Below are 143,811 nucleotides of genomic sequence, written 5' to 3'. Positions count from 1 at the left end.
AAGAGTTATAAACGAAGACATAAATCAATACATGGAAGGTATACATTGGGTCAGCCTGAAAATGTGAGATATCCTGAAGTGGGGGCGTACTGGTCATAGGTGGGTTCAGACATTCTTTACTTTGTAATCGATTAAAGGAGTAAAGCTCTGTCTAAAAATTTGGAGTCAACACAAGGAATGTTTAAGTTAAGGAAGTCAGCTAATCTTTCTGTGATGTCATGCAAGAGATGGGCTGCAAAAGCAAGCAACACTGCTCTGGTCAGAGTGACCTGTGGGGCACACAATTTAACCCTTGCCTGGCCTGGCTTAGGTCCTGTTTATAATTTGGTATCTTGTTGCCACAAAGAGTCTGCCCTGTCAGTCTTGTAATCTCTGTTTTGACATTAATCCTTGTCAGTTGTTGTGTCTAAACTGTGAAGGGGTGGGGGAAGTGTAATGAGGTGTGTCTGACCTCCCATTCTGTCATGGCTGGAAACTCCATTTTTAAGGTTTCCCTGGGGTCCTCTTGGCCAAGAGGGGTCCATTCAGTTGGTTAGGGGGCTTAGGATTTCATTTTCAGTTTACATCCTGTGCAAAGCACAGCATTTGATGCACAGACAATGCTCAAGAAAGCTTCTGAAATGAATGAATCAACGCACTGGTGGTGGTAGCATGGCATCTGGTTTGAGGCCGCGTGCATGCAGGCAGGGAGACTAGATAGAAGGGCACTGTGCTTGTCTTAAAGAGACCACGAGGCCAGGCATGGTGGCTTATGCCTGTAATCCCAGCACTTTGGGAGGCCGAGGCAGGCAGATCACCTGAGGTCAGGAGTTCAAGACCAGCCTGGCCAACATGGTGAAACCCCATCTCTACTAAAAATACAAAAATTAGCCGGGCGTGGTGGCAGTCACCTGTAATCCCAGCTACTTGGGAAGCTGAGGCCAGAGAATCGCTTGAACCTGGAAGGGGGAGGTTGCAGTAAGCCGAGATCGCACCATTGCACTCCAGTCTGGGCGACAAGAGCAGAACTCTAGCTCAAAAAAAAAAAAAAAAAAAAAGAGAGATTGAGACTGCAAGCCTGACTTAAAGTAGTGGGACTCGAGATACAAAAGACTGGTGGATGGGAGTGGTAGCTGATGGTAGAATCAACTTACCTCAATGATTCAGTAAGTGTGTAAAAGAGAAGAATCAAGGACTCATTCAACAAGTACTTTGACTTCTGTCTGGCTTTGTCAACTGGTAAGTGGTGATGCCCTTCACTACACAGAAGATACAAGAAGGAAACACATTTCTTCTCTGTTGTTCGCTCAAGGTCCTGTGTTCCTCTGCTTGGGCCCAGGGAAGTTTCCAATACTTCCCCCCGTTCCTCCAGGAACAGAGCTGCAACCATCCTCATAACAAACATCTACGAATACCTGCTCTGTTTAGTACATGAGTAGCTGTTTTTGGATTCCTGTCACTTAAAAAAAAAAAACCCACAAATTCCAAAATAGAAAAATTCTGACATGAATATGGGTTTCTTACTTAGCTACAATTTTGCTGGGAAATGATGATTTCAATTTGCAACTTCAAAATTGTATCAAATGGCTAAAGATAAACATGATAGATTTCCTGCACTTAAGATGCAGATTCTGCCTCTGTGAGAGATGAGACTAGAAATGAGGCTGCCAGCAGGTTCAGGGTGTGGATAAGCCTCTGTCTCCTGTGTGGCTCTGAGGGCAGCCCATCGTTCTCCTGCCTTTAGAGACTGTGAGTCTCTCTGGATGTGTTATCTATCTTTATTTCTATCTGTTACTCTGATTTATTGGTCAGGGAGCTCTTTATCTACATTGAAAAACATCCATAGGCTGGAAGGAAATTAAGACTGTGTTAAGGTGGGGTGTGCATGGGGGTGGTGTAGGGTGTGCATGTGTGTGTGTGTGATATGTATTGCATTGTGCTGTGTATTTGGTGTGCATGTGTGTTATGTGTGGTGTGTTTGTGTGGAATGTGTGCATTGTGTTTTGTATGTGTGTGGTGTATGTATGTGTGTGGTGTGTGATGCCTGTTGTGTATGTGTGTGGTGTGTGTGTGTTGTGTATTTTGTGTGGGGTGTGTATGGTGTGTACGTACATGTGTGTATGGAGTATGTATGTATGTTGTGGGTGTGTTACATATGCACAGGGTGTGTGTGTTGTGTGTTGTTTATGTAGGGTATGTGTGTGGCAGGGATGTGCAGCTGGTTTGGTGGATTCGGCGTGGATTCTTTCTACCACCACCTCACCTTTTTGGATGGAAGTTAAAGTTGGTTTCTTAACTTACTGAGATTTTTAATCAATGCAGTCTTTTAAACTTTCATGTGTGTCCAGGGATAAATGTAGATTTCAAATAGACAGTCCCAGTGTCCTAAGCCAAGACCCTAAAATATTTTGGTTTGCAAAAATCTACAGCTCAAACCCATCACTCCATACTTTTCTGAAAGAATGAATTCATTTAGTATTGGCTATTTTAACAGCGATTCTCAACCATAACTGTGTCTCATAATCACCCTGGGAGATATTTTTTAATATCGATTAAGAGCTCCCAGACCAATCAATCAGAATCGCCAGGGTGGTAACCAACTTCTTCTTCTAAGCTGCCAAGGTGATTCTGATGAGCAGCCACTGATAGGACTGATAACGGACTGGCACCAGCCCTCTTGGGGTGCAAGTTTGTCGTGTGTTCCTGAGGACCTTTGGTGTCGATTTCTGTAGGCAGAACTACACCCTTTGGGCCTGGCTATGTGAAGTGTGGTCCACTGACCAGCAGCATCCACGTCACCTGGAAGCTCGCTGGAAAAGCCTCATCCCAGAGCTACTGAATCAAAACTGGCCTTTTCTCAAGACTTCCAGATGCATCACAGGCACATTTAAGCTTGAAGAGTGCCACTGAATGTCAGCGGTCTCAGTACTGGCTGCACACTAAAATACTGATGCTTGGGACCCAACTCCAGAGATCCAGATGCGATCCTCCTGGGTATTGGGAATTTTTACCATTTTCCCAGGTGAATTCTAATGGAGAGGCAAGGTGGAGAACCACTGACACAAATGACTTTCAGTGATTTGCAATCTGCCTTTCATCCTAGCAGGTTTTGTTGGGATATGCCTCATGGTGGGAGTTCAAATCCTACAAAAATAATCCCAACCTCTTCTTCACCAGAACAGAAACCAAGTCAACTTTAAGCCTGGGTTTTCCCTTCCTTTTTGGTATTTGGAATAAAAAGACTTACACTTACATAGGGTTATTTATGTTTGAGGCAGTTTCCTCCCAGCAGATCAACATTTAAAGTTTGAATGTTTTGTATATTTCAGATCTTCACACAGAGAAGCAGTCAACCACGATAGAGCTACTAATAGCTGAAGGGGGTTAAGAATTTGCAAGCCCCAAATATGCAGCTCTGGTATATTGACTATTTTGAGTTAAAGGCACTTAAAAAAAACAACAGGTGCAAGAAGATCACTCTGAGGTTCATTCTATTTCTAAAGAGGAGAGGAAATTCTCATGTGAAAAGATATCATCCTATGCCAAAAGAAGCGTTATTCTTATCATCAGGGACTAGAAGTTGAAGCCAAGGGAAGTTTGTACAAACAAACCTTGTTAAACTAGCTCTTATCTTCCTAGTCACTTCTCTACCCAATTAACTGCCCAGTCCAAGCCTTATCACATTTTCACAGTTTACTACTCTTTGTCCAACTCAGCATGTAAGTATTTGACTCTAATTATATCTTTGGGTCTTTATTTCCTTATGAAGGCTCCAATGCCGCAAAAAAAAAAAAAAAAAAAAAAGTTGTATGAAATGAACGCGTATGCTTCTTTCCTATTGATGTGTCTTATGTCAGTTTAATTCTCAGGCCCAGAAAAACAACAACAGCAACAACAACAACAACACTTTCAAACTCCCCTACATGGTAATTCTCAGAGTGGAACATACACAGACATGCTCACAGTAGAAAGAACAGAAAAAGAAAAGGAAGACAACTCCACAACACACAATGCTAGGCCAGAGGATTGCCCCAAAGGTAAATCAACACCTGGGCCCCTGCAGCAAGATCCTGTGATCTTTAACTTCTTGCCAAAAAGAAAATGCCTCAAACTACAGCATTATGAGAAGTCTGACCACTTCAAAGTAATCCAATGTGACTTTTAGAGTGGACAGAGCCACCAGGAGTGGTGGCTTGTACCTGTAATCCCAAATACTCGGGAGGCAGTGGTACAGTGGTGAAAACATGGCTCACTGCAGCCTCAACCTCATGGACACAAGTGATGCTCTGGCTTCAGCTTCCCAAGTAGCTGGGACTACAGGTGCACCACCATGCCCAGCAATTGTTTATTTTTTGAGGAGACAGGGTCTTGCCATGTGGCCCAGGCTTGTCTGGAGCTCCTGGGTTCAAGCGATCCTCCTACCTCAGCCTCCCAAAGTGCTGAGATTACAGGCATGAACACCATGCCTGGCTCACCTGACTTCTTAAGGACTGTCTTCCTATGTCCCAAGACTCAGTCAAGACTTTTCTATGATGTTTTTCTTGGCTGTTTCTTCCCAAGTGGATCTGACCCCTCTTCCCTTTGTACCCTGACTGTTTCTGTACATCCTTTACAACATCCACACCATCACTCTGTGGCTCTCTGTTTGCTTGTAGAGAACAGAGCCCAGTTTGAATAGCCAACCTGCCTGAAACCCACCCAAGATCTGGACTTTAATAAGAAGATACATTCTCTTTTTCCTTAAGGCTGTTTGAGTTGATCTTTCTGCCACTTGCAGAAGAGACCTGATGTACATCTTTCATATCCCAAGGTTCATTCCAATCATGGGCCAAACTTGAACATGAAAGAGCTGTACACAGGGTCCTGGAAACCTTCCTTTAAGTGGACATCAGTCAATTAATCAATATCCTTCAGGTATGGTTATTAAACCAGTGACTATTCCACTTAATTGTAAATAGCATCTAATCCATATTTCTTTACACAGTTCTTAAGCAGGTCACGAAAAATTGCCAAATTACTGGTGCACTTTCCAGATCTACCTATCAATGCCATCCATATAGAAACGAGAATTTTCTAAGTCACTGGTTCTTAGACCGGGGCTGGTTGTCACCACTGATAACACTGCTCGTGGCAGTGGGGGGTCGGGGGGTGCTTCTCACCTATGTGGTTTCTCATGCATCTCCTTGATGTCGAGAATTTTCTAAGTTTCTACAAAGTTCTTAGCTCTCTCCCATGTCTCCTCCACTTCCAAGACGGAGTTCTTTAGCATTTGTGGACATATGAGCCAATTGTCCCCATAGAACTTAGAGACAAGTAGCCCCATGTTGGGAAAGAAAAATAAAATCTCGGGACCCCAATTCACTTTGACAGAAGGGAAAAAAAAATAAGCTGAAAGCTGAATCATGCAAGAAGCTGCCTTTCCTTTTGTTCCTAAGCAGATAGCTACAGATAAAAAGTTAAATATCCCCACAGATAGCTACTGTATGTTCACCTTATACAAAGTGCAAACTCACTGAGCACAAGACTAACACATAATTGACTATTCCCGTACCTGCTCCTTTTCTCTTGCAACTTGTGGGTTCTGTACTGTGACCATATCCTCCCTCTTTCCCCTTCCACCTGCTTTTCCCCTGTAAATACTGAAGCCCTCAAAAACCACCTTTGGAAAATAACATGGAACACAGATTGTTCCTGCAGATTTGTAATCCTTATTTCCGGGCGTGTTTTTAACCTTGGCAAAATAAACTTCTAAACTGATTGAGATCTGCCTCTGCAGACACTTTTTGGTTTACAATGTTATGTATATACCCGTGTTTCCCATATTCTGTCCTGTCTCAGTCAACTTATCGTATCTTTTTTTTTTTTGTAATGATTGGTTGCATGGCAGATCTACAGTCACTCAGACTCTTGGACTCAGAGAGTAGCGGACCAACAGCAGCAATCAGCACCACCTGGTAACTGTTAGAAATTCAGAATCTCAGGCTCCATCCCAGATTTACTGACTCTGAATCTGCATTTTAACAGGACCCCAGGTCATCCTCATGCACATGGAAGCTTCAGAAACACAGAGAGAAATTTTTGCATAGCGGAAGGGCGAGTGGTGTTCTTCTGGGTTGCCTTTACTAGTTTGCATGTTTTCCAACTCTCCATGACATCTCCACATTAAACGTCCTCCTGAATAGTGACACAGCTGAATAATTGGTCATCGAATGCCTAAGTTGTTAAATGAAACAAATTTTGAAAGTCAGCTTTTTACAAGCCTTAGCTCACAGTGGCCTTTTGCTTCCTGCTGTTTTTCTTACATATCTGGGCTGTTCTGTTCTGTTTCTGCATGGCCTTTGCCTTGTATCCATCATTGGTGTAGCATGGTGATATGCTTTCTTTCTTTGAATTTGCTTTAATTTTTAATTTTTGTTATATATATATATGGGGTGCCTGAGATATTTTGATACAGGGTAAATGGGGTGTCCATCACCTCAAGAATTTATCCTTTCTTGGAGTTACAAAAGTTCCAATTATACTCTTTCAGTTCTTTTAAAATGTACAATAAAGTATTGTTGACTGTAGTGCCCTGTTTTGCTATGGAATACTAGATCTTTTTTTTTTTTTTTTTTGGATAGAGTCTCCCTCTCTCACCCAGACTGCAGTGCAGTGGCCCGATCTCAGCTCACCACAACCTCCACATCCCAAGCTCAAGCAATTCTCCTGCCTCAGCCTCCCGAGTAGCTGGGACTTCAGGTATGTGCCACTATCGCCTAGCTAATGTTTGTATTTTTAGGAGACACAAGGTTTCACCACGTTGGCCAGGTTGATCTCAAACTCCTCACCTCAAATGATCCACCCACCTCAGCCTCCCAAAGTGCTGGGATTACAGGCATAAGCCACCCTGCCTGGCAGGATACTAGACCTTATTAGTTCTATCTAACTTTATTTTTGTACTCATTAACAGTGATATGCTTTCTGGACAGGCAGACTTATTCTTTGCTAATGCCCCCTTTTCTTCCAATATCATATACAATTGCACGGTTATTTAGCTTCTTATACCACCCTATCCCCACCTGTTGTTTGCTATCGCCCACCTCTCAATCACAGGTTTATTGTAATTTTGGTTAAATCACTTTAATTGTCTTTATATTGTTAATTACACATCTAATATAGTTCCTTTCTTTTATAATTAATTGCTAATTCTGGATTTAACCATTGCTTAAATTTAAGTACTTAAATCACTTTCATTTTCTTCCCATTTTCTCTGTAGCTTCTCAATATAATTTTCCATGTGATGAAGTAAATTTTAATTTTCTTATGATTCTATGTATGTGCAGATAATTCTTCCCATGCCCTCTACAGCTTTTCGGTTAACTTTTCCATGATATGAGAAAAGCCATCAGTTGTCATTTTGTTCCAGAGACATCCTCCCTTGGAGCCGTTTGGCTTCCTGTTCTAATTGGAACGAATTGACGGACAGGCCAGCGGCCCAGCTGACATTCTGGGGCTTCCTTTCATTATCATCTTGCTTATCAGTGTGGGCCCAATCAGGAGACAGAAAAAGGAGAATTTTAATATGAGCAATTATTAAACTATTATAGGAGAATAACTATAAAGATGTAAAGAAAACAAAAACCAGGACCCGAGGGTTGGGGAAAAGGCCTTAAGGAGGGGCCGCCTGGAGGTGAGCTTCTTCCCCAGGTTGCATCCTTGCTGAGAAGTGCAGTTGCAGACTCCTGGATGTCAAGGGAGTTTCTGGGCTGCTGGGGCCTGAGCTTCTCCACTGTCACTTGGTAAACAGGAATCCAGCCTCTTGAGTGTGAGCCAGCCAAGGCTGGTGGGGGCATCCAGAGGGAGCAGAGGCCACACTACAGTCAAAGGCCTGAAGTACAGTGTCTGTCCCGGGGCTGGGCAGGGGGTGGAGGATGGGGGCACAGCAACGTGGTTCCTCGGCCCCAACCAGGACTGCAAAGCCTTAAGAGGCTCATGCTCCGGGCGTGTGGCTGGGGCAGAGCACCAGCGATGTCTCCATACAGAACACACTGAGGGTGGTCAGAGCGACAGTTGTGGGAAAAGCAAAGTACAGCCACTGCAGTTAAAAAGGACGTTCCCTAAATGCCCCTCCACTGCCCTCTACTGACAAAGCTTAACATCGTGTTCGCTGTAAAAGAGGAAAGCCTGAAAGCTCAGTTCATTATTACACAGCAGGTACTGAAGGGTGAAGTTAGAGCTGACAGACCATAAATGGACCCCTGGCACAGACTACCCCTTCGAATACTCAGCTTTCATATGCACTCTTCTACACACATTTGACTGTCATACAAAAACCAAAGATCTCAGTATTTCTACCTAACAAGACATGGCTCTCCTTACAAGGAAGGAACTCTCACCTTTTCCCCAAGAAAAAAAGAAGCAAAATTCCCAAAAGATGCAAAATCCCAAAAGATGCAAACCCCCAATTACAGTATCCATCACTGCCTCGATTACTCTTCAAATTTAGTCATGGGCCCATGGAATATTCTATTACCTAAAGACTAAATTGTGAAGTTGACCTCCAACAACTTGGATAAAAATTTAAAATAGGAAGGAGATTTTTAAGAACGGTTAGTATATGTCAGTAAACACATGCATACAGAAAGCAAAGAGAAAATATACCAAGCTTCTACAGTCCTCTCTTCTGTAGCTGGTCATGAGCTTGTGGTTGGTGTCTGTGGCTTCTTTCTTCCACAGTCCGGTCTATAACTTTCTTGTCCTCCTGGCCCAAATCTCAGCAGCTCAGGGCTTTCTACCTGGTAGAATGACTCAAACTTTCATTCCCCAAGGGTCTGAGTCCCCAGCTGTGCTGCTTTTTCTTTTGTTGCTACATAGTCCATTAGTCTCTTAATTTCTTTTGTTGCTACATTGTCCATTAATGGACAAAAAATTTCTTTTGTTGCTACATTGTCAATTGATTAACGGAAAGGTTGCTACATTGTCCATCAATTAATGGAAATGTTGCTACATTATCCATTAATTAAAAAGAAAATTAATTTCCCTTGTTGCTACATTGTCCATTAATCTCTACTGCTGGACAAGGGAGTATTAAGAGATGACTCGATGACTTCTCTTGGGTTCCAGACACGGTCCTCCTTGCCTCCATTGCATAGCAGCAGCCCAATCGACCCAGGTAATTGGGATCAATCACTTCAGCCAATTGGCACAATGTCATCGGTGTGATGGACCCAGTGGGATGTTTTGTGGAACATCAAAATGATCAAGATCTCTGTGGACTACATGACGGCAGAGAGCTGGGGAGTTGATGTCGCTCTGAGGCAACACTGTGAAGATATACCATTGGACCAGACAGGTAAAAGCAAACTGCTCTCGTAGCCCTCGAACACTGGCATGGAGAAAGGGCATCAGCCAGGTCAGTAGTGTCATACCCAGTGCCAGAAACTGTGTTGATTTGCTCCAGTAAAGACACTGCCTGGGGACAGCAGCTTCAAGTGGAGTCTCACAACTCGATTTAGTTGAAGATGGTTCACAGTTGTCCTCTAGGATCCATCTGGCTCTGCACAGGCCAGACAGGTAAGTCAAATGGGGGTGTGATTGACAGTGCCCTCCTATTTCTTTCAAGTCTTCGATGGTGGCATTAATCTCTGCAATTCCCCTGGGAGTGCAGTATTGTTTCTGTTTTACTATTTTGGTAGGAAAAAGACATTACGAGGACTTTGACTCAACATTTCCTATCAGCATGTCCCTTGTTGCCAAGTACTCAGGAACTGGAGAAATAGCCACAGAGGGAGCCTGCTGTGGCATCAATCACCTGACCACCTTAAGCCTTTGCATTGACTGGTGGGCCACAGTGCCTTTTTTCTTTTGAGACAGAGTCTCCCTCTGTCACCAGGCTGGAGTGCAGCAGCACAATCTCGGCTCACTGCAACCTCCCCTTCCCGGGTTCAAGTGATTCTCATGCCTCAGCCTCCTGAGTAGCTAGGATTATAGGTGTTCACCACAACACCCAGCTAATTTCTGTATTTTTAGTAGAGACAGGGTTTTGCCATGTTGGCCAGGTTGGTCTCGAACTCCAGACCTCAAGTGATCTGCCTGCTTCGGTCTCCCAAAGTGCTGGGATTACAGGTGTGAGCCACCATGCCCGGCCAACAGTGTCTTTTGAGTAGGCTGACATTTGGCACTGCTTTTCCTCTGGAGTCATTTGCTGATTCTAAAGCTGTACCTAAGAGGCTGAGAAGCTGAAAGAAAATGCAGCTGAAAGTCTGAGAAGCTGAGTAGAACCATCAGCACTCCTATGGGACAGGGAGAAAATATTAAAATCCACTGAGGAGAGGCCCCAGTAAATCCCAAGGCTTGCAGTTGGGACCCCCAAAATGGCATACCATTGAAGGAAGGACAAACTGTAAATAATCCTTCCTTCTAGCGTCCAATCAGCTCAATCTATGACTGCTGACGTGTGCCCCAAACTGTCTGTAGAAACAAAAGCTAATCCTTTCTGGGAGAAGATAACAATATTCAATGCCTCAAATTATCGCTCCATTTTTTGTTTTACTCAATTAGGTGTAAAGATGTTCAGTAATGCAAGTATTAGGGGAAGGGATGGTTTTTTTCAACATGGTATTGGGCTGGTTGGGCTGGTTGCAATCCACACGGGAAAAAAAAAGTAAATTACACCACATAAAAAAATCAATTTCATATAGACTATAGATGTAATGTGGAAAGGAAAACAATAAGCCTACTACGGGATAACATAGAAAGCAATTTCAAGACACTGATTTGGCAAAGATTTCTTTTTTTTGTTTGTTTGTTTTTGGTTTTTTTTTTTTGAGACGGAGTCTCGCTCTGTCGCCCAGGCTGGAGTGCAGTGGCGCGATCTCAGCTCACTGCAAGCTCCGCCTCCTGGGTTTACGCCATTCTCCTGCCTCAGCCTCCTGAGTAGCTGGGACTACAGGCGCCCGCCACCGCGCCCGGCTAATTTTTTGTATTTTTAGTAGAGACGGGGTTTCACCGTGGTCTCGATCTCCTGACCTTGTGATCCGCCCGCCTCGGCCTCCCAAAGTGCTGGGATTACAGGCGTGAGCCACCGCGCCCGGCCTTGGCAAAGATTTCTTAGAACATCGTAAACATGAACCATAAAGAAAAAGATTGACAAACCATATCACATTAAAATTAGAACTTCTGTTCATCAAGAAATGATGATAAACAGAATGGAAAATGTATTATACAAAGTGGAGAAAATATTTGCTACACAACTGATAAAAAGATTGTATTCAGAATATATATATATTAATGTTTTGATATGCCAAAAAGAGAAGCTCAAACAGCCTAAAATAAAAATGAATAAAAGGCCTAAATAGGAACGTCACAATAGAGAACATTCAAATAGTTAATAGGCCTATCAAAATGTGCATAGTAATCAGAAAAATGCAAATTAAAATCACAGTGAGTTCCTAAACCCACCAAAATGGCTCAAATTAAGAGGACTAACCCTACCAAGTGAAAATGTGGAGTAACCAAAATACTCATGTGTTGCCTGTGGGAGACTAAGTTGGTCCAACTTGGAAAAAATATTGGGCAATATTTTCTAAAGCTGAACATATGAATGCCCATGACCCAGCAATTCCATTTTAAAGTATATATCTGTGGTAGGCAGACAATCAGCTCGCAATGATTTTAACATCCTAACCCTGGCACTTGTGAATATGTCACCTTACATGGCAAAATGGACTTTGCAGATGTGATTAGGTTGAGGATCATGAGATAGAGAGATTATCCTGGATGATCCTCCTGGACTCTAAACGTGATCACGAAGGTCCTCACAAAGGAAAGAAGGAGGCAGGAGAGTCAGTGTGAGAAAAGGCCGTGTGACCATGGAAGCAGGGTTTGGAGTGATGCCATTGCTTTCTGGAATGGGCCACGAGTCAAGGAAAGTAACCACTAGAAGCTGGAAAAAGCATGGGAACAAATCCTCCCCAGACTCTCCAGAGGGGATGCAGCCCTGCCAACACCTTGATTTTAGCTCGATGAGACCCATTTTTGGACTTCTGACCTCCAGAATTGTATTAAATTTGTATTGTTCTCAGTCACTAAATTTGTGGTAATTTGTTACAGCAACAATAGGTAACTAATACAATATCTAGCTGAAATAAGTACATATGTGTATGGAAATACATCCAAAGAGTGTTTCAAGAGCATTATTTGTTAAATACAAAACTGTAAATTATCCAAGCTTCATTCACAGTAGAATAGATAAATACATTGTAGTATAATCATTCAATAGAATACCATATAGTAACACACATGAATAACTACTGTTGCACACAACAGTATACAATGTAGATGAATCCAGGGGTGTACCTAAATTTTTAATGACTATCTCTGGATGGAGGGTTATATACATACATATATGTTTGTGTGCACACGTGTGCATATATATATATGCTTATTATAAATGTTACTAATATAAAGGATGTATAAGACACAATTTACAAAAAATAAAATATATAATACTTCTTATTGTAAATTCCATATTGCCAATTGATTCTCAATCGATTTTGTTGATTTTTGCCAAACTTTCGAACCTGTAGTTCTGTCATGATTGTTAGTTGATAGTTTTATTTATGTTAAAGACTAAGACAAAAGACAATAAAGATTTATGTCAAAACTTCTTTTATTTATTAGCTGGGCTTGGTGGCTCATGCCTGTAATCCTAGCACTTTGGGAGGTCGAGGCGGGTGGATCACCTGAGGTCAGGAGTCAAGACCAGCCTGGCCAACGTGGCAAAACCCTGTCTCTACTAAAAATACAAAAATTAGCCAGGCACAGTGGCAGGCTCCTGTAATCCCAGCTACACAGGAGGCTGAGGCGGGGGAATTGCTTGAACCTGGGAGTTGTGGAGGTTGCAGTGAACGAGATTGTGCCACTACCCTTCAGCCTGGGTAAAAGAGCAATACTCTGTCTCAAAAAAAAAGAAAAGAAAAAAAAGCTGCTCTCATTTTTCAATGACTTCAGCAAAAAGAGAGAAAAACTTCTCTCATTTCTCAAACTATCATCCTGAACTGGATAATGGTTTTGAATACTGGAAGAATAATTCCTCAATTTTTTTGTGTACTTCAGTGTAATGGCCACAGACACAACACACTTCAGTTTAATCTGCAATATTAACATTTTTTCACCACTTTCTTTTTTTTTTTTTTTTTTTTTTTTTTTTTTTTTTTTTTTTTTGAGACGGAGTCTCGCTCTGTCGCCGGGCTGGAGTGCAGTGGCCGGACCTCAGCTCACTGCAAGCTCCGCCTCCCGGGTTCCCGCCATTCTCCTGCCTCAGCCTCCCGAGTAGCTGGGACCACAGGCGCCCGCCACCTCGCCCGGCTAGTTTTTTGTATTTTTAGTAGAGACGGGGTTTCACCGTATTAGCCAGGATGGTCTCGATCTCCTGACCTCGTGATCCGCCCGTCTCGGCCTCCCAAAGTGCTGGGATTACAGGCTTGAGCCACCGCGCCCGGCCATTCACCACTTTCTTAAGTCTAGACAATCAAAAAAACAATAAATCCATCCCTTTTTATTTATAGCATATTCTGATTTCTGTGACGCAAAGGTTCCTGCTGTGGCCAATTTAAGCTATTTATTCCTAACACGTGACAATTGTAAACAAGATGAGGAAGAAACACACCATAGCCCGTCATCATAGAGTATTCCACGGAATTACAACAGGTAGAAACAACCCCAAAGCAGAGGCCATACTAAAATGGAGTTAGACAGATAGGAAGTAATCAGTTTGAGTATTTATTACCTGTGTTTTTAATTGTAATTTAATTATGTTTTTATAATTTAATTTTTCTAATAATTATGTTTAACAGATAAATTTCAAAATTTCTGAAAATGTAACCATCAGCTCTTGTGAGTTGGTACAAAACATACTCCTGAACACACATTGGACAAAACTTTAAAAATAGCACTGACTGAAATTAGCTGGATGTAAAAAAAATACTGTATGAGTCCATTTATATAAAATCCTAACAGAAGCAAAACTTAACTCTTATGTTAGATGTCAGGATAGTGACCCAGCTAAGCCCCATCTACATCAGCTGACCCCCAGGCACACAGGTGAACCCAGGGTAGCAGAGCCAATGCGCTGAGCCCAGCCTGGATCACTGACTCTTGCTAACTCACACATCCATGGCAATAAGTGACTGCTCATCCATGATTATAAGTGATTGCTGTTTTAAGCCATTTAATTTCGGGATGGTTTGTCATGTGGCATTTTTCTGGCAATAGGTAGCTAATAGAGAAATTGTATGAAAGTACAATTCCTCCCTTTGGGGAAGAAGGTGAGGAGGGTGGCCAGAAGGGGATGCAAAGGAGACTCCTAGGTGCTGGTAATATCCTACTTTTTGACCTGTGTCTGTTACATGCATTATTCCCTTTGTGACAATTCACTGAGCTATACTTATGATTTGTACTCTTCACTTGTGTTTTGCCTCAGTAAAAAGATTTTTAAAATACAATTGGCTGATTAATTCATGAAAAAGTACTCCATGTCTCTAGTAATCAAAGATACTGAAACTGAAATCTTTAAATATCATTTTCCACTTAACTGGTTGGCAAAGATTTTTAACTTTGTTACTCAGTGTTGAGTGATTGCAGGAAAATGAGCATTTTAGCATATTGGTAGTGTGATAAGATGTTGGAGGGGTGATTACATATTAGTACAAACTTTTTGGAACATTAATTGGTAAATTTATAAAATAATTAGCAAAATATCTTTTGACTTGCAATCTTACAGTTGGAAGTTCATACTAAGGAAGTAATTATAATTATTTGCATATATCTAGTTACTAGTATGTTCATCATAGCATTGCTTTTGATAGTGAAAAATACAAACATATGAAATGTTATAAAATTGGGTTTGGTTCCATAAATAAGGTATGTTCCCATAAAAGCAGTCATTGTATGTGATGAAAAAAGTGTGTAGTAAATTTCATAAAAAGCTGTTTGTGATCTGTTACTTAATGAAAAAGAAAGCAGTTCATTAAACAATGTGCTGTATACAACGGTATACACTGGCCTTTGTAAAAATAGCTACATATTGTATAGATAGATTTACATGTCTAGGAATTATAGATAGGTGGATGGTAGCCATGGTAAGCAAGTACGTATGCAGGTAAGTAGGTAGGTAAGTGTGCAGGTAAGTAGGTAGGTGTGTGGATAAGTAGGTAGGTGTGCAAGTAAGTAGGCAGGTGTGCAGGTAAGTAGGCGGGTGTGTAGGTAAGTAGGCAGGTGTGCAGGTAAATAGGTAGGTGTGCAGGTAAGTAAGTAGGTGTGCAGGTAAGTAGGCAGGTATGCAGGTAAGTAGGTAGGTGTGCAGGTAAGTAGGCAGGTATGCAGGTAAGTAGGTAGATATGCGGGTAAGTAGGCAGGTGTGTGGATAAGTAGGTAGGTGTGCAGGTAAGTAGGCAGGTGTGTAGGTAAGTAGGCAGGTGTGCAGGTAAGTAGGTGTGTAGCTAAGTAAGTAGGTGTGCAGGTAAGTAAGCAGGTATTCAGGTAAGTAGGTAGGTGTGCAGGTAAGTAGGTAGATATGCAGGTAAGTAGGCAGGTGTGTGGATAAGTAGGTAGGTGTGCAGGTAAGTAGGTAGGTGTGTAGATAAATAGGTGTGCAGGTAAGTAGGCAGGTGTGTGGATAAGTAGGTAGGTGTATAGGTAAGTAGGTAGGTGGGCAGGTAAGTAGGCAGGTGTGTGGATAAGTAGGTAGGTGTGCAGGTAAGTAGGTAGGTGTGTAGGTAAATAGGTATGTGGGCAGGTAAGTAGGCAGGTGTGTGGATAAGTAGGTAGGTGTGCAGGTAATTAGGTAGGTGTGTAGGTAATTAGGTAGGTGGGCAGGTAAGTAGGCAGGTGTGTGGATAAGTAGGTAGGTGTGCAGGTAAGTAGGTAGGTGTGTAGGTAAGTAGGTAGGTGGGCAGGTAAGTAGGTAGGTAGGTGTGCAGGTGTGGATAGGTAGGTGTGCAGGTAAATAGGTGTATAGGTAAGTAGGTAGGTAGGCAGGTAAGTAGGTAGGTGGAAAGCTATGAAAGTCTGGCAGGAGACACAACAAAGCATGAATCATTTTTGTAACTGCATAGTGGAACCATAGGTGATTTTCATTTTCTACTCTGATCTGTATTTCCTAATGTCTTCTCCCATGTGTGTGCACTTTGTTTAATTAAAAGTTACAGAAACAAGCACCCCCAACAACAAAAAAGACTCTAAACAGTTTCATGTGAGGTCAAACTTTGCTGCCAAATAATTCATGAAAAAAACCTTTTAGAGCTTTCTGGATACTGTAGTTTCAGCTTAAGGACGGTGAGCTAGAAAATATTTGCACTGGAACTTTATTACCTATTCCCTCTAACAGATGGGGTGGCCTATAGCATATGTCCATAGGGTATTGTTTTTATCATTTTTTCTTCAATCCTTACCCTTATGCTCCATCAAGATTTCTGCTGGCAGGTTTGTGGATATCCAGATGTACTATAGAACCCAACCTTGCTACTTAACTGTCTGCTTCTTTTGTGTTGAACAAGCTTCTCCATCCCGATTCCATTTTAAGCAATATCTCCCAAATCTCTGTGATAATTAGATTTCCCACTCCAGCTTATAACTCAGATTCACTTGATTTACTCTGCATATTCTACACGATGGAGTATAAATGTCCAAGGTCATGTCTTATGCCTTGCTCCCTTCCTCACCGCACGCTCATGTGAATCACCAGATACCCTTTTCCTTGCCAGAGCCGCTGTCTTCAGTAATAACTGCGTCCACCTAGGTTTCCCCTTTCTTGCTCATATTTGCTTTAAATCGCTCTTAATCAGATTCACTAGACTTTAGGGAAATAACAATACAACTGTTATCAAAAGGGATATCAAATATTTATATCACACCACGGAGTTTGCTTTGTTTTGTTTTCAGAAAGATAGAGTCTCACTGTGTTGCCCAGGTTGGACTCGAACTCATGGGCTCAAAGGATCCTCCCACATCAGCCTCCCAAGCAGCTGGGACTACTGGTGTGAGCCACTGTGCCCAGCTACGACCACTTGTTTTCTTAAATAAAAGAGCTCCCTCAGTACTGTCATGGATCATAATTATTAATAAATTCATAAATTCAGATAATTTGGATTTCAAATATCTGTTTAAATAAAGGGAGGATGTTGTTACAATTCCTAAATGTTAGAACTGGTGCAAGAAGATAAAGCAACAGTTTCATTGTCCACATCAAGGCACTGAGGGTGCCAGGATGGAAAAGGAGGTTCGCGGATGAGTGCTCATTCATTCTCCTTCAGACCACAGCAATGTTGCTGCAATTACCTTCCCCAGGCACATTCTGCATAATGGTGCTTTCCATTACAAAGTCACTCACTTGAATCATTTAAATATTGCAAAAAGTATACAATTTACCTATGTAATGATGTTATTTATAGCATGCCTTTTATCCGCGGATATGCCAGAGTTTTAAAAGCTGCGCTAGGCCGGGCGCGGTGGCTCAAGCCTGTAATCCCAGCACTTTGGGAGGCCGAGACGGGCGGATCACAAGGTCAGGAGATCGAGACCATCCTGGCTAACATGGTGAAACCCCGTCTCTACTAAAAATACAAAAAACTAGCCGGGCGAGGTGGCGGGCGCCTGTAGTCCCAGCTACTCCGGAGGCTGAGGCAGGAGAATGGCGTGAACCCGGGAGGCGGAGCTTGCAGTGAGCTGAGACCCGGCCACTGCACTCCAGCCTGGGCGACAGAGCGAGACTCCGTCTCAAAAAAAAAAAAAAAAAAAAAAAAAAAAAAAAAAAAAGCTGCGCTTAATACAGACTTAAGGTGCTTCCAATCTGACCCATGCGAGCAGGCTAATATTGCTGATGTCATTGAGCCTATAGATGAAAAGATGCGAGAGTATCTTCATATATTATTATATTCCATGTTTTCATATTCTTAATATATGCCAACCTGTCATAAGTTCTTTCCCAAGATCACACAGCTCATTCTTTAAATACATTTTAACCCACTTTTGATCTATTTGACATTCAAACCTTTGGAAGCAATGACAGAATATGGCATTCTGAATGATTTTATGTGAGGACTTTTTTTCTTCTTCTTTTTTTTTTAGGCGGAGTTTTGCTCTTGTTGCCCAGGCTGGAGTGCAATGGCGCGATCTCGGCTCACTGCAACCTCCGCCTCCTGGGTTCAAGCGATTCTCCTGCCGCAGCCTCCCAAGTAGCGGGGATTACAGGCATGCGCCACAACGCCCGGCTAATTTTGTATTTTTATTAGAGACGGGTTTCTCCTCGTTGGTCAGGTTGGTCTCAAACTCCCAACCTCAGGTGATCTGCCCGCCACGGCCTCCCAAAGTGCTGGGGTTACAGGCGTGAGCCGCCACACCCGGCCATAAGGACTTTTTTTGTGAGCTGAAGATATGTGGATTCAGGAAAAAAAAAACTAAAATATTTAGGTGCATACTTAACATTTCTATGATTAAAAAGTCAGCCTTCACGGTGGCGGGCGCCTGTAGTCCCAGCTACTCAGGAGGCTGAGGCAGGAAAATGGCGTGAACCCGGGAGGTGGAGCTTGCAGTGAGCTGAGATCCGGCCACTGCACTCCAGCCTGGGTGACAGAGCGCGGGACTCCGTCTCAAAAAAAAAAAAAAGTCAGCCTTCAGATGGGAGGATCACTGGAGCTCCGGAGTTTAAGGCTGCAGTGAGCTGCAGGAGTTTAAGGCTGCATGATTGCATCACTGCACTCTGTACTGGGCCACACAGCAAGACCCCGTTTCTAAAAATAAAATACAAATTTAAAAAGTCAGTCTTGTATTAATGGGTATTCTGTTTTAATTTTAACTTGCAAATCTTTCTAAGAAATTAACAACTTTTAGGCATGTTTGGTAGGCTTCACAAGTTTCAGATGCAACAGCATAATCTTCAAAAGATCTGTGCTTTGAAGATATAATAGTTACTCCATGTTACAGTTTGGAGGAAGATAGGTGGAGGTAACGAGTGGGGTGGACAGAGCCTAAGTGACTTGCTCAGGGTTACCAACATGATCAGGGGCTGCCAGGGTTTTAAAGTTTATAATTTCACATGGACGACATGTTCTATCCTAGAATGTAGAGGACAAAGAATGGGAAGGTAACTATACAAACAAACAGCTTAGCTACTAAAAGTGAATTTTAAATAAATTAAAACAAGTAGTTTTAAAGATAATATCTATAGGTCAAATGAGAATTTAGGGCAGTGTGGAAGAACTCCCCACCATGATAATCATGATCCTCTGTCCATCTCCACCGGGATGGAGCTTCAGTTTTACTGTGTTCTCCAGCATTCGTTCCAGAAATTTGTAGGAAGTTGTCATAGAAATGGGATGGAAGCCAGCTATGTTATCTCTCCAAGCTTCACCAATGTGACCCTGATTTTATCCTGGAGCCAATTTTATACATTCCTTTCTTTCCCCACCCCATCTGCCCATCATAAGCTGCCCCTGATCTGCTCTCTGGTTATCATCATGGGTGGCTAAACATTGCTGCATAATCGGTCCTGGCCATAAAACTAGAAGTACAGCCACATCTTCAGGATCATAGCAATGCCGAAGTGAACATTCCTGTGCAAATACCCCGTTGAACATGTGCAAGTGTGTGTAGAATGGGTTTCTTCAGCTCTACTTTCAACCAAGGGGTGATGGTAAGTGCTACCGAGAGGGTTATAATGGAGGATGGAAGATCTGGGTCCAAGTTTCTGCTCTATTGCAGCAGCACTGAGCTGGCAGAAAGCAGCAGGCAAACACCTCCTTCGTGCTCTTATTAGGGGATGTGGAGAGGCGCTGCACAGGGAAGCGAGGCAAAGCAAGAAAAAGTGAGCAGCTTCCCTCACAGCAGCTATCAAGTCACACTGCAGATGGTTAGACAGGCAGGGCTGCATTCATGATCCAGTTAACATTGAGCAGAGGCTGCCTTCCACCTGCAAACCAGGGAAAGGAAAGTATGGGCTTTATTATCATTGGCCTCATTGACCAGTGGCTCTCCCTCTTTTTGTCTCCAGAACTCATTTGTTGTCCAGACACCCTCTATCTGCCTCTAATTGAAGCCAAAGGTAGAAGGTTAGAAGACCGGCAGCTTAGGGACATAAGCAGCAGGGCTCTTGCCTGGATACGGTGCCAGAGACTTGATGTCTGCTCTTTCCTTCTACCATCCTACCCCACTCCCCAAGGGCTCTACAACAATAGGCTCTTGATGGGCTAAAGAAGCCTTAGGACCATCCAACTCCATTCTAAACTATAGGTGTAACAGTCAGGGTTCTACAGAGAAGGACCACCAGTGGAAGATATACAAAAAGAGATTTTTGTAACATATTGACTCATGCAATTATGGAGACTGAGAAGTCCCATGATCTGCTGTCTGCAAGCTGGAGGACCAGGAAAGCCAGTCAAATGGTTTGAAGGCCTGAAAGCCAGAGACCTGGTGGTGTAGATTCCACTCCAATTCTAAAAGTCTGAGAACCAGGAGAGCTGAGAGAGAGCAGGAGAAAATGGATGTTCCAGCTCAAGCAGTCGGGGAGAATTAGTTCATCCTGCTTCTATCTTTTTGTTCTATTGAGACCCTCAAGTGATTAGATGATGCCATCTGCTTTTCTCAGTTCACCAAATCAAATGCTAACCTCTTCCAGAAATAATGTTTAAACAGTTATCTGGGCATCCTGTGGCCCAGTCAAGTGGATGGATAAAATTAACCATCCCAGTTGGTAAAACAAATACAACTCCCAAAAGGGAGACAGGGACAATCTTTAAGGACACTGCTTTCTCTGGAGGAAACTCTGTACTAAGTTTGTTCAATACAGGGAGGTTCCTGACTTGGTTGGATTCACAAGAAGCAGACCTTGAGTCAAGGATTCATACGCAAGTGATGAGTTATGGGAGTGCTGATGAAAGAGTGGGGCAGCCAGAAAGGGGAGAGAAGTCAAGGGAGAGTGTACTTTTAGGCAAAATCCCAGCTTTAACTTGATGGTGCAGAGGAGCTTTGAAATGCACATTATACCTCCAAGTATGTCCCAACTCAAGGGAAAGAGCCGGGTTTTCATAACCTGTCCCACCTGTCATCTGCTAAGGCCCACCCCAAAGGAACCTAATTTCCCAGGCAATTCTGGCTATCTGCTGGTGTAAGCAAAGTGGCTCAGGACTGTAGTCCCAAGAAAGCCACAGGTGTGGCCATCAGTTAAAAAGTATATAGAAGTCAGAGGATGGCCACAGACACAGCCAGAATCCAAGGGAATCTGGGCAGGAGAAGGGAGGGAGCACCACCTTAAAGAAGAATATGATGGAAAGTAGGAATAACAGAATCTATTCCACACACATATTTGCACATGTTCAAAAGGGCACATGCCCAAGAATGTTCATTTCAGCACTGTTTTTAGATAGCAAAAAATAAAAACAAAACGTTGGAAACCATCTAAATATCCACTAATGGTAGGCTAAATAAATCAATTACAGCATGTTCAGATTATACTATTCAGTGAATACAAAAAATATATGAGATTGTTATGCTCTTCAAGCTATATTATTAAATGAAAAAAACTCAAATTGCAGATTAATAATGTTACCATGCAACATATTTTTTAAAATTTAAAATTAGATGTGTAAATAAATTTACACACATCCATGTGCAAAAATGTCTAGAAAAAGGTCTAGAAAAGTATATGCCAAAGTGAGGAGAGAGTAGGGTTGCTGTGTGTGTCAAAGGGGACTCATAACATTTTATTCAATAGGCTTGATTATTAGAATATTTTCCAGTAACTGTGTGTTTATGTATTATTCATGTAGTTACAAACAAAATTGCCTTTGTAAAAGCAGGTCTGACATTTTGAAATGTGGAGCTGTAACTGATCTATGAACCACAGGAAAAAATCAAAATTTCTCCTTTCCATACTTACGTTTTTGTTGTACAATGCCCTTGACAGAAAGTGGAGGTAATTTCCAAAGATACCCTGACCCCCAGGAATCAAGATGGCCAAAGGGCATAATAATTTTCTGTGTTCAGTTGACATTTTGTTATGCCACTAAATGGACTCTTATCTTTCAATGTTTTAAGGTTTAAATGTCTTCCATAAATCTGTTTTAGCAGGAAACATCAAGCTTTGCAAGATGGATATTACATGACCCTTAAGGATGGAGCCTAGGACACTGTTTCACATTTGGGGTCTTCTCACAGCCTCTGGTCCATGTTTTCCTCATGGTAGAAGCTGAACCAGTGTCGGTTGGCAGGCTCCTGAAGATTCTTCAGGCACATTGGCACTTTGCTTCCTTAAGGGTGCTAGAATACTTACATAAATAAAGAGCTTACTTCTCAAATATATGTAAATCTTAGGGTACTTTGATTTGGATGTAGCTTGACTTAGTGTAATGTATTCATGGGTTTTTAGGTCTTAAGACTTATATTGAGAAGACAGTGGCAAAGCATAGCGCATATAATAATCTTCAAACTGGTAACAAGGAAGGGTAATGAAATGAAATAATAGAGCCAAGTAAGAGAAACGACAAGATCAAAAAGAAGGAATGGGGCCGGGCACGGTGGCTCACACCTATAATCCCAGCACTTTGGGAGACTGAGGCAGGTGGATCACCTGAGGTCAGAGGTTCAAGACCAGCCTGGTCAACATGGTGAAACCCCATCTCTACTAAATATAAAAAATTAGCTGGGCATGGTGGCGGGCACCTGTAATCCCAGCTACTCGGGAGACTGAGGCAGGGGAATTGTTTGAACACGGGAGGCGGAGGTTGCAGTGAGCTGAGATTGTGCCATTGCACTCTAGCCTAGGTGACAAGAGCGAAACTTGGTCTCAAAAAAATAAATAAATAAAGAAGGGATGAAGAGTAGATAAGTAATTTTGTAGAAACTGAGAGAGGATTCTCCCAGAGATGAAGTTACTGTATTTTTTTTATTTCTTTCTACTGTCTCCTTTGCTAAAATGCTCCCACCTCCCAACTTAAGAAATCCACAATCCTGTCTCATTCATAAGTAGCTATGACCCATCTCTCTCCTTTCATTCCCAATCAGTAGTTGTGAATGCTTTCCCACGATCATCACCTTCACAGCTATTCAGCTCTCCCACTTGGCTCCACTCCACCTCGCTTGCGAAGGTTATCAGTATCTTTACAGTTTCAGAATCAGATGGACATTTTTTATTCTATTCTCACTTGAGAAGCAGTCTGGTGTCATGAAATGAACCTCAGCGTGCTCCTTTTTCGAGATTTGACTTAAATGTCACCTGTTTCAGCAAGGCACATGCCAACATGTCTTCGAAGAGTTGGGTACAGTTTTCTCTTTGTGTTGTTAGTACCAACACATACATTCCATTTAGAACTTCTGTCATTGTCTTATCATGACTTACAGATCTGTCCCCTGCAGTGGCATACGAGGTTCTTGAGGGCAAAGACTGTATCTACCTTAATCCTGTCCCAGTGTCCGGCCAATAGAAGGTATTCAGTAATAGCTATTGAGTGAATGAGTTAATGAATGACTGAATGAATTGGTAAGTGAATGCTCATACATAAGTCTGGAAAACAGACACACGAAAGATAATAATTCTTCAGATAGCTAAGAAAGACATAGCCATAATTTGAACTGAGAGGAAGTAAATGAGAATACAGGAAAAAAAGGGGGGCTGAAGAATCCCAAGTTTGGGTCTAAAAACATAAGCCTAGAATATAAAATACAGAAAAACAGTTGGTCTGGGTAATGATTAATGAGGTCAAACCTTTTGAACTAGGTTCAATAATAATAAAAAGATTTTCCTTCAGACTCTTTTCTTGTACAAGGTACATGACTCAAGGCATCATTACCTTGTAGTAAAATAGTTCAACTCCACTTAACAGTCTGTGTTGATGACTACTAGATGGCAGGATAGGCAAAGGTTTTGGTTCCAGTGACTCAATATGTAAAGGAAAAATTCTGCCAGATTCCTTGAGTTCCAGGCAAGAGGCCGTGAGGCAATAATGTCAGGGAATCAATGGTTTAGGGCTAATTTCATCAGAAACAACAAAATAAGTATTCGAAGGTGTCAGAACATATTCAAACTTGTATTTCACACAGATATATGTCTTGGTTGTAAGGTCTTAGAAAGAGGCCCACATCTCTCCCTGGTTCTCACATGCCTCCCCTAAAGACGGTGATTAAAAAGCCATTCTTGGAACAACACCTGACCATCCAGTGCCAATGAGGTCAGTATCTTGGCAAGAGATTAGACCCAAGTTGGGTCCGTGTCTGGCCTTGGTGTTGATGTGCCTATCACAGATCTGTTCAAGTGAAAGAACCTAAGAACTTCACCAACTGTTTCTGGATAGGCCTGCCCCAAAATAGGCAGAGAGTATCAAAGCATGAGGAAATGGTGCTGATATAATAGTAGGCATTATACTATATCAATATTAGATATCAATGACTAGGTATGTGGCATTCTTCCCCACTTGCACCAGCAGATAAAGCCATGAAGAAACAGGTAAAAAGGTTTATCACCTCTTGGCCAAGTATGGTGGCTCACACCTCTAATCCTAGCTACTTTAGGAGGCTGAAATGGGAGGTTCGCTTGAGGCCAGGAGTTTGAGATCAGCCTGAGCAACATAATGAATCCCTGTCTCTTAAAAAAGAAAAAGCAGGGGGTGGGGATGGTTATCACCTCCTGCTCCTATGAAAAGGCTCACTGGAGTCAGTCAAGTCCTATTGCCTACATTCTCAATCTGCTCAGCCCCATGACTGTCTTAAACACATTCTGGGCAGGCAGTATGGACCTGGACATCAGACAGCCTGGGCATGCATTAACCCCTGTTTTGTGTGAGTTTATGATCTAACTCAACCAAAGCTTAGTGTCCTAATCAGTGAAATGGAGATAGTATTAGGAAATCCCTCACAGGGTAATTTAGGAGATCGGTCATGATAATGGATGTAAAGGGCTTAGTACTCTGCCTCTGCCTTAGTGTTAGTTATTACTATTGGTTGTGGGGATCACGAGATAGTCTTCCAATCCATGCTTCCAGTGGATTGGGAGAGAGGGTTTGTTTATGAGCAGTTTGATTCACTGTACACCCATCTAAGTCAAACTGACTCTTATGCATTTTGCAATTTTCTAACAGGTTTTCATCTGCTATACTCAAGGTGGAAATTGTGCCCCAGGCCCACACAGGCTGCCCATGCCTTGATATGTTAAACTCCCATACATAACCTCATTCACCCGCAGTTGCATTCCTCAATATTCTTGATCCCAATGTAGGGGCTGAAATAAAAAGGCTGGCCTAGCCACCATACCAGTCAGAGTCTATCAGGGAGGCACAACCACTAGGATATGTGTGCACACATGTGTGTGCATTTATGTGTGTGAATATGGATTTGTTACATAGATTGCTCCTTGCACAATTGTGGGATGGGTTATGTAGTCTCTATAAAGCCTAAAAAACATTGCTGTTATAAAACAATAGTTTTATGGGGCCATTAAAATATATTTACCTGTATAATTTCACTTTCTTTCTTCTTTATTCCTTGCATCTCTGAATTCCTGTCTAATATCATCTTCCTTCTACTTAAAGAACATCCTTTAGAATTTCCCTTAATTCTCTAAAGTGGCATCAAATTTTGTAGTCTAAAAATGTCTTTATTTAGCCTTCACCTCTCGAATATAGGAAAAACAAACTCTTTTCCTCTAAACTCATACCCAACACTTCTGTGACCAGGTATGTGGGTTTTTGTTTTTGTTTTTGTTTTTTCCACATCAACCGATTCTCTGGATACCAAGTGAGTGTCCTAAATTCAACTGCATTCTGACACTATCTACCTGGAATTAGTGTCAGACCCCACAAGTTAAAAGTCCTACAAGACTACCCCCCACTTCAGATGCTACTCAAAAGTCCAGGTGGTTGTCATCCATTCATCCATGCTCCTGACCAGCTGGCTATAAATTGGAGTTTCCCATGATCCCCTCCTTGCAGTCAATTATTTGCTAAATTGGCTCACAGAACTTAGGAAACACCTGTGTTTACCAGTTTATTATAAGGGATACAGATGAACAGCCAGATGATGGAGTACATATGGCAGGGTCTGAAAGAATTGGGGTGTGCCACCCCACTGACACACGCATGTAGTCATCAACCCAGAAGCTCTGTATTACCTATAGTTCAGGGATTTTTATGAAGACTTCATCACATAGGAATGATTGCTTACAAACTTAAGCTCCAGATCCTCTTCCCATCCCAAAGGATGAGGTGGTGGGAGCGGGACTGACAATTCCAAGCTTCTAATCACAGCTTGGTCTTCTGGTGACCAGCCCCCAACCAGGAACCCACTGGGAGTCACCTCACCAGAACAAAAGATGCTTTTATCACCCAAGAAATTTCAAGGGATTAGGAGTTCTGTGTCAGAAATTGGGGTCAAAGACCAAGTATTAGAACAAAAGATGTTACTAGCACCCCTAATAGCTGAGGACATTACAAGGGCTTTAGGAGCTCTGTGCCAGGAAATAGGGAAAAAGACTAAAATATGCATTTTTTATTATGAATCACAATATGTTCTTAAAACATATTTTAGCTGGAGGGGTGTGTGTGTGTGTGTGTGTGTATGTGCACTTTTCTCTTAGTACACTTGAAAACACAACTTTGCTGTCATCCCACTTCTATTGTTGCTGTTGAGACCTATTGAATGTATTGCTGCTCCTCTGAAGGCACTATCTCTTTTCTCTGATTCCTTTTCAGATCTCTTTGTGATTGTTATTCTGCAGTTCCACTATGCTAAGTACCTTTCAGACTTACTGTATATGGATTTCTATCTTTTGAAAGCTTGTGAAAATGTTCAGCCATTATCTTATCAAATATTATGTCTGTCTTATTATTTCTTTTCTTCGCTTCTGAAAGATTCGTTACACCCATATTAAACTTTATTATTCTACATTTCTTGCTTCATAACTTTGCTTTCAAATGTTCCACGGCTTTCCCTTTCTATGAGGTATTTTGTGTAAATCAAGAGCTATACTTCTATTCAGTGATTCTCTCTTTAGTCATGTCTAACATGGGTGGTGTCAAATTCATTGATGCAGATTTTTATTCCAATTATTACATTTATTTCTAGACATTCTACTTCATTCTCTTTCAAATCTCTTTAGACATTAAAGTTTGTCTATTTTTTTAACATTAAAAGAATTTTAATTCTGTGTCTGATAATTCCAGTATCTAAGGTCTTTGCAGGTCAGTTGCTATTGTTTGTTGTTTATGCTTATTCACCTCACAGTACCTTGTTTCCTTAAATGTTTATTATATTTTTCTGTGAGCTACTTGTTTTCCTTGGAAATTTATTTGAGGAAATTCTTTGATGTCTGAAATTAGGGCAGATTCTTTCCTAAAGGATTTATACTTACTTTTGTCAGATGCCTGGAAAACCACTAGTCCAGTGTCCCTTGAAGCTAAATTTTTACCTTGAGTGTGTTGTTGTTAGAGTTGTTGTTTTAACTAGATAGTTTGAATCTGTGCTGCAAGTGAGACAGGAATTAAGCAGGACTTATTTTACAGGACCTTGCTTATAAGACAAAGTGCAAAAAAGAAGCCAACCAAAACTCATCAAAACCAAGATGTGACAAAAGTGACCTCACTGCTCATGATACATTAATTGTAATATATTAGCATGCTAGAAGACACTCCCACCAATGCCATGACAGTTTACAAACACCAAAGCAAAGAAATTACCTTATATGTTCTAAAAGGAAAAAGAACTCTCAGTTCTGGGAAATCCTCACCCTTTCCCTGGAAAACTCATGAATTATCCACTGCAGCTTTATTAAGTCATCAAGAAATAACCAAAAAAATAGCCAATCAGCAGCCTATGTGGGTCTGCCTACAGTGTAGCCACGCTTTCATTCCTTTGCTTTCTTTATAAACTTGCTTTCACTTCGTCAGCTTGGTTTTGAATTCCGTCCTGCGTGGAGTCAAGGACCCATGTGGCTTCCTGAGCTGAGCCCCACTTTTGGGGTTTGCCCTGCCCCATAAGTGTATGTGATACAACTTTGCAGAGGTGGGTTTTCCCAGCTCTGTTCTGCACCAGGAAACTGAGCAATTTTCCTTGCAATGCTACAGTGTGGTAATGGGGGACGTGCATATTGCTGATGGAATGAAAGCCAAACTCTGTACAATATTTAAAGAGGTTTATTCTGAGTCAAATATGAGTCACCATGGCCTACAGCACAGCCTCCAAAAGTCCTGAGAACACATGCTCAAGGTGGTTCGGTTACAGCTTGGTTTTATACATTTTAGGGAGACAGAAGTTATAGACAAAGACATAAATTAATACATTCAAGGTATACATTGGTTTGGCCCAGAAAGGTGGGACATCTCAGAGTGGGAACTTACAGGTCATAGGTGGATTCAAAGATTCTCTGATTGGCAATTGGTTGAAAGAGCTAAGCTCTGCCTAAAGAGTTGAAGTCAGCAGAAAGAAATGCTTGAGTTCAAGTGATCTCATTGTTCAGTTCCCACCTATGAGTGAGAACATGCGGTGTTTGGTTTTCTGTTCTTGTGATAGATTGCTAAGAATGATGGTTTCCAGCTGCATCCATGTCCCTACAAAGGACACAAATTCATCCTTTTTGATGGCTGCATAGTATTCCATGGTGTATATGAAGGGGAACATCACACACAGGGGCCTGTCATGGGGAGGGGGGAGGGGGGAGGGATTGCATTGGGAGTTATACCTGATGTAAATGACAAGTTGATGGGTGCAGCACACCAACATGGCACAAGTATACATATGTAACAAACCTGCACGTTATGCACATGTACCCTGCAACTTAAAGTATAATAATAAATAAATAAATTAAAAAAAAAAAAAAAAAAAAAAAAGAAATGCTTGAGTTAAGATAAGGAGCATGGTATAGGCCAAGGTTCTTGTTAGGTAGATAAAGCCTCCAGGTGGCAGGTTTCAGAAAGAATAGATGGTAAATGTCTCCTTTTGCATCTTAAAAGGTGTCAGATTCTCAGTTAAATCTCTTTTTGATCAGGAAAAGACCTAGAAAGGGAAGGAGCTTCTCTACAAAATGCAGATTTCCCCCACAAAAGAAGGCTTGGCAGGACCATTTCAAAATATGTCAAAGAAATATACTTTGGGGCAAAATATTTTCATTTCCTTTAGGGCCTGTTGTCATGTGTTGCTATACCAGAGTCAGATCAGAATTTGGTATCTTATTGCCACAAAAAGTCTGTTTTGTCCGTCTTATGATCTCTATTTTAGTGATAATTCTGGTCAGTTGTGCCTAAACTCCAAAGGGGAGGGTATAACACATCTGACCTCTCTTCCCATCATAGCCTGAACTAGTTTTTCAGGTTTCTTTGGGATTCCCTTGTCCAAGGGTGGAGGGTTCATTCAGTCGGTTGGGGGACTTAGAATTTTCTTTTGGTTTACAATGTGTTTCCACGCCAGGCCTACACTAAGGGTGGGGTTCTTCAGGGTACCATATTTGAGGGAAGAGGGTCTCCCAGGATGTCCCACTTTGGCTGTCCCATGCTTTGCCTCCTGCCTCTGGTGCTCCCAGAGGCAATGAAAGCTGAAGCTCAGAATCAAGCTTGGCAAATGTCCCCAGGCTAAAAGCTGACTCTGTTCACTTCTCTCAGTTCCCACTTCCCCTCAGATTTTGCCCTGTGTATTTCTTGGTTTCTTGCCAGCTCATCAGTGCTTTTAAGAAAGCTCTGATTTTCAAACTTTTTAGTTATTTTCAGCAGAAAGGTTGATTCGGCTAACTAGATTGCAATATTGCCAAAAGAGATCCCTGCAGAGCTTGTTTTTGTGAAACATAAAGAGAAGAAAATGATGTTTAATAAGATGCACAGGTTGGTAAATAATGCTCTGCTATTAATCTTGTGAACAGGTATTTCAGTCATCTTATGTGAGTCAAGCACAAAGTGACTTTTCCTTTCTTCTCAGGTAGCATGAAGTGTTACAAGTCAAGCGTGTGACTTTCTGAAAAAAAGAGATAAAAAGACATGTGAAGAAGGAAATGGATTACAGAAATGAAAGAAGGGTTCTTTCCCTTGGGTTAGAATTATAAAATTTCCAAGTGAAGGTGAATAAGTCTATACTAGTGTCGAACAAGTATAGGAGTAAAAACAAATAATCCTGAATAAATAACATGAATCTTTTGACACTCTTAAATTGGCCTTATTTTAAAAAAAATAGATAGAGTTTATCTGCTAACTTTTCCCTAAGTGCAGACACAAAAAGAAAACTAAGCAGGAATCCTTTTCTCTTTCACCCAGATGTAAACATGATTTTTGCCTAGTGAAAGTGGTAGGTACCAGAACGAAGTTCTCTTAACTTACCAAAAAATAAGCAAAAACACCCAAGTGAGCATCTCCTTTCCAAAGAACCCTATGCTAAGTCACTCCCCCGTGTATGGATGGCTCCCCTCAGAGACAGGTAGACACTGAGCTTCCTTCCTTTGAGGAGAACAAGAGGTAAACAGCAGGTGCCACCAGACTGGCCTGGAAGGCAAGAGACCAGTAGGTGGGCTCAAGGCCTTATTTTCAAACTTATGAATTGAATTTGATGACCGTTAGGGTCTCTCTCAGCTTATTAGATGAATAAACAATAGGGAGCTTTTCTGTCTTTTGTTTTTGCAGGTCTGAGGCTCCCATCTAACCATCAGCTGTTGTGAACCTCCTTGCACACACTGGGGAAAGATGCCCATCTGTCCTTCCTCTTCAAGGTCTCTGCACACACCTTAGCCTCTCCCACAGTCCAGCACCCCTTTGGTCCTGTTCTCAGTGAGGGAGAAAGGAAGGAAAATCATTTGGGAAAAATTCAGACCGCAGAAGTGGCCTGCCTGAAAAGTCACAGTAACAGGCAAAAATAAAATAACTTGGGAAAAAAACTCAGGCTGCACCTGCAAACAGATAAGCAAACGGGGTCCAGCACAAAGGTTCTTTGTTCTTTGTACAATTAGTGAGCTCCTAGGAAAAACTTTCCTCCCCTTTACAGGCACATACACGGTGGGAACTTGCACAGGGAGGAAGGGGGCTTACCTAAAACAAACCCATAGTTATACAAACAAGAGAAGCAGTGCTTTGTGCTTGCCTGGAGACATACCCACAGCTGCATAAGAGAAGAATTGCACAGACAGATTTACTGGTAAGAAAAGTTACTCAAACAGTTACAGGGAAGAAAGCAGTTTCTTACAAAAAGCTTTTAAATTCAGCTGTAACCCGGCAATCCACTTGGACTCCCCTCTCTGCTGCAGAACGCTTTCTTTTTTCGCTTATTCAACTTTGACTCCAACCCCACCCTTACGTCTGCATTCCTTAATTTTCTTGGATGTAGGACAAAGAACCCCAGGGAAACCGCTACATTAAGGTACGTTGGTGAGACTGCAGCATCAGCATGACGGCACAGTATTAGCTCAGATAGACTGCATCCTCTAGGATATTTCTACAGAAGAACTTTTGTGAGAGAGTGAGTGGCTATGGGAAGAGGGTTTTCTAAATGTGGTGGGGTTTGAGAACGGAGATGTTAGGCTCCCCTTTGACCCTGAGCTAGGCAAGTGGCCAGAGGGATGAGAAAGGTTGGATTCTCTAAGTCTAAACTATTAATAATATCCTCACATTGGAAACTGGCCATGGCTTTCATAGCTTCTCTCACTCGAAGTCATATTGCATGACATGGCCAGTTTAATCTTCCAAACATTGTTATTAGTACCTAATTCTCCTGTCTCAAATCAGTTGTGGCTGCCTTCTGCTTGTATAATAAAGTCAAAATACCTTAGCTTGGCTGGCAGCGTCCTCTGGGAGTGAGCACTAATTTATATCTTCCCAAAGTCCTGATGTTCTATAAATGCCTGAATCCACACCTACCCTTGAGCTTCCCACTTCGTACAAGTATTTCCGCTTAATTCTTTCTGTAAAATATAGTGGGGTTTTGTTCTGAAGTTGGCTCCTTAAGAAGAGGAAGTGTTTCAGGACAAAGGCAGACAGCTGTCTCTGCTATTAAGGCTCTTTGATTTGGCTCAGTACGTTCCAGTCTTGCTTCCGTAAACCATCCTCATTTGCAATTGTGTCATCCACCACCTGAGTCCCACTGTGATTACCTATTTCTAATCTCTACACCTGATTCTGGGGCATTTCAAGGTCTAAGTGGAAGCACTAGGATGCCTTTCTTTCACTTGAAAGTTTTTAGTTTATTAATCCACACAGTGTCTGCAGATAACATCATTGCAGCATCTTTACTCCTTTGGCTTTTTGCCAGCACCAACATTGGCCTTTGCCAACCCCCTGAGTTTCTTCATTCTATTCTTGCATTCTTCTCACTGCTTTCTTGAGGTCTTTTTCTTCTCATGGAGGCAGGCCATGTCTTGCAAGTCTATGTTTGGGTTCATGATTCTTTACATAATCCAAAAAAATCATAAATCACACCAAAGTCAGCTATCTTGCCACCACCAAAATAAGTTCTGAATCCAAATACAAAGATGACATCCAGTGTGGTCTTGTATATTTTGACTAATTTTTCCAGAATTTCTGTCTTAGGTACTGTTGCCTTCCCAGTGTTAAGGATATCTATGACCATTTGTTTCCTTTGAAGTATTTGGTTGGTTATGAGTTTCCTGGTCCAGATAGTTACTGTGTCATTCATGATGGCAGGTGATCTGCAGACAGCCAGGGAGGAAAACTCAGGAGGATGCTTTAAATCAGATGAGTCTATCTGTTTCTGAGCCCCAGATTGACACTTACCTAGTATGTGTGTGTGTATATATATATATATATACACACACACACACACTCACGCACACACATTATATGTGGTATTCATTAATTCTATCTATGGCTATGTAACAAATTACCCCCAAACTAGCAGCTCAAAACAAGAAATATTTAAGTAATTATTATTATTACACACAGCTTCTAAAAGTCAGAGATTTATAGGCAGCTTAGTTGGGTGGTTCTCTCTTAGGGTCTCCCATGAGGTTGCTATCAAACTCCCAGCTGGGACTGAAGTCATCTGAAGGCTGGACAATTCACTTTCAAGTTCATTTGTGCAATTATTGGTAAATCTCCATTCTTTGCAGGGCCTCAGTTCCCTCTACAGGTTGCCTGGGTATCCTCAAAAGCCAATGATGAGAGAGAGAGAGAACAAAACAGGAGCTGCAGTGTCTTTGGACCTTAATCTTGGAATTCATACATCCGCATTTCTGCCATATCCTATTGGTCACATAGATCTGGGAGGGTACTATGGGTGCGTGTTCACACAAGGACAGAGGGATGTTTGTGGTCATTTTGGCGGCTTGCTGCCACACCCAGCCATGTTTTTATGCCTCCCCATACACATTCTAACATCTTTGAAATTGGGGTGCTTCTTATAATCAAAGGTATGTCATAGTTTAATTGGCAAAAATCTCTAGTTAGTGGTATATAAAGTAATCATGTGTCTTATAATTGTGATATCTTATTCAGGGAACTATCCCATAGGGATAGGAGGCTTCCTGACTCCTGGCTACCTGTCTCGACCATGTTGCTCAAGGTCCCATCGAAAGCCTAGTTGCTGTCCCACCATGTGATGCTCAGCTCCTTTTCTATGCCCTTGCCCACACTGATCCTTCTGAGGTGACTTCTTCATAACTTAAATGACTAAATCAGGCCTAAATCCTCCAGAAGCTTTCTCTGACCACCCTAGAACACCATAGTCTCAGTATCCTCTGTAGTCCCATAGCACTTGTTAATGATTCCATCCATTCGGTGCTTAATTTTGTACCTTACAGTAATTGTTGAGGTTTCATGTGTACCTACTTCACATGTACATGCTGTGTATATGCCCTGTGTGAAGAATAAATGTTGCTGTATGCATTTGGAGTCCTGTTTTATTTTTAAAGCAGAATTTTGGGACTCTTCATAAAACAACAACAACGAACTTCTGCTCCTTGGGTGAAATTTTATAACTAATCTGATAGACAAAATTATAATAATCAGAAATGTACAACTGTACAAACATGCATAAGTCAAAGATGCAAAGGCTGAGTCAGAGCACCTCAGTTTCCAACAGTTCATCTACTTCATGATGGTTTTGTTCTCTGTAACATCTAAGTTATAAGATTTATTTGAACATGACTTCTGTGCACTCCATTGCACCATGGGGTGGGGAAAAGGTGTCTGGTCTATTTTTGCCCACAAAAATAGGATTTCTTTCTGGGAACAGGGTTAGGAACAAAAGATTAGTACCTAACAAAACTCTTGTAAGTGGTTTAACTTATTGTCTTATAATATTTTTCAGGATTCATTTAAACAAGTGAATTGATTTTATCTATCTATGTGTCTATCTATCTATCTATCTATCTATCTATCTATCTATCTATCTATCTATGTAAGTTAAGGGAGGTTCAACAGAATCCATGTTATAAGAAAAAAAGTTGAGGGAGGGTAAAATGTATGAACTTCAAATAAAACTAACTAGAAATCCAGCAGACAGTATTGCTAAATTTGGGGATTTTCTTTCAGCTCCTTGGATCATTTACCATCCGCTTCCTCAGAAAACAAGCAGTTCAGGATTGTTGCTGGAAATGCGTTGGTAAGGCCCAGCCCAGCTCTATTCTGTCACTGGCTCAGAAGCACTTCTATCACCAGATATATATAAGAAAAAATGAATCATCACTTCTACCTCATATCACATCCAAAAACTATCTAGAAATGGAATATAGGCTTACACACAAAAGCTAAAATTATAAAAGCTCTTTAAAAAGCATAGGGCAAAAATCTTTATATATTTGGGATAGGCAAAGTGAGTTAGTCCATGTAGACTGTTCACTGGGCACCACTTTTCAATTCAGAGGGGCAGGAAGTAAGGCATTCCCTTTCAGTATTAGGTCTAAGCTGTACTGACCTACCTAGCCCTAAATACCTGACACATTTAACTGAATTTTGTTGGTATCTATTCTCAGTAGAGGTTAGAGCCCAGAAAAGGTGATGATTCACTGGCACCTCCTCTGATATCTAAGAGTGCATGGATCTAATGTTCTTTAGTTCTTCCAGGCTTGGGAATAACTATCTTATAGATGATATTACAAGGGTGGATAAGATAGTGTCTATAAAACACTCTGAGATCTCTAGAAGTATGATATCTAAAATTCACAAGGGATCACTACAGGTAACTACTCTTCACAAGAATATGTTCTGACTTGTTGTTTCCAAGACTCTGTCTTCCACATATATACTGGGATGTCTGTTGTCTTACTCTATCTTGTGCTGCTATAACAGAATGCCACAGAATGGGTAATTTATAATGAACAGAAATGTATTTCTCACAGTCCTGGAAACTGGGAAGTCCAAGAATGAGGCATTGGTATCTGGTGAGGTCCTTGTTGCTGCATCATATCATGGTACAAGGCAGAAGGGCAAAGAGAGGGAGAGACAGAAAGAGGCACACACTCATCCTTTCCAGGGTCAAATTCATCCTTTTATAATAAACCCACTCCCACAATGCTGTGGTTTGAATGTGTCCCCCAAAGTTCACATGTGGGAAACTTAATTTCCAATGCAACAGTGTTGAGAGGCGGGGTCTTTAGGTCACCAGGGCTCTGCACTCATGAATGGATTAATGCTATTATTGAAGGAGTGGGTTAGTTATTGTGGGAGTAGGTTCCTGATAAAAGGCTGAGTTTGGCCCCCTTTCTCCTTTCTCTCACCCATGTGGTGACTTCCATCATGTGCAGGAAGGCCGTCACCAGATAATGGCACCCTGTTGTTGGACTTCCCAGCCTCCAGAACTGTGAGAAATAAATTTCTTTATAAATTACCATCTGTGGTAGACTTTTATAGCAGCACAAAACAAACAAAAATATGTAATAACGAACCCACTCCCATAATAATGACATTAATCCATAAGGGCAGAGCCCTGATGGCCTAGTCACCTCTCATTAGACCCCAACACTGTTGCACTAGGAATTACATTTCCAACATATGCTTTTTGGGGGACACATTTAAACCATAGCATCTGTGTTTAAACATTTATAGTTAGTTTCAGAGTTGGTGGGTGACTCAGGGAACTGGTAGGTTAACACAATATACACGATATACCCTGCCTGTTCTGTGTCCTCTGCCTTCCTCCCTATTGTCTAGCTCCCCTTGAGCATGATGACAGGCAAAATTTGTTCAAATAAAGCAATTGAAGAACTCTTCTTTTAACTTGGTCCCTGAGTGTCTAAGTCCCTGAAACATGAAATGGAGACATGTCTTCAACTCAACAACATCACAGCCTCTATCCCTTGCACACCATGGGAAGCACTAACCATATTCATTAGGGATCTAGTTGCAGAGTATATATCAAAGGAGGAGGATAGAAGTAAGGGAAAACAATTATGTTTAACAAATGAACTAAAACAATTATGCAGTCACCCACTGAGTAGAGAGCTTTGAGCTCTGCTTCAAACAGGTTATGAAATAACTGAGAAACTGTATTGCAATTGAGCTAGACAGCTATTTCAGAGGACTCTTTCACAAGATAAGTCAACCAACATCACTGGTTAGAGAAATCTAAAAGGTGCTCTGTTATCAGATCTCCTGTGAGTCTACAATTAGCAATTTTTTGTAATTTTTAGAAGTTAAATAATATCCATACGAAGACATTAAAATGATGCCTCTGATCATCTGGTGACAGTTATATTTGTTATAATTTTTGACTGCTCAGCATCTCCTGGCCATTCTTCCTATGTTGAAGAATCTCCCCTATTTTGCCTTGCCTCCCCAAAGTAGGAACCAGAAATGTTCTTTCCCATCCTTCCTTGGCAACTTTTGGAAACTCACCTCCTCATGATGGGCAAGACTTCTTATCATGTGGCTGGAAAGAAACATCTATGACATATTTATTCCATGACCCATGTATCATTTTGTAGGCTGCCAAACATTCAGCAGGCAAGTGAATGGTCCATTTATTTGCAAGCTTGGGCTGATGCTTCTTACCTCTAAAAGCTAAGAACTGTCAGGCCTGGCGCGGTGGCTCAAGCCTGTAATCCCAGCACTTTGGGAGGCCCAGACGGGCGGATCACGAGGTCAGCAGATCGAGACCATCCTGGCTAACCCAGTGAAACCCCGTCTCTACTAAAAAAAAATACAAAAAAATAGCCGGGCGAGGTGGCGGGTACCTGTAGTCCCAGCTACTCGGGAGGCTGAGGCAGGAGAATGGCGTAAACCCGGGAGGCGCAGCTTGCAGTGAGCTGAGATCCGGCCACTGCACTCCAGCCTGGGCGACAGAGTGAGACTCCGTCTCAAAAAAAAAAAAAAAAAAAAGCTAAGAACTGTCATTGCTACCAAAGATTGGTACAGTTAAGCATGGGCATGTGTCCTAGGTCAATCAGACACATTCACATGAAGCTTCAATGGGGAAAGAAGAAACAGGTACCACATACACCTGTTTCTAAGGAGGATGGAGGCAGAGTGTTGGAGCCTTACAGCAAGCATGACCATGGTTCTTTCCAGGCCCACAACTGGGGTATTACTGCAGTTTCTCTGGAATGCCTTGTGGTGTCGTATGTCTAGCTCTGTTGGGGGCACAGCTATAAAACCTGACTTTGACCTCCTTGTGTTCTTTAAGGTGCCTGATACTCTTTAATAAAATTCTTTCCTGCTAGTTAGAATGCTGAGTAATACACAATGCTTTTTAGAAGCTAAATAAGAGGAGAATATGTGACTATTTTAGAAAGCTGTTAAAAGTTCATGCCAGTTGGGCGGGCACGGTGGCTCATGCCTGTAATCCCGACATTTTGGGAAGCCAAGGTGGGCAGATCACCTGAGGTCAGGAGTTCAAGACCAGCCTGGCCAACATGGTGAAGCCCCATCTCTACTAAAAATACAAAAAATTAACCAGGCGTGGTGGCATTTGTATGTAATCCCAGCTTCTTAGGAGGCTGAGGCAGGAGAATCACTCAAACCCAGGAGGCAGAGGTTGCAGTGAGCCAAGATTGCGCCACTGCACTCCAGCCTGGGTGACAGAGGGAGACTCAGTCTCAAAAAAAAAAAAAAAAGATTGTACCAGTTGATGGTGGCAATAGCAGTACTCAGCTTTTAGAGATAAGAAGCATTGGCCCTAGCCTGCAAATAAACAGACCACTCACTAGCTTGCTGAATGTTTGGCAACATACAAAGTAATACATAGGTCACAGAATAAATGTCAGGTCACAGAATAAATGTCATTGACTTTTCTTTCTAGCCACATGATAGGAAGTCTTGCCCAGGATGAAGGGGTGGGTTTCTAAAAGTTGCCAACACCACTCTTAGTGCAGGAACTCACTGAAATAATCCCTGTGTCCTGTAATGTAACATTAGACATTGGTCCATGGGGAGGGCAGACACTCAATTGGTGATCAGCCACTGAAGGCTGCAAAAGACTTCAATTGAGTATAAATATGATCCAGGAGAGAGAGTGCATGGAAGTGACAGACGTGTGCTATGATTTGAGCCCTTCAACTAACCAGCTCAGAAAATATACCCTCCTTCCATCTGCAAGGAGCATATTACAGAGTGAAATGATTGTAGGATTCCCCAGACAAATCCTTTACTATAATGTCTTTCTACAAATATTAGACAATGAACAAACACATAGAGCGAGTCACTTGCAACTTGTCAAAACAGTTTATAATATTTTGCCAGATATTGCTAATTCCAGTTTGTGGGCAAGTATTGATTTTTTTAGGTAGATATACCTTTGGCACCCTAATAAGTTCACCTAAAGTTAATTTTGAGATTCTGTGCCAGATAGGCACTCTTGGGTCAAACAAAGTCTACCAATCTCAGGAGATCAGAGCCCAGTATAGGAAGACCTAGTGAAGCTGAGAAGGAGGTCTCCACGTTGGCTGCCACCCTGGCTGGCACTCAGGCACCTGGAGAGTTGTCTCAAGCCATGGGTTCTCTTGGGGTCACTCTCAGCAGCAGGCACCTGCCTGGCTCTCACGCTCAGTCATTGCTGTGATTCGGCTCCATTGTCCCTTCTTCCTCCACTCCTGCACTGTGAATTACCTTCCCTCCTGTCTTCAGAATTCCCTCTAGTTTACGGCTTCTGCTTACTCATAAACACTTCTGCCTTATGGCTTCAGTTGAGTGCCTTTTATTTGTGTATTTCAGCTTCTGCTCCTACTCCTGACTGCTAATATCGATGACAGCAGTTATCTTCAAATTCCTCATAAGGGGCTCCAATGACTTCATTTAGCCACTCTGCACAGCAGACCCCATTAGTCAGAGCTCTCCAGCTGTCCTCCAGAATACAGACTTGAGCCCAGATAATATGGTAGATGAAGTGGTGTGCCTTGCTTCACCCAGGCAGTTCCCCTTTTGTGTTCCATACTGCACTACACCTCACAAATGGGTGCTTGTGCTGTACTGGTCAGCTCCTTCTCATATATTAGAGCACAGAAAAGAGATAGACAGCTAGATTGTGAACATTCTGAACTTGCAAGTAACAAGTTGTGCAGAGACTATCTGGGCAGATTGTATTTTCCAAAGATAACCTCACCAATATATCCCATCCTGCATTTTCTCCTTAGAGTTGGAAGTTGACACTGTGGGTGCATGGTCCTTCCTGTTGAATCTAAGCAGGCCTGTGACTACAGTGGAAGGGAAGCTTCCTGACTTCCAAGGCTGACTCATAACAAGTGGTACGGCTTCCACCTATCTTCTTGGGGTCCTTGCTCTTGGAATCCAGCCATGATGCTTGTGGAGGTGTTTCTGCTCAGTCCTCGCTAATGTCCTGGTTGACAGCCAGCATGAACCACCAGACACACGAGCATTCAGATGACTCCATCCCTCAGCCCCCAAGCTGCCCCAGCTAATGGTCAGTGGAGCAGAGACAAACCATCTCCACCAAGTTAAGCACAAATTTGCAAATTTATAAGAAAAACAAAAACAAAACAAAACCAACTCCATCTTAATAATTTAGGTTCGGGGCACTTTGTTACCCAGCACTGGATAACTAAAAGTATCTCTTACCATCTCCCCAGTGATCTTATCCCATCCACAGATCCCCCTCTTTCCTGTATGCTCACCATCATCATCTCCACTGGCTCCTTAACCTCAGCCTTTAAATGTACTTTAGCAGCTTCCAGCCTAAAGGAAGAAAAAAAAAATCTCTTTATCAAGTCAGATCCCTTCTTTCACTCTTACCCACTAGCTCTGTTCTTTCACATTCAAATTTACTATAATGGTTATCTACTCAACGCAGCTACCTTTAAACTCCTCTGAGCTACTCTATTTACAGCAAGCAAGCATTTTCCCTCTGCCCAGTGAGCTTTTAGTTGCAAAACCAATGGACAACACTCAATATTTATTTTCCTCCTTGTCTAACACCACATATCTCACTGTGGGATGTCATCTGCTCATTTGCTCCACTACTACCAAAATGCCTTCAAGTCTTTATGCACTGATGTGCAACTCTTATGTACTAATGACTGAGGGCTGGAAAACAGCTGGGAGGAAAGACAGAAATGTAAACCAAAGAAAATGACTGAGGCAAGTCTCAATCAACTTAGAGGTTTATTTTGCCAAAGTTCAGGATGTGCCTGGTGAAAAGGAACACGAATCACAGGAACATCTGTGATTCGTGTTTGTTCCAAACAGGGTTTGAGGACTTCGATATTTAAAGGGGAAAGAGTGGGCAGCAGAGGAAACAAAAAGAATAAAAGGGGGGAAGGGTAAACAAAAGGTGGCATGTGGTTTCTTTTGAAGCTCTACAGATCCCCATATTTCCTGTATCTTCACCATCATCCTCTCCACTGGCTCCTTAATTTCAATCTTTAAATGTACTTTAGCAGCTTCCAGCCTAAAGGAAGAAAAAAAAGATCTCTTTTTTTTCTTGTTCTTTTTGAGGCTTTGATTAGCACTCATCAAATCCACATTTTATATGTTAAAGGAGTGAGTTGAGGACCACGGTCAACCATGCACTTGTCTCATGTTCAGTGAGTTTGCATTTTTATATAAGATAAAGTAAACAGAGACCAGGGGAAGCAGTCATGAGACATGCATTTGTCTCAGGTGAGTGGAGGGGGGATTCCTAGTCCTGCCTGTCCTGCACCTGTGAAGATAAGCTCTTAATTTACATTGTCAGGGTAAAATTCACAAGAGTTTCAGAATAAAGATCTTGGGGCCCCCAAAGAATTTCCTCATGAGCAAATTGTGAGAGAGGCCACCTGGGGAGGTATGTGGCCTTCTATCTTTGCATCTATCTACTTAGGAACAAAATGAAGGCAGTTTTTGTGTGACTCAGTTCCAAAGCTAAACTTTTCTCTTTGGGCATAGTTTGGGGTCCTGAATTTTTTATTTTTCTTCCATGTAAACAAGTTAGGATTTATTGAAAGACTTCCAAGTGCCAGGTGCCTGTCTAAGCACTGTCAAGCAATAAAATTTCAACAAATTCAGTTTAATTATCTAACTGGCTTTTATTAGCAATTCATGAATCGGGCAGCATCACATTTATTAAATAAAAAGGTGCTCTAATGAGCTGAGCAGAGGAAGTTGGCTTTACAGAGAGCAAATGACAGAAGAAAGCAAAAACAAGGAACAAAAAACAGATTGTTCATTTTAAAATTATTTTCCTTGTAGGGTTAAGGCAGATGGGAATTCATTATCACACTGCTTCAGGCTGACCAGGCCCCTTTGGATTGATTGCTGTGAATCTTGTTTAGTAAAATGTCCCATGTCTAAGTTCAGTTTCATTACATGGCACCCAGCATGAGTGACTCCATTCTGGTTTGGTTTGGTCTGGTCTGCTGGAGATTAGTGCGTGAGCTCAGTCAAAAACTATAGACTCTTATAAATTTCATTTCACAGCACTTTTGCCTAGGTTGATAGTAAAGAAGGAAAAGTGTAGTAGAAATGTGGTAGCTGGCCCTGAACTGGCTCCCAAAGATCCTCACTCCTGGAATCCATGCACTGTCCCTTTTCACAGTGAATAGAGCCAACCCATGTGACTAATAGGATACTGCAGAAGTGGTGGTGCGTGGCTTCTAAGAATAAGTAATAAAATGCATTGCAGCTGCTGCCTTGGCTTCTGGGGAAGCCAGCTGCTGCATAGTTAGATCACTCTGCAGCAAGGTCCCCAGCGAGGAACTGAGGCCTCCACAACAGCTGGCACCCGTATGACAGTCACAGGAAAAAGCCACCCTGGAAGTGGATCCCGTCACCCCAAACAAGTCTTCAGATGGCTGCCAACTCAGCCAACATCCAACTCAGCCTCACGAAAACTCCCAGACATGGTGAGAAATAATAATGTGTATTGTTTTAGGCTACTGCATTGCGGGTATTGATTATGCAACAGTAAACAATTACTACAAGAAGTCGGGTTCTACCGTCAGAGGAGCCGGTGTTTGATTTTCACTTGATCACACGGCCACATGTTAACTTCCCCAAGCCTGAGTTTCCTCCTGCAAAAATGACAGCACCCACTTCCTGCTGTCATTTCGAGGGTTACATTAGATAATCCATGTAGAATGCTAAGCATGATGCCTGACATACAGTAAGCTTGCTGCAAATGTTAGCTCCCATTACGATTATTACCCCAGCTCTACCTATTCAAATTTTTGTGCGGTTATCAAGACGTGATTCTTATAACAGCATTTGAACATAAAAGAAGTGATAGTAATGAAGGGACCCACTTGGATCCACCCCAAGACGGCATAAAGATTACTTTAAATTGAAGACATTTGAAATACAGCAGAGGCAGAAAGAAGACTTTCTGGAGCTTCCCTTATCTGAATAAAGGCAGAGACTTCTGAGAATAAATGCCCTGTCCTGGGAAGTTTCCAGCCAGGAAGGAGACTGACCATTAGAGAAGGTGCATAAACAAACCTTATCAAAAACCATCTACCTTCCATTTGTCCTCCTAGAACAAATCTTCTATCTTTACTCCATCCTCACCCTCACCCTTTCCCTTCCCTGGTTAAGCTGGCATGTAAGCCCGTACCCCCAGCTGTTCAGTGAGTTCATCAGTACTGAGTACTCCCACAGACAAGGGAATCAACTTCATCTTTTCTTTTGTTAATATATCAATTGTCAGTTAATTTGCAGACCCCTGGTATCTGGACCTAAGTTAATAGAGGAAAAGTTTTTCTCCCAACAGTAATATAGCATCTCCAAGGAATGCCATAGGTATCAAAATAAAATAGAAATAATAAAGGAGTACCATTATTAACTTGGATTTAGAGAAACTTAACCCTAGAATCCATTTTGTCCAGTTCCCTGTGTGATGTAGAAACGGAATTCTGCAACTTCTGTCAAGGGCTGAGCAGTACTTTTAAGCCACTCTGAGATAAGAAATGTCACATACATGCTAGAACCAGTGAAAACTGGCTGCTGTTAACAAGGAGATCTTTCAGAAAAATTCTTCTGAGCCAGCCTATGCCTGCCGCCTACTCTCTTGTCTTCAATAGCTGATTAGCCCTTCTAGCTCCCAATTCTGTCTTTCTCTCGGATTTAAGATTTCTGGATGCCCCTAATTACCCTTTGCAAACAATATATTTCACATTACCATCTTGCGGTGCAACATCGGGTAAAACTGTTCAAATCAAGAGAACTCTGATTCCCACCCCAAGTTTCGGGAGATTCGTTCTTTTCCTGCTACATTATTCCCGTAGAGAGTCCTGAGATGCCCCTGCATGGCCTGTGCTGGTTCCTGACATCTGCTCCTGCCATCAACCCGCTCCTTCTAACTGGGAGGTAGTGAGAATGCAGGTAGAGGTGGCTTCTCTTACTGTGGCCACATAGCCTTCTAGGGGAGTCTGTAGACCTCCAGCCCAGAGTGCCAGGGAGATCTAACTGACCTTGAGATGGGCAGGCCCATAGTGCCACCCAAGAAGGGCCCAGTTGGCAGTGCAGTCATGCCTCTCCCCACAGGTACCCTTGCCCAGGACTGGACGATGTCCCTAGGCACCTCAGGCAAGCTAACTGGGCTACAATTTGGTCAGCATTGTAGAGGTGTTGAAAATCCCAGTGGCACACCTCATACAGGAAAACACACCCAGTGCTTAATAGAACCCACCTTCTTCTTTTTTTTCCATTTTTTAGAAAATTGTGGAAAATATACATAATATAAAATTTGCCACTTGTTATTATGTACGGAACTGGTGGGTTATTGGTCTCACTGACTTCAAGAATGAAGTCGCGGACCCTCGTGGTGAGTGTTACAGCTCTTAAAAGATGGTGGGTCCGGAGTTTGTTCTTTCTGATGTTCGGATGTATCTGGAGTTTATTCCTTCTGGTGGGTTCACGGTCTTGCTGACTTCAGGAGTGAAGTCTCAGACCTTCGCAATGAATGTTACAGCTCTTAAAGGTGGTGCATCTGGAATTGTTCATTCCTCCCGGTGGGTTCATGGCCTCGCTGACTTCAGGAGTGAAGCTGCAGACCTTCATGGTGAGTGTTATAGCTCATAAAGGCAGCATGGACCTAAAGAGTGAGCAGCAGCAAGATTTATTGTGAAGAGCAAAAGAACAAAACTTCCACAGCGTGGAAGGGGACCTGAGCAGGTTGCAGGTGCTGGCTCTGGTGGCCTGCTTTTATTCTTTTCCTTTATTTGGCTCCACCTACATCCTGCTGATTGGTCTATCTTACAGAGAGCTGATTGGTCCATTTTACAGAGTGCTAATTGGTCCGTTTTACAGAATGCTGATTGGTCTGTTTTGACAGAGTGCTGATTGGTGCATTTACAAATTTTTAGCTAGACACAGAGTGCTGATTGGTGCATTTACAATCCTTTGCTAGACAGAAAAGTTCTCCAAGGCCCCACCCAACTCAAAAGCCCAGACAGCTTCACCTGGCAATCCCCCCCCTCTAAACAGGACACCCTAACTGCGGTTGGGAATTTGACTGATGACTGCTCTAGCTAAGAGCTATCCCTGCTGGATAGGGGTGAAGAAGGGGCCCCGTACTTGTAGTGTCCTCCAGAGGGGAACTCTTTAGGCCAGTGGAAGGGTTAGCAGGTTGGTCCAGGGGTCCTCAGTAGAAGTTGTTAGTTGAACTCATTTGGGGTTCCATTTGTAAAACCATCTGTAGCTTGATGGCCTCGATTCTAGAGGAAACAAATTTGACAAGAAGGTTAAAAATACAGGGCCTAAAGGTGAGTAACAGCAAGATAGCTGCTATGGGACCTAGAAAAGGGAGACGCCATGTTGCCCAACTCCAGAGGTTGGTATAAGAGTTTGAAAGGCGTTGTCTGATTTCAGAAGCCTTTTCCTGTAAATGCTGGGCGGCATCTCATACTATCCCTGACTGGTTAGTGTAAAAACAACACTCTTCCCCTAAGAAGGTGCAGAGTCCTCCTTTCTCAGCAGTGAGGAGGTCTAGGCCTCGGCGGTTTTGGAGAGTCACTGCTGCCAAAGAGTCTATTTGGGACTGTAGGGTAAGGATAGATTTTGTTATTTCTTGCAAACTGTCTGAAAAATCCTTTGACAATGTGTGGTAGTAGGATAACGAAGTAGATAAACTGGCTATTCTGGTTCTTATAGCAGTAGCCATTCCTAACCCTATAAGTAGGGGTATTAGTTGTATGGCTCTGCACTGACGGACTTGAACTTTGAGGGGTACTGATAGGGTCTGATTTCCTGGGGCGATGTTAATGTTGGGACTTAGAAAGACTAAGGTGCAGGTGCCTGTCCAGTTAGTGGGGAGGCAGCTATAGGTTGATGTTCCACGTAAGAATATACCTTGGCTGGGTAGACAGAACTGGTTGTGTATGTTAAAAAGGTGTGTGAATTTGTTGTTTTTGTTTTCCCATACTCCTAGAGTACTTGCCAAGGTAGCTCCAGTGAGTGGCTGGAAAGGGGTGTTGGGAGCAAACTGAGTGGCTCCTTGGGTTCTATTTTCCCATTGGAGAAAAAAACGTTTTGTGTCTACTAGGAACCATTTGAGAGAGTGATTGAAAGAGGGGATGAGAAGGCATTCACTAGTGGTGGGGACACTGCTGCAGGGGGTGCAGGGGTGAATGGTCATGCAGGGAGTATGTTTGCTATTACAAAACCTGGACTGTTTGTTAAGCTGGGAGGAGGTGATGATTTTGGGAGCCCTGAGAAGCATACAAGCTGTCTGAATGGAGCTGTTTGGGTGACTCAGAAGTTACTATGATTAATTGGGGCTTAACGTTGTAGGGTGTAATTACACTGATGGGCTAGTAGGTAATAGTAATAGGTAGTAGTAAAAGCTGGATTGCAGCTTTTACGTCCTGTTAGGGTATTCTTGGTCCTATTGAAGATGGGAAAGTCGGCTAATGATTGCATATTTGGAAGTCAGAAAGGGTCTTTTCCTTCATAATGAGGGTGGTAGGTTAAGTCGGTAAAGACCCAGTTTTTTTGCAGGAATGGGAGTGGCAACGTAAGCAGAGGTTGATAGAGAGATACAAAGCCAACAGTCATTTGTCAGGGAAGGATTGGACTGGTTTAACAGAGACTGGGTTAAGTTGAGAGTCTTGTAGAGGCAATTAGAAGCTAGTGGAAGGGGAGGGGTGATTGTATGAGGTATCCAAGGAAGCAGGAGGGATAGATAGGTAAAGAGTAAATAGGAAGGTAAAGAGGGCGCTTTGGAAGACGAGATCATTTTATCCAGGCTGAGTTAAAGGTAGGAATAAATTGCTGTCAGAAGGAAGGAAGATAGAAACAAGGTTAATGTGCTTAGGATTTTCATCCTGGTAGGAGCTACAGTATATAGTCCTATCACAAACAGTATGGTTAGTATGCTGCTTAATAATATGATGAAATAGTAAAAGGATTCCATTAAAAGGGCAAGGAGGGGTGTTAAAGATACAGATTATGCAGGTTTTCACTTATCCTTTTTAAGGAGGAAGGGGTTTTTCCTCAGGATCAGTGGTAGGAACCTTTTTAGTCTGGGATATTTCCTTCCGAAATAGGAGATGCAACGGTTTGCATGTGTATCGAGGCTGGCCTGGCTGATCTTGGGACTCCTGAGCTGACAGTCCTGCAGGTTTCTCAGGGGATGTCCAATGTTTAACTCGGGTGTGGTGAATCCAAGATTCCACTCCTGCCACCTTAACTGCAGTTGGGGTAGAGAGGATTACTGAGTATGGTCCTTCCCACAAAGAGTCCATGGATGGGGAGGTAGAGGGGAGAGATTTGACCAACACTAGGTCTCCTGGTTGAAACAACCCTGTTCCCTTTTCTCTGTGACGTCCTTCAGGTAGGTTTTTAAGGTTTTGTTGATATTTTGCCAAAGAAGTTATATCATTGACCAAGTTGGCCGTTTCCTGATCAAGTAGGAGGTCATTTGTGAGAAAAGGTTGTCTATACAGCATTTCATATGGACTGAGCCCCATTTTGTGAGGAGAATTTTGGATTCTCAACAAGGCCATGGGCAAAAGAGTAGGCCATGGGAGATTTCTTGTGTTAGTTTCCTTAAGTGCCTTTTGAGTGTTTCATTTGCCTTCTCCACCTTCCCTGAGGATTGTGGCCTCCAGGCACAGTGAAGGTGATATTGTATCCTTAGCGCCCTGGAAATTCCTTGAGTTATACTGGCTTTAAAAGCTGGACCATTGTCACTCTGTAAGCTTTGGGGAGACCCAAATCTAAGAATTATTTCATGAATTAGGACTTTAATCATTTCCTGAGCCTTCTGTGTCTTGCAGGGGAAAGCTTCTATCCAATTTGTAAAGGTATCGACACAGACCAATAAGTATTGAAATCCCTTTGACTTAGGCATATGAGTGAAGTCTAACTGCCAGTCCTCTCCAGGATACTGACCTATTCTTTGTTCCTCCAAAGGAGCCTTACGATGAACCAAGGGATTATTCCTTTGGCACACCTCACAGGCTTTGACTACCTGTGAGATGGTCTGGAGGAGATTTGGCTGTAAATAGGGATGTGGCCTTGAGTGTTTTTAATACCCATATGAAAAGTTTTCTGGAGGCTTTTAAGTATTTTCTACTGGCTGGTTTCATATATAAGCACCTTTCCTTCTTCTGTCATTAACTACCCTGAGGGGAGAAAACTATGCCCCTGTGAAAGTCCCCATTCTGTTTCAGTGGGGGAATACTGGGGCTTAATCTCTTGGAAGGGGTTGTTCCACACCAAGGGTCCTTCAGTAGGTATTTCTAATGGGAGATTCTGCCTGGCAGCAATTTTGGCCTCAGCATCTGCCTGACAGTTTCCTTCTGCCTTTTCTCCTTCACCTTTCTGATGGCTTTGGCAGTGTAAGACTGCCACCTCCTTGGATTTTTGCACTGCGTGCAATAACTCCATAATTTCCTTGTGGTGTTTAATGGGGGCTCCCCCAGAGGTTAGGAACTCCCTTTCTTTCCATATTGCAGCATGGACATGTAGGATTAGATAAGCATACTTGCTATCTGTATACACATTTATCCTTTTTCCCTTTCCCGGTTCTAAGGCTCAGGTAAGTGCCACTGGTTCTGCTAACTGGGCTCTAGTCCCTGGGGGAAGAGGCTTACTTTCAAGTATGGTTACATCACTAACTATGGCATAACCTGCCCTTTGTATCCCATTCTCTACAAATGAACTTCCATCAGTATATAGGTTAAGGTCAGGATTAGCTAAGGGGACTTCTAAGAGATCAACTCGGGTGGTATAAGTCTGGACTATAATTTGTTGGCAGTCATGCTTGATTGGTTCCCCATTCTCTGGGAGAAAAATGGCAGGGTTGAGGGCCACGCACATATGTATTTGAAGCACTAGTCCCTCAAGGAGTAGTGCCTGGTATCTAAGTGGGCAGTTGTCTGATAGCCATAAACTTCCTTTGGCATTTAGTACGCCACTTACATCATGAGTAGTCCAGACAGTGAGATCCTTTCCTTGTATTGTTTTGATAGCCTCTGACACTAAGACGGCCACCACCGAAACTACCCGTAAACAGTGAGGCCAGGCTTTTGCTACTACATCAATTTCCTTACTTAGGTATGCCACTGGTTGTGGGGTTGTCCTACGAGTCTGAGTAAGGAATCCAAGAGCTATCCCTGCTCTCTCTGTGACATATAAAGACAAGTTTTGTCCTGTGGGAAGGCTTAAAGCTGGAGCTTGTACTAGGGCCTTCTTTAAGGTTCTGAAGGCTGTTTCTGCAGCACCTGGTTCCCATTCTACTAGTTGAGTATGTGCCCTCTGGGTCTCCTCAATTAGAGTATAGAGGGGCCAAGCTATCTCGCTGTATCCGGGGATCCATAGTTGGCAAAAGCCGGTGATTCCAAGGAACGCCTCAACTGTTTTAATGTCAGGGTGAGGATAAGCCAGTATAGGCTGTATTCCTTCCTTGCTGAGGGCCCTGGTCCCTTTGGCTAAGATTAGGCCTAGATATTTAACCTGCTGTAGGCAAAGCTGGGCCTTCGACCAGACACCTTGTACCCTTGATTGGCTAGAAAGTTCAAGAGATCTAGAGTAGCCTGCTGGCATGAGGCTTCCGAACTGGTAGCCAAAAGTAAATCATCCACATACTGAAGGACCAGAGTGCCTGTACTTGAGAAGTGGCCTAGATCTTGAGTCAGTGCCTGACCAAACAGGTGAGGGCTATCCCTAAACCCTTGGGGCAAGACCGTCCATGTAAGTTAGGATGTGTGGTCTGTGGGATCCTCAAAGGCAAAGAGAAACTGGGAGTCAGAGTGCAGGGGAATACAGAAGAAGGCACCTTGAGGTCCAGAACAGTGAACCATTCTCCTTCCTCTGGTATTTGAGAGAGCAGGGTATAGGGGTTGGGTACAACTGGATATAGAGGAATTACTGCCTCATTGATGAGTCTAAGATCTTGCACTAGTCTCTACTTACCATTCAGTTTTTGTACTCCTAGTATTGCAGGGACTGCTGCATTTCCTTACTAAGCCTTGAGCTTTTAAATGTTTAACAATATCCTGTAATCCTTTATGAGCTTCAGGCCTTAAGGGATATTGCCTTTGATAAGGATAAGTGGTGGGGTCTTTTAACCTGATTTGGACTGGGTGGGCATTTTTTGCCCTTCCAAATTGTCCTTCTGATGCCCAGACCTCAGAGTTGATTCCCTCCTCAAGTAGGGGACAAAAAATGGGTAACTTGTTCTCCGTATTCATGTAGACAATTTTCCAGCTTTGGCTAATATATCCCTCCTTAATAAGGGTGTGGGACTTTCAGGTATAACAAGAAAGGCATGTGAAAAGAGCAAAGTCTTCCAATTACAACTGAGGAGGTGGGAAAAATATCTGGTTACAGGCTGTTCCGGGATTCCTCAGATGGTAACGGACCTTGAGGACAGTCGTCCAGGGCAGGAGATTAATACTGAAAGGCTGCACCAGTGTCCAAGAGGAAGTCAATTTCCTGGCCCTCAATGGTTAAACGTACCTGGGGCTCAGTGAGGGTGATGGCATGAGCTGGCGTTTGTCCCGGGAACCCTCAATCTTATTGTTGGATCATCTGGTTGGGGGCTTCTGACCTAGAGAACCTTTGTCCTCTGGGGCTGTGCACCTTCCAGTGATTGCCTCGACATGGTGGACATGGATGAGGGGGCAGCTTGTTTCTCATTGGATGATCTTTTTTAAAGTGTCCTTATAAACCATACTGATAACAAGCCCTACTGGGTGATTGGCTCCATTTTCTGTGCTCTCTGAACCACTAAGGTTTGTTTGTCTGAGGGCCATGACTAAGGCTTCAGCCTTTCTCTGATCTCGATTTTCCTTTTGGGCTTGTTCCTCTCAGTCCCTATTATAGAACACTGAGGTTGCCAGGTTTAATAATGCCTCCAGATTTTGTTCAGGGCCCAGGGTTTGCTTTTGGAGCTTTCTCCTGATATCTGCAGCTGATTGGGTAATAAACTTATCTTTTAGAATCAATTGACCTTCGAGTGATTCAGGTGACAGGGGAGTATATTTTCTTAAGGCCTCCCATAGCTGCTCAAGGAAGGCAGAAGGATTTTCTTCCTTTCCCTGAGTTATGGTGGACATCATTGAATAATTGATGGGCTTTTTCCTAATTCTCCTTAGTCCTTCTAGAACACAGGTCAACAGATGTTTATGACTCCAGTCCCCATGATCTGAGTCAAGGTCCCAGTGGGGATCCATAATGGGGACGGCTTACTGACCCGTAAGGAATTTGTCCCTTTCTTTGGCTGTCATTCTATCATTTACTTGACTAAGATACCAGGTATCTCCAAACTCTCGGGCTGTAGCCAAAGCAGCATTTTTTTCATTAAAGGCTAGGGTTTGATCTAACAATAGCATGACATCTCTCCAAGTGAGATTGAAGGTTTGCCTTAGACCCTGTAGGACATCTATGTACCTATCAGGATCATCTGAAAACTTCTCCAGGTCTGTCTTGATCGACTTTAAATCAGAGAGGGAGAAGGGGACATGTACCTGGGTTGCGCCAAATTCCCCTCCCCCTACAGCTTGAAGGGGACACAACTGATAGCTCGGGGGTCTTTGTGGTCCTTTGCAGATTTCTTTGCTTATTTCCTTCTGGGCAAGGGAGATTAGAGGAGGCTTATCATTAATAGGAAGGGGAGCTATAGGGAGGCTAGGATATGGAGGTAAGCTGAAGGTCCTCCTGTGGGATGTAAACTACAAGCTTTGCATAGTTGTGTATGCAAAATCGAAAAATTGTTTTCAATGAAAATAAAGCTTGGACATAAGGTATTTCATTCCATTTGCCTTCTCGCTTACAGAAAAGGTCAAGCTGCAGGATAGTATTGTAATTTGTACTTCCCTCAGATGGTGATTTTTCCCTATCAGAGAGGGAATATTGGGGCCAGGCTGTAGTGCAGAAAAAAATGAGCCACCTCTTTTTCAAGGTTTGTGGGTCAAATTGGTCCTAATGGCTTAGGATGCATTTCAAGGGTGAGCCTGTTGATGCCGGAGTGTTTCCCATCTGAAAGACAAAACCACCCACGGTTTTGATTTGTTTATCCCCTGCCCAAGAACCCGCAAAGGTCCCTGGACCCTGCTGATCAGAATAGTTGCGCTCACCACGCAGCAGCAGAAACACCTCTTGCCCAAGAACCCACAACAGTCCCTGGACCCTGCTGATTGGAATAGTTGCGCTCACCAACGCAGCAGCAGAAACACTAGTTTTCCTCCTAGACCACAAGGAGGACTGAGAAAAATTGGATTTAGTGGCCCTTACCGACGTATTCTTGAAAAACTGTTAGAGTCCTAACCATTCTCCTGTTAGTATTGGGACCTTACCTGTGTCCTATAAAGATGTTATGCCCCAAAAATGAAGTGGAAGGCCATACCCTGAGGGAGGGAAGGGATCTCCAGGGTTGGAAGAGTGACACCTTTTGTCCTCACTTATATGAACAGGAAGGATACAATTTCTGAGGCTCTCCATATCCTAGCTTCAGGAATAGCTGTTGTTAGGCCTGCTTGGCTGAGGAGGGAATCCTAAAATTCCAGGTACTCCCCGCTATGACGGGGCTTTGGGCAAAAATTATGTCTTTCAGATTGGTGAGCCTGGGTGCCTAAAGAAGGGAATAAAGTCCTGGAGTTTATAGTAGAAATCATTCTTATAGGAGAAACTAGAAAAGTACCAGAGACAAGGAGTAGTTTTTAGAAGCGGGACTAGCCTCGGAGAAGAGAGGTGGGAGGAAGTTTGTCTGACAGGCATTAGGATCCAGGGGCAATGGTCAGGATAGATGGGCAAGTCTCACTTGGGTGACGTGCCTTTGAGAGTTCTGCTCATGGCCACAGGGTAAACCAATTTGTTGTCGCGACCCCGGAGCTGAATGGCTTTCCTCTCTGTTGACCCTCAGCTTAGCCTAGAAGTACAGGAAAAGTGGAAGCTGGTTCCAGGCAAACCAAAGCTCCCAACTTTGAAGAGTCTGGGGTTGTTAGAGAGCCCCTTCCCAGAAAGCCTGACACCCATGTCTTTAGTCCTGCGGCCTTGCTAGTTGCTTTTAACTAGCCGACAGGTGCTCGGTATTTAGCCCCCAAATTCTAAGGAAAAATAGGACAGAATAGCAAGCGAAAGGGGTCTGATTGTACTCACCACTTGGCAATAGGCGATGGTCCCTTTGTAGTTGCCAAAATATGTCCCAAATTGGTGGGTTCTTGGTCTTGCTGACTTCAAGAACGAAGCTGCGGATGCTTGTGGTGAGTGTTACAGTTCTTAAAGACGATGTGTCTGGAGTTTGTTCCTTCTGATGTTCAGATGTGTCCAGCGTTTCTTCTTTCCAGTGGGTTCGTGGTCTCGCTGACTTCAAGAGTGAAGCTGCAGACCTTCACAGTGAGTGTTACATCTCATAAAGGTGGCATGGACCCAAAGAGTGAGGAACAGCAAGATTTATTGTGAAGGGCAAAAGAACAAAGCTTCCACAGCATGGAAGGGGACCCAAGCAGGTTGCCACTGCTGACTCCGGTGGTCTGCTTTTATTCCTTTATTTGGCCCCACCCACATCCTGCTGATTGGTCCATTTTACAGAGAGCTGATTGGTCCATTTTACAGAGTGCTGATTAGTCCGTTTTACAGAGTGCTGATTGGTCCGTTTTGACAGAGTGCTGATTGGTGCGTTTACAAACCTTTAGCTAGACACAGAGCACTGATTGGTGCATTTATAATCCTTTAACTAGACAGAAAAGTTCTCCAAGTCCCCACCCGACCCAGAAGCCCAGCCAGTTTCACCTCTCATTATGGTTTGAATATCCTTTCCAAAACTTATGTTGAAACTTATCCTCAAAGTGGAGTATTGAGGTGAGCCCTTTAAGAAATGATTGGATCATGAGGCCTCTGCCCTGGATTAATCCATTCACAGATTAATGGATTAACATGTTATCGTACAATGCCCAGTGCCACCTGAGGATACCACAGAGAGTTCTCACCTGCAATAAGGCTGCCCTGACAACCATCATTCTACTTTCTGTCGCTATGCATTTGACTACTCTGGGTACTTTATATAAGTGGAATCACACAGTCTTTGTCTTTGTGTGACTGGCTTACTTCACTTAATATAACTTCCTTAAAGTTAATCTATGTTGTAGCATATGTCGGAATTTCCCTCCATTTTAAGGCTGGATAATCAATATGCCATTGCATGGATAGACTACATTTTGTTTTATCCATTTGTCCATCTGATACGGGAGTTAAGGGGAAATCACTTAGGCAGATAGTAAGGGTATAGAAGTCCTTGGTAAGGCTTTTCTTTTTAATGAAAAGCAGCCCAAATCATTTTCTAACAAAGAGCAGCCTTTAAAGTTGAGCTGCAGACATAGACAAGCAAGCTGGGGGCTTGCACGGGTGAAAGCCAGCAGGAATTAGGGACTAGACATGCTCAAGATGGCGGTTCCACCATCCCTTCTCTGCCAGCCACATGTATAGTAAGGAGCAAACAAGATGACACTGGCCCCGGATAATTTATTTGCATAATAAGATTAGGGTGGGGCGACCAGCCTTCCTCAAGCTGTGACGTGCAATATGACGCACGGTATGATGCCACACCTGATTGAACCAGTCTGTGAGCCCTAGGTAAATAAGATACTGCCTCCTCAAGCTGGACTATAAAATCCCCTGCATTTGCCACCAGCTGTCTTTTCCGCTGGGAGATCCCTTTCTCTCTAGAGAGAGCTGTTTCTCTTTCTCTTCTATTAAACCTCTGTTCCTAAACTCCTCCCATGTGTCTGTGTCCCACATTTTCCTGGCGCGAGACGAGGAACCCCAGGGTATATGCCCCAGACATCGTAGCCGCATCATATCAATGGACATTTGGGTTGCTTCCACCTGGCAATTGTGAATAGTGCTGCTTCGAACACTGGTGTACCCTCTCTTCTTTTGAAGGGAGTTTACTGGCCCCCAGGTGTCACTTAAGCAAGTCCCTGACAAGCCCCAAAGCTGCTCGTCAGAGTAGCCCTTCCAGCTGCACAGGCTGATCTCATCTCATGACATTTCCAGGGTTGTTTTAGTGCCTCCCTGTCGACCACCTGGGTAGCCCACCCCTGAGTCTGGCTTTGGGGCCAAAGTTTCTGCTCTTTCTGACAAGAACCTTTCAATTCATGCACACACACCCCATCCCTGGGACATGAGCCCGCGTTATTATAGAATGTCCGACAGAGCTCTTCTATGTCAGCTGCCACCAGCCCAGAATGAAACTCGCCTTGTGCAAGTCTCCTTGGGCCCCCGTGGGGATTCTCTCTCAGAGCCTCAATGCTCTTCTGTGGTTGAGGCCTTAATAATCACAGTCACTCTTTCACATTCTTATATTTTTTGCTAATTTTATGGGGGGAGAAAATACACTGCCATCATATGGGAAAAGGAAATGTGGCTTCTCCATTTCTCTTGTCTGTTCTTCCTCATAGACCCCCACCTTGTAGGGAAAGCAAAGGGTGGGGGAGTTTAAAGATCTTCGTCTCTTCTAGTTTAAAGATCTCAGTCTCTTCTAGTTTAAAGAGAGGCCTGCAAACAACTGAAATGCAGCTCCTTCTCAAGGCCGAGTTAAGCCCTCTCATTTGTGTAAACCAGTCCTTCCAGGTAAAGGCACCCTTTTCCCATTTGCCCTCCCCATCTCTACCCCACAGTGGTGTGGGCTGGGTGGAGACCCCAGGGCAGGGGGGCAGAAGGGCCCTAGATCTGTGCTGCATCCTCTGGCACTGTAGGTCTTTGTTGGCTTGTGAGTTGTCATGGACATGTCTAGTGGGCTCCGCTGCTGAAGTCTGGATCCCGTTGTGAAGTCCCATTGTCCTGTGGCCTTATCACACTCCCATTCCTCTTACTCTTACTTTCAGTCTCCACCAGGAGTGGGGGCCTCCTATGTCCTCTGCACACCACAGGCAGCCGTGGGGAGCCAGGAGCTCTGCTGCAAGCTCAGCCAGCCAACTCTTCACCTCCACCTCCCAAAGCTTCCTGTACTCAAAGACACGAAGCTTCTTGGCTCAACTTGAGAGGTAGAAAGAAGATTCTCTGTATGTCAAAGAAACTCTATCCTAGAGTCTATCAGGCCTGACTCTTAAAAGGTTAAAAGAAAGAAACTTTGTCTAGCTGTAGATTTTAAAAAACCCAACTGTGAGACTCAAAGATGATCGATGACTATTTTGCTTTTGGTGGTACCTGCTGTCTTTCCTGAGACTGATGGTTTGACAGTAGGAATGGAAGCCCACATGGGAATGTAATTTCATGCCAAATTGAAAATGTATTGACTTCATTTTTATAAAAGATAATCTTCATTACCCACAGTCAATCTTAAAGAGAACAAGAGGGGTTTCTGCTCTCTTCCCTTTGGGGGACCCAATTCTGGTTCTGCAGATTTTCTCACTCACTCCCAGCAAACCTCACCTGACCACAGAGTGGACCCAGGCCCATTCATGGAAAAAGGAGGAGGGGGAGCTCAAGTTAAATGGAAATGTGTTATAGTCTCACTACCAAATAATGGGTGGACTCTTGCTTAACTTTTTAGTTTCTTTTTAAGAAATTAAAATGTAAATTGATGTTTCCGTCTTCAGAAACCAAAACTTGCCAGTATCCCACAAATGGCCGATTCCAAATATGGGAAACTTACTAACTCCCTCTTTCGACTCTCTGCTACGTGAACAATGTTTACAACTTTGACTCTGCATCCTGTGTCACAGATGAAGCGTGAGCCATGTCATGTGCTCCTGCTATTGACCTTTTTATTTTTATTTATTTATTTATTTTTGAGACAAGGTCTTGCTCTGTTGCCCAGGCTGGAGTGCGGTCCTGCAATCACAGCTCACTGCTACCTCTACCTCCTGGGCTCAAGTGATCCTCTCACCTCAACCCTTGAGTAGCTGGGACTACAGCCACTCAAAAAAAAAGAAAAAAGAAAAGAAATAGCCCTGCTAATTTTTGTATTCTTCTTATTAATTGTTTTTGGTAGAGATGGGGTTTCACCATGTTGCCCAGGCTGGTCTCGAACTCCTGGGCTTGAGCAATCCACCCGCCTCAGCCTCCCAAAGTGCTGAGATGTGAGCCACCATGCGCAGCCTGACCTTTTTAAAACCTGGGAGGCACAGCAAGAACTCTGGAAACCAGAGTCCTTGAGTGAATGAATTCCTTCTAGAATACCTGAAACTATCCCCAGAGTCTTTTTTTTTTTTTTCTAAGATGGAGTCTCATTCTGTCACCCAGCTTGAAGTGCAGTGGCGCAATTTTGGCTCACTGCAACCTCCGCCTCCTGGGTTCAAGCAATTCTGCTGCCTCAGCCTCCCAAGTAGCTGGAACTACAGGCACACGCCACCACGCCCGGCTGTTTTTTTGTATTTTAGTAGAGACAGGGTTTCACCGTGTTGCCCAGGCTGGTTGCGAACTCCTGACCCCAGGTCACCTGCCTGCCTTGGCCTCCCAAAGTGCTGGGATTACAGGTGTGAGCCACCGGGCCCGGCCAAAGTCTTATTTATACCTGCTTTCCCTCAAGTGCCAATGTAGGTTCATGAATTGTAACAAATGTACCCTCAGGTTGGAGATGTTGACCATGGGGGAGGTTGTGCATGGTGGGGAAGTGGGGAAGGGTATATGGGAAGTGTCTGTTTCTTCCACTCAATTTCGCTGTGAACCTAAAACTGCTCTAAAAAATAAATTCTAATTTTTAAAATGGGGAAAAAAATCCAAGATCCATCACATGTAAAATTGATAAAAGTATATTTCATTACCATAAATTTGTAACTGAAAATGTATAATATTTACTTAATTTTTAGTCAATGAATAGGAATCATAAGGTGATACAAAGAAACATGGAATGAGGAGTTATATTTGACAATTAGAGAGTCAGCATCCAAATTATATCTATGTTTTATGTTGTATTCATTTGTATTTTGTTCCTTGAGAAAATTTTGTTTGCAAAGGTAAATAATTACAAATAAAAACTGACTCATAATATTTTGCCTTGAAATCTCAGGGTATTCTTTAATTTAAATTGAAGAAAAGGTGACAGAAAATCTTTGCTTCAAAGTTGAATCACTAAGAACGTCTAATACATGCTTACATTCCTAAATGCAAACATAAACATTTTATAAGGAGGACACAAATTTACACCATGATGTATAATTTTACACCATAGTGTGCTGTTACATGGCTGGCTATCCTGTCCTGTGGATAGCATGAGGATCTCAGGGAGGAAGATGAGTTGAGACTTGCCCATTTGAGCAAAGCTAGTGTGCATTTAACACCTTTGTCTAAGGTCTTGCAGGTGAGTACAGATCAAGGCATTATTGACCCCGCAGCAAGGAGAGCCAAAAGCCATCCCATGCTCTGCCCCCAAGTCATGAACCCAACACAGAGCTGCATCTGCCCAGAAGAAGGAGTTTCGTTTCCTAATTCACATGCAGGTGACTTATAAAGACAATAAGGCACTACATAGTCAGCAGTGAGAGGAATAGTGGTGTATTCATGCATTTCAGTTGTATATGCATGAATATGCACGGGCATGAATATCTTAAAAGAGCAGTTAAGAGTTTCAATTTTTCTAACTAATTACTTATTTGGAAGATCAACCATGTGCACAATAAAGATGAGAAACATTTTATTCAATAGTCTGCGCAGAGATAAATTAATCATGGCTACATACGTTAATGTGGTGGCATTCTTTAAAGTGTCAAAATTCAGTATATATAATACACCTAAGAGTATTGTATTGCATCATTTTAGTAGAAAGAAAATGAATAAATATTTTAAAGGCATTTAAATGAAAACTAAATTGTAGTCTCAAAAACTATGAGAATAAAAATTAGGTCACATATCCATTAAATTGAAATTAAATGGCTTAAAAATTTTGTTCATTGTTGTTGTTTTTACTAGAGACAGGGTCTGTCTCACAGGCTGGAGTACAGGGTGCAGGATTGTGATTATGGCTCACTGTAATCTCGACCTCCTGGGCTCAAACAATCCTCCCATCTCAGCCTCCCAAGTATCTGGGTCTACAGGCACATGCCGCCATGCCTGGCTAAGTTTTTAAAAATTTTTGTAGAGACAAGTCTCAGTCTGTTGCCCAAGCTGGTCTCAAACTCATGAGCTGAAGCAATCCTCCTGCCTCAGCCTCCCAAAGTGTTCAGGTTACATGGGTGAGTGAACCCCCATTCCAAGCAAAATTATTTCAAAATTCTTACCCACTTCCCTAGATGTAGTTTGAAGGTCAAAGATCGCTGGGCTGTTGGTTAAGATATCCTTGCTGGTACTGCTGCCATTGCAACCACAGAAGTGTGCAAGGGGTATTATGGAATCATAAAAAAGAGATGCCTAAACCTGATTTAGGAGAAGATGCTGAAAAAAACACTAGGAAAGATTGTATTAACCCTGCCACTTACTTTCTGTATTCTGATGCTTTTATATCTGAGGCCTTGCTGACACTGGAGGGACTGCCCCTCCAGGAGTGTTTAATTCCTAGAGATATTAAATGACTTGCCACAGAGTGTGCCTTTCATATGAAAACCAACCAATCCAGAGCCCACACCCCACAACCTCCTTTCTTATTGGGCTCTCATACGTAGGGCCACTATTCTCCTATCCTAATTGCCTCATGGCCAGGTGCGAGACAACTACAGATGACCTCTGTGCCCCAGAGCCTGTTGAAATTATTCAAACTAGACCATCCTAGAGTTGCTTCCCTGTCTCACCCATTCCTTCCCACAAAACCACCACAAAAGCTCTCTCCCTGGGTCTCCTGACCAACCCTGGTGCTTCCCATGTGGCCCTTTGTGATGTGGTATGCTCCCTCCTCTTGGGAACTGTGAGTAATAAATGATCTTTTCAAGGATAATTATCTCCTGATCTGCTGGCCTCATTACACTTGAATAATAATAAAATCCACATGTTAAAACAAAGACTTCCTGAAGGAGATAATGTATGAGATAAGGTCTGAAGAATGTGGAAGTATCATCTTTGTATAATGAGGCAGCAAATGGTGTTTTAGGTACAGAGAGCGGTGTGTGCTGGAGATAAAAGAAGGCAAAAGCCACCCAAGAATTCCAGCAGCTGACTGTGGCTGGACCACAGAACATGAGGAAGATGTGGGTTAAGGTGGAGTTGAAGAGGTTGGCAGGCACCAGATCTGGAAGGTCTTTATGTACCATGTTTAATAAACTGCAGAAACCATCGGCTACTGAGTTGTGCCTGACCACTATGTTTTCTCATCTTCCTTCTTCTGCAGACAGCCTGCTAATGTCTGTGGGAAATTTCTCCCACACTTTATGCTGTCTGGTTGGGGACATTTGATTGGTCCACCTGACCAAATTTGACCAATCAGAATCTTCCCTGGGACTGATATAGAAATGGTGGGAAAGATGCTGTCTTTCCTCAGAAGCCAGTGGCTTTGGTGGATGTGATTACAGAGTTGGCAGTGGCAGTCTTCCCTGACACTTGAAAAGATGCTGACTAAAGAAGAAAGCAGTCCAATGGAGACAAGTAGACATGAGACACAGACAGTGAGAAAAAAAAAAAATTCCACTGATTTTATCTCCCGATTTCTTGATCCTGAAATTCTATTTTTTCTGCTCTTCTTTGAATACTATGAACTACCACAGAATCTTTTTCTATGTGAACATGAAAATTCCTTTTTTAAAGTTTTGCTTTGTATTTTTTTCCCTTTTGTTCAATCCGGTTTGCTTTGGATTGCTGCCACTTGCAACTAATGGGTCTTAAAAAAATCCTTCACTAAGGAAATTTAGAGATCTTGAGTAATTTTAAGTAGAAGAAGGATGTAAGGGGATATATATTTTAGAATGATCATTTTGGAGTTAATGTGGAGAATGAATTGGTGTGGAGAGAGAAGGGAAGGAGACATCTGGCCGGAGGTGGGAAGACAAATTGGAAAGTTTTTGTAGTAATTTTGGCAGAGTATGGTGAAGGCCCGAAACAGAAGGGAAAACCGGGCAGTTGGAAAAGATTAGATAGATACAGAGGCGGGATGATTAATGAGATTTTGGTAAAAACTGAAATTGTTAGGCTTCTAATACACTTATTTTAGGATTTAACATTATCATGTTTAGAAAATTGTCTCTAGTGGTGATGATACTATAATCTTTTCAGTGATTAAAGACTAAAATCTTAATCTGGCCTGGTTTGTAAATAATCAAATGGAGTTTAAGAGCAATAAGCAGGGCACAGTGGCTCACACCTGTAATCTCAGCATTTTGGGAGGCTGAAGCGGGAGGATCACTTGAGGTCAGGAGTTCGAACCCAGCCTGGCCAATGTGGTGAAATCCTGTCTCTACTAAAAATACAAAAGTTAGCCAGGTCTGGTGGTGTGCACCTGTAATCCCAGCTACTCAGAGGGGCTGAGGCAAGGGAATTGCCTGAACTCAGGAGGAGGAGGTTGCAGTGAGCCGAAATTGCACCACTGCACTTCAGCCTGGGTGACAGAGCAAGACTTCATCTCAAAAAAAAAAAAAAAAAAAAAAAAAACAGGAACAATAAAAAGCAATTCAAGGGTTTGGAAGGGTAGGTGAAGGGGAGTGATAGCATTCCTCTCACATTTTAAGAATATCCTTTGACTGCTGTGTGGAGAATGGCTAGAATGAAGGTGAAAGTACAAATGAGGAAACTAGTCATTCTTCAACATTTATGGAACACCTACTATGTGCCAGGTACCATACTAGACCCTAGAGACAGAATAGTTAATAAGAAGGATACAGGTTTTGGCTCCATGGAGCTTCCATTTTAGTGGGGCAGACAATAAGCAGACAAATTATCTATCTATCTATCTATCTATCTATCTATCTATCTATCTGTCTGTCTGTCTGTCTGTCTGTCTGTCTGTCTGTCTGTCTATCTACCTACCTACCTACCTACCTATCATCTCTATCATCTATCTATCCAACCATCTACCAATATCTATCCATCTCTTTCATCTATCCATTTATATCTATCTATCTAACATGTCATCTATCTGCTTACTTACCTATCTCTATCATCTATTTATCTATCTCTACCATCTACCCATCTATGCATCTATTCATCTACCTATCTATTTCTATCATCTGTGTATCCATCCATCTACCCATCTATCATCTATCTAGCTATTCATCTATCTATCTGTTCATCTCTCTGTCCATCAATCTATCTATCTTAGGAGTTGATAAATGTTAGGAAAAAAGGTAAAGCAGGGTATGGGGCATAGCAGGTGGAGGTTTATAGGAGCAGGTTGCTATTTTATTAGGGCTGTGTCAGGGAAGTTTCTCTTATTTGAGCAAAGACCTGGAGGAAATAAAAGTGTGAGCAGCAGTAATATCTGCAGAAGAGCATTCCAAACAAAGTGAACAGCAAACTGAACATGGGAGCGTGCCTGTTGTGTTTGAAGAAAGGCACAGGGATCAATAGGGATGGAGCAAGAGGGGAAGTGGTAGGAGGCAGGGAAGAGAGGTAGTGGGGACCTGATCACGTAAGTCCTCAAAGGCCTTCGTTAGGATTGATCCTTACCTCTGTGACCAGTGAGAATCCATTGTATGGTTTTGAATAGAGAAGAGGCCTGCCTTGGCTTAGATTTGAAAAGAATCCCTCAGACTGCTTTGTGGAGTATAGACTCACAGGAGGATGAGCAAGGGTAAAGGCAAGGAGACAGTTCAGAGGCTATTTGCATTCATGTAGATTAGGTTTCACAGCCTCTGCACCATTGACATTTGGGGCCAGATAATTCCTTGTTGTGGAGGCTGCCCTGTGTGTCGTATGATGTTTGGCAGCACTCCTGCCCTCTAACCACTAGATGCCAGTAGTGACCCTTCCCCCAGTGGTGCCACCAAAGATGCCTCCAGATATTGCCAAAACCCATGGGGAGAAGAGTGGACAAAACCTTCCCCAGGTGAGAACCACTGATCTAGATGACCAATGACACTGGCATGGACCAAGGCAGTAGATGGGCAGGTGGGGAGAAGTGGTGAGATTCTGTATGTGCTTTGAAGGCAAAACACACAGAATTTTATGCGTGGATTCTGTGAACAAGATAAGGATTGGCAAGATTTTAAGATTTTTGGCCTGAAGCACTGGAACAATAAAGCTACTCTTTACCAGGATGGGAAAGACTATAGGAGGAGCAAGTCTGAGAGGAAATCAGGAGTCTGGTTTGGGATGTGTTGAATCGGAGATGCCTGTTAAATCCACATGGAGATGACAAGTAGGCAGTTGGATATACAAGACAGGAGTTCAGGAATGAGGTCCAGGCTAGAGACAGAAATGTGACGGTCATTAAAATAGGGGTGTTACTTAAAGTCCTGAGGCTGGGAGAGCTTGTCGGTGCAGGGAGTAGAGATAGGGAAGGTGTGCTAGCCAGCATTTTAAGGTGGCCCTCTGATATCTGACCTATGTTATGTCCTTTGAAAGTAGACAGGACCTAGACTTGCTTCTAACTAGCAGAATACGGTGAGATAAGGGGTTGTCCCTACTACAAGTACACCATGTTACATAAGTCTGTTTTTTTGCTGACTGGAGTCAGAGGCTCTCCTGCTGACTTTGAAGAAGTAAAGGGCTTCTTGTCAACCACTGTGGAGAGGTCTTGTGGCAGGGAACTGCAGGAGGCCTCTAGAAGCAGAAGAAAGACTCCAACAGATAGCCAAAAAGAGGCTAGGGCCCTCAGACATATGGGTGCAAGAAAATGAATTCTGCCAAAAACCTAAATGAGTTTGGAAACAGATTCTTCCCCAGTCAAACCTGCAGATGAGAACATAGCCCAGTCAATGCCTTCATCTTTGCCTTGAGGGAGACTCTGAGTTAAGCAAAAACAGGTCTGAGTTCAGGAGCACATTGGTGCTAAAAATTTGAGGTCAGGATAAGCCACCAAACACTGGCAGAAAACAAAGGAGTCACTAGCCAATCAGAAGCAACCACACCTGGCTAATTTTTGTATTTTTTAGTAGAGACGGGGTGTCACCATGTTGGCCAGGCTGGTCATGAACCCCCAACCTCAGGTGATCCGCCCACCTCAGCCTTCGAAAGTGCTGGGATTACAGGCATGCGCTGCCGTGTCCAGTCCTCTTGTTCTGTTTTGTAGGACGGTGGCTGCCCTGATCCATGAATCCCAAATAAAAGGAAATTAGATCTATCACTAATGATATCCGATGCATTGTTAGGCATATCAGTTTTACTAAAGAGTGTGTATGGAAGGAGAGGATCTGGAAAGGGACTCTCTTAAGATGATCTGTGCACACGATTGTATACAGAGTTTCAGGTATCCCCAGGGGAATGGTAACCAAGTTGGGCAACCAGGTTATAAAGAAGTATTTTACAAGCTATACTGTGAATGATGGCAGTGCAGGAAACTCAGAAGTTGCTGACAGGAGTGATCCATTAGAAAGAAGGCATTGAGGCCACGTGCAGTGGCTCATGCCTGTAATTCCAGCACTTTGGGAGGCCGAGAAGGGTGGATCACTTGAGGCCAGGAGTTCAAGACCAGCCTGGTCAACATGGTGAAACCCCATCTCTACTAAAAATACAAAAATTAGTTGGGCATGGTGGCATATGCCTGTAATTTCAGCTACTCGGGAAGCTGAGGCAGGAGAATTGCTTGAAAGGGGACCTGGGAGGTGAAGGTTGCATGAGCAGAGATTGCGCCACCGCACTCCAGCCTGGGCTACAGAGTGAGACTCCATCTCAAAAAAAAAAAAAAAAAAAAAAAAAAAAAGGAAAAGGAAAAAAAAAGAAAGGAGGCATTGAGTTACCTCCCAGAGTGGAATCCTGGAAAGGGCTGGAGAGAATGAGTCCCAAGCCCCCGTGGAGGGACCTGGCTGCATGACAGCGGGGACACTTGCTCCCCTATGACAGTCTCTCATGGCTCTTCCCACTAACTCGGCTTTATCTTTAGTGAACTTTTAGTTTTTATTAGTTTATTGTGCGTCTGTTCAATTACAATGGAAATTCCATGATGAGAGGGACTTTTCTGTGCTGTTCATTACTGAATTACCAATGCTCAGCGTATTGCCTACCATAGAGCAGGTGTTTAATAAATGTGTGTGGAATAAATGATAAAAAATGAAAATACCTGGACACAGATTTACTATAGATTTGATCTGATGCTAAGAACATGTGAGAATTCCTGTGCAATTTGCTTCTGTTTCCCCAACAAAAGGTGACATAAGGGCACGAGCTAAGAGGAAGGGGGCATTGTGGGGAAGAAGTAGGGGAGAAAGTTGAGGCAAGTCTTGAAGGCACGAGCTAGTCATTTTCATTAGAGGGAAAGCAAGCCCGCTGGAGAGACAAGGGAGTTCACGGTCACTGCTAAGTATCCTGCCGGGGCTGAGAAACTGGTGCCCTGACATATGGCACTTTGACACAATGAACTGGAGAAACAGCCTCAAGATCTCTACCACCCCATCCTCTTCTCTGGCTCCAGTTCTTTGTCTTTCCCAAAGCACAGGATGAGGTTCTTCTCTGAAGTTCCTTATTTACCTGGAAACCAGACTTCCAAAGAGGAACACAATTGCCCTCCACTCATTCCCTGAAATCTCATTTTCTATCACACGAAAGAAGACTGAGGAGTGCAACCACACCGGGATGGACTTTTCCACAAGACACTGTCTGCCTCTAGGGCTCATCTAAATTCCAAAGAGAATCATTTTCAGGTTAATTTCTGTCTTCTGGGTCCATTCATTTCCCCTGTAAATTATTTCACTCCTACACCCCCATCTCCCCTCTTCCCAATGAAGAGCATACTTAAGCATCAACCAGCTGGCTGTCTTTGGGGTTTTCATGTTTTGTATGATTCCAGTGCACATGTGTGCACATAATAAATTTCTGATGCTTTTCTCTGTTAACCTGTCTTTTGTCATAGGAGTGTCAGCCTTGACCCTTTATGATGGGGAGGAAAGGGATCACCCCTTTTCTGCCTCTACACCCATTTGAGGTTTGTGGCTGAATATTTTAAAGTGCAACCAGTTGGCTCAGTTCTGTGATTGATTTCTGGGGTGTTTGGCTTATGCAGCTGGCATTTGGTGGAGCCATTTATCAAGAAACAAAATGAAGGAGGATAAGTGGGCCTTTCAGGAAAGATAATGAATCAATTTCAAACATGCTGAGTTTGAGGCATCAGTGGGACACCAAAGTGAAGTAGTATTATACATGGGTCTAATGGAGGGGGGAAAGCAGCACATGGTGAAAATGTGATGGGAGAATTGTGAGTATGTGGATCAGGGCTGAAACTCTAAGGGCACAGCTGAGATGACTGTGGGAGAGGGTAGCATGGAAGAGAAAGGTTAGCAGAACCCCGAGGAGCACTAATGTGGAAGAGTCACATACATTTATCATGCTTGAAGGTCGTGTCTCTCTAAGCAGATTCTGAGCTCTTCAGGGTCAAAGGCTGAGTCTTGAGCTTCATTCATTCTTAGCCGCTGTCATAGTGCTGGCCACACAGAAGACAATTCTAAAATTCACTGATTTTATTTCTCTGCACTTTCATTTATGAGGATCCTATCACAGTTTATGATTTGAAATGCTGCTAAGGGATACTTTTTTAAAATCATAACTTTCATACAAATATAAAAAGGATACTTGTAAAGATTTGAACTCAGTACTTAACAAGAGAACTAGTAAAATGTTACCACCGCTTCAAGAGACAATCTAAAGACCAAATATACAGCCAAGGATGTGCAAATGAAATTCCTGAAGATATGCAAAACTGACTTTTTCCAAAGGAAATTGAGGCAAAAAGGGTCAACTGTACTTTCACAGGATAAAATTCATTTGCATGTTTATAGGCAAATGTTACTATTTTTCCATTGCTATCAGTTATCCACCACAACTTACAGAGTTGTAAAATAGCTTAAAGTCAAGAAAGGCACAGGATACACCATAGAGTCACATCTGAGATGGCATGCTAGGCTGACTCTTTTTCCTTTGAAGACAACTGTAACCCTCTTGGTTCATTTCAAAATCACAATTTCCCCTAGAATGCTAAAAAGAAAAAGATATTATCCCTACCATTTCTATGAGCGGGGTCTATTACAAAACATAGATGAAAGTATATTTGGTTATTCCTATAACATTTACTAGTTGATTAGGGAGACGAGGCCGAATTGGGGACCCCCCCCCAACATAATCTCTTCTAATTGGCATGGGAAATGTTCAGGAATCAAACCAAACCACCTCAAACTCACTCTGGAATGAGGCAGAGTTATAAACGAAATATAGGAGATGTTGAAATAGCCCAGTTGGGTTCATTGAGCTTTCCAAGTCAGAGTGCAGGTCCTGAAGGTGGTGACTGTCTCCCTTGTCCCCTCCTGCTCCACCCCTACCCCCATGTCTGCCCTCCTCTAGCAATGCAGGACCGTCCGACTGTATCCTCAGCCTTCAGGTCAAGCACATGATCCATTTAAAAACGGAAACCCTCCTATCCTTCAGTAGTGAACAAGGGCGACTCTGGTTGCTGTTGGGAAATTCAGCTGCTTTAGTCCAACAGTTCAGGAGAGGATCAGCATAAGAACTTGGTGATGATTACTAGAGAAAATGCTCCTATGATTTCCTGAGCATAATATTTCCCTTGCAATTTTTGAGCGTTCTATAGCAAACCTGCCAAAAATGTGGAGCCTATAAATAGGGGAGAGTGGGAAGAAAAAAATGGGGCCTGTCACAATGCCACTGAAAATAGGGAACTAAAAATTTTCCAGAGATGCAAAGTCAAAGGGGGATTAATATTTACGTAGAAATGAAGTAGCAGGTGCATGCGTCATAAAGAAATACCAAGAAAGGATGAAATTAGGGGATATAAAAGAGAGACTTAAAAAGATGGAAAAATGTGTCAGCTAAAGTCTCATTTTGAAGAAAGTTACAGATCAACAAAGGGGGAAAAAAACTCAGGTACAAAGACTCCATATTATGTCTTGCACTGATTAGGTAGGTGCACTTACCTAATTTATATGCACTTCTAAATTTACTCTTCCTGCAAATACTATGAAATAAGTATCACTACCAGAGATAACATTCAAATATTTAATAGCAGACAAACATTTAACAGCACAGACATTAGCCAATCAGAAGCTGGCTAGAAGAGCCCTGCTAAGCCAGGCACTAACCCTCTAGTGATTCCTTGGCTGGATCATGAGGCCAAGGTAGGGGTCAGGGCAGCAGCAGATTCTGTACAAAGGCCGTTCACCAACCTTGGAGGTGTTGCAATATTTACCAAGTAGCACAGCTAAATAGTGTGTGCCAGTTGAACATCAGCTCTGAGTGGAAACCCAGGGCCATGTCCTCTGGGCAGTTGTAGGCTTTCTCTCTTGCCTTTGACCTGTGTAGAGTACGATGCCAGCATTGAAGTCTTTCTTGTTGCTCCTGGCTGTGGTGGTCTGCACTACTCTCTGTGTCTCCAAGCGGAATCCCGCTCCATGGGGTCCCGATGGCTCCCTTCTGAATCTTCAGAGGAGAGCAGGCAGCAGGGACCCTCAATCGCCTTTGCCACTTAATCCCTTTAGCATCCTCAAGATAAGTCCACCGGTCTGTACAAATTTAGGTTCATTTTATTTCTGAACAATGTCAGAAGGGAATTACAGTGAAGAAAGAAAGAGTTCGAGTTCCAGCTTACCTAGACTTCCTGCAGAGCCTCAAAAGAGAAGGCAGGGTTGCAGACATCTTTGTTTCATCTATCCAGCATCCTCTCCTGTGTCTTGGTACTGGGCTGTGAAGGCAGGCTGCCTGGGTTTGCAACTTGCCACTTATTAATGGTGTGACCTTGGGATAAAGGCCCACCTTTCAGAGCCAGTATAGATTGGTTATTAGAATTGTTGGTTTTGTTAGGTGTTACAAAATGTCAGGGTTTTTTCTTTTTTCTTCTTCTTTTAATGTGTAAACTGAGGTATTAGGAGATAGGAAATGATGTGGTGTTTGGAATTTGCTTTAAAACATATTCCAACAAAAGGGCCAGACACATTGGCTCATGCCTGTAACCCCAGCAGTTTGGGAGACTGAGATGGGTGGATCACCTGAGGTCAGGAGTTCGAGACCAGCCTGGCCAACATGGTGAAACCCCGTCTCTACTAAAACAATACAAAAATTAGCCAGGAGTGGTGGTGCATGCCTGTAATCCCAGCTACTCGGGAGGCTGAGGCAGGAGAATCGCTTGAACCTGGGAGGTGGAGGTTGCAGTGAGCAGAGATCATGCCATTGCACTCCAGCCTGGGCAACAAGAGTAAAACTCCCATCTAAAAAAAAATTATATATATATATCTCAACAAAAAAAAGAAGGTCTTGATGCAGTGGGTGGGGAGGGGCAGAGGAGACAGGTTGATGACGGTTGAAGAGAGGTGCTAAGTACCTAGGGTGAGGTTCTTGCACTCTCTAAACTTCAGTGTGTTTGAAAATTTTCATAACAAGAGAAAACAAAAAATTAAACAGAAAATGAGGTTGTCATTTCCTCCAGTCAAACAAACATAACAGGACTTAGGATGCACTTTTCCTAATCGCTCCTCTGGCAGAATAGTTTGATCCTCCAGCTAGCTTCCAGCTCTCATCATGTTCATCTGTTCTCTAGACACTGGCAGGAAATAGGCTCTTCAACAGGGCCTGCCAGGTCCAGTGCTAGGGAGTAGAGCGTTTTGGATTCTATGCCCACATTTTTTTTTTTTTTAATTTGACCAGTTTTTCCAGTTGAGATACTTGAAATACAAAGTCTCATGGTGAGGTCTTGTCCTCTGCTGTCCCATTCCTTTTTATGAGCCATCATGGCGTCAATCTTATCTCTAAGGAGAAAAATTGGGAGGAGAGGCCTAGATTCCCCAATAGAAGCAGGAAGGAAAAGTTTGCAGAATGAAGTGTGAAGCGAGGTTTGTGGTTTGAGTCATCAGAATGTCAAGGAGAAAAGAAGAAAAATGAATCATCATCATTTGACCACGGTATTTACAGCTAGCGGAAGGGACAAGAGGAGAAAAAAGCAAGGGAGGAGAAAAAGGAAGCACATCTCAGAATAAAATTGGGGTGGGTGGGGGGAGGAGGAGGAAGACAGTCTGAGAAATTGGTTTGGTTGCACCGCTACTGGCCACAACACAAAAATGTGTCCATTCCTGGTTAAAATTAAAAATAAATATGCTTGCACGTGTATTTGTCTGCTGTGTTTAATCAGATAGCGAGGCACTCCTTTAAGCCCCTTGAAGACCCAAAGTTGCGCTCAGAGACTGCCCACCTGGAACGGAGCCAGAGCTTGAACAGGGAGCGGCTCAGAGTACCCAAAGCTGCCTAGCTGACCACATTCTTCTCTATGAGTTCCCAGTAACGGAGCCCAGTGGAGGAGACGCTACACTTCTCTGTGGGTGCAGAGGCTAAGGGCGGGGGTCTCCATAGAGGCGTCAGCGCCCACCAGCAGCAGTAACCGCGCACAGGGAGGTGAAGAATGCGACCAGTGATACGTCCAACCTGGAAAACGGGCCTGAGAACCAAAGGGCCAACTTCTGGCCATGCATAACGAAGCGGAGCAATCTCAGAGGAGAAGGCACTGGAAAAGCGTTGCAGGTCAATTTTTCCCAGCAGAAACGGTAGGCTGGGAGGGAGACCCGCTCACCCCTTTTGACCCACCCCTGCAGCTCAGCCACGCTTCCTAGGGAGGTGGGCAGCCTCGCAGTAGCCCGCGCGAGGATGCAGTGCCGCCCTCCGCCGCATGAGGGCAGCACGGCCTAGCCGGCGCAGCAGTGGCGGCCCCCGTGGCCCTCTTGGCCAGAGCCAGGCGCAGGCCGGCTTGCGGTGCCGTCGTTCATTGGCCGCGGCGCGGGCGCTGCCATGTTGGCGGAAGCGGACCCCCCTGTGCCGTGGAAACTGGCGGTGGCCGCGGCCGCCGAGTCCGTCTGCGCATCCTCCTGCGTTTTCTCCCTTGGATCTTGGCACTGAGAGGCGGTGGCCGGCGGGATGGAGAAAAGTAGGATGAACCTGCCCAAGGGGCCGGACACGCTCTGCTTCGACAAGGACGAGTTCATGAAGGTGCGCGCGGCCTCCGCTCCCCGAAGCCCGGCCATGGGGGTGCCTCTGCCCTGTGCCCTCTGGGGCCCTCTCTTCGGGCTGCTGCTTCTACCCGCGCACGCTCCGTATCTGGTCCTCCTCCGAGACCTCGCTGCACTTCGCAATGAGTCTTTTGGCCTCAGGTTTGGCAGGTGCAGCCTGGAGAAAGCACTTCTGTAAAATCGTGCATGTTACATGAAAAGGCCTGAAAGTTCTGGGCAAGTGGTTTTGAGCTGAATGTCAAAGCCTCTGTTACCCGTTCCTGTTACCGTGCAGTGCAGTCAGATTGCCAGTCCCCTTGTCGGAAAGAAGCTTGTTGACCGGGGTCTTGGAGCTCATGAAGTGTGTGTTGAATAAATCCCTGAGCCCACGTACTTTCCTAGGGACTCGGGTTGGAAAGAAAAAGAACTTAACCTGAAGTTTTGCTTAACATTCAGCTAAAGCTTCCGGAATGGGATCTTTAGAAGCTTAGAACATTCTTACTGACTTGCAGTACGACAAAGCAAACCATTACTCTTTAAAGAAGTTGCTCTACTTCTTTTTACATGATGCATTTGAAGAAGTTGGTAGTTGTAGGTCGTAAACTTAGAGAAAAGAAATATAAACTGAAAACACTTCACTGATGATAAAGTTCATCAGGCGCAACCTTGAAAATGGCCAGGCTTTGAGTGAGAGCTAGGAGGAGCTTTGCCTATCTATTTGGTGTAACCCTCTGGGTCTGCACTTAAACCATTCAAAAAATGTTTATATTTAATTTCCTGAGGACTAGGAGTTTTGACACCACTTAGTAGCTGCTTTCAGTGTTAAAAAGCGAAAAGTTTTAGCTTGTTAGTAGACACCTACAATTTTGAGCAAGTGAGTTGAAATCTCTTACTCTGCCTTTCTTGGTGACTTAAAATGTTTTCTATTTTTCTAGAATAGCCTATCTCTTTTTGATAATATTTGCATTCAGATTACATCTCCAAAGCTCTGTTGTTGTTTTTTTAAGTATATCTGTATCTTCTCCAGTGTGACCATACCATTTTTAATATGTAGGACTTACCTATACCCAGGAATAATGTACCTAATTCTTGTAAGTGATATTCCTATTAGACCACTGTACTAAAAGGTGTAACTTCATTAGGATGTCTGAAAGAATGTACAGAATCAACTCATTGATCTAGAAACCCTTTGTTTCGCCCACTGGGTAAGAGCTACCCTGAAATGAGGGTGGAAAGAAACAGCTAAGGGTACATGCTGGGGAGAGGTGCCCTGGAAGAGGAAAGGCCACACACAGAGATCGGGGGCGTTATTGACGTCAAGAATCTCGGAGTACAGAATAATCTCAGCTTGTCCATCTCTTGATTTCTTAAGGCTCAACACCAGCATCTTCTCTGACTCACTAACCCCACCACCTTTCCCACTCTGAGTTGACAGAATGCCTTTGGTATATGCAGCTTCAGTAAGTGAAATCACAGAAATGTAAGTTCTAAAATAGAACTTAGAGTGCAAACGGGGTGGGGGAGGGTGGCTGGAATGCCAGCAATTGCATATTTCGTGGCTCTATGAATATGCCGTACATTTTATAGTGCTTATAAAAGTGACAACATACATAGAAGAAAATACATAGAACAGCCGTTCTGTGTAAAATGTTGTTGATTTTTTAGGTGGAGCTTGAAGATAAAGGTTATTTGCAATTTGTGTTTCCTTAAACATATGTAACTATATATAAGTTACACTTCCATGGCAGAAAGGATGGTTGGAACATTTATCCAGGATATATTTCTGTGTTTGTGTCTCATTCAACACATTTTGTAATTGGATAGGTTTTGTGCGTGTGAGAAGGTTGGGATATGACATTTGCGTTGGGAGATTTGAGACTGCTTGAAAATCCAGTCAGTTGATGGGAAACTGCGTTTAGGTTGCCATAGATCGTAGCAGTTGTTTAATCAGTGGGCATTCCATGACCACCTGCTATGTGCCAGGCAACAGTCTAGACATGAAGGTATAGGGATAAGTGAGATATGTTTTTTAGCTCTCTAGCATGGTAGATAGGAAGGACATGTGTGCCAAGAAACAGCACTTAGTCCACAGTGGCTAGCATGTGGAAGGATGGCCAGGAAAGAGACTGGGAAAGTAGAAAGTTAGATGAGATGGGATTGATTGCAAGTTGCATTGGGCCTTGTATACTACACTGATGAATTTGCACTTGGTGCAATATTCGTTGTGGAGTTATAGTCAGGTTAAAAGCAGGAAATGGCATGATCATATATGTTGCAATTGGAACTGACTGGTAGCAGGAGGCTACTTAAAAAGTTATTTCAGTGGTTTTTATGAGATCTGAGAAATACAGGAGGGGATAGTTTGTGAAAAATATTACGTAAATGATCAAAAAGCAGGAGTGGCAGATGAACAAATCACTTGAGGGGTCAAAGGTGGTGGTGGCATGATGCTGTTGACTTTGTCAGCTTAATAAAAGTATATACGCTGAGCAATATAGAGTGCATTTCTATAAAAAAAAAAAATTAGCCAGGTGTGGTGGCACATACCTGTAGTCCCAGCTACTTGGGAGGCTGAGGTGGGAGGATTACCTGAGCCTGTGGAGGTCAAGGCTGCAGTGAGCCAGGATTGCAGCAGTGAGCCAGGATTGCAGCACTGCACTTCAGCCTGGGCAACAGAGCGAGACCCCATCAAAAAAGAAAAGAAAAGAAAAGAAAAAGTACTAACACTCTTAGAGAGGGTTGACAATGGGTAGATGAATTAGGATGTAAGTTACTGGTAGTAGGAGAGAGGTTGTAGGCTAACAGGGATAACTTAAACCCACTTACCTAGGTGTGCTGTGGAAATCACATCCTGTCTCACATATGACTTCATCTGTTTTACAGAAAAAATAGAGGCCATCAAACGGCAGCTCCTTCATCTTGCTGACAACAACCTCATTCTTGCATTTGTACCTGTTCTCACTCCCATCGTTAACCTGTTGTGTAGGGCAGTGGTCCCCAACCTTTTTGACACTTTTGGAAGACAATTTTTCCATGAACCAGGGGTGCAGGGGATGGTTTTGGGATGATTCAAGCACATTACATTTATTGTGCACTTTATTTCTATAATTATTACATTGTAATACATAATGAAATAATTATACAACTCACCGTAGTGTAGAATCAGTGGGAGCCCTGAGCTTGTTTTCTTGCAACTAGACAGTCCCATCTGGGGGTGGTGGGAGACAGTGACAGATCATTCAGCATTAGGTTCTCATAAGGAGTGCCTAACCTAGACCCATTGCGTGTGCAGTTCACAGTAGGGTCCACGCTCCTATGAGAACCTAGTGCCGCCACTGATCTGACAGGAGGCGGAGCTCTGATACAGAGTGGCTGTAAATACACGCTGCGCTCCTCCTGCTGTGCCGTCCGGTTCCTGACAGGTAGTTGGGGACCCCAGTAGGGGTCTTTCCTTCCTCCGGAGGTCTGCCTCCCATGCTTGGATCCGGTGCCCTCTCCCTTCTCAGGACCCTGTTATTCCCACCCTCTCCACACCCCTTTCCATTGGCTTTCATACACACTCCTGTTTTGGTTTCTTCTACTGGACCCTCCAACCTCCAGTTAAAGCCCCTCACTCTGTTCCATCTCACAGCCAAATGCTTAAGGGTTGTCTTTACTTTCTCTCCCTTCACTCTTAAATTCACTTCATTCTGGCTTCTGGACCCATCATTCCACTAAAGACTTCTCACCAAAGTTAACTAGATGGAAGTTGATACGCCAGCCCTTTTCTGCCTCCTTCCCTGACCTCAGTAGACCAAATGCTTCCTTCATTTGCTTTCTGCAACTTGGTGCTTTCTGGTTTTCTTTTGGCTTCTCTGGTCTCCTTGTCTCTTTTGCATAATCATTCTCCTCCTCCTAACCATTAACTGGTGGGTTATGGACTCAGCCACATGTCTGTTCCTTTTCACATGCTGTGCACTTTTCCCCAGGTGACCCACTTCATGCAGCTTCAGTGACCACGTGTAGACAGGTGAAAGGTTCATACTTCTGGCCCAGATATCTTCGATCTGCAACCTCATGTGCACAGCACCTTGACATCTCTTCTTGGCCATCTCTGTGGCACCTCAAACTCGGCGTATTTAAAACTGAATTTGTGGGGGGAAGATGAAAAAACACAACCTCCTCTCAAACCTAGCTCTCTTCTGGTATTACCTATCTCAGGTAATACTAGACCTGAGGTCATCCATCCATCTGGTTGTGAGTCAGAAAACCAGGAGTCGTCCTTGATAACACCTCTCTCCTTCACATTCTTCAAATCCAATCTGTTACTAAACCTTAGGATTTCACTTCCCAAATATCTCTGAAATTTGTCTACTTCTCTCCATCTCCTCTTTTCCCACTTTCTGACTCATCGTTATCTTTGGCCATTATAATCTAGTGGCTTCTTACTATAGTCCCCTGGCATCCATTCTTGCCTTTTTCTAGTCCATGTTCTACATCACAGGCAGGGTGCCCTTTTCAAAACGCATCTTGGTGCTTTTATGTAACAGGTGCTTGTATGTAATCAGACTGCCACCTATGTACACCATGAAGACATGAGAAAGCATTTTCCAGAACATTTGGAAGTATTCCAGAGCAGCTTGTTGCATTGATGGACAGTTTCTATTGATTAGTAGCTATCTTGGTTATCAGATTGAAAAAACATAGTGTATGTAGACTTGAGTACTATCTGGTTTCAGGCATTGACCAGGGGTCTTGGAATGTATCTCCCTCAGATAAGGGGACCCCTTACTGTAGTTCTGAGGCTGCTCTGTATTCTAAGTGTGTGAATAGGGAATATTGAAACAGGAGGTGTGTCCAAGAGAATAATGCCTGGCTGATTGAATAGCAGTGACCTGGAGATGTGGGCCCCAGTTTCAGCTCTGCTGACCACTCACGTGTGATTTTGTGCAAATCACTGGCCTCTGTGGGCTTGTGTCCTCATTTGTGTCATGGGGTGATGCTTATCTCAGTACTCTTTGCAGTGTTTCTGGCTCTTGTCATTTTATGTTTCTGCGAATAAAGAAACTTACAGTTGCCCCTCAGTAGCCGCAGAGGATTGATTCCAGGACATCTCCCACCCCTTCACAGATAGCAAAATCCGCAAATGCTCAAGACCCTCTTGTAAATGGTGTAGTATTTGCATATAACCTACTTACATGCTCTGGAATACTTTAAATCACCTCTAGATCACGTACACTACCTAATACAGTGTAAATCGTTGTTATACTGTATTTTTATTTGCGTTACTTTTTATTTTTTACTTTTTTTTTTAAAGAGTCTCTTCAATTCATGGCTGGTTGAATTAGACGGTGTGGAATGCCTGGATACAGAGGTATAGTTGTAGTAGATTCTTCCCATTTGCAGATAAAGAAACTGAGGTCCAGAGTTGTTGTGACTTCCCCCAAAGTCACACAACTAACTGGGGCAACTCAGGGCCCTTACCTCCTGACTCCCAGGCTTCAGTACTGGAAAAATAATCGTGTCATGCTTTCCTTTCTAGATGGTAGGAACTTTGGAATGTGTGATTTTGAATACTAAGAACAGCCCCAAAATATTGCATAGTCCCTATGCTAAAGCACACGCATTTTATCAGTAGGGACAAGATTGAGGGTCATCACTTATTTAAAACAAATTGTAACCCATCTAGTGATCTGGACTCTTGGCCTGCAGATGAGATACAGGAGAGCGGATGTGGGTGTGAAAGCCGCACAGCCCAGTGTTGCTGAGTGCCCGGCACAGCGTGTGCCATCATTTCACAGCAACTAAAATGCTGACCTTACAGGTTCATGGTTTCATTTTCAGTCTTCATGAAAAGCTTGAATTATCTTTGGCTTCAGTTTGCAACAGAAATAAAGAATATATTTGAGACTGATTGTTACAAAATTTTCTAATTACCCACATGTGGAGCAATTTCCTAATGTGAAATACTTTTCTTGATGGTATGAGATCAGTACCATTGGACATACACAGTTTATTCAGTTGGCCATTGGTAAAAAGAAGTTCTTTGGTATGCAAAAAAAAAAAGAAAAAGAAAAAGCTTTCTGAGCAGTTGTGGCTTTCGATTTTGTAAGTCACTTTTTGCAATATTATACAATGTATTTCTTGAATAAAATGTTGAACTCATGGTCCCTTGAGTTTTTATTACTTGGGATAGTTGTTCAAAGTTAGATAAGCATGATGTAAATAGATCTTTGTTGTTTAACTAGTCATATAGCATTTAACATCAAATTTCTGTGAAGATTTTACTAAACAAATTAATCACAAACGGAGGCTTGGGCTTCCTCAGGTGTCCCTAAAACACCCACAGCAATGAGCACTTCAGAATGAGATCATTCTGCTTAAGCGCTCAAGAAATTAAGTTGAGAAAGTAAGCTGAAAGGCCACATAGATTATCATTAGTGTTAGTTACATTGGGGTAAAAAGGAGAAAGAAAGAGAAGAAATCAGCTGGGACAGAGCACAAATATTTGTTAAAGGGAAGGGACAGGTTATAGGTTTTCTTTGCCTTCTCATAAATACGTCAAACCCAGGTACAGTATTGAACAGAGGATTTAGACATAAAATTGATGAATCCATTGAAACATAATAAGTTATTTAGCACTTAAGTGCTACTATTTCATACACCTTCTAAGATCATCTGTCCATAGATGCTGGAAAGCACTTTAGCATCCATTTTGAATTTCTCAAGCTTCAGAAATTTGGTAACCAAATAAAGGTTTAGAATGAGCCTTGGGAGACACGAGTTCCAGACTAACTGGGTCGTGTGTCCGTGGGGCCACCCTGCACCGGGGACAGCCCTAGGTTGAGGGCAGGGGCTGGAGGGAAGAGCTCCAGGGACGTTTTTGCCCAGAGCTTGCTGTTGTGAGGAAGGGTTCCCTTCCCACAGTCTCCCGTGGCTGGTGCCTTCGTGGCATTCAGATCTCGGCTCAGATACTGCTCCGTAAGGGTCTTCTATCCCCTTTTCACCACTCACTTTCATAGGGTTCCATTTTATTTTCTTTGTAGCAGTTACCACTATTCATAATGTTTGTTTGTTTACATGTTGATTTTCTCATTTCTCCATTGGAATATATGCTCCTTGAGAACAGGAATGTTGTCTTCGCTTTTCATTGCTGTGCCCCCTGTAATTACAGTAGTGCCTGAGTCACCCTGTGAATCTTTATTTATTTATTGGATTTATTGGGCTTATTTCATTGTGGTTTTATTTTTGTTACTTATTTATTTTATTTTATTTTAGATTCAGGAAGTGCATGTGCAGGTTTGTTACGTGGTTATGGTGTGTAATGGTGAGGTTTGTGCTTCTAGTGTAGTCATCACCCAGATAGTGAATGTTGTACCCAATAGGTAATTTTTCAGCCCTCATCTTCCTCCAACCCTTCCCCTTTTGAATCCCCAGTGTCTATTAATTCCGTCTTTATGTCCACATGTACCCATCATTTATGTCCCACTTAGAAGGGAGATGATGTGGTATTTGACTTTCTGAGTTAGTTCATTTAGGATAGTGACCTCCAGCTCTTTCCATGTTGCTGCAAAAGACACGATTTCATCTTTTTATGGCTGCATAGTATTCTATGGTATATATGTACCACATTTTCTTTTTACATTCTCACCAACAGTGTATAAGCATTCCTCTTTCTCACGTCCAGTGTTGTTTTTTGACTTTTTAATAAAAGCTGTTCTGATTGGTGTTAGATGGTATCTCATTGTGATTTTAATTTGCATTTCTCTGATGATTAGTTACATTGGACATTTTTTCATATGTTTGTTGGCTGCTTGTATGTCTTCTTTTGAGAAATGTCTGTTCATGTCCTTTGCCCACTTTTTAGTGGAGTTACTTGTGTTTTTCTTGTTGATTTGTTAAAGTCCCATGTAGACTCTGGATATTAGTCTTTTGTTGCATGTATAATTTCCATATGTTTTCTTCCATTCTGTAGATTGCTTGTTTACTCTGCTGTTTCTTTTGCTCTGCAGAGCTTTTTAGTTTAATGAAGTCTCATGTGTCTGTTTTTGTTTTTGTTGCATCTGCTTTGAGGTCTTAGTCATAAATCCTTTGCCTAGGCCAATGTCTAGAAGAATTTTTCCTAGGTTTTCTTCTAGAATTTTTATAGTTTCAGGTCTTACATTTAAGTTTTTAATCCATCTTGATTTAATTTTTATATATGGTGAGAAATATGGGTCCAGTTTCATTTTTCTGCATGTAGTGAATATTTAATGTTTATCAAATATGCAGGGGCATTTATTCTTATCTGTTGATCCTTTGTCTTAAAGAATGGTTTGAAACACACAGACATATAGGAGCTCATACTAATCTTTTATGACTTTCCACCTATAGTTTATTTAATCCACAGTTTAGCACATAATATTTTGTGTTGGTATCTATCTCAATGAGACTGAACATGTTTTGAGGGCAGAGATCGTGTCTTCAGCTTGGTGTTCCCTCTTAGTGTAGCACCTCCCATCATTATGAATACAGAATGATGTCTGGGGGATTTGGGTTCTGTCCCAGCTGCAGTAGCTGATGATTTGATAGTTTTCTATATTTGGGGAACATTTTACTTTTTGGCATTCAGCATGAGGCAGCTTGGAGAATTTTGGTCTTTCTGTTAAAAGTTCTATGAAATTTTCTCAGTGTTAAGGATATTGATATTTGGGTCTCAGGCAAGCTTTAAATGATTACTTCCCCAGTTCTCTTGTGTTAGTCGTTGTTTGCCATCCTTGTGTGCAAGTAGTTATTAAAACAGCTAAACTTTTAAACTTTATTTGGTTTTAAATTTGATTGTCACGACTATTCTAGTTAATGGTTCTTAAGTTTTCCACAGCTGGTTTGTTTTGCTGTCTTATTATCCTGTATATGATTTGTTAGTCAACTTCTAGCTGTTTGGGGCATTTGTACTTTACCTGGGTTTAAGTCAGAAATATCTCTGAGTATAAAGAGAAATGATTTTTCTTTTAATTTCTGGGCTTACAGACCATAATTCTTGACTTCTTCCAGCTTTTTCAGACATAGGCATATATATTTTAACAAGAAAAAAGTCTACTTTTAAAAATATTGCTTTTTAACTAAAATAGCTTATTTTCAAAAAGTGGATACTATTCTATTCAGGTAAAAAAAGTTTATCTACCTTAGTATTTTTTAATTAATAGACTATTTTTTGGAGCAGTTTTAGTTTTATAGAAAAATTGAGCAGAAAGCACAGAGGTCCCATCTATCCCGTCTCGCCTCCCCCTTCACAGTTTCTCCTAGTAACATCTTGCTTTAGTATCTTACCTTTGTTACAATTGATGAACCAATATTGAGGCATTATTTTTAACTGAAGTGCCATAGTTTTTATTAAGAGTTCATTCTTTGTGTTCTACATTGGATGGATTTTAATAAGTGCATAGTGTCATGTATCCACTATTACAGTATCATGCAGAACAGTTTCACTGCTTTACAAATCCCTTGTGCTCTGCCTGTCCATTCTTCCCCTTCTCTCGGCACCCTCCGCACCCCCAGCACCCTCCCATCCCTAACCCCAGGCAACTACTGATCTCTTTAGTCTCCATATTTTTGCTATTTCCTGAATATCATGTATGTAGTTGGAGTCATACAGTATATATAGCCTTTTCAGATTGGCTTCTTTCACTTAGAAATATACATTTAAGATTCCTCCGTGTCTTTGTGGCTTGATATAGCTCATCTCTTTTTATTGCTGAGTAACGTTCCGTGTATGGATATGCCACAGTTTGTTCATCTGTTTACCTATTAAAAGAAATCATATTTGCTTCCAAGTTTTGGCAGTTAGAATAAGGCTGCTATAAACATTCACATTCAGGTTTTTGTATGGACATACATTTTCAACTCATTTGGCTAAATAAGGAGCACAATTGGTAAGACTCTGTTTAGTTTTGTAAGAAGCTGCCAAGCTGTCTTCCAAAGTGACTTCCATTTTGCATTCTTCCCAGAGTTCCTACTGCTCCATAACCTCAGAAGCATTTGGTACTGTCAATGTTTTGGATTTTAGTCATTCTGTTCATTAGTGTCTTGTTTTAATTTGCAGTTCCCTAATAATAACTCACGTTGAGCATTTTTTCAGATCTTTTGCTCATTTTAAAATTAGGTTTGATTTCATACTGCTTGCCCACCCCAGCTTTATTTAGGTATGATTGTCAAATAAAAATTGTATGACAAATAAAAATTATATACAGTGTGATGATTTGATAATGTGTATACATTGTGAAATAATTACCATAATCAAGGTAGTGTATTCATCATCTCACATAGTTAACCCCCTCTTTTTATAGTGAGAACACTTAAGATCTACTCTCAGCACGTTTCAAGAATACAGTATATTATTAACTATAGTCATCATGCTATACATTAGAACTCCAGAATTTATTTATCTTATAACTGGAAGTTTATATCATTTGACATTACTCCCAACCCCAGTCCCCATTCTCCAGCACCTAGTAACCACAATCCTACTTTTTGTTTCAATGAGTTTGACTTCTTTATTTTTTGTTTTTTGTTTTTGTTTTTGTTTTTTTGGAGACAGAGTCTCGCTCTGTTACCCAGGGAAGAGTGCAGTGGCATCATCTTGGCTCACTGCAACCTCCGCCTCCCAGGCTCAAGTGATTCTCATGCCTCAGCCTCCCAAGTAGCTGGGATTACAGGTGCATGCCACCACGCCGGGCTAATTTTTGTATTTTTAGTGGAGATGGAGTTTCGCCATGTTGGCCAGGCTGGTCTTGAACTCCCAACCTCAGGTGAACCACCCACTTCAGCCTCTCAAAGCGCTGGCATTACAGGCGTGAGCCACTGTGCCCAGCCAGAGTTTGACTTTAGATTCTATGAAGACACTTCATATTAGTGAGTGTCTAATTTTGTGTTGCTAAAACAGAATACTTGGGACTGGATAATTTATAAACTATAGAAGTTTATGTGGCTCATATTTTTGGAGGTTGGGAAGTTCAAGTCAAGAGGCCGAATCTGGTGAAGGCTTTCTTGCTGTGTCGAAATGAGGTGTAGAGCATCATGTGGCAGAGATTGGATAGGAGGAGCATGCAAGAACAAGAGAGGGCTGAACTCACTTTTATAACCCTCTCTCAAAAATGAATCCACTTGCATGGTAACAGCTTGAATACATTCATGAGGACAAAGCCCTCACGACCACTTCTTAAAGGTCTCCTCTCATGAACTCTTGTATTGGAGATTCAATTTTCTTGTATGTTTAAGTTCTTTGTAGACTCTGGATATTAGCCTTTTGTCAGATGGATAGATAGCAAAAATTTTCTCCCATTCTGTAGGTTGCCTGTTCACTCTGATGATAGTTTCTTTTGCTGTGCAGAAGCTCTTTAGTTTAATTAGGTTCCATTTGTCAGTTTTGGCTTTTGCTGCCATTGCTTTTGGTGTTTTGAACATGAAGTCTGCCCATGACTATGTCCTGAATGGTATTGCCTAGGTTTTCTTCTAGGATTTTTATGGTTTTAGGTCTTATGTTTAAGTCTTTAATCCATCTTAAGTTGATTTTTGTATAAGGTGTAAGGAAGGGGTCCAGTTTCAGTTTTCTGCATATGGCTAGCCAGTTTTCCCAACAGCATTTATTAAATAGGGAATCTTTTCTCCATTGCTTGTGTCAGGTTTGTCAAAGATCAGATGATTGTAGATGTGTGGTGTTATTTCTGAGGCCTCTGTTCTGTTCCAGTGGTATATATATATCTGTTTTGGTACCAATACCATACTATTTTGGTTACTGTAGCCTTGTAGTATAGTTTGAAGTCAGGTAGTGTGATGCCTCCAGCTTTCTTCTTTTTGCTTAGGGTTGTCTTGGCTATGCGGGCTCTTCTTTGAGATGAGTTTTTTCCAATTCTGTGAAAAAAGTCAATGGTAGCTTGATGGGGATAGCATTGAATCTGTAAATTACTTTGGGCAGTATGGCCATTTTCACGATACTGATTCTTCCTATCCATGAACATGGAATGTTTTTCCATTTGTTTGTGTCCTCTCTTATTTCTTTCAGCAGCAGTTTGTAGTTCTTGAAGAGGTCTTTCACATCCCTTGTAGGTTGTATTCCTAGGTATTTTATTATCTTAGTAGCAGTTGTGAATGGGAGTTCACTCAGGATTTGGCTCTCTGTCTGTTATTGGTGTATTGGAATGTTTGTGATTTTTGCACATTGATTTTGTATCCTGAGACTTTGCTGAAGTTGCTTATCAGCTTAAGGAGATTTTAGGCTGAGACAATGGGGTTTTCTTTTTTTTTTTTTTTTTCCATTTTTTTTTTTTAATTTATTTATTATTATTATACTTTAAGTTGTAGGGTACATGTGCATAACGTGCAGGTTTGTTACATATGTATACTTGTGCCTTGTTGGTGTGCTGCACCCATCAACTCGTCATTTACATCAGGTATAACTCCCAATGCAATCCCTCCCCCCTCCCCCCTCCCCCCTCCCCATGATAGGCCCCGGTGTGAGATGTTCCCCTTCCTGAGTCCAAGTGATCTCAGACAATGGGGTTTTCTAAATATGCAATCATGTCATCTGCAAACAGAGACAATTTGACTTCCTCTCTTCCTATTTGAATACCCTTTATTTCTTTCTCTTGCCTGATTACCCTGGCCAGAACATCCAATACTATGTTGAATAGAAGTGGTGAGAGAGGACTCCTTGTCTTGTGCCAGTTTTCAAAGGGAGTGCTTCCAGTTTTTGCCCATTCAGTATGATATTGGTGGTGGGTTTGTCGTAAATAGCTCTCATTATTTTGAGATACGTTCCATCAATACCTAGTTTATTGAGAGTTTTTAGCACGACGGGGTGTTGAATTTTGACAAAGGCCTTTTCTGCATCTATTGAGATAATGTTTTGGTTTTTGTCATTAGTTCTGTTTATGTGATGGTTTACGTTTATTGATTTGCGTATGTTGAACCAGCCTTGCATCCCAGGGATGAAGCCAACTTGATTGTGGTGGATAAGCTTTTTGATGTGCTGCTGGATTTGGTTTGCCAGCATTTTATTGAGGATTTTTGCATTGATGTTCATCAAAAATATTGGCCTGAAATTTTCTTTTTTTGTTGTGTTTCTGCCAGGTTTTGGTATCAGGATGATGCTGGCCTCATAAAATGAGTTAGGGAGGATTCCCTCTTTTTCTGTTGTTTGGAATAGTTTCAGAAGGAATAGTACCAGCTCCTCTTTGTACCTCTGGTGGAATTCAGCTATTAATCCATCTGGTCCTGGACTTTTTTTGGTTGGTATGCTATTAATTGCTGCCTCAATTTCAGAACTTGTTATTGGTCTATTCAGGGATTCGACTTCTTCCTGGTTTAGCCTTGGAAGGTTGTATGTGTCCGGGAATTTATCCATTTCTTCTAGATTTTCTAGTTTATTCGCCTAGAGGTGTTTATAGTGTTCTCTGATGGTAGTCTGTATTTCTGTGGGATTGGGGGTAATATCCCCTTTATCATTTTTTATTGCATCTATTTGAATCTTCTCTCGTTTCTTATTTATTGGTCTGGCTAGAGGTCTATCTATTTTGTTGATCTTTTCAAAAAACCAACTCCTGGTTTCATTGGTTCATTGATTTTTTTTGAAGAATTTTTCGTGTCTCTATCTCCTTCAGTTCTGCTCTGATCTTAGTTATTTCTTGTCTTCTGCTAGCTTTTGAATTTGTTTGCTGTTGCTTCTCCAGTTCTTTTAATTTTGATGTTAGGGTGTCAATTTTAGATCTTTCCTGCTTTCTCTTGTGGGCATTTAGTGCTACAAAGCTCCCTCTACACACTGCTTTAAATGTGTCCCAGAGATTCTGGTATGTTGTGTCTTCATTCTCGTTGGTTTCAAAGAACATCTTTATTTCTGCCTTCATTTCATTATTTACCCAGTAGTCATTCTGGAGCAGGTTGTTCAGTTTCCATGTAGTTGTGCGGTTTTGAGTGAGTTTCTTAATCCTGAGTTCTAATTTGATTGCTCTGTGATCTGAGAGACTGTTATGATTTTTATTCTTTTGCATTTGCTGAGGAGTGTTTCACTTCCAGTTACGTGGCCAATTTTATAATAAGTGCAGTGCACTGCTGAGAAGAATGTATATTCTGTTGATTTGGGGTGGAGAGTTCTGTAGATATCTATTAGGTCCTCTTGATCCAGAACTGAGTTCAAGTCCTGAATATCCTTGTTAATTTTCTGTTTTGTTGATCTGTCTAATGTTGACAGTGGCGTGTTAAAATCTCCCACTATTATTGTGTGGGAGTCTAAGTCTCTTTGTAGGTCTCTGAGAACTTGCTTTATGAGTTCAGGTGCTCCTGTATTGGGTGCCATCTATATTTAGGATAATTAGCTCTTGTTGCATTGATTCCTTTACCATTATGTAACACCCTTCTTTGTCTCTTTTGATCTTTGTTAGTTTAAAGTGTGTTTTGGATTAGGATTGCAACTCCTGCTGCTTTTTGCTTTCCATTTGCTTGGTAAATATTCCTCCATCCCTGTATTTTGAGCCTATGTGTGTCTTTGCACGTGAGATGGGTCTCCTAAATACAGCACACCGATGGGTCTTGACTCTTTATCCAATTTGCCAGTCTGTGTCTTTTAATTGGGGCATTTAGTACGTTTACATTTAAGGTTAATATTGTTATGTGTGAATTTGACCCTGTCATTATTTTGACCATTAGTTAATGCAGTTTCTTCATAGTGTCGATGGTCTTTACAATTTGGTATGTTTTTGCAGTGGCTGGTACCAGTTTTTCCTTTCTATGTTTAGTGCTTCCTTCTAGAGCTCTTGTAAGGCAGGACCTGGTGGTGACAAAATCTCTCAGCATTTGCTTGTCTGTAAAGGACTTTATTTCTCCTTTGCTTATGAAGCTTAGTTTGGTTGGATGTGAAATTCTGGGTTGAAAATTGTTTTCTTTAAGAATGTTGAATATTGACCCCTAGTCTCTTCTGGCTTATAGGGTTTCTGCAGAGAGATCTGCTGTTATTCTGATGGGCTTCCCTTTGTGGGTAACTCAACTTTTCTCTCTGGCTGCCTTTAACATTTTTTCCTTCATTTCGGCGTTGGTGAATCTGATGATAATGTGTCTTGGGGTTACTCTTCTCGAAGAGTATCTTTGTGGTGTTTTCTATATTTCCTGAATTTGAATGTTGGCCTGTCTTGCTAGGTTGGGGAAGTTCTCCTGGGTAATATCCTGCAGAATGTTTTCCAACTTGGTTCCATTTTCCCTATCACTTTCAGGTACACCAGTCGAATGCAGATTTGGTCTTTTCATCTACTCTGTATTTCTTGGAGGCTTTATTCTTTCCTTTTTTTTCTTTTTTCTCTAATCTTGTCTTCTTACTTCATTTCATTAAGTTGGTCTTCAGTCTCTGATATCCTTTCTTCTGCTTGATTGATTCGGCTGTTGATACTTGTGTGTGCTTCACAAAGTTCTCATGGTGTGTTTTTCAGCTCGTCAGGTCATTTATAGTCTTCTCCAAACTGGTTATTCTAATTAGGAATTCGTCTAACCTTTTTTCAAAGTTCTTAGCTTCCTTGCATTGGGGTAGAACATGCTCCTTTAGCTTGGAGGAGTTAGTTATTACCCACCTTCCAAAGCCTGCTTCTGTCCGTTCATCAAACTCATTCTCCATCCAATTTTGTTCCCTTGCTGGCGAGGAGTTGTGATCCTTTGGAGGAGAAGTGGTGTTCTGATTTTTGGAATTTTCAGGGTTTTTGTACTGGTTTCTCCCCATCTTTGTGGATTCATCTACCTTTGGACTTTGATGTTGGTGACCTTTGGATGGAGTCTTTGAGTGGACGTGCTATTCCTTTGTGTTTGTTAGTTTTCCTTCTGACAGTCAGGCCCCTCTGCTGTAGGTCTGCTGGAATTTGTTGGAGGTCCACTCCAGACCCTGTTTGCCTGGATTTCATCAGTGGAGGCTGCAGAACAGCAAAGATTGCTGCCTGTTCTTTCCTCTGGAAGTTTCATCCCAGAGGGGCACCTGCCAGATGCCAGCCAGAGCTCTCCTGTATGAAGTGTCTGTCGGCCCATACTGGGAGGTGTCTCCCAATCAGGATGCACGGAGATCAGGGACCCACTTGAGGAGGCAGTCTGACCCTTACCAGAGCTCATACGCTGTGCTGGGAGGTCCACTGCTCTCTTCAGAGCCATCAGGCAGGGACGTTTAAGTCTGCTGAAGCTGTGCCCACAGCCACCCCTTCCCCCAGATGCTCTGTCCCAGGGAGATGGGGGTTTTATCTGTAAGTACCTGACTGGGGCTGCTGCCTTTCTTTCAGAGATGGCCTGCCCAGAGAGGAGAAATCTGGCAGTCTGGCCACCGCGGCCTTACTGAGCTGCAGTGTGCTTCTCAAGCTCGTGAACATCTTGTTTGGTGGAATACTCAACATCCATATAAAACATGAATGCAAATTTATATGGATTATGAAAAGATACCAAGTTGTATTGTTATATGGGGAAAAGCAGTTTACATACAGCATGAATATTAAGATTCTGTGTGTGCATGTGACACATAGAGAAACATCTGGAAGGATGTGAATCACAGTGTTAGGTAGAGAAAAAAATAGTGCTTATCTCTACAGCATGAGAATTTGGGTGATTTTTTTTTTACTCTGATGGAGATTTTTAATGTAATTCTTTGTTGTTTGAAAGTTTTACATTGAACATTTGTTACTTTAAAATTAAAGGGAAACGTTTCTATTTTGAGAAGAACCTGATTGAATTGTGTTGTTTTGAAAAAGAAGTTCACTTTTAGAATTTTAGGCAACAGGAGAGGATGTTGTCTGTCAGGGGCCACCCTGCTTGGCACCTTTATAAAGCGGACAAACACCTTCATACTGTCATGTATGAAGACACTTTCTTCCTGCAGCAGCATGGCCTTGTAAATGAAGGGAATGGGCTTTCTTACTCCTTCTTCCATTTCCTTTGTATATGGCACTGTGATGTCATTGCCGTAATTTTTTCTTCTCTGGTTTTATTTTTCAGGAAGATTTCGATGTCGATCATTTTGTGTCTGACTGTAGGAAGCGGGTCCAGCTGGAAGAACTGAGAGATGACCTGGAGCTCTACTATAAACTTCTTAAAACAGCCATGGTCGAACTCATCAACAAGGATTATGCAGATTTTGTCAATCTTTCAACAAACCTGGTAAACTTTAAATCCACAGTCCCATTTACACACATACAATTTCTTTCTCACTCATACTTATTCTTAGAAGTGTCGTGTGTTTTTAGAAACCTTTTAGTTGATGTCCTCACAGAAATTTGAAGAGATCACTAATCTCATCAATAAAATAACCAAAATTTCTTGATATACAATTTTGCTTTTTTACTTATTTAAGACTATTCTAAATTGAATATTTTTTGAATTTGATATTATTAAAAAGCAAAGGCTAGTAATAGCAGAGTGGTTGTTTTTGTTAGCTGCTGATTACTGTGAAATCTCTCTGGTTTAGACCAATTTGCAAGAGCAAATATCAGCTGTTCTTAAGGAAATGTTTAATTTACTTTCAGATACATATGCTAGCCAGAGCTAGATTCAGAGAACATTGGCCAATATTGATCTTCAGGAGGCTTGGTTTTATAAAATGTAAGAATAGTTTGCCATGAGCTATCAGCTGTTTATAAAAGTAGGTTAGAAGTGCTTATGTTTTAATACTCCCAAAGTTTGCCTTTTGGTCATCCTATTCCTATTTTATTTTACTTTTAAAACTCTCTCCAAAGAAGTACAGAAAGTAACCATCTCCATGGAAACTTTAAGAAGCATTAAAATTAATGAGCCATATTTGCATTTGGGAAATGTACATCTAAGATAAATGTTGTAGTGGGATTAGAAACCTAGAAATTTTTATTTCCATTCTATTTCATTTGGATTTTTCTCAAGGGTTATAATGGTTAGGACAGATGGAGTCCTTGAGACTTTCATATCAGCTGGTTGAATATTGTAAATTACAGACGGATAGCTCTTTATCTCCAGTTAAATTTTCTCAAATTCATTAAAATATTTTATTCAGAGGCAAATTGTGCCTAAGAAAGCTTTTATTTATTATGACTTCTTTTATTTTTATAGTTTTCATGTACATCAAAGGTTTTTTCACATTCTATCAACAATATTTATTGTAAAATAACATGTTAGTTACTTAGCAATATATGGTTGTTCGTTTTGTTGTACAGAAATAATAACATAAGTCTAGCACTGCATTGATCATTAAATAGATACTTAGCTATTACTCTTGATTGTGAAGTGTGTGTGCCAACATGATCTCTGCCTTTAGGTTGGCATGGACAAAGCCCTCAACCAGCTTTCTGTGCCTTTGGGACAATTACGAGAAGAGGTTCTGGTAAGTTTCCCAAATAACATTAAACAGTTTACCATAAAGCATGATATGCTTGTTTGCCCCTCCAAAAAAGAATTCCTTTAATCTGTTAGATTGTTGTTTTTTGTTTTTTGAATGTTTAGTAATTATAATACCCTCGGAAAAGTTGTAAATCATTCTGTATTTTTTGCGTGTGATACTGTAACCAAAAAAATTTATGTTTGATTTGAAGATGACAGATTCTTGGAGTAGATAGCTTTAAAATGTTGGGGGAGGAGAAGGCTGTTTGAAAACTCAACTTGTTACCGTCAGCTCACTCATATGTAGGTAGTCACTAATTTAAGAATAGCTTCTATTTTAAAAATTTATAGTTTTACAAATATTTTCTCAAATAATATTTTATATATTGTTAGGTTCCTAGACTATCTACAGAATCTCTTTAAACCCTAATGTAACTGAAGGATAATATGCAATTAATGTAATAACTAATTGTATTTATTTTAATGTTCCTATGAGATAATGTCTGCTGTGAGTTGGGACTCCCATGTCTAAGCCATTGGAGACAGGGACTCCATCCGGATGAACAGTAGAGAAGGGAATTTTAGCATCATTTTCAACAGAAAAGTGTGCTACCCTGTCCTGTCCCTGCTGGTCCACCCCACAGTCTGTGTCAGGCACCGTGACTTCCATGCTGTCTTAGCCTTGAGGAGCTGTCATAAACTTGGTTCATTGCACCATTATTACCTGTGTATGTCACCACTAGATCACGCGCAGCTTGTGTAGCCTTATGCACTTAGCCTCTAAGACAGTCCCTGGCACATAGTAGGCTCACAGTAGGTGACATATGTAAACATTCAGTGCATGTGTAGTGCTGAAAAAAAAAAGGCAGAATAATAGCAATGTCAGTGTTTAGAAGTCCATAGGAATGGCAGGCAAGAAATAATTCTTAAAAGAGAGGTCTCGAGTTGTGCCTTGAACTAGCAAATATTTTCAGATGTTTGTGTCTTGTTTGATTTTTTCAAAAAGCTTTTAAAGTACTTCTTGTTGGCATGGAAGGAAAATTGTTTTTGTGATCCACTGTTGGATTCCACACTCTGGGTGGCTTTTACATGGCTCTTGGGTGGCTCTCCTGCCTTCTTTTCAGTGTACCTCTTCCTACCCCCAGCCTTGGAGTTAGGGTGTTTTCCGAGCCTCAGTCCTCAGCCTGTCCTGTCCTCTCCAAATTGCCTCCCATGGAGGTGGATTCACTTTCCTGAATTCTGCTCTGTCATTGTTGACTGCTCTCTCACCTGCAGGCTCTAGTCTTTACCTTGCCTCCTGCCAGCACCATATGCTCTCCCTCTTTCCACAGCTGTCTCTATAGCCATCTTTTTCCTGATTGGTTTAGCAGTAGACCTGTTCTTCCTTTTTGACCTCCAACTCATGAAGCTACTCTGTGAGATTCTGCAGTCATTGAGAAATGAGACTATTTCTTTTTCACCATTGCATCCTCATTGGCTTGCACAATAGCTGACATTTAATAGGTATTTCATAACATTTGTGGGATGAATGAATTCACTTTTCTATAGAATTTTTGTGATTTCTCTAGTTTATTCTAGTTTTTCCATTACTTTCATTTTGGCCCTAATTTCTGATTAATTCATTAACTTCTGGACATGCTTCTCTACCTATTACCTCTCCCTTTTCCTTGCCTCCTGTTCTTGACTTCTTGATTCTGAATTTTCCCAAAACAACTTTTTCGTGATATATTAGTACTTAAAATGTGTAGAATCTAGTCTAAAGGTATTATCTGGTCATAGCCCTCTTGAATTAACCCTTCCTGTTTTATTCCTACTTTTGCCCAAATTGAAGCCTGCAGTTACCCCTGGATGTATTCCTCACTGGTTCTGAAATATGTCATAACTGTTCTATCTTCCTGCCTTGTCTTCTGATAATCTTCTCTCTATGCTTGTCAGCATCCACAAATTTTTAGAATCTACTCAAGTCTCATCTCCTCCACCAGACACCCTTATACTTTGACTCAGGTTATCCTTTCTTTACCCTGACCACCTGTGATGCTCGTTGTATATATATTAATTTTCTTTCGGCAGCCGATCCTGCATGACCTTGGCTTTATATGTCATTTCCCCCCTAAATCTTGAGACACAAACAGCAATTGTGTCTAATATTTTGTAATTTGTCAATATCTGTGTAATACTGGCCTGTAGGTGTTAAGTCCTGTGGAATTGAATTAAATGTGTAAATTTCATAATGTTATGAAACAATCTCTGCAGTATTTTTTTTTTCTTTTAAAGAGCCTTAGATCATCTGTCAGTGAAGGAATTCGGGCAGTTGATGAACGAGTGTCTAAACAAGAGGACATTAGGAAAAAAAAGGTATACTCAAATATTATAATATTAAAGCATTGATTCACTGTAGCACCTTGTAGTAACAAGCACTTTCAGGCATACGGTGTGATTTACTCTTCTTGATACCTTTGCAGAGAGCAGCGTGATGTCTCTCTGTTTATATTAAAGTGTTTTCTAAATGTATTTATTAGATGTATTTGTGTATTTATTTTTCTTTTGATAACTTTAGTACCCAAGCACACTTTTTAAAATCTCAAGGGAGAGAAGCCTATTTTAGAGATCTTCTGTGTAACTCTTCTTTAGATCCCTTCTCAGCTTTTGTCCAAAGATTCAAGAATGTAGTGCATTGCTGGAAAAGATTGTCCACTTCATGAGAGAGGGGATTTTTGCTGTTTTATCCACTTACATTCCCAATGTATAGAAGAATGTCTTGGTTCATGATAGATGCTTTGTAACTATGTATTTAATGAATGGCTTTATTTTTGTTATTTTAATAATGAGTTTTTATAATGTTCCCTGATAATAATATCTGCCTTGTGTAATAAATGTCTTTAATAAATTGGCACTTAGGTTTATCGGTATATCATGCACATGTAAAGGAAGAGGACAAATATGATTGGAAACTAAAAACATGAAAAAAGGATCTTAAGAACATAAATGTAGTACCAAAATAAAGGTTTATTTAAGATGGGGAAAAGAGGCCAGGTGTAATGGCTCACACCTGTAATCTCAGCAGTTTGAGAGACTGAGGCAGGCAGATCGCTTGAGCTCAGGACTTTGAGAACAGCCTGGGCAACATAGCAAAACCCTGTCTTTACAAATAATACAAAACAGCCAGATGTGGTGGTGTGTGCCTGTAGTCCCAGCTACTTGGGAGGCTGAGGTGGGAGGATCACTTGAGCCTGGGAAGTTGAGGCTGCAGTGAGTCAAGATCACAGCACTGCACTCCAGCCTGGGTGATAGAGCGAGACCCTGTCCTTAAAAAGATGGAGAAAAGAAAGAGGGAATAAGGATATACTATAAGAAACAAAAAAAATAAGTTTTTTTAAATTCTAAAATTGTGATACAATGTTGAAATATGTTTGTTCTAGAAAGCCAAAATATTTGCATTCTTGGGAATTTAGTGTTATGTATAAATGCTAAAAATGTAGAATGCTATAGGTAATTTTACACTGACTTTTGACTTTGTATTTTCTTGCACTTAGGATGACAAAATAAGATAATTAAGATTAAACATGACCATAGCTTTATTCTTAATTTTTATTTATAGATGTGTGTATTGAGGCTTATACAAGTTATTCGATCAGTTGAGAAAATTGAAAAAATCTTAAACTCTCAAAGTTCTAAAGAAACATCTGCACTAGAAGCAAGCAGGTAAGTATTTTTTTACTAAATAACTCATAAATTAATACTTTACATCCAGGGTAAAAATTTTTTTAGTTAGAACTCATTTTTGATAAAGAAAATCCCAGTCTGTGGCTTAGTGTTTTTAAATGTAGCTCAAGCAAAGCAGAGTGCATGAAATGGTAAAGCTTATACATGTTATTATATAGCCTTGATGGTCGTATATAGCCTTGATGGTCGTATATAGCCTTGATGGTCGTATTATATAGCCTTGAAAGGTTCCAACACGGCACCTTTCAGGGAGTCAGAGAACGTGTACTTTCTGTGGAAGGTTTTTATTATTGAAATTGCCTTACCCATGGACTAGTAAAATCCCTATTGACTTGTAAGGTGTGGAATAGCAGTCATCTTAGATTATTTAGACAGGCCCAGAGTATTCCAGTTGATGTATCTTGAGGTTCAAAATGCACGAATGTTATATCATTAAGAAATAGTACAGGACACATTTCACTGAAATTTATAAACAGCAAAGAAAAAGCTGATGAAATAAACAAAAGATGACGGTTTCCTTTGTTATACTGTAGTGTCTTATTATCTTCCCACACTGAATTTAAAATCAGTCAGGTCGCTGAGTGACTCAGAAAATGAATTGAATGGATCATTATGAACACAAATGGGAAGCCCCATGGTGCAGTGGAAAGAGCATGGGCTTATGTTGCTTGTACCAGCTGGGTAGCTTGAGTCAGGTTACTTCACTCTGTGTCTTGGTATTGTCATCTCTCATATAAGGCTAATAGGAACTTCACTTGGAGGATTGGTAGCCATAGAGTAGACCCTCATACATGTCTAGTTCGGGCCTAACGCAAGCATCTCTGAAAGCCATGTTGATAGCCATCGTATTTTTCCTTGACTAATATGGGATAAGCTACAGGAAAACCAACCAGGACCAAATGGAATATACCTGCAGTTCAAAGTCCTGATCATACTATCAAGACAAGTTGGATTTCTTAATTTTAGGATTTAGGATCCTTAAATTCTTAAATTTAGGATTTCAGAATTTTAGATTTGGAGAGACTGTAGAAACAGTATGCTCTGTATCTCTCATTTTATAGATAGGGAGATGAGGCATCTGAAAAGGAAATTATTCTCATGTCCTAGGTCTCTACTTTCTTTCCTGATGGAGATGTGTAAATAAGTGGTCAATCGCTGCCGTCTTTTTTCTTCAGCCTGTAGTATTTGTGCTTCTGTCCCTTCTGTTCCCCTTCATCTGTACTCATCAGAGTCCCTGTCAGTGTCAGTTCTGAGAGAACCAGTGGAGCCCTGTTCGACTAACTGCTCTGCTTCTGTCTTCCACTCAACAGCGTTGACAGCCACTCCCAACTGTGTCCTCACCCGGCATCTGTGATACCTGCTTCCCCGTTTTCTTTTCCTCCTTCCTTATTCCTATTCTGTTCCTTTGATGGACTCCACTGCCCTTTTTCATGCCAGCTTTCTCCAGGGCACTGTTCTTGGCCCTGTGCTCTTGATCAGCACTTTCTGGGTAACCTCGTCCAACCCCATAGTTTTAGTGGCCTCCTGGATGCTGATCCCTTTATCTGCAGACGAACTTCTGTAGTCCTCAGACTCATCAGTCTGATGACTGCAGGGAGTCTAGTGGACGTTCTACAGGCACTTCACATTCGTCATGTTGGAAACTGAGCTCTCATCTTCTTTCCCTGCCTCCGCCAGCAAAAACATTTTACTCCTCCCTTTGATTCCTTGTCTTAGGAAACAGTGCCTTTATTTCCTTCACTAACCAGGCTAGACATCTTGGGGGAGTCAATGTCTCCTTTTTTTCCCTTCATCTCCTTCTTTCATTCACTAGGCAAGCCCTGGAGAGTCTGCTGCTCTAGCATCTCTGAGATTGAGAGATGTCTGCCTCTCCTTCTCGGTTCTCCCATTGGCTCGTTTCAGGCAGTGGCCTCCTGACTGACCTCTCATTTTCTCTAGGACAACTAACTCTGTAGCTGTCAAATGGATCTTTCAGATTTGTCTAATCACATCTTACTATGTGATTGGGAAACAATGGTTGCCTAGTGTTTTTAGGGTAAATCTTAAACTCCTAAGCTGCTCCTTGCCACTTCTGTATTCTTCACTAAAGCTATTCGGAACTACTTGTGGTTCCCTGACTGCCCTGAACATTGCTGACTTATGCTTCCTTAATTTTACTATGTATGGCCATTTATTGTACTAAAAGCCCTTCCTTTAACTTCCACCTCCCTTTCACGTGCCTGATTTCTCTTTATTCCATCCAAATCTAGCCCAAAACATGCTTAAAGTATGGAAAGGTTCAAAATACTATGCTAAGTGGAAAAAAAGCAGGTTATAAAACGATACAGATTTGTTATGTAAAAATTTATTCTTGTCTCTTGTATGGGATACTGTTGATCCCTTCTGCTTTCTTTAAACCTGTCTCACTCAGTTCTGTGAGAGAAAGTATAAACAAGACACTGCAAGAGTTCCCTTCCATAAAGCTCACTTACAAGACCACGTCTTTTAGGAAGTCGTCCCTGACCTTTCAGATTTAGATGCTCCATCTCCATGCATTCATCAGGCCTCCGGGTCATCCACCAGACAACTTACGGTTGAGACTGGAACTGTTGATTGACTTGCATGCCTTCTCCATCAGTCTGGAAGGTCCCTGACATCTTTATACCCACAGTGTCTGGAACTAGTAGGTACCTAAGAAAAGATACCAAATGTCCCCCACTAGTGGAGAGTAGGCTTCTAATTACCTCAGTGATGTCTGTTTCCGGACATACTCTTATATTATTGTATTATATTCAGTATGTTATATTCAGTATAATAGACACTGCACTCTTCCTTGCTCTGAATCATCTTTGAGGAGCTTTTCTTAAATTCAGATCTGCAAATCCGAGCTGTAGAGAAGGTAAAACCAGGGCACTATTACTGAATAGTAGATATACCATGCTTGTTAAGCCAAGAAACATTCAGATAATTTATAAATAATCAATTCACACGAGATTATTCAGGAAAGAGTTAGGGATGTTCAAGAAAGAGTTAACCTTTTTGGTTGGTCACGCTGGGTAGCTCCTGTTCCTCTAAACTAGTTTGGATGCTACAAATACAGAACTGGGTAGACCACTGACACTCTCAGTGCAGCATTTTCTGTGTCCTTATGATGTGGGCATTTTTCCTCACTCACTGATGAGCCATCAGTGTACACAGGATGCCTCAGTATACACAGCGGGTGATTATACCTTTATACTTCTCCTCTGCTATTTTACTTCTTTTTGAGTGATATTGACACTTGATAATATGTTTGGGGGGGAAAAGTACATTTATTATATTTTGTGCCAGATATGTAAAGAATGCCCTGTCACTAGGACCCAGAACATACAGGTTGACAGCTGTTGCTGTTTGGTAAATGTAATTTTAAAGTAAGTCATTACTATTTAAATTTAAAATAAGATATTTTGAGATATTTATTCCTGCTGGAGGGTCAGTGTCATTTATTGAGGAGACAAATGTATTTGGTATTTTAAAATATTTAGAGGTATTTTAGCAAGGGGAGTGAGGCAAGCGGAGAAGTAGAAAGGATCCAGCTATAAGAAATGGGATGGAAAGAGAAAGAAACGATAAGGAGGGAGAGGGGAAAGGTCGGGGGGGGGAAGAGGGAAGAAGAAGGGAGGTTGAAGCTGAAGAAGAAGGTTATGAATGGGAGGGCTTGGAGTCAGTGGCAGAAACATGTAATTGCATGCACACAGGCCTGGCCAGCCCTGCTGCTGTCTGGTCCCTGTGGGTCAAGGCCAGGCAGCAGCAGCAGCTTGTACTCAACAGATTCCCCAGTGCACTTAGAACATGCTGTGCATATGGCTCCTGGGGAACATTGACTGATGGCACAAAAGACGCTTTAGCTTTCACCTCGTAACAAGGTGGCCATGTAAAACACTTTGACAAAAGTCAAAATATAGTGGGTGTGAAAGCCTCTCACTGCCAGGTGTGTGATGTATTCTCGTGGAAATAGAGACCTTAGGGATTATACTTCTGTAATTGTTTTCTCTACTAGCCCCCTTTTGACCGGACAAATTTTGGAGAGAATTGCCACAGAATTTAATCAGTTACAGTTTCATGCTGTTCAAAGCAAAGGCATGCCTCTTTTGGACAAAGTAAGACCGGTAAGTGTTGTTTTGGATTTCCACAGTTTAGTGTTTAGGAACTTGCTAAATAATTCTGGTTTAAATTAGTAATATTGTTGATCTAAGGGTTTTGAACCTAGCCTTGCATTTTTTTTTTTCAATTTTTAATTTTCAGGGCCCCAGCTTCCTAAGTGTCACACATTATAGATTTTGTGTAAAGACTCAGTCACATTTTCCAGATGATAAGAGTAAAATTAATTCTGAATTTCATGGAATTGGACATATTATATGATGTAGACAATTAATTTATCCAAAGCTCTTAATTGGATTTTAAATCCATGATGTTTCCTAAAGATTGACTCTGTAGCTTAAGAGGAAGATAATTTTTTTCTCATTCTGTAATTCTGTCTAAATTCTTCTTTGATGAAGCAGAAATTTACTTATAAAGAGATTGGGGTGGGGGGTTCATTGTTATCTCCAGGAAAAGTTATTATTTTGATTTTATATATGTCATCATCTATTGGTGTAAGAGGCTCGTTATGTGTCTATTCGCAGTTTCAGAAATTGCTCCAACTAGAGCTTTTTTTACTTACCCACCTTTTCTTGCAGCGTATAGCTGGCATTACAGCCATGTTACAGCAGTCACTGGAAGGCCTCCTATTAGAAGGCCTTCAGACGTCTGATGTCGACATAATACGGCACTGCTTGCGGACTTACGCCACGATTGACAAGACACGGGACGCGGAGGCCTTAGTTGGCCAAGTACTAGTGAAACCATACATAGACGAGGTCTGTGCACCTCCTTCAACAAACATTCATGAGCTTCTGCTCTGTCTTTGACTCTTTACTGGGTGTGAGGAAGATAAGAAGAGAGAACAGAGATCTTTCTGGAAAGATTCTCAGTTCCTACAGTACCAGCTGTAAGGAAGGCTTGGTCCCCATGGGTTACAGTTGGGAAGTAATGTTACAATGCCAGGAATTGGGCATGCCCTCTCAGGTGTCCTAGCAGTGCTGTGGCTCAGACTTCAAGGGCGACATTCTCACCTAGGGAGAAGGTGTGCATCCACATGTTTTTAGGTCAATTTCATGGCAGGCAATTGTTCCTCAGTAGTTGTTAAAAGAATGTTTTCAAACCACTGGTCTTATGGGTGGACTAAGCAGGGTGGACAATTAAGCAGTGACAACACTGCAGTGTACGAGGAAGGTGCAGAGAGTGCTGTGAGCGTGGAAAGGTGTGTGAGTGGGGTAGACAGTGGCACCCTCAAGTCTTCAGGGAATAAATGACATTTGGCCCAAGTCTTGAAAAATACGGAGGAGTTTGCTGGACGGGGAAGGCGACAGGAGGAATATTCAAAGATCAAGGGCTTTTATAACAAATTAGCTGGGTAATACCTTAAATCTAGAACTCGGCTATGCAATATCCTTCACCTATTAGGATATAGCTAAAATACAGGAAGTAAGTGTATCCCGCTTCTGAGCAGCCGGAGTATAGATTGTGCTATATAAAGTTGCTGATACTCAGCAGTTTCTGACATGCAAAAACAGCAGCTTCGTCTGCTTCAGACTGAGAGAAGTCACTGAGCCCATCCTCAGTGTTTGGGGACTTGCCTCCAGTGACCTGTCAGTGTGAATGTTCTGACTGTTGTTAGTAAATACAAAGATTATACTCACATGATTTCAGGGTGAAAGTCTTTTATTTTTTAAAATGGAAAGTTGAGACTCCCACTGATAAAAGTTAAATTTAGGGACTAATTTAATAATTATTTTGGCCTTGTTAAGATTACTAAAAATAAATAATCTTTCAGTTCTGTTTATATCCTGTTATATTCCATAGCTGTCTCTATGGGAGTGAAAAAATTACGTACATTATTTCTTTGTCAATAAGTGAAAAATTTGTGTGTGTGTGGTTTGGGGGGCAGGGTCTCACTCTGTCGCCCAGGCTGGAGTGCAGTGGCATGATCATGGCTCACTGTAGCCTCAACCTCCTGGGCTCAAGCAGTCCTCCCACCTCAGCCTCCCAAGTAGCTGGAACTACAGGTACACACCACCATGCCTGGCTAATGGTTTTTTTTGTATTTTTTGTAGAGACGAGGTTTTGCCATGTTGTCCAAACTGATCTTGAACTCCTAAGCTCAAGTGATCTGCCTGCCTTGGTCACCCAAAGTGCTGGAATTACAGGCATGAGCCACCGTGCCCAACCAATGAAAATATTTTAGTCACTCATCTATTCCTTTTTCACTGAACTGAATATAGTATGCTAAATTCAAGAAATATTTGAACTTTCAGTGGCATATTAAATTCAGTAGCCACATTATGTTTTATTTAAACTCAGCTTATCTTGTCATATCATTCTTGACTCCCAATTTTATCACAAAAAATAAAATAATAAACTAATATATTTTCTATCTTTCTCTGCCTCAAACCCTTCCCTAATCTGCATGATGGTAGAAGAAAAGGCCAGGATAAAGACAGTGAGGAGTTGCAGTGGAGAATCGTGTGCTCTGCTTTAAATTGTTTTTTTAAAAGGTGTTACTCTATTTTCAAACTCACAGGGAAGCAGATGAGAGTGCATGGTTTATCAGCCCATGTCTCCCCAACAGTCGTAATTGTGCAGCCAAATCCGAGGAACTAGTTTTGAATGTGGCCTGTTATTTACTTTATTGTTTAGAAAATATGTCACAGGGAGGAGGGTGAGCATGAGGAAGCAGATTTGTAAAGTTTTCTTTATTGTTTTCTCTGAAATATATAGTTTGTACTTCCCTTTAAAATGCTTTTTTTAAAAAATGATATTCCTTTTAATAGGTGATTATAGAGCAGTTTGTTGAATCTCATCCCAATGGCCTTCAGGTCATGTATAATAAACTCCTGGAGTTTGTTCCTCACCATTGCCGCCTTCTTCGAGAAGTCACGGGAGGTGCCATCTCCAGGTAATTTAAACGACCCTGTGTGGACCCCCACCTCCCTTTCAGTGACCGCACCTGCTAAGCACAGGTGCACGACAGACGATGACTGTCTTGTATGAAGTGAATCCATTATGAATCTTGTTATTTCATTGTTTCTACCCATGATATTGTGAGGCAGGTTGCATTAGCCTCATTTCAAAGATGTGGACACTGAGATGAAGCTGAGACTAACGACCACATTTCCAAATCCAAAGTCTAGCCTTTCTTCTTCTCTGCACTTTTTCCTAAATTTAGTTTGAAGTCAGAATTGCTTTCCTTCCATGATTCTAATATGTCATAATCTGTCTATAGATATCAGTTCAGTTTAATTCAACAAGTTTTATACTAAGTATGAACTCATCTTCAATTTTTCCTCCCTTGGTTCAGTTTCCAAGACTTCCTGATTCTCTTTCATAAATATCCCATTACTTTCACCATTGCCATTGTGCCAGTCCAGGCCTTGTCATCTGCTGTCCACAATAATAGAATCTCCCCACCCTGTCTCCCTACTTCCAGTCTCTCCTTCTCTAAGCTTCTGACTGTCACATTTACCCAGAAATCTGCGATTCATAGATTTCTTCATAAATCTTTAGTGGCTTCTCAGTGCACATGGAGGAAGATCCAGGCTTCTTGAAGCAGGGCGTGAGGCCCTTTTTGTTCTTGCCTGGTAGCTCTCCACTGGAGAACTCTCGGCCATGGAACTTTCCCTCCATATCCCTGGACGCTCTAGCCACACAGTGCTAGCTGCCTTTCCCCAGCTCCCTTGTACTCACGTGCTTCTGCGTTTTTCCTCTGCTTGCCTTGCCCTTCCTGTGCCCTTCGTTTTCCTGTCAAACTGCCTCTCCACGTGAATCTCCAGCTCAGATACCACCTCCTTCAAGAGACCATCCTTGGCTGGGCGTAGTGGCTCGCACCTGTGATCCTAGCACTTTGGGAGGCCAAGGCAGGCGATTCGCTTGAGGCCAGGAGTTCAAGACCAGCCTGGGCAACATGACAAAACCCTGTCTTTAAAAAAAAAAAAAACAGTCTTTGTCCTAACGTTCAGCATTCATCATGTCCTGTGGATTGCAGGACGTGTTGCTTTTGTGTCTTCTGAGTACTGATTTCCATGTTGCGTTGTGATCACCTCTCCGCTGCTCACACCTTCCCTTGCCTCTTGACACAGTGTCTTAGAGCTAGCAGCTGCCCAGTTAGTGTTTGCAAAATGAAAGAATTAACTAAGTTTAATGCTCAAAAGGCAAATAAGGTCTCTGTTTTCATGGAGCAAGCAATATATTTGGCCTTGAGTTTTTGTTCTTTGCAGAAATGTGGGGTAATTAATATGCTGCTTGGCATTCGCAGTACCCTCTCTCTTTCCTCTGTACCACCTAAGATGAAGCCTAGTTTTGCTGCTTTTGTTTAGTAATCATAAGGATTTGGGGATAAGAATATAGTAGAAATCATGATGTAAAATGAAGCCATAGATATGAAACAATCAGTCATTAGATTTGACAGAGCCAGTCTGGGTCCAGAGATGTCAAGCTTCAAAGCTTTAGGGGATCTTTTCCACAGTTTTTAGTGTGGGGGAATTCACGTAGAAAGCTTAGAGATTTGAGGAATCTGAACTGTACCTTGCGAGATCATCTTCATCTGCTGCTAGCCCGTCACTGTGTTGCAGGTTCTGTGTATCCCTTTCCTTCCCGTGCTCGGCTCCTGGCTTCAGATTTCCAGCTTGGTGCTTTCCCTGTCACTCTTTTCTTTTATCATGTGCCACCCTTCATGGGCTTTATAACTGGCAACACCAAAACATTCATGATTTCTCCTCCAGAGAATACAGATGAGCTTTTCTAATCCGTCTACTGTTGATTTTGCAGGTTTTACATTCTGTCTTTGGGGCTTTCATTAGACATTAACTTTGGGAACGAGGAAATGTTGTCATTTAGTAGTGATTATATTATGTATATCTGTAGTTTGGAGTCCTCAATTTTGTGCTTTCTTTCTCCAGATACCTTAACAGAGCCTGCTCTTACTATTATTTGACAGTGTATAATATGTTGTGTGGAATTGGATATATGGGAGGCAGCCATCTTCTTTCCCCTTCCTGGCCCTCCACCCCCACCAGTAATTTCTTAACAATACTTAGGTGAAACTATACTAACAGTATTTGCTAGCTCTTCCTGGACAGTGAAACAAAGCTTCCTTGATAACTTATCTGTCTTGATAATTTTCGTTAAGCAGGAAAATTACAAAAACTTTAAAAAATTTTATTTTAATACTTACCAGAATGTTAAGTCCCATTTTGATATGGCAACTTAGCTACAAAACTCCCAGTTTTGCTAAAATAAGAACATTTATTAAATTGTTTGCCATTTTAAAAAATTACCTTAAAATAGAGCAGAATACACAGTATGAAACAAAGTGGGCAGATTAGTGAAATGGTGTTTGCCTAGAATGGATGTTTACAGGTCTTTGAGTTCGTGACAGACTTAAGGAATCTCTCTTATTTAACCGTTACTAACATAGGGCTTTTACTATGTGTTAGGCACTATCCTAAGTACTTTACAAATATTAATTCTTATTATGACTTTGTGAAGTTGGTACTATTATCATCACCATTTGAAAGATGAAGAAACCAAAGCACAGAGAAGTTAAATGATTTGCCCACGCTCCAGTATTTGAATCAGGCACACTGGCTCCGAAGCGCATGCTTTTGTCTCAGTGCTGCCTGTCATCTACATTTGGGAATTTGGAATTTAAAGTCTGGTGCTAAACAAAGACAAAATAAGACAAGCGCACACACACACAAAAAATTAATCTATTATCAGATTTTTGTGTCAAGATTTGTGATAAGATTTCCCATTTGATAGTCATAGAATTTTAGAACTGAAAGTAATCTTAGAGATAGCTTAGTAAATAAAAGCTGTTATTACTTTATAAATTAGCATAATTTACAATGCTGTATGGTTTATTGGTGTTCAGTAACGTGAAGGTTATTTTTCCTGTAGTATTAGACTACTCTACTTGTTTTCCCCAAGATAGGAGTATAAAGGTGGTGGGAAGTATTTTAGAGGGAAAAGTGTACCGAGGTGATTAGCCTTGACACCAGGTGGAGGAGTCAGGGTCCAGGAGATTTGCCGGGTGTGAGGTGAGACTGAGATTAAGGAGTGGAATAGAAATTTGAGTCTAGAAACAAACTAAATTACAAATTTTTTTTTTTTTTTAAGTTGAAATAAGTTTTAGACTGCAGATCTTTTGGCAGAAGCAACACGGTGGAAATTTGCTCTTTGTAAATAGATTATGGTGTATTTTACTGAAATGTGCTCTTATTTTACAGTGAAAAAGGCAATACTGTTCCTGGATATGACTTTTTGGTGAATTCTGTCTGGCCACAAATAGTACAAGGATTAGAAGAAAAGTTACCCTCGCTTTTTAATCCTGGGAATCCCGATGCATTTCATGAGGTATCTCTGCCCATCATCTTGATTCTTGAAGATGTTAACCGGAGACTGGAGAAATATCATGTTCTCTTCTGCTTAGTCTTGGTTCTGTGGTTTATTAAAAATAAAAATTTGAGTTGCTAAGTGAACATTTACCTTAAAACACACACATCACTTTATCCAAGATATGAGCTATGATACTTTTAGGAATAAGAACATTTTCATTTTATAATATAAAGCATAATTAAGTCTAGATACAAGTGTGAGTAGAAATGTACATTATTTTCTTAAAAACATCCTGAGGACCGTTAAAAGCCAGTGTTTTTGCAGTTTTCTGTGAAAAATTAAGTTTGTACATCTCTGCCATATAATTTTGAATGAAAACAAAGAGTACTCATTGGATTTTTTCCAGCAGCAAGTACAAAGGAATTGATTGGATTTTAAAATAGACTATATAAATGTCCTCTATAATTTAAAAGTTAGAAAGCCCCAATATTTATTTCCTTTTTTAATTTATATTTTATTTTATTATTACTATTACTATTTTTGAAACAGGGTCTTAGTCTGTCGCCCAGGGTGAAGTGCAGTGGCACAATTATAGCTCACTGCAGTCTTTGACTCCTGAACTCAAGCAGTCCTCTCTGCTGCTTCCTGAGTAGCTGGGATTTCAGTGCACACCACCATGCCTGGTCAATTTTTCTTTTCTTTTCTTTTCTTTTTCTTTTCTTTTCTTTTCTTTTCTTTTCTTTTCTTTTCTTTTCTTTTCTTTTTCCTTTTCTTTTTCTTTTTCCTTTTCTGTGGAGATGGGTCTCACTGTTGCCCAGGCTGGTTTTGAACTCCTGGCCTCATGCAGTCCTTCCCCCTCAACCTCCCAAAGTGCTAGGATTTCAGGTGAGCCCCCATGTCCAGCCCTGTTCCACCCCCGGCTTTTTTCCCCCTTAAAAAAGAAAAAAGATTTCATGGTTAGGATTTAAAAAGTTAATGTATAAGTTTGTTTTCCTTTGTATCATTTTAAAGGCTCAGCCTCTTGGTACTTTTCTTCCTTCTCCTTCCCTGGATTTTGGTTTTTGGTTTCTTATGCAATGAGATAATCTTTGTCATTTAATTAGGTACTTTATTAAATTTGCAGTGATTCTAATTGTCAATACATTTGACTCATTTTGTACTTTCTCTTTGTTCCAGTTTTCTTCCCTTATTTCCTTCCTCCCATCTTTTTTTCCTCCCTTCTTTTTTCACCTTCTTTGTATTTTAGACTTCTGGGGATCTGTTTTCTGTCTTTATTCCATTTTGTCCCCTCTACTAATTTGGAAGTTGTACCCTTTATTTCTGTATATATTCAGTAACCTTAGTGGTTACTTAACAGAATCTAAAGTTGATTGATGTTCTTGAGCCTTCTCCTGGACAATACGCGAACTTAGAGCACATTAACGCCAGCCATCCCTTCTCATAGTATATATTTTTGTTTCCTTGCTCATACTTCTGTTTTTTTTTTTAATCTTAAAAACTGGGCATTTTTATTGTTTTAAATAGTCATCATCCTCTGGGAATTACCCTACATGTTTGTCATTGCTTACTGTTCCTTTTTGAATGTCAGCTCATCCTTCTTGAATCGTTCTTCTGAAATTCATGTTAGAAGACTTTTTAGTAAGGCTCTGTTGATAATAATTTATTTTTTTAAATAATTTCTCAGTTTGCGTTTGTCTGAAAATAACTGTATTGCTTCTGTTTGTAAGGTCAGTTTGCTGGATATATTAATAGAATTCTCAGCACTTTGAGTATTGTCTTTTGAGTTGCATTATTAAGTTCACTGTTAATTTAATTGTTATTCCTTTGTAGTTAATGCCTTTTTTCTCTGGCTGCTTTTAAGATCTTCTGTGTGACTTTGGTGTGCTAAATAAGTTCTGCTGTGATATGTCCAGTAGAACTTCTTTTTTTAATTATTATCCTTAGGATTTGATAGGTTTTTCTGAATCTGAGAATTGGTGTCTTTCATCCATTCTGGAAGATTTTTATTTATTATTTCTTCAATTGTACTTTTCTTTCCTTCCTCCATCATCTCCATCTAGATCTCTTGTTTAGACCGGCACACCCTATCCTCTGTATTTGCTGCATTCTCGATAATTTCACAGTCTGTCTTATAGGTCACTAATTCCATTCTTAGTTGTATCTAAACTCTTTTCCACCTGCATATTGAGTTTCCAGTTAATTGTCATTTTTTTTATTTCTGGAAGTTGTATTTGTTCTTTGTCTAGCCTCCCTGGTGAATTTGTTTATTGATTTTTTAAGTGTAGAGAGGCACAAGATAAGCGTAAACAGCCTGGGGCCCAGCAGATTTCCCACAGATAAGACAACACATTGGGAGGTTTACCATCCCAGAAATGCAGCTTACCTTATCTCTTGGCAGATTGTCCCATATTACAGTGCATTGAATAACAGGATTGTGCTGTTTTCAATAAATTTTGTAGCAACAACATTTGTGATTTTAAAAAGTAGGCTTTTAAGGTAGCATAAGGAGAGTGAAATAATGGCTTTAAGCAGTAGCAATTGTAAGCTTTAAGCACTGGCAAATGTAAAGACGCTTTACAATTTGCTCTATGCTTTAGAGACTCATATTGACCATGTTTGGCTCAGGAAATGTTTCAGCTCAGAAATGAACCTTTCCGATAGAACTTGACTTTAGAATTTTAGGCTAATACTTAACGTTTGTGAGTATAGTTTCCAGCAGATAGTATCCATTTATTTCCAGAAATACTTTCAGCTTTAAGCCTTAATGTAACATGTTTCTTGTAAGAGGGAAGTATCTTTATATATATATTTTTAGCATCAATTATATGCAGAGGTATAGTTTTGTCCCAAAAGGGAAGAATAATCCCGATTTTTGTCTCAACTCTGCACACCTAGACCACCCTCTGGGATAACAGAAGTTTGCCCAAAATCTTTTGAAAGAAATTTAAAGCCTGTAGTTTTTACTACTACAAAATCCTGTCTAAGCACAGACTTTAGCATATTTAGATGAATGGTTTGGTGACCCTGGATTGAGCCCCTTTTAATTGAGAAGAACATAAAAAAGCCAACAGTGTTCTTAGAGCCTGGGGGCTTCGGGAATAAAGTACCCACAAAAGCAACGTGCAGTGCAGTCGCAGTTTTGCTCAACTGACTGACTAGCATTCTGCTTCCTCTACCTCCTAGCTTGTCTTTTGAGCAGGTTCTCTGCGAGCCTCAACAGAAGAAGAAGCATCATTTGTAAAATGGGGGATGATGATGAGGATGATAGCAGTTGCCTTGTGGGGTAGTTTTGTGGGTTAAATTAAATAATACAATTCTAAGCACAGTGTGTTGATGATAAATGCTACGAGTTAGCTGCCACTCTTAATGGTTTTGGTACATCTCCCTGTCAGTTTTCATGCTATCTTATTTATAAAAATGATACGAATACTCACATGGTTCGATTATTTCTCTTCTCTCCCTTTCTTCTTCAGAATTTTCTCCTTCTGTTCTTTCTCCTATGTGAGGCAATGATGAATTATGTCATTTAATCTGCTGTCAATTCAAATTCCAGTGGGCTGGGGTAGGGGGCCCTAGAACATGAGCACTACCATTTAAAGAGCACCAGACTTGGAGTGCCTGGGTCTCAGATGGGCTTTGCCATGGAAGACACGGAAGACATATCACAGAATCACTTTGGGCATTTACGCATCTTTAAATGGGACATTGGAAGGAAGATCTCGCAAGGTCCCTGTTAACTCTAGAAACTGTGATTCTTATGTGTTGAGCTTCTTTATCTTGATTACAGTTTGCAGTACATGCTCCCTGTTCTGGTTAGTTTTCTGATAATGAAAATTTTCCATTTGTTTTTATTTTAGAAATATACCATAAGTATGGATTTTGTCAGAAGATTTGAACGGCAATGTGGATCACAGGCTAGTGTAAAAAGATTAAGAGCACATCCTGCCTATCATAGCTTCAATAATAAGTGGAACTTGCCTGTTTATTTTCAAATAAGGTTGGTCATTTATTCACCGCCACCCCCACCCCCACACCCTTCTAAAACAGAATTTGAATGCCAATTAAGGTTGTTGTGCCAATTAGTGGCTCCTTTTCTCTGATCATTATAATAGGCTTTGGGAGACAAAATTGAAAGTGGAGAAAGATACATAAGAAGTATTATGGTTGCCAAAGTCTGACTTGCATGACAAAAACGTAAGTTTTATTTTTTGGTAATTGGAGAGCTCAGAACACAAGAGTTGGAAGGAGCTGACTCCAAGCCCCGCCTCATTCCCACCCACCATGTCCTCATTCATTGTGAAAAGAGAAAGTAGGAGTTATACAGCAGCTCTTTTTTTCCATTTTCCCTGTGTCATCATCTGCCTCAAATAATGAACCTGTCTCACATCTGTTTTTGCTCATCTGAGATACTTGTCCCCTAGAGGGAATGGGGAAAAGCAGAGCCTTAAGTGTTCTTTGCAGCTGGTTCCATCTATTAGCGTATGAGAAGCCTCATCATTATTTCGGCTTCGCTTATCATCTTTGTGACATTTGTGCCCTCTATTCTGGAAAATGGTGACATTTTTCTTCCAGGTTTCATGATGATATCACCTTTGTCAATAAGCCATTCTATAAAATACTTGGGGAAATGTAGGATGAACCCTTAACATCATACAGTGCATTGGAGAAACAGATGATAATAGCCATTTTTGCAGATTCTCTTGAATGAGGTCATGATATGTTCTTCCATAGAATGGCATTTTACCTGAAATGCTCTTTGAAGAATCATAGGCTTTTTTATTTACATTGCTGGATGCTTTCATTAATTATGATGCAGTCCTTTCCCCTAGAGTTCTGAGGAATAATTACAGAGAAGGAGATCAAGAATTAGGTCCCCTGATGATAATTGCTTGGGATGATTGAGAATGTATGTAATCATCTTTTTATAATGAAATCACAGTTCTCAGAATGAAGTAGTAAGGTGCCCTTTCACTTACAATACTGTGTTTTATGCTAAATTTTCCAAGGTTGCGTCATCATGTAGTTTGTCTCTCAGCAGGAAATTATGGATTTGTTCATCTAAGATGTTAATGGGATGCACTGGAAATAGTTGTTGTATGATAACCAACATCAAGCCAGGGCAAGAAGCCTTTTTGATTTGTGAGCAGGATTTAAAATAGCAAAGCATCATTTTATAAAATGATACTGCTATGGAGAAATAAGGTTTACATTTCCCCATCTCTCTGTCATCCAGGTTTGGAGTTAGATTACTTTGGTTATCTAATGCTATCACCTCACAAACATACTCCTCTGCTTCCTGCCTCCAAACTCTTTCCTGGTCCTTTTCCTCAGACCCTGGGACCCATGCACCGTTACCTCACTCTTCCATCCCACCACTGCACCTCCTGCAGCCCCCATGGGCTATTTCAGCCTATGCTCTTGGCTCTGCCAGGCTGGGCCCCTTGGTGATGGCACAGCTTGGCTTCAGCTGCATCTCCCTTCGTTTCAGTTTCTCTCAAAGCTGGTAATTGGGGCTTAAACTCCATTGAAACTCAGCCAATTCCCTGAAAGTCTTTTTTACCTTCACCAGATTTCAGCCTTAAGCCTTCAAAGGAGTTGATTAGCCTTTTTGAAAAAATCTCTTTTATTTAAAATTCGTGAAATTTAAAAAAATACATTTGAGTTATGAAGTGTAGAACTTGTTTTTAGTACATTTATTTTTCCATCTAAAAAGTAAATTCCATTAAGACTTTGTAGAACTTTTCTATTGATTTTTATCAGGTGTTGGGTTGTTTGCTCTGAAGGATGACAAAAAGTTCCGCAAACATGGTTAGGGTCAGAGTTGCATTGTCATCAGATTCATTTCAAGGTCATTTGAAGTAAACCTAAAGACAGTGGGGTGGTGATGGTTGGACATTTCCTAAGAAGAAATATTAATATTGCACTCTCAGTAGAAGTTTTCTGCTCCTGGATCTGACTACCCATATCCCAATCATCTTCGGGAAAAAAGCCACCTCCCCAGCCCAGCCATCACCACAATTCTTGTGAACACATTTTGTATCCTCTCACTGTCCCTGAGACCCCGCTGTGTCTACATTTCCTTTGCTCCTATGGGCATATTGGAAAGTAGATGAGGACTTAGTTTCTCATGGGAAGAAATTAAATGCAGATGTGATCAAAACAGCCTCAAATTATAATGAGTCAGTGACTGCCTGGAAACTGCAGGTGTTAGCCCTTTAAATGCCAAAGGCTAAATTTCAGTTTGCTATTCTTTTTAAAATTGAAATATTTCTAGTACATTCACATGTATATACTGTATTACATAGTATATGCTGAACACAGTCTTATGATGTGGAATCTACGTAGTAATATTAAGGTGCGGGTAGCCCTTTCTTTCCTGTCCCTGCACTCCTCTCAGACATGTGTATCCACGAGAGACGGGTGCACTTATGATGTTCCTGATACTTCAGAGAAAAAAAACAGTAGGCATCACTATTGTTATCGCCATTGTAATTTTTATTTAAGTATTATTGTAGCCCTGTGATGTTCGTGGAGGAATATGTCTAGAGACCTTCCCCGGGCCTATATTTAAGAATTTAGAAATGTTTGTATTTGGGGTTGCCCTTCTTACATGGATCCTGTTGAGAGTAGAATGACATTTGATGTGCACATGAAAACCACAGCATAGCTTTTCAGATTTCAACAGAGGTTCCCTCTCTCTTTTGGCCATTTTCCAAGAAGAAATATGTTCTGTTGCTTCATTCCTGGCAGTTACCGCACAGCAGAGCTGTGTGAGGGGCTGGTCCCCTGGCTGGGGAGCACACCTAGGCCAAGTGACTCGGGCAGTTGTAATCATACATCACTGTCCCTGCTCAAAGATAGGCAGAACCTCTCTGTGAAGTGCAGGGATCAAGGCTCTGCTGCATTTTTTTGGTCCTTTTTCATTTGTATGCTTTTCAGAATTATCGTAAATATACATAAAACTCTGTAGCCCATGTCTTTGCATAGTACTAAATTATACCTATTTTTTCTTATTGGTTTATAGCATCAAGCTTCCACATTAATACTGCATACTGGTCCATTGAATATACTGCAGATTCTGTAACCATATTCTTTCTTTTGGCCATTTAGGTTGCTTCAGTTTTTCCCTGATATAAACAGTGCTGTGTCAGCTATCAGGCCTTTTCTGTATCAGGGCTAACTTCCTGTATTTTGTTTAGATTTTGAAGAAAGGCAGGACTGGGGGTCTGAGGTTGAGCTCTAGGAGCTGATTTGCTCTCCCAGGTGCAGAGCAGTCCCATCTCCCTTGTTCCCGTGTTCAGTGTCACTGCCTCCTCTTACTGCTGTTCCTGGGCTAGTTTCCAGTGCTCTATTATTATTATTATTATTTTTTTTTTGAGACGGAGTCTCGCTCTGTCGCCCAGGCTGGAGTGTAGTGGCGCGATCTAGGCTCACTGCAAGCTCCGCCTCCTAGATTCACGCCATTCTCCTGCCTCAGCCTCCCGAGTAGCTGGGACTGCAGGCGCCCGCCACCACGGCCGGCTAATTCTTTCTTGTAGTTTTTTTTAGTAGAGACGGGGTTTCACCGTGTTAGCCAGGATGGTCTCGATCTCCTGACCTCGTGATCCGCCCGTCTTGGCCTCCCAAAGTGCTGGGATTACAGGCATGAGCCACCGCGCCCGGCCTGCAGTGCTCTCTTATCCCACTTTTCCATCTGTCACTTGTTCCTTCTGTACCTCTCAACTGCAGCAGGAAAAGACTAGCCTTTTGTGAGCTTCACTGGGCAATTAGAGAGTTCCTTTCTTTCCATGGGGCAGACAGGACGGCTACTGGAAACCAGCCAGCTATAATGGTCCAGGATAGCCTTGGTGTCTTCAGTGCTCAGCTGTGTTGGGTAGGGCTGCAGCTTTTTGTGTCAAGCTGTTCTTTTTATTCTTTAGACAGTTGCCTTTAGCTCAGTCTCTGAACCGCTTTTTAAAAGCACACTATGTACTATAAAAAATAATTTCATATCAGTTGGATAAATTGATATTGAGCATGCATCAGAATTCATTACTAGTAAGGCAATTAGCAGGTGACAAAAGAGCATGCTAGTAAAGACAGGTATGAAATTGGAAGAGTTATACAGTTAGAAAACAATGCCTGCCGAAGCAGCTAGCTTAAAAAAACTATATAACATGCAGCCTTTCACAAAGTCATAAAAACATGTCCATATCCATTATTAGAACAGAGGTCTGTGACAGGATGAGCTGAGGTGCCAGGTGAGCCAGCTGTCATCAGGAAAAAAAGAACGCACATCTAGGAAGCACTGGTACAGACACTGAGCATTAGTACCCAAAGGGCAAGTACCATGGACGTGGGAGAGGGTCAGCAGATTAGAAGAGCACCAAGCAGCGAGTTCTAGTTTTAACTGGCTGCTTCCCGTGATTTTTCTCAAGCTGCCAACACAGGTACAGAACGCAGCTTTCTTACCCTGGGGACGTTTACCTACCTGTGATGGTGTTAAGATAGATGGGTTGGAGGAACCAAAGTTTTATGGCCTTGAAGTGAATAGAGGATCATAAGCAGGTGCTACTCACCTGACAACTTCTTGATGGAGACTTAACTGGCAGTTTGTTTAATTTGAGAAACATGGGGAAGGTTATGATTCAGACCAGCTGCAAATAACAGAGAACCCTTATATAACAGTGGCTTAGTCACGATTTCTTGTTCAGTTAAAAAAAAAAAAAAAAGGCTGGGAGAATAGGCATTTCGAGGCTGGACTTACCAGCGAGTGACAGAGAAAGTTCCTGTTACTTAGGAAAAACAGAGGATGGATAGGGAAAGGCATCTGTCAGAGTCATAAACACTAATTCGTGTTCTTGTTTTTATCTCAGATTTAGAGAAATAGCAGGATCCTTAGAAGCAACACTTACAGATGTCCTGGAAGATGCCCCAGGTAACACCCCCAAAGTGATAAGTGGCATGGTATCCTAAATGAGTTCATTCAGTTCACCATGTCAGCTAGATCATAATACTCTGAGCATACTTTCACTGGTTTTTTTTGTTTTTTGTTTTTTGTTTGTTTGTTTGTTTTATCATGCCTTAAGTTGGACCTTAAAATCACTTAGTTTGACTTTTTTTTTTTTTTTTTTTTTTTTTGAGATGGAGTCTCTCTTTGTTTTCCAGGCTGGAGTGCAATGGCATGATCTTGGCTCACTGCAGCCCCCGCCTCCCAGGTTCAAGCGATTCTCCTGGCTTAGCCTCCCAAGTAGCTGGGATTACAGGCATACACCACCACGCCTGGCTAACTTTTGTATTTTCAGTAGTGACAGGGTTTCACCATGTTGGCCAGGCTGGTCTTGAACTCTGACCTCAAGTGATTCATCCACCATGGCCTCCCAAAGTGCTGGGATTACAGGCATGAGCCACCATGCCCAGCCCTTCTTTTTTTTAATAAGGTAAAAATAAACCAAATAGTTTTGGTACATAGAGTTCTTGCTTTATAAAGATGAAAAAGGAATAAGAATATAGGAAACAGACCTCATTTTCATTCCTGAATATAACTTGGCCCCTTGGTGTGCTTATGTGATCAGCTGGTTTTTTTAGCAAATGGGCTGTGATCTGCCTTCCTCCCAGGCTGAGGACTGGTCTGCATGGTAGAGGGTCAGGGTGCTCCTGCCTCTCACTGACAGTGACTCACAGCTGAAGCATGCATCCTGGGCCTCCTGGGCCCTGGCTGCCTATGCTGGGCTGCTGGGCAGGTAACAGCTGTAGATATGTGGACTTAGCAGTACATGTTTGCATACTCTGACAGCCTCATTAATTTTTGTATCATATATTTATTCCTAGTGACCACTGAAATACTGTGTGCTTATATCTAGGTTCCTCGACTTAAATTTCCACTCTCTTTTATGCAGCTAAGTCTCCTATCATTTTGAATCAGTTTTAGCTTCAGAATTTGTTTTCATCTGTCTTTGCCAAAAATGGTCATATGTAGTTAACTTCTTCTAAAAGAATAAGAAGTATGTTGAGATAGAGGAAGACTCTTGTGAAACAGGACAAATTTGAAACTGAAGTTTAAACCTCTGCAAGTGATTGCCACTCCAGCCCATGTTTGTTGATTGGGTATAAAGTACCTATTAAACATTATTTCTGAATGCTATATATGTTTGATGTTTATCCAGACACCTGGGAGATAGTGTCATGTAAAACTGTGCGTGGCATGAAGGATGTGGTAGGGAACATGGATTGTGGCCACTCCTCATCCCTGTGCCTCCAACAGCTTTACTGACCACATGGTTTTCTTCAGAAGGCCACTTTCTTTACCTTTGAATCATACATCAAAAGTCTCACATTAGATTATAGCCTAAAATTGTCTGAAATTCCTTAAATGTGTGTTGTTGTTGTTTTTCTCTAGCTGAAAGTCCATATTGCCTTTTGGCTTCTCATAGAACTTGGAACAGCCTCAGGAGGTGTTGGTCAGATGAGATGTTCTTGCCATTGCTGGTGCATCGCCTGTGGAGATTCACTCTGCAGATTTTGGCACGATACTCTGTGTTTGTCAGTGAGGTAAGGGCTGGCCATGGAGCTCATCCATAATCAATACTGATAAAAATTAAAGATGTTAGGCTAACTCCTTAAGCTTTTTGTAAATGCCATGAGAGCTTAATTCAGAGGACCCCAGTAGTCTGACTTCCCAGGATTATCTGCAGCTCTGTTTCTGTGTTTCACTTTTACTCCTGCAAGCATTGCATTTAGGGGTGTCTATTATCATGAACTTGTTTTGTTGAAAAGCACCACTCTGGCAAGTCCATGTTTTCCCTTCTCAAAACCAGATTCTTTGAACTGCCTCCAAATTAAAAAAAAAGATGTTCATTTTAATTTCAAGGTGATTATGAAAATCATTAGAAATAAAAATAGGTGCATTTTAATACTTAATATTTGGAAGGTTACAAAACGATATTGTCATCAACATAAAAAGGTATTAAAATTGTCTTTTCTTTTTTGAATATCCTTTTCCCTTTTCAAATAATCAAATGTATTAAATATCCACATGCCCTTGGTGACTTATTAATACTCTACAAAAAGCCAGAAATTCTTGATCCACAAGAGCGTTAGTACAGTCCAATGCTCAGCACCAGCCCTGTGGGTTCTTACTAGGACCTCGGATAGCTGTGCTGCCCTTTCTCTGGGGGAAGCGTGAGTAACAGACTCTCAGGTAAACCAGTCATGGCAGTGTGAGGAGTATGCAAAGGAGATGTGTTCTAAAAAATAAAAAAGACAACATGGAGAAAACAGCACACTTTGAATAAAATCTTTGTTATTTGGAGTAGGAAAGGATCCCAGTCCTCCTCTTGCAGTGTATTTTAATGGAAAGAGTGTCAGCTTTGGAGCCAGTGTCAAACTTTGGCTCTTGAACTTTTTAATTCTGTGGACCTAGAGAAATTAAGCTGAGTCTTCATCTGGAGAATGGGAAAACAGCTTCTATACGTGGCTGTTGTGAGGATTTATTTGGACTAAAGCTCCTGTCAGGTAATGGGAGTCTAGTGAAATCTAGTTTGTCTTTCCCTTTTGCCTTCCCTCTGCTCAGAAGCGTCTTAGTGGACCACCCTGGGCCGTCAGCTGTTTCTGAAGACCGCTGTATGATTCACCTGACAGAGTTGGGTTAGGACGATTATTCAGTTAGGCTAAGCATGCGTTCTTGCTAGCCAGGAATTCTCTGTTTATCTGTAATAGATTACTTTGCCCTGAATGTTCATTATCCCATTCTATCCCATTCTTTTCTTGATGCTAGCTTACTTCTTTTTAATTTTTTTCCCTTATAAACAATGTTACGCAAAGAACACTTTGTTTTTTGTATTTGAAGGTTTGGATTTTGATATTTTACCCTTATTAATTATAATTACAAATATGATATGTTATTTGCCTAACATAATTGATTTTTTTTTTAAAACTTGTGATGTCCCCAAAATTAATTTTATTGTGGTTTGGGTACTTTATTTTTCACATGGTTTTTTTTATCACCAGAAAGTAGACAAGTTCCAGAAGGTAAATGTACATGGGGGCGTAGTTTGTCCTTGTTTCTCTTAGTACTTCACTCCTTCCTGTAGATACAATAAGGTGTACTTTTATTAGTAAGTTTTTACTAAGTGCTATGTAGACAGCTAGCATTTAATGGTGAGTTATTGACACACATATGTAATATATAAATGCTCATGTATCTTGCTAGTGTAAAAGTAGTTAATCAGTGAAATCCTTTTTCAGCTTTCACTCAGGCCCATTTCTAATGAAAGTCCCAAGGAGATCAAGAAACCTTTGGTAACTGGTAGCAAAGAACCTTCCATCACCCAAGGAAACACTGAAGACCAAGGAAGTGGTCCTTCAGAAACAAAGCCTGTGGTTTCCATTTCCCGCACTCAGCTCCTGTATGTGGTTGCAGACCTGGACAAGCTTCAGGAGCAGGTAAGCCTGTGTCCCAGAAGAATTCCAGGTGCTTGGTTTAATGTTTTCACAGGAGGTAGCATGTGTAAAAGGCAAACACCATTGGGCCTTACGGGGCTTAAATTGTGGGGCCCATGGGTACCCCAAGAGAGAACCGCTCACCTCCCTTTCTAGGTGTCCCTCCAGCTTCCGCTAACAGATCATGTCCATATAGGGTTTCTAAGGGTGTGCACTTCTTCTGCGTGGAGTGCATTCTGTATTGTATTCACCTCCACCCTGCTTCCTTTTCGGTAGTGATGGGACAAGCTGGAGCAGCCATGCTTCCCCCGCTTTTTTTTTTTTTCCATTAGCTCACCTTATTCTGCTCAGGCATGATCTTTAGTGGGCTGGATTTCAGTTCCTTTACATTAATTTACCCCAGTATTTTCTGTTGATGTTTAATCTTCAGCTATACCTTGAAAGTGCTAAAATACTAAAACTTCTTCCTCTGTTTTCTCTGTATAGATCCATATGTTTTTGCTTGTAACGTTAACTCTGTGGGGTGAATGTAGTGGTGAAGTCCTCTGATACACAGTTCTGCTTTCCTCAACGTTAGATATTTTGTGGTGCTTGAATAAATACCGTTTTGAATTTTAAAATTTGTATGTTTTCAGTAAGAATATGGTCTTTACTGTGTCTATTTTCGTATTATGGAGAGCCATAGAGTAGAAAATGTTTTTGCTTATTTTCTGTGCCTGTTAGTAGCCATTAAACCATGTGATTTCTCATGTTGTTGAAATCTTTTTATAGTAAAAGCATTAAAACTGTTTCTTTCCTTTGATGAAAATTACTGAAATTCCTGATTTTAGATTCACCATTCATTAGCAAATTCTAGCGTTTGTAGATGCAAATAGAATCGCCTCTTCCTTTGATTTATAAAAAGTAACTGAATATATAAAGTGCATATTTATTTCAGCTTCCAGAACTCTTGGAAATAATCAAGCCAAAACTTGAAATGATTGGCTTTAAGAATTTTTCTTCTATCACAGGTAAAAATGAATCTTGACTAAGCAAATCTTTGAATAAGAAATGATTTAAAATAAAATTTCAGAGACTGTAGGGTATATTTAATTTAACATTTTCTTCTGTAGTTGTAAATCCTTGGTTGTTTCTCTATTCTATTCTGTATTATAACTTCTCTAAATAAGATGTTTTGTTTAATTCATTTGATCTGATTTATTATAGTACATACTGTAAATGCTGTGACAGTATTTCAAATGAAGTTCACATCTGGGCCTGAGCATGATGATTAAATCCAGTCTTTAATCTCAACAGCAGCCCTGGAGGACTCCCAGAGCTCTTTGTCAGCCTGTGTGCCCTCCTTGAGTAGCAAGATCATCCAGGATTTAAGTGACTCTTGCTTCAGTTTCCTAAAAAGCGCGCTGGAGGTTCCCAGGCTTTACCGAAGAACCAATAAGGTCAGCGCCATTCATGGGAGAGAATTCTGAGGTGGGGAAGTGTGTATTAGGAAAGCCAAAGAGGAAGGAAGGAAGCGGCGGATTCCCGGGGTAGCCTGAGACAGACTGAGCTCATCCCATTCTGAGAATAGTATTGATGAAGAGAGGGAGGTTCGGCAGGGGTGAACAGGGGCTCTGGGCAACAAACTGAAATAGTTAGACCTTTCCCATCCTATCCTAAAAGTATTTAAGGATGTACTCAGTTTCCTTTTGGTCTTGCGGAAAAGTATGTTTTTCAGAAAAAGCGTTTTAATAACATTTTAAAGTCCTATACATTTTTGTCTCCATATCTGGTATTCCACACTTTATATCTTGTTCCCTCTTTGTTGTTACTGGAAATATAGTTGGCCCCTGTGTCCCCAGGTTCTGCATCCACAGAGCCAACTGTGGATCGAAAATATTCAGGGAAAAGAAAAACTACAACAATAAAAAATAATACAGGCCAGATGTAGTGGCTCACACCAAAATCCCAGCACTTTGGGAAGCCAAGGCAGGAGGATTGCTTAAACCTAGGAGTGTGAGACCAGCCTGGGCAAAGTAGTGACATCCAGTCTCCACACATAAAAAAAGTTTTTTTAAAAAAAAAAATACAAATGTTAGTACTCTAAAGATGATTTAAACTATACTGAAGGGTGTTCATAGGTTTTATGCAAATATGATGGCATTTTATATTTGCTCCTTATTGTCTGATTTGAAGCTGCCTCTCGGAAGTGGGAGAGAGAGAGACCTATTTTATGTTGCCAAATATGTTGTTTTTCTTCAGTAATCTACCAACTCTCCCTTTCTAGTCAATAGGTTGCTACAGTAATATATTTCCTGAGAGTCTGTGTTAGGGTCAGACCCCGTGCTAGACACTTTACATAGTCTTACTATCCTCCTACGAAGTGGGTGCTAGTATTGTCATTTGCAGATGAAGAAACCAGAGCTAAGAAAAGTTACATTCCTGAGCCTGGATCCTTGCTTCTCAAACGGTGGTCTGATGATCAGCAGCATTCACATCACCTGGCGGGTGGGAGCTCGCTAGAAAAGCACAGTCCCAGAACTCAACCCTTCCACCAACAGAATTAGAACCTGAGTTTTCTGCCCCCAACAGAATTAGAACCTGAGTTTTACGAGATTGCCAGGTGATTGATGTGGACGTGAAGCTATGGGAAGCAGCCCTAGTTTCGATGCCCTGAGCCGTGGGTGGCTGTGTCAGCCAGCACCTGAACCCAGCCTGGCTCCAGACGTCACCTTCTTGTGCTGGCTCTTCTTATTCCCTCATGTTCTCCAGGCAGCTTTCTGTGGACCCCAGTGTTACCTTTGGGAGGGATGGAAGTTGTTCATGTCTCAAAACTAGAACATTAATAGTATCCTTTTGGACTTGAGGTCTGGGTAACTTACTCTGTTTCTTTTCTGTTTTTTTCCTGTGCATCTTTATCTCCTACCAACATCATTCCAGGAGGTCCCAACCACAGCTTCCTCCTATGTGGACAGTGCTCTGAAGCCCTTATTCCAGCTTCAGAACGGACACAAGGATAAGCTCAAACAAGCAATAATTCAGCAGTGGCTAGAAGGCGCTCTCAGTGAAAGCACTCATAAGTAAGTAAATTAAAAGTAGACCTTGTGGGCCTTGCTTAGAAGAGTCTGCGGCAGAAACCCCCGAGGCCATCAAGCACTGCGTATGAATAAAGCAGTGAGACTGCCTAGCGCTTCTTCACTGGATTAGTCAGAGTGTGGTCCCGCAGTTTGCTACCTCCCTCCCCACACCCCCGCGGACAGCCCGTGGGCCGGCTTCCTCTGCCTGGGTCGCAGCCTCACTGGCCATGTGCACAGTGCCCCTGCATCTCCTGGCCCTGCCTACGTTCCCTGCAGGTGCCGTTCTCCAAGGTCCAGCCACATTCTTCTTGGAGGCCCTTTCTTTGCTCAGCCCTGTCAGTCCAGAGTGGCTCTAATCATAACAGATAATCAAAGAACTTAGGTTGGTAATCAAGGAAGAGAAAACATACATTTAAAAGTAATTACAGCTGACAAGGACTCGATTCCTAAAACCTCTAAAACACATGAATGTCTTTTTCTAATGAAATATTATTTTCCTAAATCAACAAGTATGCTATTCAATTTTGTTACTGATTTTGTTTAATTATTAAATATTAATTTTGCAGTAGTATTTTATTTACTTAAGATTTAAGTGGCCATTTATGGGTTAATTTAGAACATAACAATAATGTCTAATACAGTTTTTGTGGGCAAATGTATTTCAAATGCCAAGTAACCAGCTTGTAGACAAAGCTTTGAAATATAACTCATTTATAATTTCAAAATTATATTGAGAGTATTTTAAAGACAATGAACTTTATTGAAAATTCTGAAATACTTTTACACTCTAAAAGATGAACTGTTCCTAGAACTGATTGGAAATGAACTTGTTACTTGATCTGGGGCATGAGCTACAGATGTCCACCGTCGATTAAATTTTAAACAAAATCCATGCAAATACATACTTCTTAAATTCTGAGGGAATGCTGTGTTAGACACTTAAGACTATATATACACATATGTGTCTGTATATATGTGTGTGTATATATATAAAAAAATGATTTTAAGAAACTTAATGACTTACCATGGCTGAATTTTCGTTGGAAACGAATTTGTATCTTAAAAATCTCTTTTTTTGGTCCACAAAGCCAGTCACTGTATTTGGTGTTACACACAAATGCCTCTTTTCACCAGTAAACGTGTCTTCTGCTGAAGGTACTACGAAACCGTGTCAGATGTATTGAACTCTGTGAAGAAAATGGAAGAGAGCCTGAAAAGGCTGAAACAAGCCAGAAAAACCACTCCCACCAACCCCGTCGGTCCCAGTGGTGGCATGAGTGATGACGACAAAATCAGGCTGCAGTTGGCCCTGGATGTTGAGTACTTAGGAGAGCAGGTAACCCATCAGCCGCCGGCAGCTCCAGTGAGCCTGAAACCAAATTCTGAGAGCCGGGCAGTTACTTGGTGGCTCACGTGATCCCAGAGATGCTGTTGCAGTGGCTAGGGAATTGCTTCCCAAGTGTTAACGACTAGGAGTCGGGGCTCCCAAATTATTTTGCCTCTAGGCAATATGAGAAGGAAAAGGTAGAAGAAAATGGAGAATTCCCGTTTTGAAGTCCAGTGGCATGCTCTCTGGTGCTGTTGCCATCTGCTGGTTTCCCCAGTGCCCATGCTCACAGAGCTCACTACAGTGGGACTTTTTGGTCAAGTGCCTGATACTTAATTGGTGCTAACCCCAGGCTTTTGAAATCCTTGCTGGTTTAGCTTAAAATAACTGAAAGCATTTATCCCTCTATGGTGCGTAGGAAATCCTCTGAGCAGACCTCCTCTGCTTCCCTGGTTGGCTTTTGTAGGTTTCCTATAAAACACAAATTTTAGAATCATGGCATGTGGCTGAATGGTAATGTGGATATTATCACTTAAGATATGGATAACATGTAATGAATGTCTGAGGTGAAAATGAAATTTCATCATAAAATGAAATGTTATGATACTGTGAGGACAGTTCATAAAACCTCTAGATGTTCAGAAACTGGCCTTCTAAACTGTTGAAGTGTCATCCCACACAGTAGTAGGTCCTCAAAGGAGGCCTTTCCAGAGGGAAAAAAATTGAAATTATAAAGTTTCCATAAGAGGACACTTGGTCTTGATTTGGAGAACTGAGACAATGTTAATAGAAAAAGCAAAAAAAAATAAAAGCAGTCAAAACAAGACCCTTGATTTTCTAGCTTACTAAGGAATTTCTTTTACACGTCATGATCATCACTGAAAATTCAACTGTTTTCTGCTTTGAGATGAATTTAGAGATATATCCTGGTAAAAGTCAACTGCCATGTTGCTTTATTTGGCAAAAAAACCTAAAGACTTTTTACAAGCAAGAAAGTATATTATAGAAAGGTGAAGAGCCAATGAGCAAAAGAAAGGGAAGGAAGGAAGGAGAGTGGGATAGGGAACTAAAAGGAAAGAGAAGGGAAAGAAAAGGTGCCTCCGCAGTCCCGGTCCCCAGAACAAACCACAGAATGCTGACAGACACTTGGTGTGTATCTTTCCGGATCTTTCTCTGCGTGTGTGGTGCGTGTGTGTATGTGTATGGATGTATACGTGTATGTGTGTTGTTATTGTCATTTTTAAACAAAAGTGGGAACATAGTGTGCCATGTCTCAGTGACCAAAATAATCCACGGTAGTTGCTGTGCCAAGCAAAGTGTTTTCAACTCATCTGATTCTAAAAGGTTTTTGGCAATATGTTAAGAAACTAAGAGCACAGGCCAGTACTTTTTTGAAAATTCTCTACTTAAAAAATAGTTCACTTTTTTATTTCCCTAGTGTAGATTTTCTTTTCTAGTGTTTTTTAGGCCCACAAAAGGGGCTCTTATTCTGTCTGATTTATTGGACTAAGATAAATTAACCTACTGGCTTCTTAGAATGGTAAGTGTTTGACCCCAAAAACCTCACATTTTACAAGAAGTAAACCCTTTGCTCTAGAGGAAAAAATATCCTACAAGTCTTCAGGGAACTGTCTTCTGGTTTAGTAGAGGATGAAGATTTTCTTTCTTCCCCCTCCCACATTCAGCTTGAATTGCAGTAACGTAATTCATTCTCATGGCCTTTGCAGATACAAAAGCTGGGACTGCAAGCAAGTGACATAAAAAGCTTCCCAGCTCTCGCAGAGCTTGTTGCTGCTGCCAAGGACCAGGCAACAGCAGAGCAGCCTTAAGCATCTTGGAAGATCTCGAGGTTAGATTCTTAAGCAAGAGAAGAGTTGGACTTCCAGGCTGAAGGGGAGAAAGTGACTCTGTTCTCTTAGCAACCGTCCGTAGCGAAGAAGTGCTTCCAGCATCACTCCAGCGACACGCCCATGCGTCTTCTCTCAGCGTATTTGGGTCTTCCTTTGCCCAAAAAGAACACAAAAGCCTTTTTCCATTGTATGGAAGATAGTTTTTAAGACATTTGAAACTTTCTACTATAGTTTACAGAACAAATTATTTTATTTTTATTGTAAATCTTAGTGTGGAAGAGCTGATTTCTAAAATATGATTAAAGTAAATATATACCTATGAATGTCAGGAGTTGTCTCCCTGAGCCTGCAGTTGGAAGTGACGACTGTAGTGGAGTGATGTCCTGTATAGAAACGCCCTTCTCTGAAATAAAGAGAACTCCTGGGCTTTCTAAAGAGGCTGCCGGAGGCCGTCCTCCACTCCCACTGTGTGTGGGAGCAGTGCTTCTGATCCTGCTGTCACCGCAGCCTCTGGCAGGGGCCGGCACCAGTAGGAAAGACCTCCTTCCTAAATAAAAGACGTGTCTCCCGGGAGTGTGTGCTCCTTTTCTTTGGGAATTCCGCACCAGGAAAGCACTCCTCATCACCCGTGCCTGTACTGACATGTGTTCCCTTCCAGACAGGTGCCCCTCTTAGCACCAATGGGAAGGGTCCTGGCCAGCACCAGCCCTTTCTTTCAATGTGTGGGAGTTCCTTTCCTTGGAGGGGTAACACAGCTTCCTTAGGAGTCGGCAGGCCCCGCCCTTCCTGGCAAGCTGATGTGGATAGAAGGAAGGAAGACTGCCCTGAGAAGAGCTGGAAGAACCAGGGAGAGGCACTCCGAGACTGGTTTGTTGGTTCGAACTCACATAGGCAGCATGGAGCACCGTGTAGCCCCTGCCTAGCTGTGGCTTCAGCCCTCCCAGCCTGATGAGGAGCTGGAAGCAGCTATGTTAAGTCCTTAGTCTTGCATTCCCGTGCATCTCAGTCCCTTCTTTGTTCAAAGGTTCGCCGTAGGGAGAGGAAGTAAATGGTAGGGAATGAGAGCAAGTCCTGTAGTTAGCAGGCTTGAGTTTTTTAGCACAGACCGGGATGAGGAGGGCTGGAGAAGTCAGAGGAAATCCCAGTGATGAAAGCACCAAGAGCCAGGTGTGCGTGGAGCCCCAGGGGCTACCACGCGGCCCCCAGCCCACCACAAAGAGTGGCTTCCCCTTTCTGTTTGCAGGTAACAGACCTTGGACAGTGGCCCCCTGTGTAGAGAGCATCTGCTTTGGGCTTAGCGCTGGAGGCCCTGCCCCTGGAGGGGGTTGTGTCCAGTTCTAGAGTTCCGTGTTGGGAAATTTGGTCAGTGACAGAACCATGGGACAGAGACAAACAAGGGATTTCTTCTCAGGGCTTGACCTCCCTGGTGTGGGAGCCGGCTCACCTGGCAGGGCTGTGGCACGGTGCGGTACCATCAGCAGGGCGCCGTCGGAAGGAAAGACGGGCTTGCAGTGGGGGAGCGAGAATGAACTGGAACCCGTGAGGATAAATGGAGCCCGCATCTGGCTCTTGCTGCCTCCTGGTCTCCCCAGTTCAGTGATGGGGTGACGTGCAGAGGAAGCCGCACATGCACTTGGTCCAGGATTCGGGGAAGCTGAAGGAAGAGACTCCACAGGAGCTGGAGGAGTTGCGTGCCTGCCTCCTGCCCCAAGCCAGCAGGAGAGCGTGCAGCTCTGGGTCACCGTGCGGGAGCCGCAGTGGAGCCCAGGCTGCAGCAGCCTGCTGCGTGTGAGCATGCAGCCACCCCACCCCACCACCTGCAGCTGTTTCCTGTGACCAAGGCCAACCTCAAACCATCCAGGAGGGGAGTCATGGGGAACACAGGTCCAGCCTAGCTAAGCCGATCCAGTGCAAAGCTACCTCAGTAACCACATGGAGGTAAGCTACTTCCTCCACCCCAGCCTTCATCGATAGACCCCAAATGTTTGTCCCCATCTCCCTGAGTGCTCTGCCCTTCCCATTTGTTTTAGAACATAGAAGGAGAGGGTTATGACTTAACATCCCCTCCAACTCCAGCATTATTATTCGCATTTTACAGATGAGGAAACGGAGCTTAGGTCATCAAGATAACTAATAAGTAGGGTTGAAACCCAAGCAAGATAATTCCAGAGCCTGGTTTACTAATTGTTAGGTAATTCTCCGTCCCTAAAATCAGCACTACAATAAAGAAGTTGACAGTCAAGAATTGGAATGTAAGTTGTTGATTTCTTTGACCCTGTCAAGCCCCACACTGGCCCTGGACTCAGCACACTGCCTTTCTCAATGACAGCCTTGATGCCATAACTCCTGCTTCTAGGAAACATGCCTGTAATCCCAGAACTTTGGGAGGTCGAGGTGGGTGGATCACCTGAGGTCAGACGTTCAAGACCAGCCTGGCCAACATGGTGAAACCCCGTCTCTACTAAAAATAAAAAATTAGCTGGGCATGGCAGCACGTACCTGTAGTCCCAGCTACTCAGGAGGCTAAGGCAGGAGAATCACTTGAACCCGGGAGGCGGAGGTTGCAGTGAGCCAAGATCGTGCCACTGCACCCAGCCTGGGCAACAGTGTGAGACTCCGTCTCAAAAAACAAAAAGAAAAAGAACAAGAATCTTTGGGTAAAAAGCAAAAGGCTTCAGAGCCTTTGTCCGTGGCTCCCCCAGAACATCTCTCCTTTCTTTGATACGTGTTTTATTTGCTTTGCTTTGGAGAAATTACTATTGAATAAAGCTTAAAGATGGAATAATACTTATATACTATAAACCTGTAATTAGTTTCAATTTTTCTAACATATAGACTTAAAAGAGGGTGCCAGCCACAGGAGAAGTTTTTTTGTTCTACTATAACACTGCTGGGGAGGCCGTGAGTAGGTCATTCGGGGACCCAGGCTGACTGGAAGTCAACCATCTCCATCCTATGGCTCCCAAGTTCACCCTGGGGAAACCTCCTGCGTTCATTTCCAGGGCTGCTGTAACAAATTACCACAAGTGTGGTGGCTTAAAACAACAGAAGCGCATTCTCTCACAGTTTTGGAGGCAGAAGTCTAAGCTCATGGTGTCAGCCGGGCCGTGCTCCCCCTGCAGGCTCTAGGGGACATTCCTGGCCTCCTCCAGCGTCTTGTGGCTCGAGGTTCCTGGGTTACGGCAGCATCACCCCAGTCTCTGCCTCTGTCTTCCCGTGGCCTCCTCCCCTTCTGACGGATAGGGACACTGTCATCAGATTCAGGACCCACCCGGTTAATCCAGGATGATCGCATCTTGAGATCCCATGCTTAATTACATCTGTAAGCCCTTTTCCAAATACGTTCACATTCACAGGCTCTGGGGGTGGGAGGCGGACATACCTTTTTGGAGGCCACCGTTCAGCCCACTCCCCCTCCACCGCAGCCTACCAGAAAGAGAAAAGATTGTGACGGGGACGCCCAGGGTGTGGCTATGGCCCCAGTTTGGATGAGCACAAAATCCTTCCCCCTCACTCCAGTGTGTGGAGCTCAGGCATGTGGGGCCTGGAACTGTAGTTTTAGTTGCGTGTCCAGAAAGGAGAGAAAGAAAAAAAGGATTTGGAACTTCTGCAGACAAACTCCCCAATCTCTGATCTGGGATCAATAAAGGTAATCCTCACGGGTCCCTAGAACTGCTATATAGAGTTGCCCATATGGGAACCCCACAGTCACCCAACAGTGCTGCCCATGGCTTAATGATCCCAGCGATGGAATAAAAGCAGGGTCACTCAGGAACTGTAGTGCAGGAGGTAAGGGCTGATTTTCCTTTGCGGGGCCCTTTTGAAATAACCATGAAGCTCTCTGGTACTCGGGTCTAGATGTCACTCCAACAGCAGCAACAGCTCTGGTGGTACAGTAATTGGAGCCAGCATGGCTGCGTCATTGACGACGTGGACATCTCCATAGTATGTTGATGTCTCAGAACTCAAAAGCAATGATCAACGCAGATGCTAAACTGTTAGATTCTTAAACAAGATCTGTTAGGGGTCCACGTTTGAAGGCAGTGTTATTTTCTCTGTTCACGGCATCTGAATACATCTGGTGGATCTTTCCCTCCCTATCAGCAGCCAGACAATCCAGTCGGTTCCAGCAGTTTGTGAAAAGCAGGCCTTTGCCAGTTGGCAATCCTCTCTCCATGTAAGACCTCAGCCTCAGCGCCCTCAGGGAAACGCTGCTTGTCTTTTGAGATGTGCACACAGTCCTGGTGCTGCCTGTGAGTCTCAGTGTTTGCCCTGAAAATATCCTGCTACTTTTGATCAGCCACTAAGCTTCGTGTTGGATGGCTGTGAACATCTGTGAATTGTTCGGTGAAGGAAGGGTTACCTTCATTTGATTGCGAAAGTTTCTCCATTTTCCACTCAACCCTCAGCTGGTTTTCGTGTGGAGACTGAATTTCAGAACAATCAGCATTCTCATTTTTCCTTAGCTCTCACTAATCTTGAACTAAAATATATTATTGGCCGGGCGAGGTGGCTCATACCTGTAATCCCAGCACTTTGGAAGGCCAAGGTGGGCAGATTACCTCAGGTCAGGAGTTCCGAGACCAGCCTGGCCAATATGGTGAAACCCTGTCTCTACTAAAAATACAAAAATTAGCTGGGCATGGTGGCGGGCACTTGTATTCCCAGCTACTTGGGAGGCTGAGGCAGGAGGATCGCTTGAATCCAGTAGGTGGAGATTGCAGTGAGCAGAGATCTCACCATTGCACTCCAGCCTGGACAACAGAGCAAGATTCCATCTCAAAAAAAAAAGGGGGGGGATTATTAATCTTCAGAGTGGCATTCTGACTGTTTAAATCTCTTGTGTAATCCAGCTTGATGGCATGTTGGGACCTGATTGACCCTCCTATGCTAAACAACTGAAAATCGACACTGTGTGAAACAGCGCCACCCAGTGTTGGATGCCGGCAGTGCAGGGTCCCAGAGAGAAGGGGCAGGTGGGGGGTCCTGCGATGGCCCAGGGTCTCGCATGGAGGGTCTCTGGATGCACAGGAGCATTCAGAGCCCAGCCGACTCCCTGAGAGGAGGCAGTGTGGAGTTTGGGAACACTGAAGAGGCTGGAACTGGGGGTGCAGAGTAATGGAGAGGAGCGAGGTATCTGGAGCGTATTAACCAGCCTGCCTGTATAAAGAGGTTGTCAAGGCCAAGGAAGGAATCCCCAGAAAGGAGCAGGTAGAAAAAAGCCCCAGAGCAAAACGGGCCTGAGAAAAGTGTGTCCAGAGTGGAAAGACGTGGAGGGTGGGGGTATGGCCCCAGCAGTGGAGCCAAATTTACCTGATGTAAAGGGCTGCCCTGAAGCTACCTCACAAAACATAGACACAAGCCTCGAAGGATGACACTCTCTCCACCTAACTTCCTGTTTTTAATTTTAGCTGCAGGGTGTACATGTGCAGGTTTGTTACATGAATATATTGTGTGATGCTCAGATTTGGGCTTCAGTGGAACTCGTCACCCAAATAGTGAACATAGTAGTGAGTAGATAGTTTTCCAACCCTTGACCTTCTCTTTTCCTCCCCTTTTTAGAGTCTCCAGGATCTGCTGTTCCCATATTTATGGCCCAATGTGTACCTAGTGTTTAGCTCCCCCTTAAAAGTGAGAACACGTGGTGTTCGGTTTTCTGTTCCTGCATTAATTCATTTAGGGTAATGGCCTCTGGCTGTATCCATGTTGCTGCAAATGACATGATTTCATTCTTTTTTATAGCTGCATAGTATTCCATGGTGTATATGTACATTTTCTTTATCCAGTCCACCACTGATAGACACCTAGATTGATTCCATGTCTTTGCTATTGTGAGTAGTGCTGTGGTAAACATCAGTGCATGTGTCTTTTTGGTAGAATGGTTTATTCTCCTCAGGGTATATATGCAGTAATGGGATTGCTGGGTCAATGGTAATGCTATTTCTTTGTTCTTTGAGAAATCTCCAAACTGCTTTCTACAGGGGCTGAACTAATTTACAATCCCAGCAACTGTGTGTGTGTGTTCCCTTTTCTCCTCAGCCTCACCAGCATCTTCTGTTCTTTCGATTTTTTAATAGTAGCCATTCTGACTGGTGTGAGATGGTATCTCATTGTGGTTTTGGTTTTCATCTCTCTGATCATTAGTGATGTTGAACATTTTTTCATATTTGTTGGCCGCTTGTGTGTCTTCTTTTGAGAGGTGTCTATTCATGTCCTTTGCCCACTTTTTAATGGGGTTGTTTTTGTTGATTTGTTTAAGTTCCTTGTGGATTCTAGATCTTAGACCTTTGTTGGATGCATAGTTACTAATATTTTCTCCCGTTCTTTAGTTCATCTGTTTCCTCTGTTGGTAGTTTCTTTTGCTGTGCAGAAGCTCTTTAGTTTACTTAGTACCGGTTGTCAATTTTTGTTTCTGTTGTGTTGGCTTTTGAGGACTTAGTTATAAACTCCTCACCTGGATCCAGCTAACTTAACAGAAGAATGAGACTACTCAAGTTCAGGGGTGTGGGCCCTGAGACCCCTACTCTCTTGAAGTGATACAGTCATTGACATGTTTATGGGTCCATCAGAGTCACTCAGAACATCTCTGATCATTGTGCAACTTTAAAAATTGTGTGGGGTAAACATGTCCACACAAAAACCCACACATGGGTGTCTATAGCAGCTTTATTCACAATTGCCCAAACTTGGAAACAACCGAGATGTCCTTCAGTAGGTGAATAAATAAACTGTGACACATCCAGACAGTGGCATATTATTTAGCAATAAAAAAGAAATGAACTATCATGAAAAGACATGGAGGAACCTTAAATGCATATTACTAAAGTGAAAGAAGCTAGTCTGGAACGGCCACATACTGAATGATTCCACTGTATGACATCCTGGGTGGGAAAGGCAAAGCTATGGAGAAGATGGGAACAGGATCGGTGGTTACCAGTGGTTAGGAGGGAAGGAGGGATGAATAGGAGGGACACAGAGGATTTTCAGGGCAGTGAAACTCCTGAAAATTGTCTAAACCCAGAGAATGTACAACACCAAGAGCCAACCCTAATGTAAACTATGGACGTTGAGTAATAATGATGTGTCAGTGTAGGTTCGTGGGTTGTAAGAAATGGACCACTCTGGGTGGGGGATGTCAATAGGTGGGGAGACTGGAAGGGAGTAGAGGGTATATGGGAAATTGCTGTGTCTTCCTCTCCGTTTTGGTGTGGGCTTAAAACTGCTCTAAAAAACTAAAGTCTGCTAGAAAAAAAAATCACATGGAATGGTATTCAAATTCACCATACACGATTCAAAACCTTCAGTCCATGTTTCAGTAGTTGGAATTTTTCAGATTTTAGGAAGGTAAAGTGGCCCATATAGTGTATATCCCATAACACCCCCAGGGGCTTCCGGAATAACACCTTATAATCACACGTACACCTTTGTGCAGCAAATTGAGGAATATTCACACTATCAATTTTTTCTTCTGAGGATCTTAAACAGCCTGATGTCTGTCCCCATCAGGTTTTACTGCCAAGTGCGTAAAAAAAATCTTTCCATTTTTCAAACTAATTTCCTCAGAGACTGTTCAAAGCATCCCCTGACCATGGTCTCATGCGCAGCTGAAATCTCGGATTGACAGTGATTGTAGTTGCTGAGTAATTGCCTAGTCTAGGAGACAGGCACTTGCAACTCCAGGAACACTTAGAATTTAGTGAAAAAATGTTTCAGAGAAACTGACCTGTGGAATGAATTTTGTGTGTGTGTGTGTGTGTTAAGTAACCTGCAAAATGTTAGTATTTTGTATCTTTCTAATAGCTGAGAGATCTATCCTGACCCAGCTTCCCATTTACAAGTGCACAGAGAACAGCGGGAGAACAGTGCTGGTTGGCAACTTCATACTCCTAGCGACTTCCAGAAGCTGAAGCCGCCACTAAGTAGAAGAAATTTGGTTCGTCGACTGCCAGCTGCATTTTAAAATAAAGTCACAAACTTAAATGCTCTATTTTTCCAGCACTTGGCTGCGCTGTCTCAGGTCATTACAAGCAACTTCCAAGCCTGGACCTCCCGTAAAATTGCAGATTCTGACTCTGTAGGTCCAGGAGGGGCGTGAGAAGCTGCCTTCTAACAAGCTCCCAGGGCAGCTGCTGCCACTGCAGGTCCAAGCGCCACACTTTGAATAGTGAGACCTTAAGGCACTTCTGCTCTCTGTACTTCCAGTTCTCCTGAGAAACTTGGCGTCCTGCAGCTGTTTTGGAGAGTCCATGTGTGCCAGTTCTACCCACTTTGAGGGCAGAACAAGCCAGGAAGCGCTGAGAGTGGGACTGGAGGGTAACTGAATAAAACTGGTGACGGGGAGTTACAACGAAGCAACTAAGGGCACTGCTGTCACCGACAGAATCCCCTCATCTTGACATCGAGCTAGGGAGATGTGTTCAAAATCAGGGGAAGACTCTCGGAAATGTGAGGGGAGAAGCCAAGATTTGTAATCCCCGTGGCAGATTTCACTTTCGTTCTGATCAATAGCTAACACATTGTACGGCTTGCTTATTTATTGCAATATGTATGGAAGGGAGGAAGATTGAGTGCCTTACACACATAGGTAGGACAGGATCACCATTGCTATCAGCTGATGGCCACGGGCCTGCTGGGTGCCTACCGCCTCCTTGGCTCTCCCCAAGATTCCAAACTGTGGGCCTAATCCCATCGAGGAGGAGCAGGTGGAGGCACTCAACAGATGGGGAAAAATGGCAAATATTTATTTGTGAAGATTTATTTCTCTACCTTCCACTCCCGGAGCACAATACCAGCAGCAGTCTGGCCCTGTGTCACCAGGATGGAAGAAGTCCTGTCCGCCTGGTTCCTTTCCCAGGTGCCATGTGGGGTATGGGGCCTTCCCTGTCACCCTCTTCCCACCCCCTGTCCATCACACAGATGGCCACCACTGCTTACCAATGGAAGTGTCCAGAGAAAAGCATCACCTAAAACTTCAAAGGACTGCTAAGTACTGGCTCAGGCTTCCAATGGAAATTCCGTCCAAAGTCCAGGAAAACACTTTGGTTTGCACAGTCTATCTGCTAAATTGTATACATCTGTTTGGCTGCTAAATGAAAGATAGAATTTTGGGAGGCTTATTGTTGCAAGACGTTTATTACTAACACAAAGGAGAAATAACCAGCTATGGTTTCCACATTCAAACAGAAATTCAGATGCTTGCATCTTTCACGTGTTGTTCAAAAAAATCACAAGCATCTGTGGAAAAAACTAAGCTACTGTAGACACTACATGGAGGTCATGTTCTTACATTCAAGACACTAAATACAAACCGAAGGCAATGCAAAAATGTATACTTTAATTTTAAAACCCAATTTTTGTTCTCAACTTGAAAAGGGAACACTTTTTTGTTTCACAAACAAGCTGGTCGGTTGGAATTCTTTTTGGAACGGTGGTCCCGCGCTAAACACTGGTTCTTGCCTCCCCACCCCCATTCTCTAAAATAAACCCAGCAACCTGGGAGGCGCATTTGTGCTGCCACAGGTTTCTTACTGCTCACTCCACGCAGCACCACTTAGACCAAGGAGAAACGACTGCTTTCCAGCTCGAAGTTGACTCATTAGAAGAAAAGGTGGGAGACTGGGGGTGACAAATCGCTGGTTTGTCCAGAGTTACTATCTGCCGCTGGCCTTCGCCTCAAAGGCCAGGGGCAGAGGCCTTGCCAGGCGCTGTGTTCTGGGGCCCTGGCCTCATGCTGGGCTCAGCGGGTTGGCCACACGGCCCAGGAAGTGCAGGGCAGTGGCACTTTGATCATACACAGCAAACAGGAATGGGCGGTCCAGGGTCACCTCCAAGAACTCAGGCCTGTTCAGCTGTCGGGTAGACTCTGTGGGCTCTCTCTCATCCGCTTCGAGTTCAAAAAAAATGCTGTTCAGCACCTGCAAAGCGGCAGACATCAGGGTCATTCTGAGGGCGCACTGGGTGACCCAGGGTGCTGAGGGCTAGAGGGCCGGGGAGGGCTCAGGACCTCTGTGATGTGCACTGTCCTGGAGGGAGACATTGTCCAGTCTGCCAGGAGGATGCACAGTGTATGCCTGCTGCTCAGTGTAGGCAAGGGTGTGTCTGTGTAGATGACCCTTACTCGGCCACAGTGGCCAAACTCACGTACCGGCTCCTCCCTACCACGCCCCTCACGTCCTCCCATCTTCACGTTCCGCCCGGCTGTTCCGGGCAGAATTCCTGGCTCCCTTGGCCATGGCCCACCAGTGCCAGGGCTTAGCTAACTTAGCACAGAGAGCTCATCCCGCTGGCCCCCGTAGGAACTTCCACTTTCTCCCCAGCACCGAGCACAGGGCCCAGAGCATCCAGGCGCATCCTTGGTAGCCACAGATGTGCATGGTGCCGCATGGCAGGGGACATTCTGTCTGCGCTCAACATTTCCCTAAAGAAGGGGCTGGACCCAGGGCACCAGGTCCAAGGGTGCTCACTCTCTTCATCCCGGTTTCAACTCCACTGCAGGATCCCTGGAGGACCCTGAGGCAAGGCAAGGCCGAGCAGGACCATGGAACACACTTCTAGCAGGAGGAGGCGGAGCAGGACATGGAACACACCCCCAGCAGGAGGAGGCGGAGCAGGACCATGAAACACACCCCCAGCAGGAGGAGGCGTAGCAGGCGAGACCATGGAACACACCCCCAGCAGGAGGAGGCGGAGCAGGCGAGACCATGGAACACACCCCCAGCAGGAGGAGGCGGAGCAGGGGAGGGATTTGCTGCTGTGCACCTGGAAAGCCTCACAATGCTCTGGCCACTTCTCTCCCACCTTTGGCCCTACTCTCCTCTCCCTCTTGCCCTGCTGGCCCCACCCACAGCCTCCTCTGTGTCCCTTCCATCCATGCCCCCCACCCTGTGAACACTCGGAACCCAGGTCAGGCACAGACACAGGCTCGCGCATACCTTCCCCACCCTGAGGTCGTCATTGCTCAATTTTTGCAGGTTCAGCTCGGTGCCCAGAATGGCGGGCAGCTCAGCCTGGGCAAGCAAGTCCTGCAGGTCATAAGATCCTCGCAGCACCAGTCGGGGCATGGTCAGGTGGATGGCCCTGGGGAGATGAGGCACAGTTAGGAAGGCTCCAGGCCACACAGAGAGGGCTCTCCCAGAGGCCAGGTGGGCATATGCTCCTTGTACCCAACCCTGACGACAGGGATGTTTGTCCCCCTCCCACCCAACTAGGTCATCCTCCCCCTTGGGGAAAATTTCAGCAAAACCTACAATAAAAAACGTTCATGTCATTTGAAATACTATGACAGGGACATAGAACATTTACCGATGAGGACCTAGGAATGGTTGTCCTTTGGTGCATTCTGTTTTTAGATTGGCTGCACTGAAGGTGTGTTACTTGGGTAATTTTAAAATGCTATTCTCTAAATAATGCACTGTGTCTTACTACTGCAACAGCAGTGTTCTTGATGACAAGACACCCATGAAAAGGAGGGAGACAGGAGGGTACAGTGTCAACTCGTGCTGGACACGTTGCTATGTCAACTCAATTGATCTTTGTAAGAGCCTCTTCCATCTTCTGGCATCCTTCAGAGCGCATGGACATTTCCAGTGATATATCAAGCACTTATAAGAGCTGACAGTACATCCATGTTTACAATGTACACTGCACTAGTCACAGCAGCTCAAAGGTGAAAGCAACCCACGTGTCCATTGATGGATGAGTGGATAGACAAAAGGTGGTAACCACATGCAAGGGAATATTATTCAGCCTTCAAAAGGAAGGAAATTCTGACACGTGCTACAACATGGGTAAACCTCGAGGACATCGTGGTGCTTGCCAGGAACCCAGGGGAAGGGAAAATGGAGAGTTAGTGTTTCAGCAGGGCAGAGCTTCGGTCTGGGAAGATGAGAAGGTAAATGGAGATGGATGGCGGTGATGGCTGCACAACAGTGTGAATGTGCCTAGTGCTACTGAACTGTGCACTCGAAAATGGTTACGATGGCAAATTTTGTTATGTATATTTTATCACCATAATTTTTAAAACATAAAAAGCATCCAGAGCTGATGTCAAGAAGCCATCGTGTCACTCAATGCCTGCCTCTGGGATCAGATTTCCAGGCCTTGATGATCTGGGGGGATGTGTAGGTTGAATCCAAGGCTCTATGGAAGGGAATTGCAGCAGGAAAGAGGTGCTAACGACACCTGTCCCCGCCCAGCCGCCAGCCGCCAGCAAGGACGTTCTGGAGTCAAGGCATGCTCCCTGAGAAGGCTCCACCCCCGCTCACATGGAGTCCAAACCCTCCTGGCAAGTCAGTTCCAAGAAGCTCTTGGATGCCACAGATGTGCTGTGTGTCAGGTGTGGGGCCAAAATGTTCCTCTCTCAGAGGGCGGATTGCAATGTATTCTTTCCCTCCAAAACCACCAAGCAAATATAAGCATAGAAAAAGCATTCTTCCTCCCCTGCTTTACCTTGCCTGCACCTGAAAGACAGACACTAACTGGAGAGCTGGGTGCTGGGTGGATGGAGAGCTGGTGGATAGACACACAGGCCGCCTGCCCAGCCCCATGCCACTGCGGCCCTGCCCTGCTCTGCACCCAAGGCTCAGTTCATGTGTGTCTACTCCCCACCCCACCCCCAGTGGGGGCAGAAGGACAGCTCGGCTCCCACATTCCAGGGGAGACCAGGAGGCTCCTACCGGGGAGACAGTTTCTTCATCCAGTTGAGGGAGTTTTGCTGGAAAGTGAGACCCTCCACCTTGTCCAGGTCAGAGGCGTAGTGAGGCTGAATCAGCAGCAAGCAGGCGCTCTCAGTAAAGGGCACTTGAGTCACTGAGAAGTTGTCCTGGGCGTCGCTCCAGTGCTGGAAGGTGCCCACGCCAGACAGCATGGGGACAGACACTGAGGTGCTGTTGTCCACCCAGAACTCCTGGGGCTCAGCCAGCAGGAAGAAGTCCCTCATCTTCCCTGAAATCCAGACAGGAGACGGGGAGGGAAGAGTCAGCCGGGACAGGGGCAGGGACGAGGGCTGGCAGACACCGAAGGCCCAGATCCTGCCCCTCTCCCTGCCACAGCCTCCTTCCCTGGCCCACCCCAGGCCACTCTGTATTCTCCTGGCCACAGGACCCCAAATGTAGCTCAAATCTTCCTGCAAAATGCAGCCATTTGAGTTCACTGAGGCAGCCCTAACTGCCACCTGCTGAAGACATGTAACATGCCAGGCACTGAACCGGAGGTTTGCGTCTGTCATCTTAAGGGACATATGCCACTGGTACCTGCCAGGTCAACTCAAACCTACATCTGTCCTGACACACAGGCTGTGATTTGACACACTCACTTTTTAAAAATTTTAAGAGATACTATTTTTTAGAGTGACTACGTTCACAGCAAAATCGAGCAGAAAGTACAAAAAGTTCCCATATAACTCCTGTCCCCCCACACACAGCCTTCCCCGTGATCAACATCTCACACCAGAGTGGCCCATTTATTGCAGTTGATGAACCTGCATTGACACATCCTCAGCACCCAAAGTTGATGGTTTTCTTTGGGGCTCCGTCCTGGTGTTTTACATTCTGTGGGTTTGCATGCATGTAGAATGACGCGCAGCCACCACTGCAGTATCCCACTGCTCCTAGAGGCCCCTGCTCATGCTCACTTTTTAATCCATGTCCAGCCGCAGCAGTGGCAGAGCCTGCCGGCTGTCCTGTGGCCCCCACCCTCCCCCATCACAGTCACGGAATACAGAGCTGGCCACGCAGGCTCCGCGAACGAGGGCTCCATTCTTCAGCAGCCCTTGCTACTGAGGAGACTCACAAGACCTCGCTGTGACGAATGGATTTGCACACTGGGCCCTGGGGGCAGGGGTGAGCCCTCTGTTCTCCCCACCCCCTGCTCCGCTCACAGGGCCATGGAGAAGACAGAGAACTCGGGAGAGCCCGGTGTGGGAGAAGGACACAAACTTGTGTGTGAAGCAGTTACCCGGGGTCTCTCCATGACGGCAGCTCGCCCTCTGCCTCGACCTTACACTAGTGCATCACAGGATGCCCTCGGCTGTCCTCCCACTCACCTTGAAAAGCCCATTTTGTGGTAGTTTTTAGGAGAAGAGGGTGAAATTGTATATGAGTTTGTCACAGAGCAGTCCTCTGGGCACGTGACGCTTGGGAGTCTGAGTAGAGATGGTTCAGAAACAGTGGGGTCTCCCTTTGTACTGAATTGGAGCTTCCAGCAGGGAAGTAGGGAAGCTGGGAGGACAGAACTGGCAGGTGGGAGCTGGGCATGGCTGTGCCTCCCCTGGGTCTGGGTCTTGTGAGAAGGCAGTGGCAGACCTGGCATATTCCTCGTCCTCAGTCCTCGGAGCACTCAGTCTCGGGAGGGCATGTGAGCGGGAAACTGCAGGATCCTCCTTGCACATTCCCTACAGGGACCTCGGTGCTGCCCACCCAGGCTAGCAAGGCTTTTAGTTTAGAGGGAGGAAAGGGACAATTCTTTTCTTCCAACAAACTAAACCAAAAAAAGGAAGCTGCTTCCCAAAAGATGTTGGAATTTGACATGAGAGTGGCTGCCCTCTTCCCTCTGTTCGTCTGACACACACATAGCTCACCATTCTCATCCGAAGGCTAGGTAAATCTCTCGAGCTCAAGTCAGCTGGCATTGTGGTAACTGCCGGGGCCAGCGTCCCATGCTCAGCAGCACAGCAGGTGCTGGGCAAAGGGTGCCCTGGAGCCCATCGGGCCCCAGATCCTCAGGTCCTCTCTAGTGGGACACATCTAGCTGCCTGCTGAGGTCATGTACATAGAACATCATTGCTAAAGGGGAATCTAGAGGTCCCGAGACAGCCCCCGATCTCCTCACTGGACAGGCCATGTGGGCAGGAAGGGGCTGTCTCCTTTCATGGAAACTGAGACCAGCAAAGGTTAGGAAGTGGGGCAGGGTCAGGGCAGCATGTGGTGGAGGCCAGGGAGGATGCCGGGCTTCCTTTGAGTCCTGATGTCACTGGTTTTTTTCTTCTTTCTCCTCTTCCTCATGGCCTGGCTCTGAGGTCTGGGTGAGGTGGATGGGCTGTCTTTCGAAGGGAGACCCATTTCAGATGCCACTGGCTTTCTTGCCTTTGCCTTCTGCAGGACCCTCCTTCTCAGTGAGCGCTCCTCCCAGCACTCCTCCTAGGTTCAGCAGGCTGAGCCCACGTGTCCCCGCTCTGCCCTGCACAGCGTGCTGCCACCCTCAGCCGGGCAACCCTCAGGCTGGCCTCTGCCCCTGTGACCAGTCAGTGCCAGGGCTGAGCAATCCCCCATCTATCACCTCCCCTGAACCCGCAACCTCAAGAATGTTGTCATGGTGAGAAAACCACCACGCGCCACTGAACCTCTTTCTCCACCGTCCTGTCTTTCACCGCCCGCCTGGCTCTCTGTCCCTCACGAGGTTACACATCTTGACGGAGCCTCATCAATGTCTCTCAGACACACCCCTCAGCCCCACCCCACCCATGGATTCGCCGAGCTGCTCCCTGAGCGCGTGTTCCCGTGACTGTGTGCCTGGACTCTTGCGTAACCTTCAAACAACCCTCCCTGCCTCCAGTCCACACACGGCAGGCTTCCGGGACGACCTCTGAACGAATGCGTCCCCATTCCCACACCTACCTGGCATGGCATTCAAAGTGTCTCCAGCTCTGCCCTCCACAGGCCCATTTTCTGGTTCAACACTCATGCCAAGCCAAACACCCCATCCTCATTCCTTGCCCCAAACTCTGCAGGCTGGGCCCATCATGCTTGCTCCTGGCTTCACCAGCCCTGTTCCCCTCACTGCCAGGTGAGGCCTGCTCTCCACTCCCCAGTGACCTCTGTCCTCTGAGGGCTCCGAGCCCTCCCTGAGTACCTTGTACAGCACGTTTCCCTGCAGCTCCATATCCTAGGCGTTTGCCCATTGACCTTTAAAAGCCTGGAGTCAGGGCCTCTACAACCCTCCTCTGGCCTCCTCTGAGATGCCAGGCTTAAAGTCTTACAAGTAGCAAATCCTCAATGAGTATTTGTTAAAAGAATGCTTTAAGCAATCTTTGGCTGGGTGCAGTGGCTCATGCCTGTAATCCCAACACTTTGGAAGGCTGAGGTGGGAGGATCGCTTGCAGCCAGGAGTTCAAGGATACAGTGAACAATGATTGCACCACTGCACTTCAGCCTGGGGGACAGAGCGAGACCCTGTCTCAATTAAAAAAAAAAAAAAAAACAAAAAAAAAAACAAAAAACCAACGATCTTTGTAGTACGGGTTTTCAGTAATGCCCCTCCTAACATGAAAGGGATTTAAGCAAGCCAATTGCTTATTTCTGCATAGGCCAGGGACCCCAGCTCCTGACCATCTCCAGAGACAAGAACCCGTACCCTCTGAGCGTAGAACTGGGCTGTGGGGCCAGGAGATGTGGGCTGAAATCCCAGGACCCCCACTGGTGGCAGTGCCATCTTGAGCAAGGCACTTTGTTTCTCCGAGTCTCTATTTCTTTACCAGTAAACAAAGGCACAAATACCTCTGCATCACATCATAAGGGGATTAAATGATGTAAGAAAAAGGATGTAGTGTAGTCGTGCATAGTAGGGCAGCAGGTCCGGGAGGTGGACATCCATCCAGGGACCCAGCAGAGCAGCCACTTCCCCACTCCTCGAGGGTGGCCACCAGGTATGTCCGCAGGGCTGCCCCTGCCCATCTCCAAGGCCTGACCTGCTGAGCTCAGCTATGCATTGGAAACTAAGTCCTAGGGCAGAGCCGGCAGAGGGGTTTGCCTTACCTTGGAAATGGACGTAGGTGTTGAAAACCAGGGTGCTGTCCGCACTGGCTCCCATCAGGGGGCTGCTAATCTTCCATCCTGTCACAGCCTGCATGAACCTGTCAATCTTCTCAGCAGCGACTTCCAGGTCTGTGAAGTCCAGAGAGCGTGGGAGGACCACAGGGGCATAGAGAGCCAGGCCCTGCACAAACGGCTGCTTCAGGTGCAGATCTGGGGCTGTGAAGAGGCCCACCACTGTGGACAACAGCAGCTGGGACTGGCCGTCAGCCCTGCCCTGGGCCACCAGCAGGCCCTGTACAGCCTGCAGGGCAGAGAGGACCTTGTGCGCATCCAGCCGGGAGGTGCAGTTCTCGTCCTTCCAAGGGACGCCCAGGATTGCCTGTAGCCTGTCGGCTGTGTGGTCCAAGGCTCCCAGGTAGAGAGAGGCCAGGGTGCCAAAGACAGCCGTTGGGGAGAGGATGGTGGCCCCATGGACCACGCCCCATAGCTCACTGTGCATGCCATATATACGGAAGCCCAAGAAGTTGGCCAGCATCCCGACCATCGCGGCTCTCAACTTGTCCTCGGTGTCGAGTTTTGCGGCGACCAGCACTAGCTGGTCCTGCAGGGCCTTTTCATCCACAGGGGACGTCTTGGCCTGTATCGGAACAGGTGTGAAGGTGGGATCTTTGGGCTTCCCAGCATTGGCCTTTGCCAGCTGCTCACAGGTACTCTCATTGTGGATGACGAGGTGGAAGGGGTGTATGTACACCCGGTCACCTGTGGCCAGGCCAGCCCAGGCCAGGAGGCAGAGGATGGTGGCCCTCAGGCTCACGCTGGCAGGAGCCATCTCGGACTGGGGTGCTCGCTTCTGCATACCCTGAAATATCATTTTGCAAAGGGTGAAAGGTGATTACTATTAACTGATCGTTAAGTGCCATCTAACCAGATTTTTCATTGTCTCAATATTCTCTGTCACCATTTAGCCCAGAATAAGTCCATTCATGTCTACAAAAAAAGAAAAGAAATGGATTCTAAGCTCCATGGAAAATATCTACATGATCCAAGTGCAAAATGCACCAATATAGGCTGAATCATGTCCTAACTCCCCCAATGGCCACAATGCATATGTTGAAGTCCTCAACCCCAGGACCTCAGAATGTGACCATTATTTGGAGACAGAATCTTTAAAGAGATGATTAAGTTAAAATGAGGCCATGAGAGTGAGCCCTGATCTAATATGACCTGTGTCCTTATGAGAAGGGGAGATGAGGACATGGACACACACAGAGGGAAGACCATGTGAGGACAGAGAGAGAAGACAGCCATCTACAAGGCAAGGATAGAGGCCCCAGAGGAAACCAACTCTGCCGATGGCTTGCTCCCGGGCTTCTAGCTTCCAGAACTGTGAGATAATACATTTCTGTTGTTGAAGCCTCCCAGTCTGTGGTACTTATGGCAGCCCAAGCACACTAAGACATGCTCCTGCCTGCGGCTGTAAGTTCTCTCCTAGAAAAACACATACGTGCCAATCAGTAGGTCTTTGCGGAGGCCTCCTAGACCCCTGAGATGCTCATTCAAGGGCCCTAGGGTGAGGGTTGGGAATGGTTTTCTCATCTCCTTGTGGTCCTAATATGCAGCCAGGATTGAGCACCACAGGCTCAACCCAAAGCCCAAGTATTTTTCCACGTGTCTCAACCCCAAAACCAGCTCTCAACCATCCCTCCATAGTGCTATCCCCTGCAGAGCCCCAAAGGCATGCACACCTAGCATGGTTTGCCCACTGATACTTGGATTCCTTAGATTAAAAAAATAAAAATTAAAAAAAAAAAAATTTCTCAGGTGGCTCTGATATGTAAGCAGGGTTTAGAACCCCTGCCTTAGACACGGGTCCGGCACCATGTTCTCTCAAAGGCCTTGCCACTGGGCTTCAGCCTCAGCTGCTGCAAATGAAGACTACCCCGAGACCCCAGAAGACAAGGTTCTTGGGCTGGCCCTGCTAATTCATTTCATCTGACTCTTCCTGATTGACGGGATGAACGTTGATTCTATTGATTCATTCAATTCTAACAGTTTGTACCACATCTCACTCATTTCTTGTGGAGGGGGTGTACTGCAATATCGTCACTGCTTAGCCTTTTCTGTCCCCCCAGGGCTACGCCAGGCTTCCTTGGAGCTGTAGCAGGTCATCACTGACTCGAGGCCACCTTGATGCCTAGATTTTTCTGCCTCACCTAAGCACACCCAGTCATTCTTCTTACATTAGCAGCTGGCTTCCCCCCAGACCGGTAACCAGCACCTGCCCTCAACACGGTGCAACTGCTGAAGTACCTGGTGTGTTTCGTTCTGCTTCAGTCATTCAAATGCCAAAGAGACTTTGACTTCTGACCTCAGCTACCGCCTCACCCCACTCCCCATGCGTTGACTCCATCCGCTGTTCTCAGGAAGAGCCTCACGACATGGAAAAACAGAACAGAAAACTCTCCCTGCTGCTTGCAGGCCTGTCTGTGCAGAGAAGCCTGAGCCACCAGTTCTCACCTAATCTAGACAGTCACATCACATCAGGTCGTCAGGGGAAACCTGTGGGAACCGACTGCTGGGAAGTCCTGCCTGACAAGCGCCACCTGTTCGGGGTTTGGATGGCGCTGGTCGGTGCAGCCCACTCACTGTGCTGCTCCTGCGCAGGTACCATCTCCAGAGACGCAATTCCTTGGGCCATTTTTAAGGCAGAGACTGTCGTTTGTTCTCAGTTGTGATCTGTGGCTGCTCCCTAGGCTGTTTCCAGGTCTGCACGCAGCCGCGTCCTGGGAGTAATGGTGCTCTGGGGTGGCGGGCCTGACACCCTTGCCTGGAGCGCCCCTCCGCCTTCTCCCCTCCTGCCCCTGCCTCTTTGCCAGCACCTGCCCCTTCTATGTCTCCCTACTTCCCCCAGGCTGAATGCTACAGGTGAAGATGACGGCTCACGCTCCCGTGGTGCCTGTCATTTGCAGGGCATCGTTCTTATATCAACCCCTCTGACCTCATCATAGTCCTCACCTTCCCTGAGGTTTCCTTGGTGCCGTATTTCACCCTGCAGCTTTCCCCACCACACCGGGCACTCTCAACTCTCTCATCTGGCTCCCCTTTTCCCTCCTTATAACCCCTGTACCATGTAGTTACGCACTTGTGCTGTCCAGCGTCTTTGTCTGTTTGCCCTGACGTGAATGTGAGCCCCGGAGCAGGGTTCCTGCTGCTATGTTTCCTAATACAGCCCACATTCCCAGGACAGTCCCCGGGACCTAATGCATCCTGGAGAAGTAGTTAATGAATTGGTTCCTGCTCTTTTCCAGAGGAACAAAGAGGTCCAGTGACTTGTGCAAAGTCACACAGCTGGGAAGAGACAGAACTAGGACTCAGAACCAGGCCCTCTGACTCTGTCATCCACAAGTTTAAGCACCAATCTACGCTGCCCTTGAATGAAATTGGAATCTGCCTTTTAGCTTATCCCAAAGCTTAGAAAGTACTTTCATGTTGTATTAGTTCTCTTCAGCTGCACCACAGCCCCTGAGAGAGGGAGCCCAGGCATCGTTACTAGTCCCATTTTATAGGTGAGCAAATCGAGGTTCAGAGAGATGGTGACCAGCCTGATGACACAGTCAGGGAATCTGTCTCGAGGGAGGGGTAGGGTGACCACTCTGGGGATCCCAGCTGGGGACTGACCGGGCCCAGCCCTTCCCTGTGGCCCCACTTCCTGTACAAGCCCTGCTGTTCCTCCTGATGGCAAGAGGACCTGGTGGACTCTTGACCATGATGACTCTGCTCCATCCCTGAGGACCCTAACTCTTCTCAGCCGAAGCAGGAAGACCTGACCATCTGGTCCTATTGCTAAGGAGGAGCAGCTCCTCCTGGGAGACCCCTGGGTGGGCACTGAGCGGAGAAAGCCTGCGTCCAGATGACTGGTCTTATGGGAGGGGAGAGATGCTTCAGCCATCACCAGTGCCCCTCCCGGCCTTTTCCTCCCGGCCCACAGCTCAGTTACGTCTGAGAGGGACAAGGCTGAGAAGGAGCTGAGGGGGCCCCCGGCTTACCTTCTGCTGTAGTACCCAGAACAATGGCAGCTTCTTCCCCTGGCCGCGTCATGAGGCCCTATTTATATCTGAGGGGTGGGGATGGAGCCGTTCCCAGGCTGCCTGTGCACAGGCTGGAGGGGGGTTACATCATGTGGCCAGACCACAGGCTGGCCAGAAAGACAGACGCCAGAAGGGACACTCACGCTGGGACCCCTTCCAGGAAGTCTTAGTGATCGATGCACAGTTTCACTGCTGAACAGAGTGAGCCGGTGCAGGGTCGAGTTACACATTTACCGAAGTTTGCAGGAGTGGGGGCCAAGGTTCCCAGAAACAGCAGCATCTCCCTGGGTGTGTGACAGCTTAAGGCCAACCGCCCAGACCTCCTGACCCAGCCCTGGGATGTGCCCCTAAGAGGCCACGGGGACATGCAGGCCGGAGGCGCGGAGGGCAGAGGGCAGGGGAGCGTCTCGCTCAGGCAACACGGGGGCCACTTCTGACCCTGCTGCCCGCTCATGGGATGTGTGACCTTCAGCTGCTCCCAACAGCCATTTGGCGCCTACCCTGTGCAAAGGCCTCTAATAGACACTGGGAAAAACACACGAGCAAGTGAAAAGTGCCTTCTGGTCGCTTCCAGTGTAGCTGGGGAGACTGTTAAACACCAACAGTAGCACAGCCAGATTAAAAGACACAAACGAAATGCCTTCAGGATGCAGAAAGCATTCACCTGTGCAAGCTGGCGAGGGGCGAGGGACAGATATCACTGGGCCTGCACCTGGAGGAGGAGCTGGTCTGACTTGGAAGCTGCAGAAGGGCTTTTCTGAGGCAGAGGCTTGAGTGACACTCACCAACAAGAGGGAGAGCATGGGGGGCGCGTGTGGGGGAATACAAGCAGGCCCGGGTACTGGGCAAGAGGGCTGCAGGAGACAAGCCCTGGCCAAACGGCTGCTGCTGCCTGGCCACAGGTTCTCACAAGCTTATGCAGTCACTGTCCTATTTCCTGCTGAGCCTCCGGGACCAAGGACTTCAGGCCGCACTCTCAAGGAGCTGGGGTTGACACCCATGCAGAAACCTGCTCCCCATCAAGATTGGGGGCCAGGTGCAGTGGCCCACATTTATAACCCAAGTACTCTGGAAAACTGAGGCAGGAAGATAGTTTGAGGCCAAGAGTTTGAGACCAG

The 143,811-nt window shown here is 43.1% G+C and overlaps 2 protein-coding genes, 1 long non-coding RNA gene and 1 pseudogene across 10 annotated transcripts; 2 read left to right on the top strand and 2 right to left on the bottom strand.

The window, feature by feature from the left end:
- Positions 1–3,848: 3,848 nt before the first annotated feature.
- Positions 3,849–9,098, top strand: LOC135971785 (uncharacterized). The gene is made up of 5 exons (XR_010588038.2): positions 3,849–4,016; positions 4,790–4,893; positions 5,867–5,933; positions 6,600–6,717; positions 9,082–9,098. It is a non-coding gene; the product is annotated as an uncharacterized lncRNA (long non-coding RNA).
- Positions 9,099–32,191: 23,093 nt separating this feature from the next.
- LOC107128395 (small ribosomal subunit protein eS24-like) lies at positions 32,192–32,598 on the bottom strand (annotated as a pseudogene).
- A 37,365-nt stretch (positions 32,599–69,963) lies between these two features.
- On the top strand, positions 69,964–122,430 carry COG2 (component of oligomeric golgi complex 2). 6 transcript variants are annotated; one of them, XM_045391835.2, is made up of 18 exons: positions 69,964–70,276; positions 87,680–87,841; positions 88,968–89,033; positions 91,304–91,384; positions 92,628–92,731; positions 96,771–96,879; positions 97,450–97,629; positions 99,643–99,767; positions 103,096–103,222; positions 107,062–107,201; positions 112,060–112,121; positions 113,583–113,734; positions 115,430–115,627; positions 116,562–116,634; positions 116,924–117,063; positions 118,544–118,683; positions 119,836–120,016; positions 121,735–122,430. In XM_045391835.2, the coding sequence occupies exons 1-18, from the start codon at positions 70,199–70,201 to the stop codon at positions 121,834–121,836; spliced, it is 2,220 nt and encodes a 739-aa protein (XP_045247770.1). In that variant the 5' UTR covers positions 69,964–70,198; the 3' UTR covers positions 121,837–122,430. The 6 variants fall into 6 exon arrangements, with proteins under 6 accessions (XP_045247770.1, XP_005539859.1, XP_045247771.1 ...); XM_005539802.4 differs by having other exon boundaries at positions 116,921–117,063; XM_045391836.2 differs by lacking the exon at positions 69,964–70,276 and adding an exon at positions 70,520–70,715.
- An 8,540-nt stretch (positions 122,431–130,970) lies between these two features.
- AGT (angiotensinogen) lies at positions 130,971–142,689 on the bottom strand. 3 transcript variants are annotated; one of them, XM_065547576.1, is made up of 5 exons: positions 140,916–142,689; positions 138,606–139,464; positions 134,532–134,799; positions 132,789–132,933; positions 130,971–131,771 (listed from the first exon to the last, which is right to left on the bottom strand). In XM_065547576.1, the coding sequence occupies exons 2-5, from the start codon at positions 139,459–139,461 to the stop codon at positions 131,583–131,585; spliced, it is 1,458 nt and encodes a 485-aa protein (XP_065403648.1). In that variant the 5' UTR covers positions 139,462–139,464; positions 140,916–142,689; the 3' UTR covers positions 130,971–131,582. The 3 variants fall into 3 exon arrangements, with proteins under 3 accessions (XP_065403648.1, XP_015299181.3, XP_045247767.2); XM_015443695.3 differs by having other exon boundaries at positions 138,606–139,592; positions 142,652–142,689; XM_045391832.2 differs by having other exon boundaries at positions 142,652–142,689.
- Between the last annotated feature and the right edge of the window lie 1,122 nt (positions 142,690–143,811).

Source organism: Macaca fascicularis, chromosome 1 (assembly GCF_037993035.2).
Source record: "Macaca fascicularis isolate 582-1 chromosome 1, T2T-MFA8v1.1".
NCBI lineage: Eukaryota > Metazoa > Chordata > Mammalia > Primates > Cercopithecidae > Macaca > Macaca fascicularis.
The sequence above is the reverse complement of the archived record's forward strand: the minus strand, read 5'-3'. Positions and strand labels throughout refer to the sequence as shown.

Excerpts from the sequence above, each read along its gene's own strand:
- COG2 (XM_005539802.4), top strand. The coding sequence starts at position 70,199 with ATGCATAACGAAGCGGAGCAATCTCAGAGGAGAAGGCACTGGAAAAGC. Across the intron at positions 96,880-97,449 it reads TTTTGGACAAAGTAAGACCG|CGTATAGCTGGCATTACAGC; the intron begins GTAAGTGTTGTT and ends CTTTTCTTGCAG. Across the intron at positions 113,735-115,429 it reads ACTCTGTGTTTGTCAGTGAG|CTTTCACTCAGGCCCATTTC; the intron begins GTAAGGGCTGGC and ends ATCCTTTTTCAG.
- AGT (XM_015443695.3), bottom strand. The coding sequence starts at position 139,476 with ATGATATTTCAGGGTATGCAGAAGCGAGCACCCCAGTCCGAGATGGCT. Across the intron at positions 134,800-138,605 it reads CACCTACGTCCATTTCCAAG|GGAAGATGAGGGACTTCTTC; the intron begins GTAAGGCAAACC and ends TCTGGATTTCAG. Across the intron at positions 132,934-134,531 it reads ATGAAGAAACTGTCTCCCCG|GGCCATCCACCTGACCATGC; the intron begins GTAGGAGCCTCC and ends TCATCTCCCCAG.